General features: G+C 46.0%; 2 protein-coding genes, 2 long non-coding RNA genes and 1 pseudogene across 4 annotated transcripts; 3 read left to right on the top strand and 2 right to left on the bottom strand.

The window, feature by feature from the left end:
• Positions 1-316: 316 nt before the first annotated feature.
• On the bottom strand, positions 317-10,942 carry LOC121837569. Its single transcript, XR_006078204.1, has 2 exons — positions 8,965-10,942; positions 317-7,976 (listed from the first exon to the last, which is right to left on the bottom strand). It is a non-coding gene; the product is annotated as an uncharacterized LOC121837569 (long non-coding RNA).
• Positions 10,943-20,935: 9,993 nt separating this feature from the next.
• On the bottom strand, positions 20,936-44,759 carry LOC121045563. Its single transcript, XR_006078203.1, has 4 exons — positions 44,514-44,759; positions 25,250-25,311; positions 25,085-25,163; positions 20,936-23,655 (listed from the first exon to the last, which is right to left on the bottom strand). It is a non-coding gene; the product is annotated as an uncharacterized LOC121045563 (long non-coding RNA).
• An 833-nt stretch (positions 44,760-45,592) lies between these two features.
• Positions 45,593-55,942, top strand: LOC120850186 (zinc finger protein 479). Its single transcript, XM_040222618.3, has 3 exons — positions 45,593-45,609; positions 45,941-46,008; positions 55,331-55,942. Exons 1-3 carry the CDS (start codon positions 45,593-45,595, stop codon positions 55,789-55,791), a joined length of 546 nt encoding a protein of 181 aa, XP_040078552.3. The 3' UTR covers positions 55,792-55,942.
• A 37,792-nt stretch (positions 55,943-93,734) lies between these two features.
• Positions 93,735-94,400, top strand: LOC120850188 (annotated as a pseudogene).
• Positions 94,401-108,802: 14,402 nt separating this feature from the next.
• LOC120850190 (zinc finger protein OZF-like) lies at positions 108,803-122,515 on the top strand. The gene is made up of 2 exons (XM_042293208.1): positions 108,803-108,915; positions 121,112-122,515. The coding sequence occupies exons 1-2, from the start codon at positions 108,900-108,902 to the stop codon at positions 121,660-121,662; spliced, it is 567 nt and encodes a 188-aa protein (XP_042149142.1). The 5' UTR covers positions 108,803-108,899; the 3' UTR covers positions 121,663-122,515.
• Positions 122,516-129,532: the final 7,017 nt, after the last annotated feature.

Genomic DNA, 129,532 nt, shown 5'->3' with positions numbered 1-129,532 from the left:
TGTTCTAATTAAACAATTTCTTATTAAAGACACTTTGTTCATCTCCTCCTAAGGTTCTCCACATAGAAGTTCATCTTTCTATTATCCCTCTGATCCTCGTGTCAGAGTCCACTTTCCTTACAATTCAATGGACTATGCACCAAGTTTTCATTATTTCAGATAACTTCCAGCCCGCACAAAGCCAAGCACGAGATCATTTGATGCACACATTAAAGCCAATTTATGCACCTTGGCTTAAACCAATGGGTTAACAATTCTCCCTAAAACTCCAACTGTGCATAAAAAAAAAAAAAAACTTTAGCACACAGTGGACTTGTTTTCAAGTTGTCATTCTGCTTTTATTTTAGATTTATATTCGTAAAACTTGCACATCACATCAGGAAACAGCATGAACAAATAACAGGATCCCAACAATGGCCTCCTATTTCAGACACCGGAACTTATCATTTGCTGTCCAAGAATCTCCGAAATAGAGGACAGCAATTTCAAATAATTTGAAAACAATAACCACAACTGCCAAAGACAATAAACGGAGCTTATAAATATGCCAATTTAAGTGTCGCACCATCTCCGCAAGGTGAGGCAATTTTAGTCACTGCAGGTTTCAAGTGACAAAACAATAATATGAAAATCTAAACCACAACTCACTTTATAACAGGACATATTATGTACCTATTTCCAAGACCATGGTAAAATCAAGTATGTTCTAAATCAGGGGTCTCCAAACCCCGGCTCCCAGCGGCCTGCCCATCGGCCTGCGGCAGGCAGCAGTCCTTGAAGCGACACCTGGCCCCGTGGCTTCTATCCCTTCCAACTTTTTACGCTGCTCATAGTTTTGTGTCACATTTAATGCACATTGTCATCAACGTTCCTAGTCCCATTTTATGTCTGTGTAATTACATTAAAATTATTTTGTTTTTCTGTCTGATAAGTTGTGCGTGTTGCTATAATCATTTCTACCATTTTCATTATTTTTCTCCCATTTTCAAATATGCCAACGTTTGTAAATGCCTCGATTAATGCACGGTGAGGTTTCTGCGCTAGAACGTATGTCATAATCAGCCAAATATATTAACTTATACTATATATTGAACTGTATTACTCGTAGGTTTTCTCTTATTACACCATGAAGTTTTTTTTTACTCTACTTTCATTTTTTGTATAAGATCACTTTTCTCTACTTTTTTTTTCTTTTTCACATTTATATTAACGTGTTTATTTTCTGGCCCTCGAGGCTCCGACAGACACCTAATCCGGCCCCTCAGCCATAATGTTTGGAGACCCCCTTTCAAAACCGTATGATATGCAAATGCTCAAATTTTACTAACAAAAGAACAATGAGCACAGGCCTGCACAAACACGAGCACCCACTTTGTTTTTTTACAGTCCACAATTAGCTAAAGAACATGACAGATTCACAGACTAATATTCAAGCTGGTGCCTTTTCCCTTTTTCTTTTATACTACACAAATTCCTGTTATGATGAACACATGTCTCATTCCCTTCAGACGCTAAAGAACGGGAAGAATCAGCAACATTGTTCAATCCTCCTTCTCTTTCGGAAGTGAAGAGAAGAGAGTAAAGGCCTAATACCCCCCGCCGCCATCACCGAGGGTAGGTGAAGTCGCAGGAAGAAGGGCGACCGCCAGTCGCACAATCGCTGCTCGCGAACCTGTTGTTCTACGCGCGACCCTAGTCGGCGCAACCACGAAGCTCTCGCCGCACGCGTCGTGGCCGTGCTACGGCACCTTGAGCGCATCTCCGGTCAGTGCGTCTACCTTGCCTCAAACGCGGTCCCTCGATTCCTGCGTCGACGACGCAGCAGAAGTGTCACGCCGCCGCTCCTCTCAGACATGACTTTTCTGACATTGTATGCCATTGCTTCGAAACCACCTTCAGCACTGGCAGTACGCGGAGAGCAAGTCGCCTGCTTCTTGTGCAGGAGTTGCAGTGACGTCAGAACGATGCCAAGCTCTGACTGGTTTTGATTGAAAGGATAGCGGGTAGATCCTGATGCTAGACGCCTCGAGGTTTGCCCACTATTTTTTTCAACTAGCCAATAAGAGCTCCGTTTTCTGACATCACCGCAACCCCTGTGCACGAAGCAGAAGAACTTGCGCTCCGCAGAGGACGCCAAACAAGCTGGCCAGAGATGCATTTCAGGCATGGCCGAACGATTGCAATGCATGCGGTCGCACGGCGCGACAACGTCCCAGCCCAATGGCTCGTCGTCATCGCCGCCGGCAAGCTTCAGGTGGTTTGCACGGAACAGTCGCACGTCTTCCGGTGTCGCTGCATGCTGCTCTTCCGGCTGAACACCCGGCCGCAGCGGCCACACGGGTACGGACGCTTGCCGGTGTGGGTCCGCCGGTGCGAAAGCAAGGCCGAGGACTGCGTGAACGCTCGGTTGCACTGCCGGCACTGGAAGGGTTTCTCGCCGGTGTGAATTCGTTCGTGGCACACCACGCTGCACTTGAAGTTGCTCGAGTAGGGGCAGTAGCCGCACGCAAACCTGCCCTTCCTGGAGCCGTTCACGTCCCTCGGGTGGGGGCTTGGCAGTTCCCAGGTCGGCGAGACCACGCCGTACCCGCTGCGAAAGGAGAGCTCGGCGTCGGGGCTGATCTCTTCGTGGGCTGCCGGGGAAGGAAGGCATATTCGACGATTAGCTTCGACGTGCACGGTGGCGAGGCGCTTACGACAAAAAACCCAACACCGAGGGACAGATAGACAAACTAATGATCCCAAGACTCTCTTCTTAAGACCTCCGTGGATGGAGGGACGAGACATTGTTCTTGGGACTTCGATGGACAGACAGACAACCTAGCATTCTCAAGAACGTTTTCTTAAAGGGGTACGGAAACAAAATTCCAGCGCTCATTTTATAGCTTTAACGTGTCGCATGTTGCGGCATAACCTCGAAAATACATGTCTTTCGTTGAAAGGCACAAGCAAACAAATTTTAAAGCTAATTAAACTATCTTTCAATAAGCACCTGGTGGATGCATGTCGAGCCTATTTGGGAGGTAATCTAGCAACGTTGGGGAACTTGACACATAGTCACGTAGCAAGTTCCATTGAAGCAGCGCAGCTCTTTGGAATTTCAACATTTTCCTTCTTAGCTTTCCTGCCGCGCATTGTACCAAACAGTCCAAGAAGACGGAAAGGAGGTACTCCCCGCTTTGTCGGACCCTTGTTTGTGTACCCGGACAGCCATTCTTCCCCTAGAAGATTAGCCCGTTGCTCAAAACTCGGACAAAAGTTGCTTTCCCCACCCCGTTCAGCCCCAAGCTGACAGCGTTGTGGAAGCTACGTGCTTCTTGGGCCAGTCACACGCTCGTCACTTATGGGTACTTCGAACGGCTCGGTTGTAACGCGTTGACACTATTGACACCACCACAACGCTGATAATGCCACCAACGGCAAAGCTCATAACCACGCCAGCATTGCTACGTCACGAATGCGGGGAATCTTTTCTTTCTGTTTGTTTGTGCCGGATATTTCATGACGCATCGCACTCTCCGTTCGCAAATCTTCGAGCGCTCGCTCGAGTGCACCGTTTGGAACGAAAAATATTGCCAGTCGTTCAAAATGCAAGCATGCGATTATCATTTACGGTTATTATCCATCATGCTTGACTCATTTCAGAACAAAATTTGAATATTTCAATTTTTGTTTGGATGAAGACAGACGGAGATGAGACAGTCTTCCCGGGTCTTTTTGTGGACAACACAAAAGAACTATCTAACTGGCATGTTTCCTTTGAGGAGACTAATATCCTTTGTTGTAAGTCTTCGGTGCATGTTACAAACTGCTGCCACCTCGCATACCTGACTTATCTCTAGTTAGTGTTTGTCACTAAAGTATACTATCATGTACACAAAAAAATGATAAAAAAACAAAAAGAAAACTGTGAAACACTGAACAAGAGGAAGTGTAGCACAGACACAAATCTCAAGTGCTTGCATTTTATCATGTACACCTTGTCGAGCGCTTATTAATAATTCAGAATGCATCGCCTAGTCGGATTAAAAGCCATAATGAAAAGATATCCTTGTCACCTCCTGCATTCATGGCCGAGTCGCGAGTGATCCATGTCAGGAATATAATATTTTACAAAAGAAAAAAAAATATTTCGTTACCTTCTTCTAAGACTCTACACATAGAAATCCATATTCCTGTTACCACTCTGTGATCTTTGTCGGGATAGACAATTTGGTAAACTATGCGCCAAAGTTTTGTCATTTCACATAGCTTTCAGCCTACACGAAGCCAAGCACAAGACTATTGATGCAAACATGCAAGCAAGCCAACTTATGCAATGTCATGCCTTGGCATGAACTAATGGGCAAAAAAGTCTCCCCCAAAAGTCCAGCCGCATATAAGATCAGACCGTTTGTGCACAATGAACCTGTTTCCCTGTATTGCATCATTTTGGTTTTAATTTATATTTATCCTCATACAATCATACAAGGACAGCAGGAAAGAGCATGAAAAAAAAACCAAGATCGTAATGCCCCCATCATACCTGAAGAGTAATGATTCTTGTTATTTCTTCATGCTCTTTCCTGCTGTCCTTGTATGCAGTAAATGCAGCAACATGCATGTCCAAAGTAGAGACCAGCAGGTACATATAATTTGAAGATAATAATTGCAACCAATTCCTGATACAGGTGGATGCCTTGGTAGCCTTAGGTTAAACTTTCACTTTCAAGCGTCCTTATTTAAAGACCAAAGGAGTGAGTGCCACTGATTGTTAATAAAAGATGCTAGAAAGCAAAAACTGCTTCAAGTTTTTCGTATAGCTGTATAGGCATCCATCTATAATTGTAATAATGTAATATTGTAGGAGATGCGAGAGCACGGTAAATTGAAGTATGTTCTAAATGAGGGGTCTCCAAACTTCGACATGCAGGCCGAACCACGCCCGCGGAGTTCTTCCGACTGGCCCGTGGCTCGCCGCAGTCCTCTCAACGAAGCCCGGCCCGGGACCCGTTCCCAGCAAGTCCACTGCTACCGACGCAAAAACGCGCGTAAAGTGGCGCCGTAAAGTAGGCAAGGATACCAGAATAAAACTTGAGAAAACTGCCCATCGTAAGGCGTGTCCTTCGCCATATTATTCATTGGACATTGTCATCATTCTTAGTCCCCTGTTTCGTATTTGTGTAACTATGCGTGTTAAAATTCCTTTGCATTCCCATGTATATTGGGCTTAGAGTCTGTTGTCGTATCTATTGCATATTGTCAGCATCAGTTCTATCATTCTCACTAGTCTTCTGCCCTGTGTGTAGATTCCAAAGTTCCTACGTGCTTTGGCTTGTGCCTGGTAGGTTTTGTGGGTCCCAATTATTGGGTCATAATTATCTAAAAATTTAATCTTGAAATACTGCATATGTATTCATCCACCTTTTATTTGCTTAATTTTTACTCATAACTTTTAATTTTGTATTTATATGCTTATCTAGTATAATCAATTTTGTTTTACCTCATTTATGATTATTTATTTTTGTACCAGCCCTTAAGACAGTGACAGATCCTCCATCCGCCCCTTTAGTCAAAAAGTTTGGAGACCCCTGTTCTAAATCATACGACCTGCAAATGTTGGCACTTCACTTGAATACCAAGCATGTGCTTACGCTGACACGAGTTCCTATTTTGTTTTCCATACAGTTCAAAATAGGCTAGAATACATGAAACGTTTATAGATCAATACTCAAGCTAGTGGCTGCTGCCAATAATCTTTTGTACTATTACCGTAATATACCGCAGAATCGCCTGCTTCGTTCAAGCGTCCACTATTAACATTTTCCAAATTTGAGAATTCTTCAAATTATGCATTACAAGGCAACTCCACTCAATTCTGAAAATTTCGGGATAATGAGTGATTTCGCACTAAAAAGCCATAGTAAAACACACTTCATTTGCTTTGTAAACAAAGGGATATATAGTTTTAAACATAATTTTAAACACGAGCAGAAATCGAAACTTCGACTCCGTCCGGCAACATTGGCCTTGGGCTGCCAAGAACATGCCTATCACGTGGTGCAAGATGTCACGTGATCCTCTACGCAACGACTGGCGGGGTGGGGGCAGGCGTATGTCAGGATCAAGTGTAGTCTGCACCACACTTCGCTACGTTTTGGTGTCTATGACATTCGAAGACATCATCACAACTGCAGCATTAGTCTGCGCACGTAGTGTCCGTAGTGTGGACAAAACTTCCGAGAGACAATAATCACAAATGGTGAGACAACGGCGGTCGTGACGCGGGAGACTGTGGAAGTGGAACCATGGTGGGGCCGCCAAACGGCTCCCAAGAAGCACGCTTCGCAGGCACATTACGCCAACCACAAGGACACCGCTGAGCGCCAAGAGAAAACGCTGCTGATGTCACCCATTACGCTCGACCAGAAAAGTATGAACAAGCAAAGGGGGGCAATGGTGGCGACCTTTAGGTCAATGCTGGCTACGCCCATGCCATATCTTTGATTGCGCTTTTGGTTGTGCCTCAATTCGCCTGCTCGGGTCAGCCGATTTCGGCAGCCTGGCGAGTTGTACAGTTTGCCAGACCGTTTAAAGAACATTTAAGGCCCGTTCACACTCTTGCAAGAGACGAGACCCGTTGAAACCTCTTAAAATTTCTTCGGATAAGAGAACACACTGGCACTCTGGCACCATCTATGCGGTGACTCTGGATCTGCATTTTACAAGAGCGAAGGTTTTGCGGGATTTCCAAGGACTACTGTGCATAATACCTATACGAAAGGCTCGTTTATAACGTTGACAAAAGTTTTTCGAGCCAAGAAAAAAAGGATAATGCGCGAAAAAAATAGAAAATATGCCGGACCTCCAACTTTACACTGCTACCCAATAGATGGCACCAGTGTGTCCTCTCATGATAAGATATTAAGAGGTTCCAAGGCACCCGGTTTTAAGAGGTCGCAAGTGTGTGAACGGGCCTTTAGATAGAACTACGTCCTAATATTTCATATGTGGTCTTCCTAGGTGATACTGAAGAGGACTGCATTCATTCTTTTAAAACAAAAAATGAAGCGGAGTTGCCCATTAACCCAGTGGGTAGTAAAGATGTGGCGGACAATCCCCCTGTACTTTACGGTAATGCAATTAAGTCTGTGTAAGTGCTCCTTCGACATTTTATCATACTTCGTTTAGTGAAAACGCAACAAACAAACAAAGACTGCTTGTGCAACGCACAATCCATCTTAGGCCAACGCCGATCAATTTTTTAGCTGGCATTTGTAACGCACTAAACAACGGGAGCAAGCGGTAACACACCACAATCCGCTTTCTCCAGGCCTGCAAGCCTTCTCTCTGGGCAATAAACGAGAAAAGAGCGACGACAGTGAAGCCCCAAGATTCCTCGTCCCGCTGAGGTCGGGCGGAGTTGCCAGAAGAGGGCGACCGTCAAACTCAAAATCGTCGCATCACGTGCCAGGTCGTCCCACACGCAACTTGAGTCCACACACTCACAAATATCACGCCGCGCGCAAAGCAGGCAAGCGCCGCAACGCGCGCAGCTGTCCGACGCAAGGACGTCCGAAACGAACTGCTCGTCGTCGCCGCAGGGCTTCGGCCGGGTCACACGACGCCGTCGCACCTCTTCCAGTGGCGCTGCATGTCGCACCTCCTGCTGAACCCCCGGTCACAGCGGCCGCAACGGTACGGGCGCTCGCCCGTGTGCGTCCGCCGGTGCGAGATCAGGTTCGAGGACTGTGCGAACGCCCGGTTGCAGAACCGGCACTGGAAGGGTTTCTCGCCGGTGTGTATGCGTTCGTGGCGCTTGACGTCGAACTTGTAGATGCTCGTGTAGGGGCACCGGCTGCACTCAAACTTGCCTTTCCTCGAGTCGTGCGCTTCTTTCAGGTGGAGACTCAGCAGGTCTCGGTTGGGGAAGAAGCAGCCGCACTCGTCGCAGGACAGGCACTCGGTCAGCACGCCGGGAGCGATCTCTTCGTAGGCTGTCGGGGACACACGATTCGAACGGTTAGCTTCGACGCGTGGAGCAATGGGACGCTCGCGACGGGAGACGGAAAACCGACGGAAGAGGAACGAGCAGAGAGTGCAGAAGTCTCAAGACTGTGTTCTCCAGACTTCCGTCAGCAGACAGATGACCAAGTTTCAAAACACTCCTCAAGACTTTCATGAACGACAGAGTTTAAACATTTTTTATCTCGTATGCTTCCTTTGATGAAACTTCAAAGTCTCTGCTCTAAATTCTGGATTTGCATTACGAGTTTTCTTTACAAACTTACCTGCCTTATTTCCGATTCAAGGTTAGTCTCTAAAGGAAAGTTTCCTGCACACAACAAGTTGCTAGAAGTGGCATAAAAAGAGAAATGGGAATGTAACACAGACAAATGTTGCGTGTTTGCATTCTAATTCTCTTTTTCGACCCTGTTGTGCTATATTTAATTGATCAGAATACATCGCCTAGCCCAACGAAAAGCTTTAGTGAGAAGATGATCTTGACACCTTCTGCATTTATGGTCAAGTCGCTAGTGATCCATGTCAGGGGTGTTCAAATGACCAACACAAGCATTGCTTTACTACTCGCACACCCCACACAAGTTGCACATCAAGGAAAAGCATGAAAGGCTAACATGGCCGTAACACTGGCATGACATTTAAAGAAGTACACACCCAATGAACAAGCAGTACACACCAGAATTTGACATTCAGGTATCTCAGAAACAGATAGCAGCAATTGCAAATATTAATCACAACCAATCACAGATGTCGCTGGACGACTTGGCAACCTCAAGGTCAACTCCAAGTAAAATATATGCAGTGTCATAACAGGTAGGATACACAGATCAAAAAAGGCATACAGAGTAGTGCAATAAGCTTATATAAACAAAAAACGACCCCCCCCCCCCTTCCCAAGCCCAATTTTTTTTTTATTAATTTTTAACTCCTTGGTTACACCATGTATGTAACGAGACCCACTTCACTAAGCCATTAAAAAAAGGGCTCCGATAACAGCTCTGTCGGACACCAGCCACTACAGGCAGCAGTTCATCTCCATCCACCATCCAGCTGGAAAAAAAAAAAAGGTTCATTCACAATGTTGCCATGCGAATTGGACGAGTACGCTATGCATGGAGAGATAAAAAGTGACACCCGCCATTTTCAAAATACCCAACGCCACGTGAAGGAAAACTGGGTTCGAGGACTCCCAGGCCGAAACTATGTGCGCAATCAGGAAGGAAAGGGAAGAAGCATTTTAGAATGAATTTGGGGGCAAAACAATAAGCCAAAATAGGTAGAAAAGGGACACTGGGGGAGCTCAATCTAGGTCACCGCTCCTCAGTGGAGCCAGCAGGACCAATCATCATCGACTGAGGGAGTGACCAGACTCGTTTGAGCACAAGTTCATGCACTATCATGACAGAACCTCCTGAACCGGCAATTTTTAGAAATGGCGGATTCGGACGACGCAAATGTTATAGACCGTTTCAATCTAAATCTAACCGCAGCCGACGCTACGATACGACAAAGCCAATCGAACAGCACTAAAAGTGTCGTAGCGGCACAAATTGTTTTTGTGCATCTGCTATGGACGACTAAACCGATCACACAGAGTAAGCGCACTGCAAACCTGCACTTTTTTTATGTTTGCGATTGCTTTTGCCAGGGATCGCAAACCCACAAGGACCAAGAAAGACGCGATGACTCGGAGTGGAAAGGGGTATAGAACTTCTCATTCGTTCTCTAACCGTTGATGACAACCGTTCGAGTGCTCACTGTTGTAATCTGGTCTGCCACACCATTTTATGTGGCTACAAAATGCTAACGGCTCCATTTTGCGCACTACAAGTCCTGCCGTGGTTCCCAGGAGGCAAGTCACAGTTAGTTGCCTGTTAATTTGTTCAAGAGCTACGTGTTCACCCGCTGGAGTAAAAAGGAACTTGAGGGTATGGGTGTGCCGAGGCCTTTGGAAGACTGCTGCAACATGCCTAGTGTGTGCACGCATCTTAAAAGTGAGCTCGTGCTCGCAACTCGCTCTCGGTTCGGAACAGAGGCTGAAACAGAATATTTCACGTATGCACTCCAAAGTATGCAGAGAGCGCAATACGCATATACCGGCAAAATTGTTAGCGGGTATTCGGCCACGCCGGTACCTATTGGTGCCTCCCCCTACCCTCGGGGAGTACAAATAACTCACCTCGAAACGACGGTTTCCCTTTGCTGTGGTTTTGAGCCGGCCTTGCAATGACTAGACCAAAATTGCAAAGACGCTATTGTTAAATAAAAACAGAAAGAGTAAACATAGGGACGGACAGAACAGCTGATGTTCTGTCCGTCCCTGTGTTTATTCTTTCTGTTTTTTATTTAACTTCACCAACGCGCTCACGTCGAACTAACACTATTGTTCACGCTTGCTGTTACAAAGTTTACTGTTTAGCAACCTCAAACTATTAGAATTCTAAAAATACCTTCAAATTTCATAATATGTTGCAGAAAAGGAAAATTAAGCAAGACAAGCTCCTTTCGCGAAACCGTTCACTTTTTTAGATGTAGAACTCTACAGCCACAGCCTTTACGAAAACGGCCAGCCTAATGAGGTAAGAAAAAAGAAAGAAATATATTATACTTGGATTTCGTTGACGGCCCTAATTATCTCAAATTCTTGCACAGCACTGTAACGCACAAACTGGGCAAAAGAACGAGATATGTCGCACTGGAGCACGGACTTGAGTTTGTGACAGTCTCAAGTTGCGAAGACGGGACTCCGGTCAGATGGGTGTGGTGGGTGCACCTTTGAAAAACCGGCAGTCCAAGGATGGATAAACGAAACCAAGCTCACGGTTACCACGATTAGTTCACAACCAATTTCACGCAATCAAACTATTCCAAACACACAGCGAAAACGCATAACGATAACACAAAGCCACACGGCCCGATATTGCTCCAACACCTCGAACAAAACCTCTACTGGATTGAATTGGCTTCGTTCCGTAAGTCGATTTGCAGTCAAACTTTTTGATGGGATTGGCTTTGTTTTTCTCGAGGCAAAGCAGTTTTTGTTTCGGTTATCGCTCTCATCAAACAAAATGCACTTCTCGAGAACAGCTTATGCCCTTGAATAGTTCCCTTATTTCATCAGTCAAACTCGTTTCGGATGATACATTTTCAGGACATAAAAGTTAGCAGTGGGCCTAAAATTCATGCAACACAGGACGACAGAAGAAAAGCAAAAAATAAGGCCATCGACGGTATTTTTGTTAGCATTGTTCTCGCGAAGTCAGACTTACATTTTGAGCTATTTCGCGGTGATTTGTTAGATAGAAATTACACCTCTTGCTCGTGGTCGGAGTGATCATCCTGATGGGACATCCCTTCCTGTTCCGCTGGCGGCCATAGCTGTGTGCTAGCCTCCCTACTGTGTGCGCGACTGCTGAGCGCGTGCTGACGGCAAGCTTCCACAGTTCTCTTTCAGCGTGCATTCAACACCATCAAGACTGCCTGTCTTAGCACCCTATGTGACCTCGCTCTGAGCATGCGTTTAAGAGCACCCACAAATATGGCGTCCAGTGAATACTCCCTATACACGTTTGCAAGTCCGATCTCAAAGCGCCGCCATCTTCCTCAGTGGGGTGCGCTCTTGGGTGCGACCATAATCCGATTTCGACGCCTTAGCAAGGCATTATGACTCGTCGAAGCGCACCCCAGCCACGTATGATGGCAGCGCCCCACTGAACTCAGTGCAGCGCCCTAAAGCCGGACTTGCAGTTCAATTTTTTTTTTTTTTTTTAATTTTTACTATTATCTATTATTCCGCGTGGTGGAGCTGACATAAACGCCCTGGTTTAATTACGTCCGATGGACGGTTTAACGTCCGATGGTTTAATTACACGTTTATCAAGCGCTATACTTCGTTTCACCTTATGTTGTACCGCAGCGAAGGCTAGAAGCGCGAGCTCATAGCGTTGGCAGCTGCTCTTAATTCACGAGAGCGTGTGCCGCCGAGATGTGCCCCAGAGCAAAGAGCTCGCGCTTGTAGCCTTTCCTGCGGTAGATCATAAGGTGAAACAGAGTTAGCAGAAAGGCGGAGAGCAAGTCGTCTGCTTTTAGCACAGGAGTTGCAGTGACGTCAGAACGACGCCGAGCTCTTACTGGCTGATCGAAAAATATAGTGGGTAGACCCTAGCATCGAGCTCTACCGGCTCTACCCACTATCCTTTCAATCAAAAGCAATCAGACGTCGGCGTCCTTCTGACGTCACCGCAACTCCTGTGCAAGAAGCAGACGACTTGCTCTCCGCATAGTCAGAAACACATAAAAAATTCAGTAGATTTTCCGCCCCCAGCACGAGTTTTTAGCCTTTGATAATATTCTACTTTGCCTCACGCGCCGCCAAAGCACGGTGGAAAGCAACGATTCCGTGCAGAAAACGTTGACCCGGTGTGCGTGTGAAGGCTCAAGCCTACGTACACACACCCAGTCGATGTCTTCAGCACGTATTCTGTCCACGCGTCGACGCAACGCCCAGTGTTCGGTAGACCCACTGGGAGGACCCTGTAGACACAAAATTCTGATTGGCTATTAAAAAAAAAAAAAAAAAAAAGTCACATGACCCTATAAATTGAGTGAACTATAAATTCGTTATAATAAAACTATATTTGATATGTTGAATGCATTCTCAGATAATTATGTGCGACGTCGCAGGTCACATTTGACAAGAGGCGGGAGCATCACCGGAATCACTTTGTTGTCTGCGTTTCGACCTTTGTATACATTCTCTGGCTCTGAGTGTTCCTGCAACCTTAGCAAATACACTGCCATTTGTCGTGAATTCATGTTTCTGAGCATTAGTTTTCCCTTCTTGGTGTACTGTTGATTTTTTTTCATTATGTATTTGTTTCGCAAGATTCAGATTTCCTGTGTATTTCACTCAAAACTTGGCGTACAACGTGCTTTGATTGCTATGGGGTTCCTTGTGGAAAGACCTTCAGCCTTTCCCAATGCGGAGTGCAAGTTTGTCTGCTTCTTTTGCAGACATTGTGGTGACGTCAGAGCGCTGAGCTCCGATTGGCTCTGATTCAACGATTGTAGGTAGACCTCAAAGCAAGCTGCCTTGAGGGCTACCCACTATCCTCCAATCAGAGCTCTGCGTTCTGACACTGTCACAACCCCCCTGCAAATGAAGCAGACAAACTTTCGGTCCGCATCGGAGAGCAAGTTCGTCTGCTTCTTGAATCCGTTGCGGTAACATCATAACAACGCCAAGCTCCGATTGGCTTTGATTAAAAGGATAGTGGGTACAGTGGATAGACCTCAATTATAAATGCCACAAAGTCTACCCACTATGTTTTTTTTTTTTTTTTTTTCAAACAGTCAATAAGAGTTTGGTGTTCTGACATCATTGCACCCCCTGTGCAAGAAGCAGACAAACTTGCGCTCCGCATTGAAACCCGACGTGGCTGTCGAGATTCAGTCGATTCTTTTTAGCGACGATTAAGTGTCTGTCTGTCATGATCGCTGGTTTGGCGGCCATCCTCCCTAGGCAAAGTAGCCTGCGCGATCGGTGGACTATGGGTGGGCAGTCACTCCGTGCCAATTCTGCGGGAGCAGTGGCAGCAGTACAAAACGGGTTGGGAGAGCAACTCTTGCCGCAAAAGCCACAAGACAGGCCATGGTTTCATCAAACAGCCGAAAGAGGAGCGGGATGCCAAAGGATGGTGGCGTTCACTTCAGTGAGGTCAGTCAATGTGTTGGTGGTGGCCTTGTCACCTCATTTTTTTTTTAAATTATCTCTTCATCTGTCATTTAATTGCTGCAGCACCTGTTCTGAAAATAGGATTCAGGGGTAAATGTTTGGCAAGCAAATACTTCCAGTGGTAGGTTTATAGTTTAGCCTTAAATTTTAAGGTTTAGCCTTGCTTGTTTAGCTAAGACCACTAAATGCTCAGATTGCTGACATTGTTATTATATATATATTTTTATGTTGGGGGCTATTTTGCTTAACATACTCTTCGTCCCACTCCTACGAAATTCCCAATAGAAGGGTGGGCCAGTCAATGAGTAAAATCACATCGATCACTTCAGCCTACCTTCACAGTTTTGTGCTCGAACCATAGTTTGACCTTGCAACAGTGGCAACAAGGCCGTTGATCAGCTACGTGACCTTGGAGAGGGGGTGCAGTGTTGTGCATGGAGCATATCACGTTCACAGAGCTGGGTTTACTGAGATGTCTCGTAGTGTCTGCTGCGGTCAGACTTGATGTGAAACGAAGTGTAGACCGGTTGCAAAAATATGCATTGATACTATAGTTGTTGAAATAGGGAAAGTACTCTCAAATTACTGCTAATAAACGATTTTGCAAATGCCGGTGCCATCAGTAAGCACTGTAAAAAATTGTGGGAAATGCGAGCGCTCCCAGCCACCTTCGCTCTAGAATGTAAGGAAAATGAAAAAAAAAAACTGGATTCTGCTTGCTAACTGGACAATGTACAATATCAGAACTGTTTTTAATGTCAGGTACAGTGATGCAGATACTAAATAACTGCATGCCAGCAGGCATTTTTTTTCTGAGGAGCGCTTAACTGGTTGCTTACGTTCGAGCTAGCGCTGATGTCGGGACTCATCCATGTGGAGCACATAAAGGGGTGTCCATGAGCGCGAACTGCCATTATCTACACTTGTGTCACGGCGGTCTGATTTAAAGGGGAGAGGGTTCTCGAAACATCAGATGATAACGACAGTTTGCGTTGATGGGCTCCCCCCTATCTGCTCCGCATAGACGAGTCCTAATGTCGGTTCTAGTTTAAACGTAAACCACCAGTCAAGCGCTCCTTTGAAAGTAATGCCCGCTCACATGAAACTGTTTAATATCTACGTGCCTGTACATGGTTTATAAAGCACTTTAATTTGTTCTTGAGCTCCATACTAGCTCAGAAGTCTAGTTTCTAACTAAAAATGACCTGAGCAGCAGCCGCCAAGTAGATGATGTAGTTAGCAGTAAAGGACGTCATGGCTCGACGTTCTCAACGTCGTTCAAAATGCATACGACATTTTCATTCACATGACCAGCTCCAACCAATGCATGGCTTGCACTGACGTCGCATCGCAAACTTTTCACTACCACGAAAGAGAGAGGGAAAATCTGCAAGACAGAAAAGAGGGTCCTGGTAAGAGAGGAGCTCCTCCTTCACTCTTTTTTTTGGTGGACATAGAGTGCTCTCTGGATGACGGTATGTGCAAGCCACGTGTACGTTGCACTCCTTTCTCATTGCCTGCAACAGGTACACCTCGCCAACGTTTTATGGGCATTCAGAATTCACTTAACTTTTGGGAAGCATTATTGTTCAGCCAACTTGAAGTAAAGATACTAGTTGTGAAATTGCAGGGGACGCTTCATTGACCGTTCTTTCAACATCGATCTGCTTTCTTGTCTCTACACGATGGACCGGCCAGTTCTCGAGTTTCCCAGGCTCTCTCGCGTGCCCCATGAAAGGGCGTACACCGATTTGCAAAATGATCTCCGGTGCAGAAGTGCTGCTTACATGAACGAGATTTTATGGTAGTCACTTGTATTCCCATTCCTACCCTGTTGTTTCGAATTTCTGAATACTGTTGATAATAACTCTCACGTAACATTTTATGAGCTTGACGTCCAATGCTCAGGTTTCAACACTCGGACAGGAAATAAACTAAGTTATACCTATTCTGATTTCAATATTTTACAACGCCTTGGAATGAGTAATAATAATAATTAAATATTTATTTGCATACAGAAATGTCATCCTGGGTGGCGTGCAAGGCTGTGCAGAAAGGTTAGAACCCGTTTGTGAGTGCGCCTGCCAGGCTATCACCCAAAATTTGAATAAAAAAAAATGGAGGCGAGAAAAAAATTTACGCACACGTTCATAAAAAAATTTTGTATACGAGGCAGCAACAAAGAAAAAGGAGGGTAAAGTGTAAAGGCCTGTTCACACTCTTGCGACCAAATAAGACCGAGAGAGACCAGATCGGTTTTTAGGCCTCTTGCGATCTCTTAGGACCAGCCCCGCTGCAGCGCATCCGGTTCTAAGAAGTCGCAAAAGGCTTAAAAACCAGTCTGGCCTTTCTTGGTTTTACTCGGTCGCAAGAGTGTGAACGGCACTTAAAGGGCCCATGAAACGATTTTTGGGTTGGGATAAATCATTTTAGATTGGGATTTTACTAATAGCACATCGTTCAGTGGGCCAAAAGAAAAAGGTAGAAAGTCAAAAGCCTGACATTCAGTGCGAAACTTTGAAAACACAGCGGACTATTTCGTTCCTCCTCCCCTTCGTAACCGCTCTGCCTTTTCAATGGGATACATCCGCGGTCCCAAAAGCGTGTCATCGGGTCCAAACTCACGTCACACGAAACCGGACCTCATTTAGTCCCTTCACCCCTAAGCTGACATTGTGGTAAAAGCTACGCGCTTGCCGGACCAATCAGCCGTCTCCGTTTCATCACCTGACCTCATTCTCTCCAGCCACATTTGCCACGCTCAAGTGGCAAAAGTGTGGTTAGCCCAAGGAGCACGTAGCTTCCACAGCACTGTCAGCTTAGGGGTGAACGGGGTAGGGAAAGAAAATTTTGTCCGAGTTTTGAGCGACGGGCTAATCTTCTAGGGGGACAATGGCTCTCTCCGAGCGAGAGGGGCCTTGCTTCTTTTCGTCTTCTTGAACTGTTTGGTGGAATCCGCGATTTATGAGTTGAGGAGGAAAGCGAAATAGGAAAAAGTTGGAAAAGCATTTCATGACCCCTTTAAGATTACTCCCACATATATTGCACATTGTCATCACCAGCATCTCCATTCTTAGTACCATTTTATGTCTGTGTAATCATGTTAAAATTGTTTTATTTTGTTTTTCTGAGTGATAAGTTTCGCATATTGCTATAATAATTTCTACCATTTCTATTAGTTTTCTGCCATTCATAAGTGCCCCGATTTATACTTGGTGAGGTTTCTGCTCCAAGATATTACCGTAATATCCCGAAAGATAGCCCACCTAAAATCAAAATCAAATCGGGTGAAAATATGGAGTGGGCTAACTTTCGGTGTGCAATAAAAAAAAGTTGATAAAATGCTATTTTAGGTCTGGTGTCCTTTCCAAGCTCGTTATCATGGCGAGGGGCAACAAAGCAAGGATGACTGTACTTCCCAGTCTGCAACGTTAGCTTATATTCCACCACAGCTAACTAACCGCATTTATGCCGAAGCCATCACTGGTCCCAACACTACTATCACTACGACTGGGCTATCTTTCGGTGTTTCAAAAAATATAGCTACCGTAATATCCCTATTTTTCTCTGCGTATCTAGCGCTGATGCACAAGAGATACATCAAACTCAAAACTCGATTTAGTTTCATTGTTTTATAGAAAAAAAAATGCTCACGAAAGAATATTTTACTATAGCGAACTCCGTTGCTTGCATACGCGCTAGAAACACCGCCGATCTGCATATAGCACGAACGTTTGTTCCGTGAAAGAATGTCACCATTATGTTCTCCTAGTTGGTAAAAAAAAAAAAAAAGAAAGAAAGGTCTACAAGAAAATAGAGAAACCGACCAGGCGCAACGAGCGAGCGAGCGAGCGAGCGAACCAAAGAAGCGACCAAGAGCATGCTGGGAAAGCGGGAAAGCCGGCGGTCGCGTTGGCAAATACTTTGGCGTCGGGCCAAGTCGGGCGCCTTGTCAGTTGCAAGCTCTTGCGCAACTTTCTTGTTTGGTGCGTACATACGTGCGTCCGTGCACGGCGGGCTATCAATGCACGGTTGGGACGCTCTGCAAACGTCTGTGTAGGACGTTCCAGCAAAGCTTTATTTACGCTTTGGCTTTGCCTAAAATATTGCACAACAGCTGTCGCGACGGGCGGGAAGAAGGAGCGGGTTCGCGGTGACCTTACTTCGGCGGAGACAGACTGACCTAACACTCCGCGGTTACGTTAACAAACTCTTATTTTGTTATCTCCATCGTTTTCTTTTCGCACGGATACACGACCACTTTGGGGTCGCTCACGGAGGAAATGCGTAAACAAAAAGAAGTGTCTCTCCCTCCTTCGTTTTACTTTGTCACGGAGTCCTCCAACTGTATACGGTCCCCGGCCGCGTCATTCGGGTAGGATGAGTGTTCGCGGATCGCAGAGTCCGCGCTGGGGTATTTGAAGGGGTGGGCGATGACTCGGTGTTTTTTCGGAAATCGATATTGGCCCAAAAAATGGGGTGGGCGATGGCTCGGGGATGGGCGATGACTCGGGATATTACGGTAATCAAGCTAAAAAGTAGGAATGGGCTATATTTCGGGGGTGGGGCATCTCTCGGGATTTTACGGTATGTCATAATTAGCCAAATATATTAAATTATGCTATATATTTGAACTGTATTACTCGCAAGTCATGTTATTTCGCTGGTAATTTTTCCCTTATTACACTTTATATTAAAAAAAAAAAAATTTAATTTTTCTTTTTTAATTTTTTTTTATTTTCATATTAAAATGCTTTTGTCTATTTCGTTTTTTTATTTGGCATTCATATGTGCTTGCTTATTTTCTGGCCCTTGAGGCTGCGACAGAAACCTAATCTTGCCTCTCAGCCATAAAGTTTGGAGACCCCCGTTTTAAATTGTACCGCATGCAAAAGCTCAAACTTCACTAATTAAAGAGCACGGAGCACAAGCACGCACCACTACGAGTACCTACTTTGTTTTTCACACGGTTCACAATTGGCAAGAGAACACGACAGATACACAGACTAACACTCAAGCTAGTGCCTGCTTCCTTTTTTTTTTTTATACTAAACAAATCCTCGCCATAACAAACACATGTCTCATTAACTTCACGCGCTCAAGAACGGGAGGAATCGGCAACACCGCACAATCCGCCTTTGTCTTTCGGGAGTGAAAAGAAGAGAGTAAAGGCCTAATACCCCCCGCCGCCATCACCGAGTGTGGGTGAAGTCGCAGCAAGAAGGGCGACCACCAGTCGCACAATCGCTGCTCGCGCGCTCTATCGATGCACACAGCCCAAGTCAGCGCAACTACGAAGCTCTCGCCGCACACGTTGCGGCCGTGCTACGGTGCCTCGACCGCATCTCTGGCCGATGCGTCCACCGCGTCCTCAAACGTACTCCCTCGATTCCTGCTCGACGACGTCGCAGAAGTGTCACTACGCTGCCCGTCCTAGTCCTGGCTTCTTTGACGTCGTATGCCATCGCTCTGGAATCACCTTCGGTATGCGCAGTACGCGGAGAGCAAGTAATCTGCTTTTTGCGCAAGAGTTGCGGCGACGTCAAAACGACGCCGAGCTACGATTGGCTTTGATTGAAAGGATGGTGTGTAGACCTCAATGACAGATGCCTCGAGGTCTACCCACTATTTTTGTCAATAGCCTCATTTACATGAAAGCGACTTCAGCGCATCGACTCCACTCGTTCTTCGAACGAAACCGATGCGGCAACGTTTACATGAATGCGCACCAAGCCCTACACGAAGGTGGCGCCACACCGTGTCAAAGCTCGAAGTTATGCACTTCCGGAACCAGCCGCACCACGTTTTCCAGTGCATCGCACGCGAAGGCCTTTCGACGCATTCAGTGAACCTAAAGATCGTGCCCGCTGCCTTCGGTGCTGCGGAAGAAGTTACGAGACGGAAGAAACATCAAAACCCAAGCGTTTAGGGCACCAGGCCGGGCCGCTGGGTCACTCTGGACTAGAGGCGACGTGTGTACACACGCTTTGAGGAAGCCTCCGAGCTTCGCCGCGCCAGACCTCGCCGATCGCGACCGGACCAACCGGACCCCGAGTCCGAAAGGCTCCTGTGCAGCCAGGAACGGCACCGAGGTAGGAGCTGCTCATTCTGTGCTACCATGCAGTGCTTTACAGTGCTCGGAGCTCTCGGTGTCGTTCGTGCTTACGCCGAAACCTTTGGGACCCCTTCGGACGCGCAAGTCGTACTTCGCAAGACTTGGACAGGGGCCGCCCTCATCGAGCAGCTCCGCTATATTCCGCTTACTTATGATGGCAATAAAAGCTGGCGTTTGTTCTCGGGAAAAAATTGCCGGCGGCCATACGGGACTGCTCTCCGCACCGCCGACGAGGTTGGCCGCCGCCAGGCTTTCAGCTGTTCACTCACTCCCGCAGCGAGCGCCTTCCCATAATCCTCACAGTTCCAAAATGCAATGCGACCTCCGTTTACATGGGCTGAATGAATGCGCACTCGCCATCTCGATCCACCTCTGTCTGGCGGCTTGAATGCGATGCGCTTTCTTTGCGCATTATGTTGTTTACATGACCGCATTGGATGCGACAACTGGATTCGATGCGACTAAGTTGCATTCATGTAAACGCGGCTAATGAGCCAATAAGAGTTCTGCGTTCTGACATCATCGCAGCCCGTGTGCGAGAAGCGGACGAACTTGCACACTTGTGTTCCACACAGGACGCCAAACATGCTGGTCGGAGACGCATTCCAGGCACTGTGGCTGAACGACTGTGACGCACGCGGTCGCCCGGTGCAACAACGTCCCAGCGGAGCGGCCTGTTGCCGCCGCAAAGCTTCAGGTGGTTCGCGCGGAACGGTCGCACGTCTTCCGGTGTCGCTGCATGCTGCTCTTCTGACTGAACACCCGGCCGCAGCGGCCGCACGTGTACGGACGTTCACCGGTGTGGGTCCGCCGGTGCGAGAGCAAGGCCGAGGACTGCGTGAACGCGCGGTTGCACTGCCGGCACTGGAAGGGTTTCTCGCCGGTGTGAACGCGTTCGTGACGCACCACGTTGCACTTGATGTTGCTCGAGTAGGGGCAGTAGCTGCACACAAACCTGCCCTTCCTGGAGCCGTTCACGTCCCTCGGGAGGAGGCTCCGCAGCTCCCCAGTCGGCGAGACCACGCTGTATTTGTTGCAGGAGGAGAGCTCGGCGTCGGGGACGACGTGGGCTGTCGGGGAAGGAATGCATTTTCGACGATTAGCTTCGACGCGCGTGGTGGCAAGACACTTATGACGGGAGACCCAAGACTGACGGACGTGGGACAGACAGACAATCTAGAGTTCCCAAGACTGTCTTCTTAAGAAATCCGTGGATGGAGAGACAAAACAGCATTCGTGGGACTTTGATGGATGGACAGACAGCTTAACGTTCTCAAGACAGTTTTCTTAAGACCTCCGTGGATGGAGACGAGGTAGTCTTCCCGGAACTTTTATGGGCAACATAGAAGAACTATCCAACTGGCATGTTGCTTTCGAGGAGACTTTAATGTCCTTTGCTGTACGTCTTGGGTTCATGTTACAAACTGCTGCCAACTCAAATACCTTACTTATCTCTAGTTAGTGTTTGTCACTAAAGTATACCATCAAGTACACAAAAAATTATCAAAAAAAAAAAAAAAGAATGAAACGATGAACAAGAATGTAGCACAGACACAAATCTGAAGTGCTTGCCTTTTATCCCGTACATCTTGTTGAGTGCTTTTTAATCATTCGGAATGCATATCCTAGCCAGACTAAAAGCATTAGTGAAAAGCTGATTTTGTCCACTTCTGCATTTATGGCTGAGTTGCTAGTGATACATGTCAGGAGAATATTATTTTACAAAAAAATGATACTTTTGTTACTTTCTTCTAAGATTTTACATATAGAAATCCATCTTCCTGCTATCACTCTCTGATCTTCATGTAGGGGTTAACAATTCGGTAAACTATGCGCGAAATTTTTATTTCACGTAACTTTCAGCCTACACGAAGCCAAGCACAAGACTGATGCGAACAAGCCAACTTATGCAGTGTCATGCCTTGGCATTAACTATTGGGCAAAATATTCTCCCCAAAAAGTATAACCGCATATAAAATCAGAATGTTTGTGCACAATGAACCTGTTTTTCTGTTTTGTATCATGATTGTTTTAATTTATATTTATCCTCATACAAGAACAGCAGGAAGGAGCATGAAAAAAAACAAAAAAACAAGATCATAATATTTCCATCATGAGGTACACCTAATGAATGGGCAGTAAATGCAGAAACATGCATCTCCGATGTAGAGACCAACAGTTAAGTATAAATCAAAGATAATAATCGCAACGAAATTCCCGATACGGGTGGATTTCGTTGTCAGTGCCATTGATTGTTAATAAAAGCTGGTTGAAAGCAAAAGCTGCTTCAAGTCTTTCATACAGCTGTATAGGCATCCATCTATATCTGTAATAATGTAATATCGTAGGAGATGCGAGAGCACGGTAAATTGAAGTATGTTCTAAATGAGGGGTCTCCAAACTCCAACCAGCGAGCTGGCCGTGGCTGGCTGCAGTTCTATTAACGAAGCCCGGCCTGCGAATAAAACTAGAGAAAACTGCCAATCATAAGGCGCATCTTTCGTCTTATTATTTATTGGACATTGTCATCATCATTCTTAGTCCCGTTTCATATCTGTGTAACTATGCATGTTAAAATTCCTTTGCATTTGGAGACCCGTTCTAAACCGTACGACTTGGAAATGTTGACACTTTACTTGAATACCAAGCATGCGCTCACACCGACACAAGTTTCTACCTTGTTTTCCATACAGTTTGAAAAAGGAGAGAGTACATGACATATTTATAGACATATACTCAAGCAAGTGCCTGCTCCAAATTTTTTTTTTTATTACCATAAGATATCGCAGAAGCGCCCACTATTAAAATTTCCCACACTTGAGAATTCTGCAAATTATTCGTTAACTGCCCAATTTGACTGGATAAGTGCTTGCCCATGTCTAGATTAACCCAATTTTCAGTAAAAGTACTGCGGGTACTTCGCCGGTATTTTACAGTAATGCAATTGAGTCTGGGTAAGTGTCCATTCGACATTTTACAATACTTAGTGTTGTAAAAATGCAATGAACAAACAGAGAGGCTGCTTGTGCTACGCGCAATCCGTCTTCGGCCAATGCCGATCAATTTTTTAGTTGCCATTCGTAACACGCGCTGAACGACAGGAGCAAGTGACAACACTGGACAATCTGCTCTCTGCAGGCCTGCAGGCCTTCCCTCCGGGCAATAAATGACACAAAAATGATGACAGTGAGTCCCCAAGATTCCTCGTCCCGCCGAGCTCAGGTGGAGTTGGCAGAAGAGGGCGACCGCCAAACGCAAAATCGTTGCATCACGTGCCCGGTCGTCCCACACGCGACCGCAGTCGACACACTCACGAAGCTCACGCCGCGCACGTCGCAGGCAAGTGCTGCCACGCGCGCAGTTGTCCGGTGCGAGGACGTCTGAACCGAGCAGCTCGTCGTAGACGCGGGGCTTCGGCCAGGTCACACGAAGCCGTCGCACCTGTTCCAGTGGCGCTGCATGTCGCCTTTTCTGCTGAACCCTCGGTCACAGCGGCCGCAACGGTACGGGCGCTCGCCCGTGTGTGTCCGCCGGTGCGAGATCAGTGTCGAGGACTGATTGAATGCCCGGTTGCAGAACCGGCACTGGAAGGGTTTCTCGCCGGTGTGTATGCGTTCGTGGCGCTTGACGTCGAACTTGTTGATGCTCGAGTAGGGGCACCGGCTGCACTCAAACTTGCCTTTCCTGGAGTTGTGCGCTTCTTTCAGGTGGAGGCTCAGCAGTTCTCGGTCGGGTAAGAAGCAGCCACACTCGTAGCAGGAGGGGAACTCGGTCGCCACGCCCGGAGCGGTCTCTTCGTAGGCTGTCGGGGACAGACGATTCGAAAGGTTAGCTTCGACGCGTGCAGCAACGGGACGCTCGCAACGGAGGACGAAAAACCGGGGAAAGAGGGACAAGCAGACGGTGCGGAAGCTTCAAGACTATCTTCTTGAAACTTCCATCGACAGACAGACGACCGAGTCTCAAAGCCATCTCCTCGAGACTTTCGTGGACGACAGTGTATAAAATACTTTTATCTCGTACACTGCCTTTGATGAAACTTCAATGTCTCTGCTCTATATTCTGGATCTGCATCGGGAGTTTTCTTGACCGACCTACGTACCTGCCTCATTTCTGATGAAATGTTAGTCTCTAAGGAAAAGTTTCGTGCACACAATAAGTGGCGAGAAACGGCGTGAAATGACGAACAGGGGGAATGTAACGCAGACAAATGTTGTGTGTTTGTGTTCCGGTTCTTCTTCAACCCTGCTGTGCTATATTTATTTTTTTATAACGCATCTCCTAGCCTGACAAAAAGCTTTAGTGAGAAGATAACCTCGACACCTTCTACATTTATGGTGAAGTCATTAGTGATTCGTGTCAGAGGTGTTCTATTTGACCAACACGGACATTGCTTTACTACTTCGCTCGGCTGTTGGGGTTGAGTTTCATTATAATTCAGTGAAGTTGGCACCAAAGTTTACAAGTATTTCAGATAGTTTCCAGCCTAGAAAAAGCAATGCACAAAATCGTCTCATGTATAAACTTGCAAAAGTGGAGGTCGACTACAGTGCAATCCACTTATAACGATACCACATGTAACAATATACCGCTTATAACAATCAGTTTTTGGAGTTTCTAGACAGGAAATTATCAGTTTCTAGTCCAGATACAACGATAGTCGGTTTTAATGATTGAAATATTGGGTTTGCTCATTATCATTATAAGTGGGTTGCACTGTACGTCTAAAACTGTTCACAAAAAGTTGCAGCTACACACAGAAACACAATGTTCTCAAAGAATGTACTACTTATTTCCCCGTTTCGTGAAATAACTCCCGCTTTATTCACGTTCTAAATATATTTCACCCCACACAACTTGCAGATCATAGAAAACCATGAAAGGGTAACATGGTAACACTGGCATGACATTTCAAAAAGTACACACCAAATGAGCAGGCAGTACACACCAGAAGTTGACATTCCAATATCTCAGAAACAGGTAGCACCAATTGCAAATATTAACCACAACCAATCACAGACGTGGCTGGATGAATTGGCAGCCTTAGGGTCAACCTCAAGTAAAAACACACGCAGTATCATCACAAGCAGGATACACAGATCAAAAAAGTAAATACAGAGTTGTAAAATACGCTGATATAAAAAAAACACTGAAGTTCCGCCCCTCCCCCCTAAATTTTTTTTTTCTTAAACTGCCTGGAAAGACCATGTCCATGTTGAGAGCCATTTTACCAAGTCATCGAAACAAAGGGCTCCGATAACGGCTCTGTCAGTCTCCAGCCGCGAGAGGCAGCAGTTCATCTCCATCCAGCTGGAAAAAAGAAAGTTTGACTCACAATGTTGCCACATGAGTTGGACGAGTATGCTACATGTGGAGAAATAGAAAGTGACACCCACAATTTTCAAAGTAACCGACGCCACGTGGAGGAAAACTGGGTTCGAGGACTCCCAGGCCGAAACTATGTGTGCAATCAGGCAAAAGGAAAGAAGCATTTTAGAATGAATTTGGGGGCAAAACGATAAGCCAAAATAGGTAGAAAAGAGACCAGGGGAGCTCAATTTAGGTCACCGTTCCTCAATGGAGCCAGCAGGACCAATCAACCTCGACTGAGGAAGTGACCACAGTCGTTTGGGCAGAAGCTCATGCACTTTTATGACAGAACCTCCTGAACCGGTGATTCTTAGAAGTGGTGGATTCGGATGAAGTAAACGCTATACACGATTTCAGTTTTAATCCGACCGCAGCCGACACTACGATACGACGAAGCCAATCGAACAACACCAAAAGTGTCATAGCGGCAGTCATCGTTTTTGTGCATCTGCTATGGACGACTAAACCAATCACTCACAGTAAGCGCACTGCGACCCTGCACTTTTTTTTATGTCCGTGATTGCTTTTGCCGGGGATGGCGAACCCACAAGGACCACGAATGACGTGAGGACTAAAAGACGAAAAGGGTATAAAACTTTTCACTCATTCTTGAACTGTTGATGACCACCGTACGAGTGCTCATCGTTGTACTCTGGTCTGTCATACCATTTTTTGTGACTACCACATGCTGGCCACTTTATTGTTTGCACTATGAGTCCTGCCGTGGTCCCCAGGAGGCAAGTAATGGTTAGTTGCCTGTTCATTCATCCAAATGCTACGTTGTTCGCCCTTGGGAGTAAAAAGGAATTTGTGGGTGCGGATGCGCCGAGGCCTTCGGAAGACTGCTGCAACATGCCAGAAGTGCGCGCACCCTATAAGTGAGCTTGTGCTCGGAACTCGCTCTCGATTTGGGGCAGAGGCCAAAACAGAATATTTGAGGTATGGACTCCAAAGTATCCAGAGGGTACCATACGCATATAGCGGCAAAATTGTTAGCAAGTATTTGGCCACGCCAGTACCTATTGGTGCCTCCCTCTATCCTCGGGGAGTACAAACAACTCAACTTGAAACCATGGTTCTCCTTCTATGCTGTGGCTTAGAGCCGGCCCTGCGATGACTAGACTAAACTGCAAAAGACACTATTGTACACGCTTGCTGTTACAAAGCGCACTGTTCCGCCACCTTCAACTATTAGGAGGATTATAAAGATACCCCTAAATGCCATATTATGTTGTAGAAAAAAAAAAATAAGCAGGACAACCTCCTCTTGTGAAACCCTCCACTCTTTTCACTTTTTCAGAACTATACTCCATGTCACTATTTATGTACAGTGCAGGCGAAGCCAAGGTTAGGTGAAGAGAGAAAGGGCAAGCACTAGGAAGGTGGGACGGGAGAGGAGGGCATGGGGAGAAAGGGAGAGCACTAGAACGTTAAAGAGGTTTCTCTCCTTGTCCCCAGCCTTCCCAGCACTTACCTTTTCTCCCCTCGCCTGGCATTGTCTTCGCCTGTACTGCACCCCACTACCGTAAAGTTCCGAAAGAATGCTTACCCCTAAGAGACCGCCCATGCCGTTTTTGTTTACTAAATATTCACAACTTAAAAATCCTGAAACGTCGCCCACCCCCCGGTTCTTATCGGACGCCACGCGATGTGCAAAGCAAATCGCATCAACCTCGCAACTTGCTGTATGTCTGACAATCGAGTTCATAGCGGGTTCCCGCATTTTTGTCCGCAATCTGCGTGCGCGATATTGTCTCCCGTAACACGCGAGTTGCTCCCGCGTGTATGTTGCACCCTGAAATGCGAATCTTCTGCGTCCACAACCTGCGGTATCCGTACGTGTGACATAAGAATTGTATCGGATTCCCGAGTTTTTGTCCGCAATCTGGGCGCGTGATCTCAATTACACGCGAGTTGGCCCCGCGTGTATTGCATCGTGACATATGATTCTACTGCGTTGCGCAACCTACGGTATTTGTTCCCGTAACAGAGGAGTTTGTAGCGGATTCCCGAGTCTTCGTCCACGACCTGCGCGCAATATCAGTTCCCGTGACCGGCAAGTTTTTAGCAGGTTTCCGCATGTTTATTGCACCATAAACCTTCAATCTGCTGCGTCCACAAATTGCGGTATTTGTTCCTGTGAGATGCGCGTTCTCGGCGGGTTACCGCGGATCCTTCGCACCGTGAAACGCGAATCTGCTGTGCCCGCAACTTGCGGTATCCTTTCCCGTGACACGGGAGTTCGTAGCAAATTCCTGCGCGTTTATCACATCGTGAAGCACATTTGCAGTGTCTGTGATCTGCGGTATCAGTTCCCGCGTCACTTGGTTAGTAGCCGGTGCCTGGGTGTTTATTATTAGTTTTTTGATAAAGTTTTGCTGTTGCATCCCTAAAGATAGCCCCACCCCATGTTTTTCACCATTTCTCTCATCATTTTGGGTGGGCGTTCTTTCAGAACTTTACGGTAGTAACACGGAGTATGTGTAGAGCAAGTCGTCTGCTGCTTGCGCAGGAGTTGCGGGTGACGTCAGACTGATGCCGAGCTCCGATTGGCTTTGATTGAAAGAATCAGTGGGTAGACCTCAATGCTAGATGCCTTTGAGCTGTACCCACCATTTTGTTCAGTCAGCCAATAAGAGCTCGGCTTTCTGACATCCTTGAAAGCCCGCGCAAGGAGACGAACTTGCGCTCCAGATAGGTAGAGTTCATTCTGGACGGAACTATCGGTGACTATACGCCTCGCAAGTAGGCTCAATTTCGTCTTCTGCGCATAAGAAAGGAAGTAGCGGTGACATCAGAACGCCGAGCCATGATTGGCTGATCGCGACCCCCTATCTCAGCGTCGTCTGCTCCTTTGCAACGTAGTCTGCTCGCAACGTCGTCTCCGTCTGTCTTACCTTTCCTGCGACTTTCGGAAGTGCAGGTCTTTACGAGCGAGCTCGACTTCGCCTTTCAGAGAGGGCAGACGAAATAACTCAAGCGGTACGTTGTTTTTGTCTAACAACTAGCAGATGCGCATCAAGGAGGGAAGTCATAGGACTCACTGGCGAGGTGTCCCGAGGCGCTCAGGTTTGTTTGCTAAGAACCGAGAATGAGCGTGTTGGTGTCCCGCAAGTTCCCTCCCAAATACTTATTTCATCCTTTCGTGTGCGGCGAGACCCCTCACTCTTTAACGGCGTCTGCGGCAGGGTGTAAGATAGACAGGTCTGCAGCCCGCGGGTTGGCGCAGTTAACGTCGTCTGCTTTACGTCTGCTAGTCAAAGCGATGGCTGCTTTACCTTTCCTGCGTCTGTCGGAGATTCACCACTTTTTCACCGGCGACAGTCACCGCTGCCTCGGGAAACAGGGAGGTAACAAGAGGAAGAAATTGACCTCTTAATCTAAAATTGAGGTCAGCGATCAAAGTATAATACGGGAAGGGTTCACAAGGGTCGTGCGGGCATATTCCATTCAGCACGCCAGCCAGTCGTGGGCAGATGGTCGCCGAGTCGCCGAGTGCCTGTAGGCCTAACTGCGGAGCTCGCTTCGTCGGTGTCGGTGGAACCGTGGCCGTTGGAGCTTTTCCCGGGTGTTTGTGGATCCAGCGTTCTTGTTCGTCGTGGTCTGTTTCAAGTAGTTTATACTTTTTTCTTGCTGCTTGAAGTTGGGACGCGTGAGAAGCGCACGTAGAAAAATAAACGTCCGTGGGTCGTCGCGACCGCGACGCTGTCGGCCATGCTGATTTGATCGTAAGAAGTGCGTAAGACAGCTTCGGAGCTGTCGTACACTGTTAGCGAAAATGTAATATTTCGCCTGTTTACACCCCATTTTCACTCGTTAGCATATTTTTACACGCTCTGCTAGTGATAAATCGTCAAAAAATTACTTGGGGTAGTAAAAATTGGTGTTTCGTGTTCGGTTTACACGACTAGGCGTGTAAGCAACACTGAAAACACCCCAGCCCAACACCCCAAAACGTCGAGCGCCATGTTGCTTCTGCCTTGAAGCGGTACGGCGGACGTAGCAGCCGAAGGTGAGTGTTTGATTTTTTTTATCAAGTTTGTATAGAATGTAGCACGTCTCAGATTTTAATTACATGACATTCAAGAACGTTAGATTTGCTTTGAGCAAGCCGGCTCAGGCGTTAAGCCCGATTCACACAACCGGCGTTTAGCCACCCCATCGATTGGAAACGACCCGACTGCTCGCCGGTTCTTTTGCGCGAGCTTTCGCTCGGGCGTTGTGAACCCTATGAACTGTGGTGCTCAAAGCTAGCACAATTAGGAACGGCTAGCGTCCCGGTGGAAGCTGCAGAGAGCGGAAACCGAAGACACCGTCGCATAAGAGTGGCGAAGCCGCGATCCTGCGCTGATCGTTGTCCCGCCGCTCTCTCCGGCAATATCGACACTTCGCTGCTGGGTGTCTCGTATTTCGACGTTTTAGAGAAACTTGGCATTGGCAAGCGCGAGGAGTCTCTATATCGTTTTCTCCGTCGCCTGCGTGGAGGAAACACGGTGGCGATAGAAACATATGCTCATGCAGTCAGTCAACTTGGACAATCCCCCTGTTCTTTCAATCCTATCGCATTCTTTGACTGCGTTTGTGACAACAACGTTTCCCCAGTGTGAAAGCTTTCAGTCACAACGGGCTACAAACTGGGTTGTGCATTGCATGTAGCCCTGAGGGAATTCTTCGCCGGAGACACCAGCACATTAGTTTCATTGGTAAGGTGACCGGCCACTAACGTGTTTGGCAAATGAAGCGATCACGGGTAAGTAGAAATGCAAACAATGTTGAATGAATATTAAGGTGGTTGTAGCCAGAGCCTGCCAGTTGAAATCAACCTTTAACAATATAGTCTGCGGTAACTTCTTTTTGCACTTAAGATTGCAATTTTAAACACAAAGCCACTCCACATAGCTGTCGAAAATCGTGTAAACAACAGCAGTCATCGTCCCCGGTTCGGATGAGCGAAGCCTTAGCTTGATGAAAAGAATGGCGGTCTATACTTCTTGGTTGTTTCAATCACAACCTCGCACAGCTGAACAGACAAACAAATCAAGGAAATATATCCCGCGCTGGCTTGCAAATCACAGCACACAAGGAGGGTACATAGCAGAGCAGAAAACACTGGCAATGAGCACACGGAGGCATGCAGCTTCCTTTCTTTTTCCCTCGGCGAATGATTGGTTTGCTGCAGCATTCCGTAAGCACGTCGACATTCAAAAGTTGAGCCTGATCTGTCTTGCAGTGCCTTGCGGAACGGCAAGTATCGCCCACCATTCCACAAGGCACTGCAGGACTCGCAAATGTGTGAACAGTGCTTTGCAATAAAGGCCATGATCGGGCAGCAGGTGCCCATCTAAAGACATTTAATATTGATTGGCATTGAACTAACCTTTGGGCTTCATCACGTAGCAAGCATGGGTGAGGTATAATTCAAGAACATTTAATGTTCGACGAGTTTAATACGTTGTGGTGCTTTCCCATCTGTTTCGGTGTCACGGAGTGGGGTTCAAATTAATAAAAATAATTCAATGATCCACTCTGAGAATAAACGAGAAATTACGGGAAAAGAACAAGAGAGCTAAGTTCGACCATTGACTAGCGCTAGGTCCACGCCTGGTGTATAATCAGTAGAGAAAGATGATGACACAGGGAGGATAAGCAAACAAAAGATTAGATTTAATAAAGTGAAAAACTAAGCTGTACACGGCAATAGAGCACTCAACACAAACCACACTCCAGCTCAAAGCTATGGAGCCCTGCGAGCCAGAAACTAATACTAAAAAGACTCGACGCTCATAAAACCGGAATAAGCCAACAAAACGGTGACGAAAACCCGACACTAACAACGAGAGCAAACCGAGATGGAGCTCGAACGTTACCGCTACACACATGGGATAATCCCCCAAAACAGTCGCGACAGAAAGTAGCACTGTGTAAAAATCTTCCCAACATTCAACAATTCATACTTCAGAGCCAGAGAATGCAGTAGACAAGTCCTAGAAAACCAGGCTTAGCTTTCCGGTAGGTGCCGAGTCCAGAGCAGTCCGTAGTCTGGAGTTGTTGGCCGAAGAACGGCGTCTCGAAGTCCAGCGGTCCAATTAGAGGCTTGATGAGGTCGACACCGCGCACCACACAGCCACACACGCTTCAGCACAACAAACTCAAACACTTGTCCGACAGGCAGGGCAGAAGCCAAAAATTACACGTTCCAAGACTCATCTGCAGGGAGTAACCACGTTGAGTAGCAACCCGGCCAGCTCTGGGGTTGGACTACCTTCTTTGTTCCCGAACCCCCTTTTATAGGCTCGTCTACCGACCAACCTCCCGTTTCCCCGCCTTTCGGGTCAGTCAACTTTCAAGAAAAACAAAGCTACACAGCAACGACCCAAATGGCAAAACCTATTACATTTTTCAGACAACCAAACATATGTGCCCATCCATTCCCCCGTACGAGTCCAAAAACATCAATTATCGCCGATACATAGAACACGACAGGCGGCAGACTGAGCAAAGCCGCCGCCTTCAAAAAGCGTGCTAGCCAGCGTAAACATCTTTGTATCCCGGCGGCGCCCCTGCATGTCAAATCGGCACCATACGCGAGCCAGTATACGCACCCCTCCATCCGCGAGGTCAAACCCACAAACTGTGACCTGGGATGATCTACGTCGCCCGTTAACAAAAACCCATTCCGCAAACGAGCAAATTCGTTGGGGCTTAGAAAGGAACTACGACGGGACGAACTGAGATTAAAAGTGGCACCACACTCCCCCTTTTTGACCGTACCAACACTTAAAGTGGTCCAAAAAAAAGGTCATAAAAGTATTTAAAAAAATGAAGAGAAGCCTGAATTTGTGACACCCGGTTTCTCCATCCTGTGTTTTTTTTTGTGCTTTTTCTATTACGAAGCGAGACATTATTCCAGCCGTAGGCACCAGATGTAATTCCCGTCTGCGATCATAAGATTATAGGATCCTAACTGCCGGCAGCTAAGTGTCAATTACATCCGGCTTGTGCATACAGTGCAACATCTTTTGCTATTCAGCCGATCATCACTTTACAGCCTGGGTATCTGTTATTGTAAACGACAGTAGTGCTACATGTTAAACGGCTGTAAAGCGATAGAGCAAACTCACATCTCATTATCTTTTAGCTGAATAAACTGTTTGTTTGGTTATGCTTGTTATCCAATTTTTGTTTTAAATTTAATTTTCTCATATAAACACCTTACATTATAGAAAAAAAATCTTTTTATAGTACGGAGGTGTCCATATTAAGAAGACATGACTGTATCATCTTTGAAACTAGTTTGCCACAGCCAGTGTTATAATATGTATTGATTTTTTATGCAGTGCCTGCCTTTCCTTGCCCCTTGTGAGGACGACTGAGAAAGCGACTTTGCGCCACAACGACGGATGGCAAGTGTCCCAAGTGTCGTCACCTATAGTGGTCATGTGCTATGTGTTCGCAGCATTGTAAGCCGACCGTGGAGCACTTTCAAAAGGGAACTTTCGCCATGTGCACAGTATGGCCGTGTACAATACGGGGCACGTACAGTCAGAAGAATTATGAGAGTGAACATGCGGGCGCGTGTCACTTGGTACAGGCAGAGCAGCCTAGCAAGTGTCATGCTTGTGCACTGAGGGGCCCTGGTTTGAAGAGCCGAGGCAGAAGTTTCAGCGGCGGTGTCACCGCCCTGGCGGTTTGTCGCCGAAGCAGAAATGGGGTTAGCTAGCTTTGCTCGTGGCTGGCTTTGTGTAGTGTGTGTAGACCGGGAACGTAGGCTTATGAACTTCGGCAACAAGAATACTACACGGTTTTGGTGTTTTGGTACGAGCAACAAACGTGACACTATCTGCTACGACTAGCTACGACCACCCACCGCAGCGGTGAAGGCATCCAAGAAGCAGAACCTGTGTATTACGCCGTTGCCGTAACCCAACAGTGCTCATTTGTCATGGAGGGCTTTCCGCCCAGAGACTTTGCTCGTCACTGAGTGTTATTTCCCGTGTTTCTCTTTGTGTGCGCAGTGGCTGGACGGGCCTCATACAGCAGTTCTTCAGTCTCAAAGGTGACCAAAACGTTGAGGGTGGATGGACTTGCAGCAATCCCCTCGGTTGGTGCGTGTGACAGAACCTTTGTACGGCATCATCGGGAGGATGCTGTTGTGAGTTAGCAAGTTGTCCAATTGTATGTTCATTATGCTAATATTTGAAAAAGCTTGTTTAAAAGGATGCTGGACCAAAATTTGGATTTCATAAAATAAGGCCGCGGAAGCTTTGAATGGGAGCTCTACAAACTCCGAAACATCACTCATACATTAATATCTCAAACGGATGGCCGTATTCTTGGAAAGGAAAGGGCACAATCAAACAAGAAATGTGACATCATACTTCTCCTGGTACACTTTAGAATGAGGGGAAGCGGCCTCGCTTCTCTCATTCCCGCTTCGGTTCACCTGCTTAAGGGGATGAAGCCTAGAGGAGAGGGAATGAGAATCGCGACATCACGTCTCGTCGGCCTTGTTGAATCCCACATGTTTCCAAAAATACGGCCATCCGATAGAAATAATGCTCTATGTGTGATGTTTTGGGGGTTTTGCAGCGTCCCGCCTACCGCCCCAGTGTTGTTTTGCAAGCTTCTAATTTCGGTTAAGCATACCTTTTAATATGAATAATTGTGTCATCAGAATGTTAGAACATGTCAGTTCTACACAGCTACTCTCAAACATTTTCGAGTGGTCTCGCCTGCCAGATTTAAAAGGGGGGGGGGGCAACATGTACATGTTTTTATGTCTACAGCACAAATAGTTCCTATCATGCACTCTAAATAGCTGTCAATCGACAGACTGGGTAAAAGAGTGAGCACAAACAAGTCCAACTACCGACAATGCTGTCCATGGCGAATCTTGGACACCATGTCTTACGTTATGTGGCCTCAGCGGTCTTTCTATAGTTCTTTTCATTGTTGCCGGTAGAGCAGCTACCGATAGGGGGGGTTGCGAGGACGTCAACTTTGAAATGCAGTTTCTTCACATAATGTTTGCACTTTGGGAAGTTTCTACACATATACCTTGAAGTCGCTATTGTACGGATGAAACAACTTTGTAAGAGTGTCTATGAAAACTTGGGCAGGGTTCTCTTTAACGTGCCTGACTTACAACAAGGCTGTCCAACTTGAGAAATTTCACTGGTGGGAAGCTTATTTTCATATAAGAATGGTGTACTTCTTCACAGCGCTGTATGTATCCAACAGAAACTCCAGATGTGTTCAATAAAAGTAGCATTTGCTAATATTGTGTTTTCTGTGTATCTGATGCACTAGGTTGTATTTGTTTTGAACGCTTGCTACGTTTAGGCTATAAAAAATAGTCTAAATTTTATGCCGACAAGCTTATTGAAAAAGAAGTGTTCGGTCTGAATAAAAGATTCCACAAATTACACTAAAATAAATTGCTACTTGGGGTAGCATAAATGGTGTTTTACAGTCGACTCATTATTTCAAACTCCAGGGCCCGTTTGCTCGAAGCGCTAACCGCGGCTGAAGTTAGCCGCAGTACCTAGGAGAGGGATTTTCCTAGGGAAGACACATGACTGGCTCGGTAGGGATGCGGGGAAGCGTGGCGGTGCCCCGGTGAGTGAGCGCCGCACGCTTTGGAACTAATATGTCGTTGTAGCCGCAATACCGGGCGCGTTAGTCAGCAACGAATGGTGCAGGAGGCTTTCGCTTTGCCTTACCTCACTTCATCACAAAGCATGAGCAAGGCTCTTGCCGCATTTTTTAGATAGTCTTTCGACTCTGGCCATTCCTAAGCCTAAATGAATGTGGTAATTGTCGGCTTAGCAACATCTTTGGAAAGCGGATTGTCTTGACTCTATCGGTCGGGTATTGATTGCACACAAAAGCAAACAGCATCCCTATAGACCTTTTTCTAAATTACCCAAGCATCGAGAAGAACGCTGGAAGTATAATTCTGCGGTCTGCGCGCACTGGCCTTCCTCTTATAAAAGATTCAAAGTAAATAATCATAATAAATATTTGACCAACGCACGTGCAAGACAAAATTTGTTTTAGACTTTTTGCTTTAGAACAGTTACTACTTCAGACGCCAGCACGTGCAACGCGTGTAACTACACTTGTAGCATGCACCTCGGTGCTTGGGAAATTTAGAGAAAGGTCTAATATGGTCTATTGGGACGCTGTCTGCTTTTGTGTGCTATTAATACCCGGCCGATTGAGTCAAGGCAATCCACTTTCCAAAGACATTGCCATGCTAACATTTATCGCGTTCATTTAGGCTTAGGAATGGCCAGAATCGAAAGACTATCTAAAAAATGCGGCGAGGTCATATGCTCATGCTTTGCGATTTAAATGAGGTAAGGCAAAGCGAAAGCCTCTGGCACCATTCATTGCTGACTAACGCGCCCAATATTGCAGCTACAACGACATATTAGTTTCAAAGCGAGCGGCGCTCACTCACCGGGGCACCGCCATGTTTCCCTGCATTCCTGCCGAGCCAGTCACGTGATTTCAAAATCCCTCTCCTAGGTACTGCGGTTAACTTTAGCCGCGGTTAGCGCTTGAGCAAACGGGCCCTGGAAGCCACACACTTTAGTTTGAAATATCAGAAGATTGAATTATTAAAATTCATCTAAATATTGTCACGAATAAAAACATACTTCTTTATTAAACTTAAAATCAGTGTGTAATGCGCCGAACTTGTGCTGAGAAACATAAATTAACAAAGACTTTTGATGGTGTCGAAAGGACAACTGCCTCACGCAGCCAAGCGAAGGTACTTTTGTAAGCGCGTGGGTATCTAGAAGTTTCTGAGCTCGAACAAAAAAAAATTTAGAGTCGTCTCATCATTCCAGTCACGCAAACAATAGAAAGAAGGACATGCGCTGGCGGGGTCAGCGGCATGCGAGTCGATCACGCTGCTGACTCGGCTATTTGCACGTGGCATTACTCCCCTCTTGTGAAAGACTCGTCTTTATGCAACACAAAATTAAATTAACAGCTTAAACAAGACTAGGTCAAAATAGAGTCTCGTAAATAGCAGATTTTCACAGTCCTACCGAGCATACCTAGTTCAGTTGAGTCGGAAGACGTGAATCGCCTACGGGTCGCAGAGGCAGCGTGACAATGTTGATGTGCCATTGGCCAACGACTTACAACTTAGGTCTCATGTAGCGAATAACCTTGAGGTCGAAGCACCACTTTAACAGTTCCTTGCTGCGACGATGAATTGGTGTTTAGATTCACAGTGGGTAGCCAGGCTGAAACTGGGCGTCGTGGTGACAAAGATTGTAGCAGTCATCGTCAGAAAGTTGTGGCTTGCATCAAAATGCGACCAAGCTGGCAAACTTCCCCCGTTCGTTGAGTGACATACCAGGCGTCGTCGTCCTGTTCGTCTTCGTGACAGATACCACACTTGCCGTAGGTATTGTCATCGGGTTCATCATCAAGGTCGCCGTCAAGTTTGTAGTCGTGGTTGTCGTTAAAGGGCAACTCCGGACCATACTTTCAATTTTGGGATTATGACTGTTTTTAGTGCAGTCAGCGTCCCTGAATTGCAAGGTGTAATTTTTTCCTCATTATTGTGCGTAGTTTTAAAGATATGGACGCCTCAAAGTTTTGTTTGGGGCACGGCCAACAAAACTGAAACTAGCCGCTCGAGGCCCTGTCAGCACTAGAAATCAGCCGCTATGTGAACGTGACGTCAGGATCGTTCTCGTTCAACGAGTATGCAGGTTGATCAGCAGCTACTTCTGTTGCGCTAGCCGTCTAAAGGTAGGAGGTAAGCTGATTTTATTTTAATTCTGTATATGTGGTAGTTATCCAGCACATGTAGGAAGAGTTAGTGCGTATACCCAAAAGCTAGTGACTGGAAAACCCGTAAACTCGTACAGTGCCGTACTCGGCGGCCGCTGCCGCCGTGCGTGTGCCATGCCGTATTTGTCGCTAGTATACCCAAAAGGTAGCGACTGGAAAACGAGTGAACTCGTTCAGTACCGTACTCAGCGGCTGTCGCCGTGTGTGCAGTCTTCCGTACTCTGTCGCTAGGCCTAAATTGTCATCGGGGCTCCGTGGATGGAGCGGCGTTGCTCTACGACGCGCTGCCAGTGAAGTACAGTACTGGGGGCCCTCTCGCTTTTGCGATGCGGGTCAGTAACAGACACGAAGCTTTGAGGCTTTCCGGCACGGGCTGCTGTGTTAGGGCTGTACATGTCTGATTTTGCATTCTTTTTTCCTTGGGCGCGTAAAAGCCAAAGTCCACTCGTCGAACAGCGTTTACCCACACCTTCTTCAATTTCTGGTACGTTGGAAACTTGTGAAAAAGCACCTCCGGGTTGTGCAGCGGGTTGTTTGAGCAGCCCACAGCACTACAAGTTCTACTCGGCATCCTTCGAGGAACAGCTGGGCAGTCTTGGGCGCTACGAGTTGCTCGCTAAAACCAGTCTGAGTCCTCTCAAGCAAATAAACAAAAGGCTATACCGAAGCTACATGGGCTACAGATAAAAGCAATGGCTAAACATGACAATCACAAGTCCAAGTAGCGGTGGTAGCGGCTCAAAGAAGCGCACTCCGCGTAACGCTTGGAGGAAAAAAAGAACGATACTGACGTCATGGCCCAATGTTGCTTTAGTGATCGGCAACCCGCTAGCCGACCGCTAAGGTGCAGCGGCTCGCGGCGGGTCACATTTTTATTATCGGCATTAGTTGAGAATGCGGCATCCCACGGACGTAATATTTTGGCTGGGGTCGTATTTTGTGTCACTACAGCGATACCAGTAATTTCTTTAATTTCGAGTTTTGGCCGGAGTTGCCCTTTAAAGTCATCGTCCGGATTGTCCTTGGATAACTGTCAAAGCCGTAGTCGGGATCGTCTTCCATGAAATTGTTTGAGTCTTCGCCTGGGTCATCATCAGTGTCGTCATCAGTCTCGTCACCACGGTTGAAGACTGTTTATCATCGAGGCCGTTGTCAGGTTGGTTTTTGACATTGTAGCCGGGTTTGGTCTTTGGAGTTGTCGTCCGTTTCATCATCAGCGTAGAAGTCGTCATAATGTTTTCGTCTAAGTGTGGTAGCCAGGGGCTTTGTCAAGTTCATTGTCCGGGTCGCTTCCGAGGCCATAGTTGAGGTCGTCGTTGGTGTCAGAGTTGGAGTCGTCCTCGGATGATTTCAAGGACGTCGCCTTCACGATTGTCGTCTTCAGAGTTATCGTGTTCACAGATGGTACGCTTTATGGGCATAGACTGCGTTACCCTGCACATCCACCAATATGTTATGAACAAAAACAAACTTGATTAATAAAACTTCAGATCAATGTTCAATGCAGCGAACTTGTGTCGAGAAACAAAGTAACAAAGACCGCACATACTTTGACAGCGACAAAAGGACGACTGACTCGAGCAGCCATGCGAAGCTCTTTTTGTAAGCCCGTAGGTATCTAGAAGGTTTCGAGCTCGAACAAACAAGATTCTCGAGTCATCTCAAACATTCTAGGTGTGCAAACAAACAAAAGATTCCCCATTCCACCCAACTTCATTGCAGAGAATTGGAATTTTCTAATACTAATTCCATTCCTTTGAACTCCTGGAAAGGAAAAACTGGGCCCATTCCTACTCCTGGAATGGCTGAACTGCTGCATTCCATTCCTCTCAATCCCTCCCGATTGTGAAAATGGCACTTGACAGCTAGTACTAAGTTACCGGAAAATAACGTTGGCGTAAAGCTGGCATTGTGAAATGCGTAGACAACTGCAAAATTCAAAACCCTACCCGCAATCATTGATTTTACTAAGTTGAGCTTTGGTCGCACATAGCACTAGTGGCAATTGGTATGGGGGCACTGCAGATATTGATCGCACCACCAGGTGTAAAAGCCTCGTAACAGAGAGGAAAACTAAGTCGCCCATCTTTTCCACAAAAGAACCGTATATGTCCTCCACTTTTACGAGATACATAATAAGTGAGGAGTCACGTGTATTAACGAAGTGCGGGCGGTGTGACATTGTCCCTGCCTGGTGGCCTGCAACTGGTGCTGTAATCACACATGGTCCCAACAGCCTTATGGTTGCATCTCGCAGCACCAGGAACGACACTTTGGCTGTGTTCCAAATCTCGCCCAAATAGATCCGAGTTACTCCGGTGGGTCGTGTCACGTGACAACACAGATTGAAAAGTGCTGGGCACGGGTAGTTTTTGGAACGCTGAGGTGCAAAACCTTTACCCTGGATTAAGATCGAGTAAATTGCCCTTGTCAGCCTACAACTCTACAGTTTGGGTTGCTTCACTGGGGTTGCCACTTTCATCCTCGAAAGAACATAAGCAGTCAGATAACCAAACTGTCAGTTACCTAAGTGCAATAATGCCGTTTCGAAAGCCCCTTTGACGGCATCTAAGCAGCTCGCATTAGAACAAAGCCTATTCCATTCCTACTCTATTCTGGGCAAAATGTAACTACTAATTTCATTCCCATTCCATTCCAGTGCTGCCACCATTTTATTTGCATTCGATTCCAGGGTTGTGGAAGTGCGGAATCGTTCCAACTCTGGAGTGGCAACTCCTCAACACTGGTGATAGTCACCAAGGCACCCAGTTCAGTGTGAATGCTGTCCTCACAGCCCATCCAAAGCTGTTATTACTGTAACAAACTCCAGTACGACGAAGTAGTTGAATTCGGAAGCCTGTTGTGCAGATTTGTACCTTGCATTGTTTCCGGTATTTTTTATTTCTTTTGTATTTTATAATGGACAACAACCGTTGTAATCTCGGTATTGTTGCCAAACCTGAAGGTTTTATCATCGGTGCACTTTTAAATAAATACATATATGCCACAGCCGCAGCTCAGCGATGAGCACTTACACTGCGACTTAGGTGTTTCGTAAGTATTCATTTTGATTGCGCGATAATGATGTTTGTCTTCTGTTAGAATTAAAAAAACCAAAACAATATTCAACATGATAGAGATAATTTTGGACACCCGCGGCATGTGTGATCTGAGCATTTGTTCTTTTCATCTGAAGTGTGTCTCTTGCTTACTACCTATAGAGTATATGATGTTGTGGACGGAAAAGATGCTGCGACCGACTCCGAGCAATAAAAACATTCTGTTTATTCTCATGTCGTTGAGCTCGTGGTGACGAGTATGAGTAGCACTGTCATCTTTGGCGATGCCAAGGCTGAACCGATTGACTGCCGCAGAGCTATCGCCCTCAGCTCTGCACTGTGAGGAATGGCACGATTTTGTTGAAGTGATTGCGGCTCCAGAGAGGTGTCGTTGCTGTTGACATGTACCGCAAGCAGGATGACATACTAGAGAGCAGGAAAGAGAGCGTTTGGAAGCCGTGCATGGTAGTTGACGCCGAGGTCAGGAAATGAGGCAGCAGACGGGGGAAATCGACCCTGTCATGCTTTCAGTCCGGCTCGATCAGTTTGGAGTGTACAGCCTCGGACTGAAAGGGGGATGCCGGCCGACTGCGGGGCCGATGCAACATCCCCTAAGATGAGGAACCGAACTGAGAGCGAATGCCTGACATGGCAACGATGAGGAGACCCTGGTCGGCTAGCAACATGCCTTGTGAACAGTGTGAAGATGTCGATGAATATTCACTAGCCAAGCCGGTGGGGCAAGCAAGGTGGTCGCAGCCCATTGCTGGGAGATGCCAGTGCTAGATGCGACAGAGCAGAGGTGGTTGCGGAGGCGCTGCAGATGTGGAGGCTGAGAAAGTTGAATATGTGCCTACTGCATTTTCGTCCGAAAAGGCAGAGCCATTGCCGTGCCCTTGGCCACGAAGAACATTCCCCTGGATAGCAGGTGCTCGGAGTCAATCATCATGTCCAGGTCACCAATCTGTAGCACTTTCGATCTTGAGGACGGAAGAGACGGTGCAACAGACTCTGAGTTTAACTGTGAAAACATTCTCTTTATTCTCATACCGTCAAGCTCGTTCCGACGAGTAGCTTGCTTTTATTCACTGCAGTCATTAGCATTATAGTTGATCTAAGTATTTTGCAACACTCTTAATACGGCAGATTGGGCGAGTTGGTACGGCATAATTACGAACCAGCGCACAGATAGACCAGTTACTCAAGATACAAATACACAAAAATATACACTCGCACAGCGCTGATGTAAGTTTTTTGTGTTTGGATTTTTGGTAACTGTCTACCTGTGCCCTGGTTCGTAATATTGCAACACTGCCGTCTTTAGGCGGTGTGGAGGCTGAACCGATGGACCGCCAGAGGCCCATATCTGTATCTGTTTCATATACTGAATGCCTTTTTGCACGGCTCTGTGTTTACTTTTGTCTTCCAGATTTTTACTGCTCACTTGTTTTTTTAATTTTATTTAGAGGATACTACTGGCCATTGAAGGCCCAAGTAGGAGTGGGGTACAACATATGCATTCACACACCTACAACAACAAACAAATAACACGACATTAAGAGGTTTACAACAACTAACCAGCAAATATACAGGATATATATATTTAAAAGGGGGGGGGGGGGGGCGGCACAGCATGCATCAAGCAGCATGTAATTCAATCATTTGTAATAATAGATGTGAAATTTAAAACTCATATTTAAGATTGAACATTATCAAACAAATGTGAATTTAATTAAGCTATAAATTTTATATAGACTGTTACTTTTTATACAATTTTGTCTAGATTTGTCAGGATACAATCTGCAAGTACGCATAAAGTAACTGGAAAGTTGAAAGAAGCAAATTAGAGATTGCAAAACCTACTTCTCAATAGATATTTTTTTCCCAAAGTATTTACGTGATAGTGCAGCTGAAATAAGGCTCCTTTTTCAGTTTTTTTTTATTTGAAACACCTTAAAAATACATTGTTTTCTAAGATTTTTTTTTTATTATTATGCTTGGAAAATTAAGTTACCGATTGTGTTCAGTTTATTCTAAACTATTTATATGAAATTCCAGAGTGCTTTTGTGCATAACAGTGGCTAGATAAGGTTTTTATAATTTCTGATAAAACAAACTGACTAGTTTCTCTTTAGTGACCGTTTCGCCAAGGTGACAGCAGAACAAGTAACGGATCCCGACGTCAAACTGCAGGAATTTGAGATATATGTTTTCTTAGCGAATGCACGCCACTGTTGTGACATATTTGAATATCCTTATCGCTTGCTTGGGCTCAGCGGGTAATGCAGGTCGGCACTAGCGTGAGTATAAAGGCTGAACTGCATAAAGCGATTTAGCGAGCGACGGCGACAGCGACGAGTCAGCGACGTATTACGAAGATTTCTTACTATCGCTCGTCGCGTCACTCGGTTTTTGGACTTCTAGAAAACACCGTTCCGCTTTCATGCGGCTTGCGTCGTCGCGCGAGTGACCGAGCGTCAGCGAAGCGGGTCGCCGTCGCTGTTCTCGTCGCTCGCAAAATCGTTTACATTCGGTTTATACTTCACGCTGTCAATAATATCGACTCGAGCGTGCATAATTTCATTTCCACGGGAGCGCGTGTAAATCAAACCCATTCCAGCCTTGAGCGCTCGAACTTCCGAAAACGAAACCAGATTTTGCTACATTTTGGCTAGCTCGAAACTTTTTTTTTTTAAATACAGGGTGTCTTTTAGCTATAATCTAGACTAAGAGAAATGTGTTACTTCCCAAATTATATTTATGTCGCCGTACAATATAAGTAATAATTGTGTAATATCGTTACGTTCATATAAAATACGGGGGGTGTCACCGGACCTTCGGCTGAAACAAAAAGTCTGCTATATATACCGAGCGGGTTTCTATTGCAATTGAGTAGGAGTGTCGGGTGGTTAGTGCCTCTGTTCGTTGTTTGTGTATGTAGATGCTTGTATGTTGATCTTGTGGTATGTGCTGTGATGTATGTGTTGGTATGCTGCCGTCCGTGTTCGAGCGTGTCACTCCCTCAAATGCCGAAATGTCCTTCATTTTTTGTAGTTTTCCGCATACTCACTAGGTGGCGCAAGCAGCCGCCCAATTTTATTTTAGCTTTGTTTGTACGTAGTCCATTTATGTGTAAGGAACCACACCACATAGCTACAGTCTAGTAGAAAAGTAACCGCGTGTTTAAATGGCGCAAAGCGCCGGCGTTCAGTTCGTCTTCGTTCGCTGGCCGTTTCGGTAGCCGATTCGTACCCGGAAAGCCGCAAAATTTGCGTACACACGAGATATGAGTGGATACGTCGAAACGTCGCGTACAACTTTGCTCGCGGTAAAGAGGTGAGCGGGACGTCGGTAACGCCGGTCGGGTAGGGTCGGTGTCGGAGCTATTCGTCGTCGCTCGCGGCAAACGGGCTTTTTCAATAAAGTTCATGTCTGTGGTCGCGAAAAGATAACTGCTGTGGAAACTACCCGGCGTCGGTGACAATGCAACCGGCTTGAGGCCTCGGCGATCGGCTGAACCGCCACGCGAACGAGACCTGCTCGATGGGGAAGCACGCTGCTGGATGCAGTCGATGGTCGCTCCCACTGTCGCGTAATCGCCGTAATGGATACGGCGTCGGCGCTTGGGGGTGAATGCTTGCGGTAGTTCAGCACGTATGGACGATTACGAACGAACACGTGCAAACTACGCTTTCGCTGCGGCGAAAAGCCGTGTAAAGCGCTGGGCCTCGCTCGTCGAACCCGTCTTGCGTCAAACGGCCGCCATTGTAAAAAAACACCCCTAGACGTGTGATCGCAGAACGAAGTACACGTTCAAAGATGTTCATTTTACACGAGACCTTGGGTGCAAACGAAATACACCGAGCCTCGCGTGTAAAACGAACACCATTTGGGGAGTCCGCCCTGGGACAACGGTTTACACGTCCAGGGGTGTACTTTTTCGCTGTGTGTGTAGGATTTCGTCGTAACCTGCGCAAAACTTACAAAAATTTGTTTCGTGAATACGAATTTGTTCTTAAGTTTTGTCTTACGGACATTTTTGGCGTAAGATCGTTTCGTGAATCTGGCCTCTGCACTTCCGAAAGTCGCAGGAAAGTTAAGACAGACGCAGACGACGTTGCGAGCAGACGACGTTGCAAAGGAGGAGACGACGCTCAGATAGGGGTCGCGATCAGCCAATCGGGGCTCGGCGTTCTGACGTCGCCGCTACCCCCTGCGCAAGAGGCAGACGAACTTGCCCTCCGCATATCGTTCCGTCTGGACGGCCAGCCTAATGAGGTAAGAAAAAGAAAAAAAGACTATATTACACTAGGAATTTGTGGGCGGGCTTAATTATCTCGAATTATTGCACAGCACTGTAACACCGAAACTGGCGCAAAAGACCGAGATACGTCGGACTAGAGTTTGTGACCGTTTCAAGTAGTGAAGAGGGTGCTCCGGTCAGACGAGTGTGGCGAGTGCACCTTTGAAGAACCGGCAGTCCAAAAATGGATCCACGAAGCCAAGCTCACGGTTACCGCGATTAGTTCACAGCCAATTTCACGCAATCAAACTATCACAAGCACACAGCGAAAACGCATATTCATAACACAAAGCCACACGACCCGTCAGCTGCCCCAACAAACCCCAACGCCTTGAACAATACCTCCACTGGATTGAATTGGCTTCATTCTCTAAGCCGATCTGCGGTCAAACTTGTTTTTCTCGGAGCAAGCTACAGTTTTTGTTTCGGTCATCGCTATTAAACAAAATCCATTTCTCAGGAACAGCTTATGCCCTTGTATAGTTCTTTTATTTCATCAGTCAAACTCGTTTCGGATGACACATTATTAGGACATGAAAGTTAGCGGTGCGCCTAAAAACCCTGCAGTACAGGGTGACAAAAAAAGAACAAGGCCATTTTGAGCTGTTTTGCGGTGATTTGTTACGTAGAAATTGCACCTCTTGCTCGTGGAGGGAGTGATAATCCTGATGGGGCTTTTTCTCCTGTTCCGCGGGTACTTAGCTCTCATTTTGTTTTTCTGTATTGCATATTTTTATTTCCAGTTTTATTTGTATCTACGCGTGCTGGGAGCTGAAATTAACGCCCTGCAAACGTCCCGTGATTTAATTACATGTTTATCGGGCGCCTGCAAAAAGTCTGAAACTGAAATCTTTTTATTACTTGATTAAATCATATCCCATTATGTTATTTGAACTGGTTGTATAGTGGGGAACATGTTAAAAAATTCAGTAGATGCTCCGCCCCAGCGCGAGTTTTTGCCAAAACACGGCTGAAGGCAGAACTTAGTTTCCGTTTCAGTTTCAATCGTGAAATCGTCGAATACTTTCGGTCTTCAGCCGATACGTATAATTATTACATTTCTAAAACTTTTTTTTTTTGTCCTGCAAGTTTTTTTTTTTTTAATCTGTCGCGACTCGCTAGCAGTCGCGGGCGGCCGAATTCAAAGCCAAATTTAATCCAGGATTGTTCCAGCGATGACGGTCAAAATGGCGTTGGTGGCAGGGTGGGCAGGGCAGGAGCGAGGGAGCGGAGAGATCACACGTATCACTGGCCAGCCTATCGCAAAACAAAATTCCCAGCTGGTGTATACCGCGTGCCGTTGCGAGTGAAGGTCCGGGCTGTCCGCCCTCCACCCAGCGCTACCAGTGATACCAGCACACCGCCAACCTGGAATTCAGCAGGCAAGCTACTCAGCGGCACGCGGCTCGTCTGCAAGTTTTTTTGTTCTGCGTGCGTTTTGCCATTTAATTTCAGCCCTCAGTGACGCTTCGCACAGCCTAATCGTGGACAACTGACCCGGCCTGCGGTTGCCGTCACTACGAGCTGTTTTGAAGTCGAAGTCATTGGCTACCGCGAAAGTGTTTTGCGGTGACGTGCAACTACACTCTGCCGAGAGCGACAGGTTTGATGCTGTGTAATGAATACTCTGGCATGTGCGCACGTTCCGTCGGCTTGCACGAGGTAGTCGTAATGCCTGCCTCATTATTTTTTTTTATTTTTTTTTTCTTCAGTTTATTAGTTTTGCAAGTTGGAGTACGTAGGCAAGTAAGGATACCTCTCGCTTGAGTGATCGGTTAGTCCATAGCGCTGTAATAAACGACTAAACGCCGTTAAAGAAAAAAGAAAATTGTAGTTGCTAGGTTTATTTGACGCTGCGAGAGTACTGCGTCTCGTAGCGCACGTTGACGTAGAAAATGGAGCTCTCTGATTTGTTACTGGTGGCTGAATTCACGCCAGTTCAGATAATTGTGCTGTGTGTACGTTTATACAGCAGGAAGTCGGCCCCAGTGGTTGTCTAGTGTCTCCTCTGTAGATGATAGTTGAGCCAGTGCAGTATGATGGCTACCCTGAAGCATTCCACGGGCAGTAGTGATACACAACCGCACAGCGGTACGGTGCTCGTCCTGAAACGGACAGGTGTGGCAGTTGAACCCAGGGTCACCAGCTTCTCCAACACAAGCTTTTGTTTGACATCCTCTGAGCGGCGGTGCACTAACACGCTTGACCGCAGGTTGAGCGCAGATGATCGGAGCAGAAGCGACTCGCACCATACTGCGTTTCGAATAGACATTCATGTGCATCTGCCATACTCCGAGCATTATCGCTTTTCGTTTGAAAACAACGAGCTTCCGATCTCAGCTCTGTTTCATTTGTTGGCAGTTCTTGGCGTTTGGTGTGGATGCAAGCTGTTTTGATGCACTGAAAGAGTCGCGCGAGAGACTTGTTTTGACACCAGTTCAACGCTTGGTTTGTTGGGTGACAGTTAACCTTTTTGATTTAATTGCCTTGTCCCGTATGTAGAGCCACTGAATGCTTTCCGACTGCCGAAACTCTCAAGTTTTATTCTAGAGGCACTCCACCGCGTCGCATTTGAAAACTTCAACATGATGGCCTTCTGCGTTTGAGGCAGGCAGACCTGGAAATTTCTGCTTGCAAGCAGGCTAACGGTGCAGCATGCTTCCAAGGACTATAGGGTGGATTCTGTGAATCTCGTGCTGTGAAACGAGCCTTAGAAATCAGCGCGTGCATGGGGAAAGTTCAAATTTTCACCGACTGCGTCTTCTGCTTGCCCTGCCTGTCGGAAGATGGCGCCACGTGTTGGCATTTATCATCAACTGGAGCATCTGCGAACCCTCTCTTTGTTGACCCAGGCAAGTTTGTTGGTCTTATTTTTCTGCAGAAAGGGAGCTGTGCCTTAAAATTATGCAAGCTAAATTGCACCACTTCAGTACTCACCTTGGTGGGAGTTTAAGCCTTTTAGGCGCAGGCATCGACTTTTCCCGCTCGTTTTATATAATCAGGTCCACTGTAGCCATTTTACAAATTGAGGGCTACTTGATACACGAAGCCCTCAAATAAACCGATATGTTACCACAGCTCGGAGCACCCATCCACTTACGTTGCACATACATTTTTTTACGGCACTAGCTGTTATGAGCTCTTTTCATCACTAAAGATTATGTCCGTTGTTGACGTTGTAGTTGTTGGCGGTGTAGGACGTTCGTCGTCGATGTTGCCCAATCCTCGAAAAAGATTTCCCGCCGCCCGTGGGTATCGAACCCGGGGCTGCTGTGTGCTAAGCGGAGGCTTTGCCACTGAGCTACGCCACAGCGTTAATAACCCGCCCTATACTTAGCGATTTTCATAGTACCCAATGCCCACTGCCTGCGTTCTCTGGAGAGGAAAAAAAAATAGCCGATAATAAAATGCCGTCATAGCACTGTCAATGCCAAGAGCTTGTGCCGGGAGACGCGACGCGCTCTGGAACAAAATAGAAACAAAAGCGTTGGAAACAAAACGGTCAGATGTCTATTTAGTTCCGAACGTTTTTGTTCACGTACCCCACGGTGCGTCAGACCGAGCCGAGGGCCAGCGACTTTGCCGTGACGTGTCGCAGCTGTCGCTGTGACCGTATCGCTAATTAACGCTGGACTGCCCAATTTTTACTCCCGCCATTCACATAGCTATTGTATCATCGGCCAATCAAAAGGGTCGGTTGACTCGGATTTTTTTTTCGGTCAAGCAGACGTCGCGGAACGCGGTACTCTGAAAGCATCCAGTGGCTCTACGCTCTCTTTCACCGTACGGTGAACTGCATCGGGTGCTATGAGACAGCTTAGCCAGCCCAATGCAGAGTCCGTATCGCGTGACATCCCCGGCCCACGTGCCGTGGGTGCATGGTAGCCTTACCCGACAGGGGAGAACCCTGGAGATTCGGTACCCTGTGAGTATCCGGTGAGCCTGCGGTTTTCCCTCTCTTTCTTTGGCTAGGTTTTCCCGGCATGATTCTTGCGTGCCCGTTTGCCACGTGTGTCGTTTGTTCTGCCCTGCTCTAGCTCCCTGCGCCTCGTTTATACCTAAACAAAACTGCCTCTGCAACTGCGGACACTCAAGGATATTATTTCGGCGCTCGTTTCGCCGTTGTATTTCTGGAAAATTTCTTATGGTACAAAGTGATTGCAGTGGCCGCTGGCAGCCATGTCGACGCGGTGTGTGAGCGGAAGTGGTTTGTCTTTTGCTTTTTTGAGTTGTGTCTTACATGAAGCAGTGCGTATATCTTGTTGTTGCAGCGAATGAAAGAAGTTGCTAATTACGAATGACTTCATACCTCCCCAGAATGTCCACCTAATTTTCATCTGATGGAACAAATTCGGATGCCAAGCATTTAAGACCGTCTTTGCTTTTAAGTCGAGTTGACGACATCTCGTATGTCAGGAAGGCCACCCATTTTTCGGAAGTGGTTCTGGCTTGCCCCAAAAAGTGAGCAAATTAAGAGGAAGTTTGCCGACATTATGAGTGCAAGCAAGGTAGAGAAGTCTTCGTCCTTCCCTGACTTTCTCTGGTGGAATCAGACGTGTCAGTCAGTGCTTTCATTAATACCTTAGCCAAACATTCACGTCGGATATTTCAGTCCTACTATGCCACTAGATGTAGGCACTTTGTTTTAATATTGCTCTTGCTCGGCACACTGTATCCAGTTTTCTACTGTGTGAACGGTCGTGCAACAAGAGTGCCTGTTTCCAGGAACTTTGTGAGTTGCCTTTCTAGGATCACTACAAGGCAGGACAACTTATCAAATGACTCTTTTTATCTAATTTATCTTGTAGATGACACCAGTCCAGTTTTTGAGATTGCAAAATTTCTGCTAATGTTTTTTTTTTTTTTTTTAGATTTTGTTTAAGGTTGAAATAGTTTACTGCTGTGTTGGTGCGTTTTCAGTTTAGTTGCCTTGTATGATTTTATAGTTATGAATGCTTCGCAGTTTCTCTGTGTAAGCTGTAATGGATTCTTGCTCAGTCTACATTTCACCCTGCACCATGAATGAACCAATACTGAGTTAAAGTGTTATTGAGCAAGGTCATTCTAAAATCATGGTGTGCCTTTTTTCTCATCTGCTTTGTTAGCATTAACCTGTATCTTGTTGGAAACTAAAAATATTGATTAAATCTCTTTGTTTTGAATTTTGCTAGTCATGTGCAAATAGTGGATTTTGAGTTTGATGCAAATTGAAAGCAAATAGTGGCTTTTGCCTAATATTTATTGAATATTTCCTCCAAGCCTTTCACTACTGTTGCACCATGCTTAAACAAAAACCTAGCTGAAGTCATGAAGCTTGTTCTCAACCTTCGACTTGTCCATTTATAAGCTAATATTTATCTCTCAATATTTATGGGCTGTAACCTCAGAAAGTCAGATGCCTTGGGATGGCAAGTAAGCAACATATTTGGCATAAAATTAAACCTGTAGAGGTGCCCAGCAATACCTAAATGAGTGGATTTACACAACTTGCTATGTGCAAATATCCTTTCTTCAATCTCAAATTTGAAAAAAAAAAAAAAGGTGAATGATGAACACAGGTTGTCAGTCCTAACATATACCCTTGCATAACAGCCACAGTTTAATTTTGAAAATTTTACTGCAATGTAGATTTCAATATTCACAAAGTTTCCGTTTCTTTTTTAAATACACCAGGTACGCACGGGCACCATCCCGTTTTGCAAGTGTGCTTTTCTTCCAAGCGCGCAGTTGCGATATTCATACTTTTCCAAGTGTTGATCTTGAAGGGTTATTCCGTTAAGTGTGCTTCTTAACAAGCACCGGTGCACTGCGGAGAAGCAACACTCGCTGAGCTCTCTTTTGTGGGTGTTGTTTCTCTGCAGTGCACCGATGCTCAGTAGGAAATGCACTCAACGGGGCTAGCCCGCCACAATCAAAACTTAAAAATATGAACATTACAGTTCATCTCGAAGCGAATATTGAATAGTGTATTGTTCGAAATTTTGAATATTTGCACAGCACAGTTTGCTGTCCCAGTGTGCTCAATATGGATAGTACTCTGAAATGATGCATATTTAAGATATTTAGCTTCGCTGCTTCCTCTATATCTCATACTTGTTTTTTTGTTTTGTGTTTTAGTGGTATTTAGAATCCCTTAGTCCTTGTTACATTTTTCCAGAATTAGATGTGTGTATCGATAGCACATTCTTTATTTAAAACGGGAGCAGGCAGCACAACTGAATACACGGTGCAGCAGTTAAGAGAAGGACATACTGTAAACAACTTTGTTTTTGTGGTCTCAATACTTCGTTACTTGTTTACCTTACTGGGGGCTTGCCTTACATGCTGATAAACTATATTTTTTTTAGCAAGTAAGGCAAAAACACCGGCACAGTCTGCCAAATGCCAAAGAGGAGCTTTGCTTTGGCTCCCCCATCGACATATACTTCCCGCATCATTGATCCTATTTGATTTTGTGCATGAATGAACATTGCCTACTTTCATTGTTTTTCTGGTTGCGATGGGTGTTGGCTTGACCAGAAATGCACACTTGTTTCTGTTTCTTTCTTTACCTGTACCATCGGTCTCTCTTGAGACCATAGCAGGAGTGGAAAACATGCCGAAAGACACACGGTACATTCATTCGCACCGAGGCACTACAAAAGTCATAAAAAGAGGCTTCATTTGTGGCACTGGGTGGCAGGTTATTCCAATCAATTACTTTCCTTGAAAAGAAGGAAAACTTAAATGTGTCATTTTTGTAGGTGTATTGTTTGAGTCTTTTATTATGATGGTGTCTGGTTGTTCTGGCTCAAAAGGAATATGATGTATTCATTTTCATCTCTTCCCAAATGATCATTAGCAATTAAAATTAAAAAAAGAGTGATTTTATCTTTTTTTTTTCTTGCAACGTTTTAAGGCCTGCCCTGATACACAAATGTGTTTAGGATACGTAGGATAATTACTCGTTATAAATAGGGTAGAGGTGGAGGCAGGATAGATGACACTGAAGTCAGCTAAGCATACAGCCGTCGGTCTGAAAAGACTGAATGAAGATGTGTGTAAGTTGACTTATTGCAGTTTAAGATTTTGCCTATATGATGATTGCAAGGGCCTCTGACGAACAAACACACTCTCATCCGAACCACATCAAATTTGACTTTCATGTTCAGACAGCGTAAGGTCGGTTGCCTTTGAGGAATGGCAACACTGGTTTAATTAGCCAGTGCAGTACCACCGCTGGCCTAGGGCCTTTAACGTGCCTTATGCACTAGTAACGCGGTTAGGGTTGGGGATCATACCCAGGATCGCCGGGGTTCTGCAGTGCAGGCTTTCACTGCAAGTGCTTTTGGCTGAGATGTGTTAACACATTCAGCCATAGGTTACATTCTTTGTGCAGCTATGCACTTTTGCTTGTGGCATATAAGTATTTATTATTATTTTTTTTTACTGGTTTTCTTTGTCTGTGTGAAGGAATGACTCTGGTTGACCTAAGGGATTCGAGTAACCTTTGTGAATTTATTCCAACAGAGATTGGAGGAGCGGCGTCTGCTGAGACAAGTGCAGCACCGTGATTGAGGGTCTTCAAAAGCTGACGCTCTGGTCGGAGGACAAATACAACTTCTGCTGTTTCTTTTTTTTTTTTTTTTTTTTTACTATTCCAGCGAGAAAAGGCTTTGCCACTAGCAAACTAGAATTAAAGAGGGCTTTACTCAAATGCGAAGAGGACTTTCTCAGGCACTGAACTCCCCAAAACTTAATTTTTTAACGCTTGGTAAGGACAAACGCATTGCAACATAAATGTTCCACAAAAAAAAAAAAATAATAATAATAGGTATTTTGCGAAACTTGTTTCTGAATAAAAAGCAATTTTTTGACTCGTTTCTTTTTTCGGCACATTGACCCGAAAAAAAAAAAGCATCTTTTGCAACCGCTCATATCAGTTTCGCGATGTAAATATTGCACTATAAATTTCTTTCTTTCTCTTTCGGGAAAAGTTTAATCTGCGACATGCATTCTACCCAGGCACTTAAAAAAATAAGCTTTCTTGGAGTTCTTAGTGAAGCTTTCTCCAGAACCCCTAACCCATAAGAGGGTTAAGGGTTCTGGCATACGACACACACTTTACTACCTAATGAGGTCTGACCTAGGGACACGTGAATCTGTTCATACAGCTTCCAGGAGTGCAGATAAGCTCTCGAGGATATTCCCGGTCTGCAGGCTTTCATACTCTCGTGGCTCATCGAAACAATCGTGTTGTTGACTGCGTGGGTATGCGACCATTGGCAGAGACCGTTATGTGTAACGGAGTTGCATTGTAGCTATTGGTGGGCAAACGAGTTAATACACTCATTGGAACTGTGGCACTTTGCTGCATGTTGTTTGTATCAAACTTAAATGTCAAATTTACGTTTTTGTGACAGACCTTCCTCCACAGTATCACAGAATTGGGAAGTGCGCATTGCCAGTTTATCAGAAAATGCGCAGGTGTATTATTTTGGTAATTACTTTAGTTAAGGCAGATTTTTAAATGTCCTCTTTGTTTTGATTGGAGTTGACTTCATACTGTTTTGGCAGTCTTTGCATTATATTGAATTTACAATTTTGTCATGTTATCTGTGGGATATTGTCATGCGTTGGATGTTTGTACTTCAAATTATATTTTTCATTTACCTTGATAATTTTTGTTTGTGTGTCATCTAAGCTGAAGAGCTACAGCTGCTGGTTTGTGTTTTGCATCAGTTTGAACTTGCAGTATAGCTTCAAACATGTGGATAAAAGCAGTCCATGGGAACAGAGTGTGCTTTTTATTGTTTAGTGTGGGCACTTTGTGACATTCATTGCATGTTTACCTTTGTATGTGTTTTGTTTTTTACGTGGGCCTTGACTATTTGTTTACTCAATTTCGTGATTGTTTCACTAGCCTTTTTAAGCAGTTTACCAATGTTTTTTTGGAACAAGTTACAAACCCTGCAGTATGTGAATAGTTCACTCTCATAGTTTTCTAAACTTTGACCTAGTTACAAACTAAGGGTTTATAAATAAATTGTATCTATTTTGTGTGAAGGTTTTGGGTTGGCCAGCTAGTGCCATCATGGTATGAGAGTGCACCTTCACAAGCAGTGCATGACGGCTCACAATCTTGTGCACATTGAAAACTTTGTTGTAGGTAGCTTTAAAGCCACTTTTGCCAAGTTAAACAAAAAGAAAAATATTGTTGCTCTTGTTTAAAAGAAAACTAAAAGGGGTCAGAGAGCACGTTAGACTAAATTACTTTATTATCAATGTATTTGTGATTTGTGACAGCAGTTTTGTTCAACTTGGTCATGGACTGCTATAGAAAGTGTGTTAGAGTTTGATTATTTTAAGGGAAAAGCTGTCATAGACAAGGAAATCAAAGGACAACACAACAGCACAAAGTCTCAAAAGTATTTGAGGCTTTGCGTTGTTCTTCGTTTATCCCCAGTCTCGGAGTTTTGTCATAAAATATGTTTGACCATCACCAGCTGGTTTGCGCCAAAACTTTTTGTTCGCAAATTGTACAGTTTTTCTATTCTCTCTGCCTGTGTGCCTAAAACACACTAGAATTTTCTTCAAATTTCTAGATGTGTTTTGTTAAAAGATTGAGCGTGATTTCTATTCTTTGGGTTGCTGCTGAGAAAAAAAGGGCACAAGCTCATGAGGGTGTGTTTTGACAAGTAAAGCAGCTAAACCTAGGAAACCTGTCTTTTGCAGCCCTTAGGTGTACCATATACAGATATTGATCGCCTTAGTTTCACTCTCCCCCCTCCCATTTTCTTCTTGGATGCGAAATTGAAAGCGTTGTCCGGTAGCTGGCAACACATATGCAGCTTCTTTATAGCCGTAATAAATGGGTTTCATATTTGCTCGCTACCCCTCTAAGCATTGAAATGAGGCTTGCTCGTATTCTGATACGTTTATACTTTAGTCTTGATTTATTTTCGACCTATGTCTGTTTTCTGCTTGGCTTTGTGCAAAACACACTTTGTTTCAACTTAACGTGGACTAGGCGCTAAGGCTGCAAGCACGAGCGAATAGCCTCGGCCGATGCTCCTGCCACATGAGCTCTCATGCAGCTGAGGCACCGTCAAATGCAGGGAGCTTGGACTCGTAGCCTTCACAGTTAGTCCACGTCAAAGTGAGACTAGAACCACTAAACAAGCTATACCTAGAGTACCGACACTCCATCCTCCGATTCCTTTGGGGGCGCTGCCGTTTTGTAGCCTGTACAGAGCGAGCACGAATGGCTGGGCTGTACGATCTGAAAATGCGACTTTGTGAGCTTCAGGTATGGCGGCGGGAAGCACAAGCCGCCATACCTGAAGCTCTTTTGCTATGTCGAGGACTGTTGCATTATTTCCGGAGGGCAAAAATGCATTTCCTACGATCTCAGAACTTTGGATAACTGGCAACCACGATTTTCATGCACTAAGATTGCCGGACTGTTGACGCTCTGAAGCGCAGCTTGTTTAGTGGCTCTAGATCTCTAAATGAAACAAACTGCCGGGCGTTAAAAAAAAAAAATGTATAGTATTGTTGAAACAAGAACAGACGTGGATCCACGTGGCATTTATATTGGCGAAAAATGCCGGGCAGCAAGAAAAAGAATTGTTCTCTTTCTCGCCTGCAAGTTTTTGTCACTAAAGTATATCCTAAAAGTGGCCACAATGTCATTTCTCGTCTTCACAACAATAAGCTAGGCTGGATATCAGCTCGTAGAGAAATTCAATCTTTCTCTTTTGTCTTCCAATCCAAGTTGGGAAACACTCTCAAACTTTTGCGTTCAGTGCCAACCACCACTGTTGCATTGTCATAAAGTTTCGGCTTCGTGCGACGCAGGCCTCGTCTTTCAGGCGGTTTTGGCCAGGGGGCGCAGTAGACGGATTGAGAGTACAACCGACTCTTTCTCTTGTCTTTCCTGGCAGAGGCAGATGGATCGCCTCGCACCGCCGAGTGTGACGGCCTCCGCTGTGAGGAGTGCAACGACCTCTTCTCCTCGCACGACTTCAACAGGCACTGGAAGACGCACGGGGCGCGTGAGCGCAAGTTCTTCTGCCGCTACTGCCCCTACTCGAGCGACTATGGGAGCACCATCACGCGCCACGAGATGACGCACACGGGCGAGAGGCCGTACGCGTGCAACGTCTGTGGCCGGGCTTTCGGCACCAAGCACCACCTGGTGACCCACCTGAGGAGCCACACCGGGGAGCGGCCGTACGACTGCGACATGTGTGACAAGGCTTTCATGACGTCCTCGGACCTGAGCCGCCACAAGAAGACGCACGCCAGCGACGCGCCTTTCGTGTGCCGGGAGTGCGGGAAAGGGTACGCGTGCAAGGAGAACCTCTTGGCGCACTGCATCTTGCACTACAAGAGTAAGTCGTGAGGCCGGTTCCCGTGTTTGCGTTTTAGCCTGACCGAGTCTGCTGCCCTCGCTTGTGACTGCTTACGTCGAGAGAACCCGCAAGGATGGATTTAAAGGGGGAGGAGGGGTACAATGGGGGGTGACCGCCCCCTCTTCAGTCCCAAAAGGCAATTTTTTTTTTTGTAAAAAAAGGAGCATACGCTATTCTATTTTTTTTTTTTTGTTGTTTCCTTAAAGTTGACCTACAGAATAATTTTCTGCCAGAAGAAAGCCAGTTCCCAGTTTCCTCCTCTCCATTCCCTCTCTCCTCTTCAGCCCTGCAGGAGTGGCTCTCTGTGCTACTCCCTACAGAAAGGAGGAGGGTGTCCTCTTTCTCAAATGGACATCAGGATTTGAGGGAGCATTTCATTCTTTTTGTTTGTTGGTCGGCCTTAGAGGGATTGTCCAGTCAAAACCGGAAGTACTTCAGTTTTTGCACTTATTATGTGGAGGGAGCCTTCATATAGACCAGGGGTGGCCAGGCTGACCCGGCCTAAGAGCCGCAAACAAAACTTCCAAGAGCCGCAAACAAAACTTCCAAGAGCCGCAGACAAAACTTCCAAGAGCCGCGGGGAAGGGGGGGGGGGGGGGGGGGGCAAACTTTTGTCTATAGTTATAAAAACTCGAGCTACTTTAAATCTATTCGAGTCAAAAGCAGTTCAGTTGTACAAGTAGTAGCACAAGACTACCAAACCGCAACCCGTCTTTCGATTTAAAACACATTCCATTTCTGTTTTTAGGGAAGTGTTCGTGTGACCGTTAGGGAGGGGGGAAGTGGAGGGAGGGGGCGGTGGGGGTAGGGGAGGGAGCCGCGAGCCGCACTTTAACACGCAAAGAGCCGCATGCGCGAGCCGCAGCTTGGCCACCCCTGATATAGACAAACATCATTTTTATTTTGATACATGATGTCCCAATATTAATTAAACCTTTCATGAGCGTGTGTACGAAACTGCACCCCGAATTTCGCCAGTGTCAATGGCCGACATCTATAGCTGCTGCGTGACGTCGCATAACACAGATGATCGTCGGATGGTCGGGATTACTAGCGTTGGTCGATGAATGTCGTGTATTTTGCTTCGAATTTTATAGTCTCCGAGGTTGCACTCTACTGAAAGGCATTTCTTGTAATGCAGTTCCCAAACTTGTGTGCAAAAGTCACACCTTTTAGCAGGATATTACTTGAAAGCAGCCATTAGCTTCGAGCAAACGTATGCCGTTTCGGGCATACACAACCGCGACGGCCGTTGATCAGACAAGGAGTGCTTGCAAAGAGACGGATGCAGATTTTGACCCTGAAGCAGCATTTGAGTCCACATGTCGGCAGATCCACTGGATCGGTGATGCGGCTGCAGGTCGTTCCCCCGTAGGCAATGCCCGCGGGTCGAAGGCAAATGGCGATCGTTCAAAGTGTATGTAACATTTCAAGATCGTCACTTGACTTGGATGAGCTTGGTGAATCGTAGCCACACTTCATTTTCACACGTAGGTAAAACATAATCGGGCTGCTTGCATGCTAAATATAACTTTTGTCATTATTTAAAGATGGCTTCCCTGTTGGTTTTCGTTTGGCTTCATAATCAAACCGATTGATCCGGTTTGGGCAAGGAAAGGGCAAATGTAGTTGAATAGCATTGGCGCAGCATCAGACCTCAGCCTACGAGCCTTCTGTTTGCTTAGAGCTCAGCTCATAGGTCTTCTTTGTGGAATGACTGCTGCATAAGTGGGATTTCAATCTTGATGGGAACCCAGTGCTTTCTATGCAAGGCGGCAATCCATTTTGCTCGCCACTGTCTAGCGGATCGCAGGTACTGCCCGGTGGTTGCGGCACCCAACCGCGCAAGAAAAATCTCACACATCCACGAAACAAGTCGAGCTCAACAACAAAAACGAAGCGCGCTACGGCATCCACTTGAGGCAAACAATGAGACGGAAATGCTCGCTTTGCGTTGTTCGACGTCTGAGCTTCAATGCTGCTAACGAAAGCACTGTTTATGCTAGAATGCGATTGGAGCAGTTCAAGATTCAATTACTCACGCAGAGGGAGATATAAAATTCAGATATTGCACGGACGATGCATTTTGAGGTAATAACAATTATATTCACTTGCTTTCTCGAGCACAAAATTTGGTGAAATGGTGATTGTCTTCGTCTGCGACGTCATGTCCATCCGTGACGTTGCTTCTCTTTGCAAAGCTCCCCCCAAGCTAAATTCCCACTCCCTCCCCTCCCCAGGCCTGACCCCTAGGTCCGCCCCTGAGGACCTGCTGGCATGGCGGTGCCATCTATGAGGTAGCTTATGGAACATTTATGATCTGCACATAAGTGAACTGAAGGTTTTGCAGTGTTTGCGAGATCAAATCTATGGGAAATGATTGGTTATAGCATTTTCAGAATTTTTCAAGCCCCCAGTGAATGAATGGGACATTAAAAAAATTGGGAAATGTGCGCAGGCTGGGAGGGTTCCAGGGGCCACCAAATAGTTTGTGCCATGTTCGTAAACAGTCGCAAGCTGTTCAAGCATATTTGGCCACAGTCAGACGCAAAACCGTGAACCAGCATTTAGCCGGCGTTGTTGGATCGCTCGGCTGTAAAGCTTCTTGTAAACATGCAACGGAAGGGACCCGATGTATGATAGTGGCTGTGCTGCCAGTGCAATGGACATTTTCGTCTGCTAACGGGTTTTCTTGACGAACACCAAAGGTTTGTCTCTGCATTTCAGAAGAAAAGGGAAGCTTGCAGAGATTTCTTTCTTTTTAAGTCTAGGGACGACCGACTGGATGAGTTTTAAATCCGTTGCTAGCGCAGAGACGCCTTTTTTGCTGCAAAAGCAGACGAGCTTGTGAAATGCGTTTCATGTTTACAACGCAGTGGAAACTTGTTAGGAGGAAGACAATTGAGGATCTAATATATATTGACGACCAACAATCTTAGGATATTTCTATAGCTGTTTGTTGCTTTCGAAAGTGCAACCGAGGGTAGTCTTTGACGACGATGATGGCAATGATTATCGCTCTTAGTATGAGGCGTGTGCAATGTCGCTGGGTACATGCAAGAGGACCCCTGTTTAGAGTGGATTTCCACAGCTGCGTTGGTCTAACAACATTGGTCTAACCGGTGAAAAAGTACAGCACATATGCAAGATTGTTCCCCACCCGAGGGTGACGACGTACCGCAAGACGCCGTGTGCAGAGCGGTATGCAGAAGGCGACTGTGTTATTTAGGGACGTTTTTTCAAAGCCCGGTGAATGGCCTTACGAAAGGCGCATTATTGTGGTGCTGCATTCAGACAAGGTTAAGAGAGTCATTTTAAGACATTTTTCGGTGTATCGCTTTATTGTGTTTTGGAATAAAATCCGGTTGTAGTTGCTGTTCGTTTTTCTCGTCTTTTTTGGACCAAACGTGGCTGGTCTTGGGGTCGGATACCGGCTGTATCTGTTTTGCTAGTATGGTCTTCCATTATTGGACTTTTTTGTGTGAAATCAAGTTGTCTGCAGGAAGTATTCCACAACATTCGCAGCGTTGTCCCTGTTTAAGTTACACTAACCGGAGATAGTAATAAAGCTAAGGGGAGGAAGGACCATGGAAGGCTGTCTTACTGTAGTGTAACTTGAGGATCTGGCAGAGTATAGTGTTAAGAAAAAGTTACAGCAAGCGCGGCATGCCGCACATCACAACAAGGGGAACTCAGCTTTTCTTTAGCATTTTTTTTTTTATTTTCAAGAAAAACTTCTGAATATTCCACTTGCCTGCTAACTTTTGCGTTTGACGAACCGTGAGAAGTTATAAGAGGGTACATATTGAAGTTAACCCTTCCGTAAACAAAACAGACTTGCCTGTATTACAGTACAAAATACAATATATGTTATGCTTTCATCATGATGTCGGCAGACGCGACGCGCGAAGCAGCTCTGCTGGAAACTACAGAAAATGCAGCACAGATGCAGATGTGATGCCCTTGTTGCCCTCCTTTGTGCTTTGGTTGCACAAGCGCTCGATCCTTGGGAAACGCCCAGGCGTCATCGAAGGTGGCGAGTTCATGCTGGAGTTGGGCCTACCAAGACCCCTCTCTGTCATTCTCATTCCGTCCGAGGCTATAGTATTGCAAATAAACTTGCGTCATCATCCCGAAAATATGAGCGAAATCGAGTGCCAAATGAATCCACAAATGCACTTTTTTTTTTTCAGAAGATATTTGGAAGTGGGCCATTTATCGGGGTTTGTTTTTGCTTTTTGGTGGTGAAAGAACCTCGGTATCATTTTCAGTGTTGTGACTGCTGTGCCAAGGTGCTTACCTTGCTGTTGCCACATTTTGCCAAAAATTTAGGAATTTGCATCAACATTGTGCAAAAACACAACTTCTCTTTATGTGTACTGAAAATATAATTACTCGAACATTGCCATACGGTCAGATGTTTACGGTGGGCTTGCATGAATTTTCAAAGCTTTTATTTGATTTCACCGTCAAACATTGGCAGTACCCGAGAGTCTCACAATATTCCTAACATTTGCTGTCTGTCTTGGGGGGGGGGGGGAGGGGGGGGAGGTTAGCGTCATTGGGTGCACTTCTCGCCCCCCACTGGTGCAGTGCAGTCAAGGTGGAGAATAGAAATCAGGATGATTTAGATCGTGATTTATATCAGACCGGCTTTACCATAATGATTTAAATCATATTTTCTCCAAAATAGTCGAAAAACTATTTTTTTTAAATTTACTGTTGGTCTATCATATGATTCTTTCTGTGGGAATTTGTTTATTTAAAGGAACAAATCATCGAGCAAGAAAGGTTTATATTAAGCTGAACAGAAGCAAAGAGCAGTGGTCTTATGAGCGAATCGGAATGTTCAGCTTCCTTTTTACCATCCACTTGGTTTGTCAGTTACGCATAGGATTCAGTGTTTTCGGAATTTATTTTTCGTGAAATTCGGGGGGTGTTTTTCTGAGTCTCTTTTTTGCGTAAAATTTGAAGTTTATTTTTGTTAAATTCCCAATTCTCCGAAGTAGGGAGTTTATTTTTGCTATGTTTCCCAATTTTCAAGATTGAAAATAAAAATGCATATTAACCCGCAGGTATAACCCTGCCCTAGATCTATAAGAAAGCACATGTACCATATGACGGTGGCACCCTTGCAATCGGTAATACTAGTGACTGTCCCTTGATAAAACTTGAAAAAGACACGTCACAGAACTCCTTGATATATTCGTCGGAATGCTTGTTTTCTTTTCATCCTATCCTACCGCTTCTCCCTGCGGCTGCGGAGAGTGGAGTGGCGAGATAGAAGCCCAAGCTATGAAATTTATGACTTTGTCCATTCCGTGATTTCAAAAAATCACGGAATGGTGTACGCAGTGGCAAATGACTGTTAACTTTGAAAAAACTGTTTTTATGAGAATTACACATAAAAGAAATCCTTTAAAATTTGTTTACAATACTAATAATATTCTTCTATCAGAAGTAACACAATATAAATACCTTGGATTATGGATCACTCATAATCTTACTTGGACAAAACAGCTTGACTACGTAACTTCAAATGCTCTTCGAAAGTTATTCTTTCTTAGAAGGACTCTAAGACTTTCTACCCCTTCCTTGCGTCTTTTAACATATAAAGCCATAGTCTTGCCAGCATTAGATTACGCGGCTATCATTTGGGATCCCTTCACCAAACTAAACATTAACAAGCTGGATCGTGTGCAGAAAAAGGCAGTTCGCTACATTTACAATAGCTTTGGACGAACCTCTATAACCGAACTTTTAACCAGAGCTAACTTAAAGTCATTATCTCTCAGAAATCAGCATTCTCGACTAAAATTTTTGTATCAATCAATAAATGGACATTATAGGATAGATCTGTCTCACTTAATAAACTTCTCATCAGGCTACGCTACTCGTCAGAGGCATGCGCTAACAATAACTCCTTTTCAATCGCACAATAATTGCTTCAAGTACTCTTTTTTTCCGCGAACGGTAACTGATTGGAATAGCCTTCCTGAAAGTGTTGTTATGCAGCCATCATTATCTTTATTTGAATCCCTTCTAAATTAGTTTTGTCCCTCTGAAAAATATTTGTTTGTTTGTTTCTGCGACTTGTTTGCTATTTTGTATGCCTGCATGTCTTGTCAATCAAGTGTATACCCACCTGCTAAAATCCCTTTCAGGGGTTGCAGTATCAATAAATAAATAAATAAATAAATAAATAAGTAGCATTCACAATTACCAAATTACATCTCTACCGTCCTCTGAGAAATTCAATCTGGAAACCCTGAATTACAAGGCACCGTTGCCATGAACAAACCTTGACGGTATAAACCGTGAACCTTTGGTCAATACTAAGAGAGTTTGAAGGAATTTGGGGATGCCTCTTTCGATGACCACTGCACCTGTCCTCTGACCAAACTTAATGGACCTTTTCCACATACCGACGGCACCAGGCGGTGGCTGCACAAACTAAAAATGGAGGAAGTGACCTACCTGCGTTACCAATCGATAATGGGAGCTACGCTACCAGTTTCTTCGGACTCTGAGCAGCGGCACCTGCCCAACGCGACTTGAAAGAGGGGCATCCGTGGCGTCCACCCAAACGTCGTGTATTCCTTTCCGTCGACGTTCTTTTTTTGTGTAACACAATTATATATATGCTGCAGTTACGTGTTCTACTCGCTGATATACAGCCTCCTTCCGAATTTCCTCGATGTTTCGTTCCGACTTCCGCCGCTTGGCATCGAGCGCTCGCGCGTGCGCAGAACGCTTCTCGGAAAAGGTCCATAATGTGAAAGCATTAACTGGTCCCTTGGAGCAAAGCCCACGTTGTCTGTAGCAGCAAAAAACGGCACCTAAACTCCCATTTGCTTTGACGCGTCATGTGGCTCCATAGCAACAGCGTCATCGTTGCTAAGGAGCCAGCCGAACTGCTGGCAGCGCAGCAGGAGGGGGAGATCCGAGTATGCGCTGGCCTGACATTAGGCTTAATGTTAGGCCTATTGTTACACTTTGAGGTCTAACACCATCAACCGGTACAACGTTACTCGATCAACTCAATTTGCAAACTCCCACAGAGAGCGTGATCCCTTGTAAGACACGCGCTGACACACGTCAGTTTCTGCTGATAACCCCAAGATTTGGAAATGCTGTTGGAAGCGTCATCTTTCTTGCCTGCTGCGGCCGTGTTTGAACTGACGACCTGGCCTCCACCCAGATCGCAACTCAAGAAACTCGACTCCGAGCCACTCTAGCGGGGCGCTTCACACTGCGTAAGCTAGGTTACAACATCGACCACCTCCTACCTTTACCCACCCCACCCCCGCCATGGGAGCTCTGCCCTCTCACAGCACCCCGTCCCCTCCCTCGGAACATGGGTGAAAAAGCGCAAGCCCGCCGCAGCGACTTTGCTCGCCGACATCTCCACTCTCTCCTTGTTCGCTCTTCATCGGCTCTAGTTTTCTACGCGGACGCGGCTGTGGACAATAACTCCACGCCAATCTTCAGCACGGCATGGTGCGATGTCGACGGTCATCGACGCGGTACACAAGTTTTCATGACCCCCTGCTCCTGTAGTCACGCTGAACTTTGTGCTATACTGCACTGCTTAACCTCCGTTAGCACTTTAACCCTGGTACTCTCCTCCAGAATCGTAATATATACAGATTCTCAAGAAGCCATCCGTGCTCTCCGCCACTCATCTCCATCATCTGCCATCGCTATTCAGATTCATCGGGCAGCCATTTCTATCCGGACAGCCGGCCACCATCCCCTCATCGACTGGGTGCCCGCCCACAGCGGCATTCCCGGCAATGAAAGGGCTCACCGACTTGCGCGCGCTAAACTTCTCTCCGCGCGAGCCGGGGCCCCTACTTTTCCTACGCCACCGGAGCTCACACCTGGCTCCTTTCACGATTCACACGAAGCCCGGCAGGAGCACGCCAGCCGATGGCGTCATTACCTGACTACTCAGGCTAACCCCCTTGACTTCCCCTCTCTTTCCCACCTTCCTCTCACTCGCCACGAGACCTCCCTTCTACAGCAAGCCAGGTCAGGAGCGCTCCTCGCTCCCTCCCTGCTTGCAAAGATGTATCCCCAGGTCCACATCAACCCTCAGTGTACCCACTGCCACATTTCTGCTAGTCTCCCCCATCTTTTGTGGGACTGCCTGCTCCACTCAACAGCCCGCGTTCGCGCGCTCTCAACCCTCTCACCTCCCCCCTCCACTCTTACTGAGTGGCTCAACCCCCCATCCGCTCCTGACCCTGGTCGTGTCCTGGCGGCATTCCAGGCGATCCTCCGATATTTAGAGGACCCGCAGGCGCCCCCACTCGGCTCCAGGCTGCTCAAGCAATACGAGCCAATCATCGCCGCCGCCCGACGTCTCTCTGCCCCTGGTAACACCAGGGCCACATAAGACGACGAGATAAAAGACCATACAGCAGAGCGCATAGGGCGCTCATCAGGGGCAGATCCAGACCTCCATTTTAGGGGGGGCGGTTCCTCGGTGTAAAACGGCGGGGGGGGGGGGGGGGGGGGGGAGTGTTTCTATTTTTTTGTGGAGTTATCGTTTTTACTAAACTCGGATAACATAATATAGATCTTGAGAGCTTTTGTATCGGTTTACCTGTCGGGGATGAACTCTTTGAATTAAAACCTTTCGGGTGACCACGCTAGAGGTAAGTATCTCAAAAATTGTGGTGACACTATCCTTTCTGAAACATGGGTTTCAGACCGACACTACGTGAGCAGTCGATTTAGGGCCGCTTAAAGACATTGCCTTGGCAGACATTCTGGTTGGAGCTAGTGCTCAACTGCTGCGGCAACGGGAAGAGCGGCTTAAATCAGCGGAGCGTGTACGTTGCAAACAAGCGACAAAAATGGCCCGGCGGCTTCGACGCTGCTCGCGGCGTCAAAACACTGTTGACGCAGCGAGCGAAACGAACGCTGCCAGCCAAGTTTGTCGGTTGTTCGCCGTATATTTGGAGTGTCCAGAGCGCAGCACATGCGACATTGCCAACCCAAACTTGTGTTTTCACGTGTTCTGGATGCAACTTGAGAGAACGAAAGCGAATAATTGTTGAATATTTTTGAAAGCATGCTGCAGTTCGGCAACTATAACTTTTGAACTTAGACAAGACCTTAAACCAGCAATGGATCCTTCCAAATTATATTCAATTGCACTTCGTCTGGATATTTTCTGTATCAAAGGAACATTTACTTGTTTCTGGGTAGTTAGCTCATTCGTCAGGGTCGAGAGGACAGTTGCAGAGATATGATAGGGCAGAGCGGTTGTAATTTCGGCGAATCTCAACTGGGCTAAAGGCCGATGACGACTGCAGCATGGATGTTTGGGAGTCGGTGTTCACTCGAACGGGCACAGGCACTGTCTATTTAATTTATGTATACTCGCATCTTTGAAAGGGCTCGTTTTCCCCAAGTCCGTTCGACACACACGTATTCGCTCCTGCAAAGCCGCGCAAAAGCTCTGCCGTCAATCCACAGAAGCCGCGTTTAACTGGAAAAGACGGCGCCAAGGGGAGACAAGGGGTAGCGGGCGCCTTTCCTAAAATATGTCCCGCCACCCTAAGTTGAAACGGCATTGTATACAAATAAATGCCTACGGCGTCGGCTTGAAGATCCCGTGTAAGCAGCCTCCAGCCTTTAGAGTGCTCGTACCGTTTATCTTTCTTTTATTAGCTTCCCGCCACGAGAAGTCGTACCGCAGGCAGTATGAAGCCCATTAGAGGAAACATCTCCCCCTTCTGGCGCTCGTCGGCTTCTTTCTGTATTCCGCGCTGCGGCGCTGATCCCCAGTGAGGGATGGAGGCGAGGACGAAAGCGGGCTTATGTTTAAGGAAAGGTCGTGGGGAGACCGGAGCGTCTTCAGGAGAAGCTCAGACCCAGACTACACTGTACCCAGAGCATTTGCTTCCTCTCTCAGTTGAGAAGAAAAGCAATTGGTCAACTGGTTGTACAAGCTGCTCCCCCCCTGAAACGTCTCCTCCCGGTACGTCCCCTCCGCACTTCCCTTGGCAATGAGCGCACCGTGCCAATAAGATACCTTTAGTGAGCCCGTGGGCAACACCATCTCAAAGCAAGCCAAAAAAGACATGCCGAAAGACAAGCCCAGAACCACGAAGAAACCATCAAACGAAAAGTGATGAAAAGGCGGCCGCTAGAGAGGAAGGATAATCCGCTACCCTTGAGGAAGGCTGCTTGGCGTCTGCGTTTGGGAGCTTTCAGGGCACAAATTTTTCGCAGACAACCCCTAAAGAGAGAGAGGGAGACAGAGAGAGAGAAAGGTATTTTCCCCCCGTGCTCGACGTGCTGGCCTTGTATGGAAGTGGGCCTGTAGTCGAGGACCCTGATATTTGGTGCGCCTCCACACTGTCTCTCCACTTCGAAACTCCTAGCGTCGTCCCTGTCGGGAAGACGTATCGTCTTCCCGACGGAGATAAACCCCACTTTGCAAGCGCCCAGCAGGCGCGTCCACCGACCGCTGTTTTAATCTTTTATTTCTCGCGTCGATTGCCTACGTTTTTTCTTCGAGCTGACGAAGAACCCCGGGGGGGGGGGGGGGGGGGGGGGGGGGGGGGTTGCCTGGCAAGGCGTTTGGAGGGGGGGGGCGATCGCCCCCACCGCCCCCCCCTTGGATCCGCCACTGGCGCTCATTCATTTGGTCTGTAAATAAAGACGTTTGAAAGAAGAAGAACTGCTGTTGCAAGACAACGAGCCAAAGCGAGCAAGAAGGTTGGTGGTTCGAACAGCGTTAGCCCGGCTGAGGGGTAGGAGAAAGGATCACGCTCTCTGTGGGAGTTTTCCAGCTGAGTTGATTGAGTAACATTGAACCGGTACGCACAGCCATTTGACGTGAGGGGGGGGACGCGGGTATGCGCTGGCCTGACGTTAGGCCTAAAGATACGCTTCGAGGTCTGACGTCGTCGACCGGTAACCGCATTTAGGGCGGTAATGATGATGAGGGGACATGTGACTTCAGCACGTGCCGCGCCGAGCTTCACGTTCCCGGTGCCACTCCAAGCTTTGCACTCCTGCTGCTGCCTCACCCAGCGGTGCAGCAGTCACCAGCTAGCATGAGCGGTCTGCATGGTGCGCCACCGCAGTCCCTGCCGACGCTGCAGCCGCTTCTGCTCCACTTGGCATTAAGGAACATGGTAGTGCCTGAAGCATCTGTATCGTCGGCGGCCACAACCTCGGCAGTAGCGAAACGTGGCCGTCCACTCCAGTACACCGCAGACGAACTAAGGGAGCGGAAGACTGCAGCAAAATGAGCGAAGAGGCAGGCAGCGAAATCCACCATCGTTGTCAAGTCTTCGAATACACGGCGGGCGGAACAAGCAGTGGCGCAACACGCTAGGAGACGGAACGTAATGCTTTCGCATTCACAACTCGTAAGAAGTGCTTAGGTGTCCTCAAAACTTTTTAGAGCGCAGCTCTTAGGGGCCCGTTTCCGGCTTGAGCAGCGTCGGCATCGCCGTCGCCGTCGCCGTCAACGTAACCGCGCGGTGCATTATGGGAAATGTCCCATAATGCACCGCGCGAGCCCCCCACCGGGGTCACGTGACCTCGTGGGGGGCACGTGACCCCCCTTGAGGTCACGTGACCCCCCGAAGTCACGTGACCCCCGCCGATGTCGCGTGACCCCCGATGACGTCACCGGCATCGTCATCATCACCGATGACGTCATTAGTGACGTCACTGGTGACGTCATTATTGACGTCACTGATGACGTCACCGGCATCCACATCGTCATCATCACTGATGACGTCACCGGCATCCGCATCGTCATCGTCATCATCACTGATGAAGTTAGCGACATCCGCATCGTCATCATCACTGATGACGTCATCAGTGACGTCACTGATGTCGTCACCGGCATCGGCATCGTCATCATCACTGATGACGTCATCAGTGACGTCACTAATGACGTCACCGACATTCGCATCGTCATCATCACTGCTGAAGTCATCAGTGACGTCACTAATGACGTCATCGGTATCCGCATCGTCATCGTCACTGATGACGTCATCAGTGACGTCAGTGATGACATATTCGGCATTGGGGGGGGTCACGTGACCCCCAAGGTCACGTGACCCCCCCTGGTTAGTTGAACCCCCCCCCCCCCCCCCAGTACCCTTCCCTCCTCCTCCTCAAGAGCTGCGCTCTAATTCGGCGTTACATGGAGTTGTAAGCGGCTTTCACTTTTTTAAAGAAAACTGCTTTTTTTTTAGAGCGCAGCTCTAAAAAAAAAGTCACCGGCATCCGCATCGTCATCATCACTGATGACGTCACCGGCATCCGCATCGTCATCAACACTGATGACGTTACCGACATCCGCATCGTCATCGTCATCATCACTGATGACGTCATCAGCGACGTCACTGATGACGTCACCGACATTCGCATCGTCATCATCACTGGTGAAGTCATCAGTGACGTCACTAATGACGTCATCGGTACCCGCATCGTGATCGTCAATGATGACGTCATCAGTGACCTCAGTGATGACATCATCGGCATTGGGGGTCACGTGACCCCCAAGGTCACGTGACCCCCCCTGGTTAGTTTAACCCCCCCCCCCAGTGCCCTTCCCTCCTCCTCAAGAGCTGCGCTCTAATTCGGCGTTACAGGGAGTTGCAAGCAGCTTTCACTTTTAGAGCACAGCTCTTAGGGGCCCGTTCCCGGCTTGAGCGGCGTCGGCGTAACCAAGGTCATCCCAAGGTCACGTGGCCCCCCAAAGTCACCCCAAGGTCACGTGACCCCTCCCCCAGGGTCACGTGACCCCAAGGTCACGTGACACCCAAAGTCACATGACCCCCCAGGTCACGTGACCCCCCTCCGAAGTCACGTGACCCCCGCCGAGGTCACGTGACCTCCCCGATGACGTCATCGTCACTGATGACGTCATCAGTGATGATTACGATGCGGATGCCGGTGACGTCATCAGTGATGATGACGATGCGGATGCCGGTGAGGTCATCGGTGACGTCACTGATGACGTCATCAGTGATGATGACGATGCGGATGCCGGTGACGTCATCAGTGACGATGACGTCATCGGGGAGGTCACGTGACCTCGGCGGGGGTCACGTGACCTGGGGGTGTCACGTGACTTCGGGGCATCCGCATCGTCATCGTCGCTGATGACGTCATCGGAGTCCGCATCGTCACTGATGACATCATCGGCATCGTCAGTGACCCCCAAGGTCATGTGACCCCCAGTACCCTTCCCTCCTCCTCCTCCTCAAGAGCTGCGCTCTAATTCGGTGTTACAGGGAGTTGTAAACGGCTTCCACTTTTTATTAATCAATAAAACCATAAAAATTTGAAAAACACTCACTTATCCGAAAAACTCTGAATTTGGAGGTGTTTTTCTTTTTGTATTTGATAAGATTTATTTGAAAACACATGTAACATCCTATTGCAGGTACCAAAGATTAAATCGAAAAAAAAATTAAAACTAATAAGTGGTCTATTTTAAGAAAATCAGAATTCCAAGAAAAAAAGTAAATAAAGCTGTTCACTAATTAAAAATATCAAGCTGCTTTTGTTCTACTATGGCATGGTTTACTCAATAAAACGTTAATTAAACTGTACTTTAAATTTACAGTAATTTATTCTCCCGCATCGTTTTCAGTGATCAGACAGATTGATAAATCAGTGTCATGTTTAAAAATGCATATATAGTGATTAACAAACATATTTTATAGATATAGTGATTTAAATCAAATAAATAAAATAAATTTGATTTATTTAATTATTTTAAAGAGTTTTTTATACTATATATCGCGATTGCGTATCTTGCTTCGCCGCTGTGCGCCTGCATGCTAAGAGGAATTCTCCACGGTGGGACGCTGGTAAAGGTGAGTGAATGTTTTTGAATAAAACATGCGATATTCTATCAAATTTCTTTGGGTGTTATATGTTCAGTTGATTAGCTGGGGCGGTGGATGAAGACTTCGGTTTGTTTATTGTTCACGTTTTTGTTATGAAGTTCTGGATATAAAATGTTAGTATAATGTTTATAATCAAATGACGAAAACTTATTTTTTAGTTGTATTACAGCCTCCAGCCTAGTGGAGGTGCAGGTTCATTTGTGAATAAATAAGTGACAGTACACCCATTTTGGGTGCTAAAAAATATACTCCAACATTAATTTAGTGAAATATGCTTTGTTTAGCTCTGATTTTGTACCTAAAGTAAACCATCCACAGCAATTCGCAAAGCAGACCTTTTTCTTGGGCGGGCAGACCCATGAAGCTTATAAAATTTTGGAGTATGTTGCTCAAAAAGTTATTTTAGCTGCTCTAAAATCGACTTCTTGGTGCTCCAAAGTGACTTGGACAATCACATCACTGCACATGTTTGCAAATACCTTCTTTTTAAAACAATCAATGACGCTCTACCGTGAAAGAAAAAAAAAAGTTAGTATTAAGATGTTATGAAGTGTTTGCCGGGAGCACACTGGAACTTAAGCTACACGAGCTGGCATTTGCAGTAGCATTTTTTTAAAGAAGAAATCTAAAACGGCACTGTGCACATGCATCAGTTGATGTTTATGGATCACTGGTTCATAAACATTGTCAAACCGAATCTGAAACTAAATAATTTGAAACGTAGCTAAATTTGAGGTAAATGCGGGAGCCAATGCAATCCAATAATGGCGGGTGGTAGAAATTCGCGTAACCTGCGTGGCTGCTTGAGAAGTTCTTTACCAAGCATAGCGTGGTTTTTGAAGAGCTGAAAGCGGCGACGAGGTAGCTGTGAGTACGATGCTGTCACTGTGCCCGGTTTACCTATTTTTGGGTTTTGGAAGTTCTGTGAGGCCCACTGGTTTCCAGAGAAACAGACCTAAAAAGCGCAGGTTCGAACCGCATTTCGCTCTTCAAGAGGTTCGCTATCGTTATAGTTGCTTTACAGTTCAACAAATCAACGAGAGATGACATCCCGAACTATTAGCTTCACTTGACGGTTCTGATACGAGCCCGGACTGGCAGTTTTGACATGGAGACGATGTAACAGATGACGTTCGTGCGTTCAAAGCACGGAGGTCTGTGCAACGTCGGCATTGATTTTTCTCTCCTCTTTCAATTGTGTTCGTGAGCTACGTACGCATTTTGTTCGAAAGTCCTTAAGCCGACTATCAGTGCAGTGTTAGGTCCGGCGCAGGCTAGATGCTGATCTGCAGGGTGTTTTCGAGCGATGTCCGAACGTAAAGCGAACCGCATAAATCAGCCAATAAAGTGAGCGCAATGAAACTCTTTACAAAGGTGTCTCTATGTGGTGCATTTATCATACTCAAGTTTCGTGAGTGTAGATTTCCAGAAACCAAAATGAGAAAGAAAAAACGATAACTCTATGCACGGGGAAAGAAAACGAACAAACAGTCTGTCTGACGCTGCCACTCACAGATGGCGCCACCATATTTGAAGAGTTTATTTACGTGAAGCGTAAAAAACGTTGCCTAAATGTGTCTGTAAAAAAAGAAAAAAAAAAACGTGTTGTAGCGCGGCTTCGTGCATACGGTCTGTAATAATGTCGAAGGCTGCTTTAGTGCGGGCTTTCAGTACTTCGATAGATGCTCTCCGGCCCGTGTACACTGTCGCCTTGATATTGTCCCAAATAAAAACAAAATCACAAACGAACAGGTCCAGCGAACGTGGGGGCCATGGCATGGTAAAAGACCCGCTACCCATCCAATGACCCAGAATGGTTGCATTCAGCCACTGTTGCATTGGCGTGGCGAAGTGCGCAGGCATCCTTTCCTGCTGAAGTGTGCACTGTTCTTTTTGCATATGGTATGCTTCCAGCTCCGGGAGTACTTGCTCCTGTAACTTTCTGAGGTACCGTAGAATACCGTACATCTGCCCATTCCACACTAAGTGGCAATTCCCAAATCTGTAAGACCTAAAAAATTATGCGCAGTACATTTGCATGTAAAATTGATGACGGCAAAGCGCCCATCCCCGGTTTTTTTCGCGATGATCTCTCAATTTTCAGTGGGCGCTTGCTCGGTATTTTACGGCAGGCATCGGCGCTCTCAGTCTCGGAGAAAAAAAAAGGGGCCAACGACCCCTTCTCTCATTACACCACACCAAACCATTACCTTTGGTGATTGTGCAGCAGACCAGAGACACAACTTTTTTCTTATTTCTTTAGGTCTCAACATATTATATGTGTGTTCCACCAACCAGTGAGGGTTGTTTCCGGCCCAAAGACGAGAGTTTTAGCGGTTTATTTGACCGTAAAGATGAAAAACAGCCTCGTCCGTGAACAAAATAAAAGAGAGATGCCCTGGGTAGGTTGTCATCGATTGATCTTGGCAGAATGCCAGTCGACGAGCTTTATCTGCGGTGCTCAGTTCTTGAAGAACTACTGGGGATTGTAGGGATGCAGGCGCTGACGCTGCAGAACTTTCCAGACGAACGACTTCGGTATCGAATAAATTTGCGGCTCTCTTGAGTGGGAGATGGGAATCTGCTTCAAATGCGCCAATGCTGGCGAACCTCAGTTCTTTTTGTGCATGTTGTTTCCTTAGCCAGTCTCTTGTTGCCCACATTTCCTTGCTCGGCGCATTGGTATGCCCATCTCTTAATGGTTTTGTTACATGGTGTGCACTTGGGAAAAGATTTCAAAACTTTCTTCGAACGACTGAAAATTTCACCGACTGACAATACCAGTACCCTACGAGTACCCTATTATTGTTCGCTGCTCAAAAGTAAAGCTTAAAAAAAAAAAAAAACGAGTTGCAACTTTAGAAAACACAAAAACTGTGGAGTAGGGAGCAAGCACCAGAAACGAGACATAGTGACAAAGCAGGCAATAACAAGGTCGTTTTCGTCGACGACGTCTGCTTTGCATGTTGCTGAATGAATCCTTTTTTTTATTCAGTCCTATAGTCTGTTGCAACTCAAGAAGGTAGGGCGAGGGTAAGACGGGCTGAGGAGGAGGAAGCAGACGGAATGCTGGAAAAGAGAGGGGGACACGTCCTTCTCTCTCTAGCGTTCCGTCTGCTTCCTCCTCCCTGGCCCGTTTTGCCCTCGCCCTACCTTCTTGAGTTGCAACGGACTATAGTGTCACTTTTCAAACTTGCAATATGTAAATTTTAAAACTTTAAATTACTATTTGGAACAGAAACTTGGAAGTTTCCTTGTATTGAACACCCGAAAGCAGATTCCAGCAAGTGTACGGTCAGGTTGTCTGCACTTTGAAAGTGCCGCACCGATGGTGGCGCGTCTGTGAGTGGCAGCATCGAGCAGACTGTCTGTTTACGTTTTTATACGGTGTATAGAGATAATGTTTTTTCTTTCTCGTTTTGGTTTCCGGAAACCTATAGTCAAGAAATTTGAGTATGATAAATGTACCACCTAAAGACACCTTTGCGTAGTTTCATTGCGCTCACTTTATTGGCGGATTTATGCGGGGTCATTTTACTCTCAGACATCGCTCGGGAACACCCTGTATACTCCATCTTAGAAGTGTCTATGGTGCAGGAAGGGCGTGCGAGCCTAGATTTACAGAATGCTTTGTTCGTACAAGAACTCTTGTAAACAAAGCACTTCTAAAGCCACGCACTTGCGCATCCGACTGCGTGGAAGCAAAATTACAATCAGTGACTATCTATACTCGCAGAGCCCGTTCGAAAATTTTAGTTAATCTAGCACGTGACACATATATCTTAAAATGCGAAGTTGAATTTAAAAATCAATAATTCAAAGATCAATTATTTTTTAATAAACAATCCACTGAGGGGGATGGTTATCAGCAGCTCCCGATTGAATGACAGCTCTGTTTTCATCCCCTTTTTTGTTCCTTGGTCTTGGGTTTTGACAGTTGAAAGTTCACCAGATAGCCTGTACTTACTCATTATATCTCTATGGGTGTAATAATTCACAATGAAGGGGCAGGTTCTTAAATATAAATCTGTCACTAATGAACAAGTATCCTCTAACAAAAAGATGTTTCACATAGGAACTGTTGCACTATACGGCGTGCAAGTGAGGGAGAGGAAGGGATGATGTGCGAAGAAAGAGAGTGGTCACGTTTGACGAAGGTTCACCCCCGAAGCTGCTCTTCGTTCTGGAGCAGATGACGTCTTGCCGTAGGAACGCATCTGGTGGTTGTTTTTCAACCAAGAAACAAAGTACCCTTAGAAGTATTTTCTCTCTCCAACCGGTGGTTTTCCAAAAGTTGTAGAAAAGGTAAGGCAGCTGTTGCTAGGACATACTTGCAGACGACACTGGCATTCGGACGCCACTGGTCCCTCTGCAAGGAGCAGACGAAAGTCTTGCTTGGTATGATTGAAGTGAGAAAGTGGGTATAGACAAAGGCGGCCCTTTGCGTCCACCTACTGCCCTTTCAATTAGAACTCTGCTTTGCCGCACCCTCTGCGCAAGAAGCAAACATCTTGCTTGCCATACTGGAGAAACCTGCCACATCTGAGCATACTTGAGCGCATTCCCGTGTGGTTTGTCATTTTTTTTTATTTGTAGTGACATGTATGAGCAAGCGATGAAAACAATGTTTTATCTTGTAGTGTTCCTTATTGATGACATGCAATATTTTTTTAGGTGGCTTTGTTTCGGTATTCTCCTTCATTGTTACAGAATAGTGAATGTCGTTCAACTTCGTGCTGCATGGAAAACACTGAGATCTAGAAATTGCTAATGATCTTGGTATTTGACTTCCATGGAAGCAGGGAAGTTAAAGATCTGGATGAGCAAAGGCCAAGTAAGTCCACTCAAAAGAGTAACCTCAAGTAGTATGTGGGGTTGAGGTGCCACCGCATAGTGCTGTGCCTCAAAAAGTACAATACGAGAAATAGGTTAGAAGAATGCCGACGTCAGTTAACTTTTTTCCTATAAAATAGTGTCTTTTATGAATAAACATTCTTAAAAGAGCATGCTACAGTATTACTGAAACCATAATTCATGTTTGGCATGCAAGAAAAAAAAAAGGCACTCATAGTGTTAAAAAAGCCTGCCACTCAAAAGTGATGATTTGGAGAACATTCTTCTTGCATCTTGGTGTCTGCAGCAAGGCTTTCATCATCTTGCTGGCATGATTACATTGTTATTGGGAAGTGGGTGCTGTCAGAGTCTTGCATTTGATTGTTAAAATGATATGGATTGTACCTTGTAAGTCGTACCACACTTCAAGAACCGGTTTGAATTACTTAAATTGATCCCGAAACAAAACCTGGTGGCCAAAGACCGGGTGACCCTTTTTTTGCGTGCGCTTTTGTTTTGTGAAGATAACACCGAGTCCTTCAATAGGCCCTTTGCAAAACCCAATCAAGCTACAGTAGAGATCACCATTTCTCGATCGCGAAGAGTGTGATTGGATCCGAGTTTATCTTGAACGTGGCACTGCAGTTCACTCTGCGCCGAACTGGATCTGCACCAAACTTCAAGGCGATACTTGTGTCCAACATATGCTCAAAAAGCTATGGTGACCTTGGATGATTGGTGCGCGCACTTTTGAAAAAGGGTCTGTTGCGTGACATCTCAGGTTATCCAAGGTACTATTGGCCGGAACTTTTCTTTCTCTTTTTTGCTTTTTATTAGGTTTATGGTTTCTTCATGTTAAATAAACCTCCCGTGAGTCACACTAAGCAGAGAATCCAGTGCCAAGAGATATACTTCTCTTCTTTAGCAGGTTAATTAAAGTGCAGAACTGTCTGTTTGTAGAAGAAACCCTCCTCTTAGAGTATTGTCCGTTAAATGGGTAGTTGAGAAAAAAGAAATTTGTGCCTCATAGTCACACTTTTCGTAAGTCCAGTGAGTATTTATAAGAACTGAATCTCGTTTCATTCATTATCAAATAGGAGTGTTTATAGTAAACGCAATACTCACCGCTACATAAAAAAAAAAAAAAAAGTTTTGTACGTAGCTTATACGTACGCTCTGCAAAGTAGTTCTTACAAGGTTTGGTGTTAAAGAAAAAAACTACTACCGTGGAACACCGAGAGTCCGCCCATTCCACAAAGAACATCCACCCCTCAATTTTGTAATGTTTAGAAAATACGGAGTGGACATATCTTTACATATTGTTGACCTAAGGAGCGCTCATCCCCTGTTTTACATGGTTATCTCAACATTTTGAGTGGGGTCTTGCTCAAGATTTTACGTTAACGCTTTTTATTTTTTTAAATGTGCGTGTTATGATAAAATTAAAGATAACTGATGATCTCCAATGCAAATACCGTGATATCGCAAGAGATGCCCCACCCCCGAAAGATAACTCGCCCCCTCTTTTTGACATCATTTGCTATTTTTTCAAAAATGCCGAAAGATAGCCCACTTTTAGTAATTGCAGGGTCCTGGCCATTGATGACCTCTGCAGAAAGGGTGTTACTTAGCCACGATGGAGATAAGCGAACATTGCTGGCTGGGAATGGCAGTAACCTTTGATCCATTGCCCCTCCCTGCAATCACAACTTTCGCAGCTCAGAAAATCTAAAACTTGCATCTTCTAGCTTATTTCTTTTATCGCACATTGAAGGCCCGTTCACACTCTTGCGACCGAGTAAGACCGAGAGAGACCAGACCGGTTTTTAATCCTCTTGCGACGTATTAGGACCAGCTCCGCTCCAGCGCATCCAGTCGTAAGAAGTCGCAAAAGGCTTAAAAACCAGTCTGGTCTCTCTCGGTCTAACTCAGTCGCGAGAGTGTGAACGGCGCTTGAAAGTTAGCTTACACCTTATTTTCACCCGATTTGCTTTTCTTTTTGGGTGCGTGACATCTTGGGATGTTACGGTGTACAGTTATATTAATTTGACGCATAAAGGGTAAAATTAGTACTAATGCTCAGTGAGGAATTATACTTGTTCTACTGTGGTTCTTAAGGTTGAAACCAGAAAAGTTTGTCCAAGTAAAAGAAGTATTCTACAATTTCTTTAACGGTTATTGGAAACATCCCGATGCAAATGAAGCCCCCTGGGGTCACTGTGTCAACGGAGCATTCGTAGCCTTAGATTAAAACGTGTATCATTCTCTCATTCATTTTTCTGCACGAGTTTGTAATTTTTATTCTTAAAACCTTCAATGAGAGATGTGCGCTGTCTAATTACATTTCTTCCTGAAGATTCCAGCATGGCACATCAACGTGGGACTTGTGCCGTCTATCACCAATCTTCTTCGTCTGATGAGGGCACTTTATATCTTAGTTATTTATTTATACATACACCCTCAGGGCCGTTAGGCATTGAAAAAGAGTGCATCATCAGTCTTAGAGGGGGATCGGTGGCCCAGTGTTTTAGTGCACCGCAGCTGGGAGTATGTGGACTGAAAGTTTGTTCTCCTGTCTGTTTCAATCTTGGTGAGCGTCGTACCGGCGCATAGTCACGTGTCACCACTGTGTGTCGTGCGTTAAAGACCCCAAGGCTAGGGGTGGGTACCGCACTGGCTAAATTTCTCATCTACAGCAGAGACACCAGACGCCATTGGGGCTGACTACCATCTCGCTGCCCTAAACGAGTTCACAACACAATTTTCTCTAAATTGGTCTCGGCAGTCAATGCTTCTATATTTGGTTTATATTTGTTTTGTGGTCCATTAGTTCAGCAGGGCTGTGCTGAACAATTTATATTTGCGAGTCCTGCGTTTGTCATGGTCACTGAAGTTTGAGAATTTTGACCAAGCTCCTCTTTGTTGCATGAACTTGATGGCCCCTTAAACTGTGCAAAACGAGCCATTTATTAATAAAAATTCAAAATTTTACACTAAATGCTGAGAATTATGTATGTAAATTTAATGGTGAGAAACTTGCAATTCTAGAAACTGGGAACTATGCAAATAAAAAAACATGCCCTAGTAAACACTTTGCTACTCTTCCTGCCAGGTGCAAGACGTCCACTGTTCAGTGCAGCCAGCAACATAAAATGGGGCCCACAAGCCTGTGTTCAAGGCGTGCTTTGCCCGTTGTCACCATGCAATTGTGCAGGCACTCTGTTAGATTGACATCTGTACTGTAGTATGCCAAGATAGAGACAGGCCACATTATTAAGGCAGCTTGTGTAACTAGCTTTTAAGAAAAGGGATATATACTTTTTACTGTAGAACTTCACCACTAAAGTTTATAGCACACGTTACACCTTATTCAGATTTGCGCGCCGTCTGTCGGAAGTTGCGCCAACCTCCTTCCGTAGCCTCAAACATTGCCAACCCACGTTGAGACTACGGGCAGAGCGCTGCTCTGAAAGTGATGCCGCATTGCTCCAGCTCCTCGCTGTGCGAACAAAGTAAACACACGGATTGGATTGTTTTTCTTTTCAGCGGCGAATCTTGGAATAAGTGTAGTGTTTCACTGGGATTATCCAAGTTGCAAAGTAACAAAGCCCACGCTGTATGCTTCTGCCACAGGCTCTGTCAAATGCCCTTGATATATGGTGCTCCCCACTACTGTTTTGAAGGACACATGCAATAAAAAAAACATTTTTTTTAAACAGCTTAGATGGAAAAAGGATATCATAAAACAATTTTACAACCAAGAAAAAAAAATTTTCAGAGCTATATTTACGGCGCTATACAAATTTGTAGTTGGCGCCGGCGGGCGCCGCGGAAAAGTGGCCCTTGACGGGCCCATATTTGTCACGTGGTGCTTGCGCTCTTTCGGAAGCTTCCTATGGCCTCTAAAAGTAACTTATTCATCTTTGTTTGAAGTATAACAAAAGACTAAGATGAATAAGTTACTTTTAGAGCCCAAAGGAAACTCCTGAAAAAGCGCAAGCAGACGTGGTAGACCTGTGCGCCCGTCAGACGACGGCGGCGGTGCCCCGAAGCAGACAAACTTGTGCGGCGGCGGCGATGGCGGCGTGGAGAAACGCGTTGAAGCGGCATTCGCACAACGCCCAGCGTGCAGCGGCTCCTGCGAGCGCCAACTACAAATTTGTATAGCGTCGTAAATATAGCTCTAAAAATTTTTTTTCTTCGTTGTAAAATCGTTTTATGACATCCTTTTTTCATCTAAGCTGTCAAAAAAAAATGTTTTTTTCTTTTGCATGTGTCCTTTAAGGGCTGGTTAAGTCCGGTTCATGCATTTGTGTCGGTAATGTCCACGGCACCCAAAAAGACAGCGATGCAGACACAAGGACAGCTGCAGCTTACGATTGTTTCGCGAGGCTACTTCTTGCATTGCTTGTCACATTGTTCATGGCAAACAGTTTTCCCGGTGACTATGCCATTGGTGTGGTTTCGGTCACTCTGAATGCAACAAATGCAACTGTATGAACCAGGCTTGCTAACGTAATTCATTTCGATATACCCAAAGCCGCCAACACCATCCAAAAAAAATAACAACATAAGGACTAGCACGCAAGACGCTATAGGCGGGCAAAGCGGGGACAGTGGGGAAGCCTCAGGGATTGTGCGGAAGCTCGGTAGTGCGCACGGCCACCGAGAGATGGCGCTAACAATGAATAAGGTTTTATTAAGAAAAATTCTGTTGAAACTCATTATGCTAGGCAGTGCATGGATGATGTTCGCCTGTGGAATGTTGCAACACAGAACTACCGTCTAGAGCACTTCAAACTAACGTTTTTGTTTTGGCCAATTACACGGCTGGCAGGCTGCTTGAAGTTGCAGCTTGCATGGATGCTTAAAAATAGTGGAGCGCATTGCTCTTTTTACATTAAATTTTTTATGTGATTACAAAAACAAAAGTTCACTGTGTACTTAAATATACTAGTAGTTTCTGCATCCTCCTTTTCGATAATTGAGGTTTCCAGGAAAAACTGACCTTGAACGAATAGTGATTTCTTTTATTCTCGAAAAGAAAGCAATGCAAAAAAATTGGCAGTTGAGCAGCGTACTGGAAGACCGTTTTCTGAAATGTTTCAGCATGTTTTGGAACCAACACTACAGTCTAGTTTATGCAGCAAAGTTTCAGTGGGCATGCAATCTCGCTTCACCTTGCCACTACAAATTGTAGTTTGTTCGGTAATGGTTAAAAGAGCTTTGTCTTCAAAGTGAAGCGAAGTCCACTGGCATGACATGCCGTAGCCTGTAGGCAGACTTTTGTAGTTTTTGTTAAATATAAGCCATCTCACTTTTCTACAATGGGGTACCGTATTTTCCGGACTGGAGTCCATAGATTATGCATGTCTAAAAGTTGAAATTGGATGCAGTGCAGACTTTCTATAGGCGCGGTCTATACAAGGGTTTGTCTTTCAAGATCATCAATTACGATAAGACATGATGCATTGTATGAATGACAGAGTATGTTAATGATATTTTTTGTATGAATCAAGTTATTTTGCAAGCTAATAAAGCCAGCCTTTGTCAAGGTGTGCTCTGCATGAGAATTTTTTCATGTGCAGTACTATGCAGACCATGTACCAGATGCAGATGATCTAAGGAAATCCTTTTCTTTAAACTGAGATTTGCCCTTGTGTAGTGTACACTGGGTGTGGGCTATAAATATGGTAATTGCACACACTGCATAAGTATGTTTGCAGTCTACCATTTTTACTTTCATAGTTGTGCACAAGTTTATGACAGCAAATGCTTTCTTCTATCGACCACTTTAGCGAATGTTTGCGTAACAGACTCCAGCTCCCCCCCTCCCTACATTTTCTTACAGGGACAGGACAAGGTACACTCATCGAAGAACGCTGGCCTGCCTTTACTACACCAACCTGTTTTCTTCTTGGACTAAAGCACATCGGAAGTTTACGCATCCGTGACAGTGGACATTCAAACGCCTTGTTTTGCACGTGCTTCAACGAAAGAGAAATCTGTGTGACAATGTACAGAATCTATTGAAGTGCGGCGTGTGCAGCATGATGTTCTCAAATAAGCTAGACCCGATGGTTCATTGGAAGGTTTGCGTGGCAAAGAGGCCATTTGCGAACCCTGTGAGTGGTTTACTTGCAAACTCAACTTGAGGAAACCTCGCAGAGAGCATACGGGCATGAGGGAACTCTTGCCCTCACGAGCTTCTGTGCATTTGCAGTGTTGGGCATCAAGTGTGCAGCAGCGTCGTCATGACTTTGTGAGGGCACCGTTGCTGTGCCATTACTGGCATGCCAGTTGTGAAGGTCACTTGCGTGAAACTGAACACTATTATGACAAATTCTGTTCTATACGGAGCAGTACCACTTCTGCATGCTTTTGTGGAATGTTCTAAATTTGGGGTTTGTCTGCACACTCAATTTTCATGTGTTCAGCTTTGACTCTTTTGCTCATAGTTTTTGAGTCAATGTTCAAAAAGTGCCATGCAAATTCTGTATGTTCCTGTTGCAGTTTCTCAGTTGTAAGCCTCTGGCAGTTTTTGCGTTAAGGTGCATCGACCGACAGACCAGTTTGCTGCAAATCAAAGTTGGTCTTTAGTCCTGCAATTCTCTTCAATCTAGCATTTTATTGTATATCTTACGTTGTGTCTCGGTTGAATGTCACTGACTTTTCAGACCAGTTTAAACCGGGCATGGTACTTCTATTTGACCTACCCATATTACTTTGTACCAGTAAAGAAAGTATGAGTTTGGTGGGTGCAGCACACTGGCATGAGGTGATCTATCGGTTATACCTAGGGCGACCACCCGTCCCGTGACTCGTGGGACTGTCCCGCATTGAGGGCTTGTGTCCCGCGTCCCGCAAGAAATTTCCAAATCTTCAAAATGTCCTGCATTTTATACTGTAGTAAAATTCACTCTGCAACTTATGGCGCTGCCGAACAATGGGGCACGGGGAAGCCCGGAGGTCGCTGGTAATCGTGTGTATCGCAATGGTACACCATTTTTCTCCAAGCATTGCGGGAAGCGACCGTCGTTCTTGAAGGAGAACCGACGCGCATGCTCTGTTGTGCCCCCCCTTGGTGGCAAAATATTCTAAGAAAGATTGCTTGCCAAAAGTTTCAATATAAAATATTGTAATTATTTTCAAATCGCTCTGTCAATGCAAAAGGGTTGCTGTGGATCTTTGTTTTTGGGAACACAGCCACACAAGGCAAAAAGCCTGCAACTCGCAACAGTCGAAAAAGAACACAATGTTAAAACTTTGTGTATGACTTTGTTGATAAAAGTAAGCGTTGAGAGGAAACAATAACCCGAAATAGATTTAATGGTTCTTATTTTTATCTCATGCATTAAGTTCTGCTCTAGTCTATTTTTATGTTTTCAACTTCGACACATTTAATAACAGATTTGCCATAAGATATATATTACTTTTAATAAAAATTAATTGAGCTTAATTGCTGCAATATGATTAGCAGGTTATAAACAGCACATTATGTTAAATGTATTAAAACAAAGCCTCGATTTGTGGTGTGTGTGTGTTAATAAATTCCCCCCCCCCCCCCCCCCTGTGTCCCGCATTTCGCTAGCAGGAAGGTGGTCACGCTAGTTATACCACTACACCACATCATGCCAGTACATATGTTTGCATCACAGTACCAGTAGATGTACTGGTACTGCACTCACAATGCAAACGTTGAAGAACTACTGTACTCTTTGTACTTGTCGGTAGTACATGAAGTATGCCTAGCTTGGAGGTTTGTGTGCTTAGGGAATTTCTGTCATTCAAGATATGCCAAGCTTCTGCAGTAAGGCCTCATGGCTGAATGAACTGTGGTATCCTTTAGAGGCTTGAAAAGTTTTAGTTTGGTTTCAGCATTGGTTTTAAAGTTGATAGATGTCTGTACAGGGTCGTCGAGATAAATCTGGAAAATTCACCATATTCAGGAAAACACACAGAAGCAAAGATAAAATGAATATCAACAATTTTCTGTGCTTTGCTCGGTCTGACGTGACGTCTTTCTGGATGACAGCTAATGTGAATATCTCGGCAATGCCGTAAACTTGTGTTTTCTTGTATCCATACCACGCAATGGTTTGCTTAGGCGACTGGCGATTCAACTATTGCTGCCTTCCGGTCTTACTTCCTGCTCATTTTTCAGCGAGTCGCGAATTGTTTATTATGCGATGATTTGCTGTCAAATCACGTGGCCGCAGAAGTGCAATACGGCCAATTAGCTTCACTGTGTTGTCGAGATGCGATATCTAGAAAGGTCCGGATTTATCTCGACGACCCTGTACCCTTCCCTAGCTGTTTCTTTCTTTTTTGTTGGTATATTTAGGGAGAAATTTAATATTTTTCAGCGTGCCGAAATAGAGCCTCCCATTTTGGAATCACTCCTCGCTCAAAATAAATGTTGTGGCGTAAATATTGTAATATTTTTTTTGTCTTATACAAAATATTTGTTGCATTGCTTATGTGTGCAATTTAGGCACTTAACAAAATAGTTTTTGACAGTTCAGTGTCTTTAAGAGCAACTCCAAAACATGCTTCTATTTTCGGTCTAGTAGATGTCAAGATATCAGAATCGCTCTTAACTCAAAATGTTTCCTGCCTGTCAATATTCGAGCCGAAGAAATTTAAATAACTTTAATATAAAAATATATGACTGAAAAAAAAAAAAATGGGAGCTCAGAGTTTCTGTGCCTCTATGCGTAAGCCGGCTTTCAGAGTGCCTGTCCGTTGTTGCTGACCAGATCAAAATGTGCGCCTCCCTTTCCCAGCCGAGCCGGATGGCGCATTGCCCGCCGCGGACAACAGCGGTGGCTTCCGCTGCGAGGAGTGCAACGACCTCTTTTCCTCCCGGGAGTCCCTCAAGAAGCACGCGAAGTTGCACCAGGCGCGGGAGTGCAGGTTCTTCTGCAGCTACTGCCCCTTTTCGAGCGACTACGCGGGCAACATCACCCGGCACGAGATGACGCACCGGGGGGAGAGGCCATTCACCTGCGACCTCTGTGGCAAGGCGTTTGGAACCAAGCACCACCTGGTGGCGCACTGGAGGAGCCACACGGGGGAGCGGCCCTACGAGTGCAACGCGTGCGACAAGGCGTTCAAGACGTCGTCGGACCTCAGCCGCCACAAGAGGACTCACGCTGGTGATGCGCCGTACGTGTGCAGGGAGTGCGGGTATGCATATGCGCGCAAGGAGGACCTGCTCGCACACTGCATCTCTCACTATCGGGACGGGTCTTGAGGGTTCATTCGCACGATGGCATTTGCTCGCGTTTCCTTGCGTCGCGTTGCGGTACGACCGCCGATCCTCGGTACGTCCGTGCTTCCTACGTCGCGTGCTGAACTACTCCTTTAACGGAAGGGGCCGTGCAACAATATTGAATTCTAAACAAGAAGCTTCTTTGTTTTGGAGTAGATTTGAGGATAAATGCTGTCTTTTTCTCACGTTCTTCACAAAACTCAATCACGTAGCCACAGGGATCGCAGTGCTGACTTGGGCACGAGGATGAACTTGTAGTGACAACATTCAAATGCGGCTTGGCTCGTAGATTGCACCCGAGCATCACGTAAACGCTCGATCTGGGCCTGTGATGCTCAATGCCTCGATGAGAGTCCGGCTAGCTGTACATGTCCAACTGCCGCAACGACGGTAGTAGCCTAACTCTACCGGTACCCGGAACTCGACACATGCCCTGTGCTTTGCCAAGTGTTACCACGTGGCTACGGTGAACATTGGTGGCGTGTGATCGGCACCGGATCACGTGGCCGCCTGTTCTGGTCGCGAGTCGAGGGGGGAATGCTGCTTGTTTTCTCTATTTCTTTTTTCGACTGCCATTGCATGCAGAGGAAAACTAAGTTGGGTTTCGTAATTTACAAATGTCGGGAATTGATCGTGACCAATATTTACTGAAAAGTTTGCAGATAGTTTCACCCTTTGCCACGCTTCGTGGGAAGCACGGACGTCCCAGCGACTCACTGTCGTAACTCGACGTAAGCGGACGTAAGCTCCCGCCGCGTAAGAAAATGTAAAAAAAACGACACTGTGTGAACGACTCTTTAGGAACGCGTAGCCTAGTCACCACACTTCGTTTCATCTTACGACGTGCTATGGTGTCTAGAACGTGTCTTCGGCCGTTACGTTTACCGTCCTGTACCATCAGTGCATCAGAAGGGTTCCCAAAGTGGCAAGAGACGTCACCACGAGAGCGGGCGTGTCGTGCCGTCGGACGTCGTCGTCCTGGCGGTTGGTCATAGGAGCACCGGTCAAAAGAGGTGAATGGATGGCATAGTTCGCCGTGTTGCGGCGTCTCGTCTCTTGTCCGCTTCGGTTTCCATCGACCTCCCGGCTGCGGAGCAACCTGCAACAGAATGGACATCTGCCGCACCCACCTCCGTTATTACGGCACCGCCGAAATCGAGGCAGGCGACGGTACGAAACTATGATGATGTGGTCGGCAGAATTCGAGGGACCATCTTCCGAGGACGCGTGAAACGAACCAGTCTAAGACGTGCTCCGGGCACCAAGGATGTATTGCAGCAGACGCGACATGCCGCCGAAACCGATTCCTGGTCTGATGAACAGAACAGCGCACACAAAGACAAGGACAGAGAAAAGGAACATGCAGGACACACAAGCGCTGTGTATAAATTCAGTTGCGAGTCAGCGCTTGTGTGTCCTGCATGTTCCTTTTCTCTGTCCTTGTCTTTGTGTGCGCTGTTCTGTTCATCATGTCATCATACCAACTCGCCCAACTTACTACACTTCTGCGATTCCTGGTCTGGAGCATGTCGCGCAATCCTCGGTTGGACGGAGCGCAGAGTCACGTGGCATGCGTGGAACGCCGCGTCGGCTAAAGGGGTGTTCAAACAGGACACTACAAAACGCACGACTCCGACAAATCGTGAAAATTGAAGCGGACGCTTCTATTTTTACGGTCTGTCGGAGTCGTGAAAATGTTTGCAGGAGTCGTGAAAATTTTTACTATCACGACTGCTCTCCTCGTCAGATTGATGTCACACGCCACCTGTATCTCTCTCACCTCGCCAATGCCCTCGCGTACCGCCGTCGCCTCGGCTCGAAGGCGAAGGAGGTCCGGCTTCGGGTGGATTTGGGACATTCCTGCGTCGAAGAGGCGTTTCACCCGCCTCGGATCTGCTTTCTTTGTCGAGATTCACTTTCGTCGTGATGGCGTCCTATGCGGTTCCGTGTTCTGAGCGGAGGCCTTGAGCGATTGACCGACAGCCAACAAAGCGTGTGAGTGGCTCTCCGGATCCAATCCATGTGATGAGCAGAGCAAGGCCGCCGTGGAGGGAGCGAGGGGGAGATTTGACGGAGGGAAGTTTCCCCCGGGAAGAATTGACGGAGGGAAATTTCCCTCCGACGGCCGGAAGCGGATCGCGGCAGAGCGCGGCACGATTTGCCGGAGTCGTGAGTTTTGTAGTATCCTGTTTGGACAGGCCTTAAGACGTCTCGTTGCAGTTGGCGGTACTACGTTGCGAGCCGAAACGAAGGGTACGTCCAGACGAACTCGTTGGCTGATGTCGCTTTGTGGGGAGCGTCGAGTCTTCCTCCTCTCGCTGGCTCGCGACGTCTCGGGCAACGAAGCACATGGTCTATCGCAATGCCCGGTGACGCACACTGGGCATTGTTTCGAGTTCGGAGTATGCCGTTTGAAGATTGATCTTCCCGTCAATTTAATGGAGCGACGTAAATCAAGTACTTCGTTGAGCATGTTCCAGTTCACGGCAGAGATGGATCTAGGTGCTGTTCATGTCTCTTGAAAGTTTCAGACTGTGATTACCTAAATGAAGAGATAAATCTAAATATTGTTATTTTTTCTGTGATACCAGTGTTTCTCGTCTGTGGATATAAAGCGCCGGAGGTTGCCGTGCCATTTTCGTTTTAACCAAATAATTTCGATGAAAAAAAGCTTAAAAAAATTGTTTTGTTTCGAGCTAGGACGTAAGGCTGAAGTTGCTATGTAACCTGTCAGCAAGACCACTACTAGTCTTTTTGATGCTCTATGGAGTTTTGGTGCAATAGCATCGGGGACACCAAGACGTCTACCAGGAACAGAGGTGTATAGTATTTAGGAGCGTCTATTTTTATCGAAAAGCATACAGAACAGCTTATTTTGCAGCTACCAGACAACACAAACACCAGAGATATATGAAAAGAATTACACTCAGCCACTTACTGTAAGATGGGAAATAATGCAGTGTTCTAGTACTGTGTGCTCTAACTCCGGTATATTATCTAGGACTTACTTTTGTTTTTGCCTGAGAGTATGAAAGGCCATTGGATAGTGAATCATAGGGTGGCATAAGCTTTGTGAGTGACCCCAAAAAAGGTTTTTCCAGGCATACAGAGCAAATAGTACGCAGACCAAATGGAATGCAAATGCAGGTGATGATGTTCTCGCATTGATCAAGGTTTTATCCGTTTTATAAATCTAGTACTAGTGTCCCGCTGCGCTGTGTCTGACAATAAAACTTGGCTGAAGTCGAGAGAGTGGTATTGTTTCATTTTGTGGTACTGGGCAAAAACTGCTCCAACTTTAAACCTTTCTTTTTTGCTAATGTGTGTAATATGTATATACTGAGCATCCTCCCATTCCACAATAAGCGCCCACCTCTCAATTTTCTAACTTTTGGAAAATACACAAAGGGTATATCTTTATATATTTACCTAAGGAGCACCCATTCCCTCAGTTTTGCATGAGTATTTTCATATTTTAGTAGGCACTTGCTCAGGATTTTTGGGTTGTCAAGTGCACTAGGGGACTATCCAAACAGGCGTGTGCTGGGAAACAGCCAAAACGTTTCTTTTTCATGTTGTTTGAGGCTTTGATAAAGTTGTCGAATGTGAGCCTTGCAAGTTTATACAAATATGTACCTTTTTTTTGTCAGATGTTATTTGTGGAATGTATTTTGGCCTCTTATTACTAATTAATGTGCTGTCTTAGAAACTTCTGTCGGTGCAAAGAAGCCATTGAGAAATCTCCGCAGTTTTGAGCAATACATATACGTATGTGTATTGGGGGAATGCCGAGGGGGACCGGCAAGTGCCTTCGCAAAAACAACATTCTTGATATATTTGTCTTGAGATGTCAAAAGCGCCGCTTTTTGGAACAATCAGAAAGTGCTGTGGCAGCTTAGACAAGCTGTCTTTACCGCATGACGTGGGTGTTATGCGGGAAAGTAACGTACTGGAACTTGCACGGGCTCGCACATGGATGGTGATAGATGCCCTGTTGCGCGATAACTAAAAGGATAAGCATGTCGAAGCTCCAGTGTTCTCCACACTGATCGCAACATTTCTGTTCGATAATGTCTGATTCAAATAACTTTGGTAATTGCCCTTTGGTTCAGGCAGCTTCACCATTATTCAAATTTCTTGTCTCGTGTTTTGTTCTCAATTTTACTCTTAAATCTGCACATGTTCTGTGGGAATAGATCTTACTGGTCGATGGATAACCCTGTATCCAACCGGATTAGTGGCTAGTTGAAATTTTATTGTACTGACGTAGTTACACTGGCTTAAAAACACGTAAACGCAGCGTCTAAAAACCAAAAATGCCTCAAACCGAAATTACCAAAATCACTCGGTAGCCATCGAGTGATTTTCGAATCCCTATCGATAAGCAATCCAAACCAGCAAGCAATGGCAGCGATGACTACATGTTCAAGAGTGGCAAATCCATTATTCAAATGCTCGTCGGCGAAGTGGTAAATTGTTGTCGTGCTGCGGAAGCTCTTTTATTTCAGTTTTTAAAGAGATACTTCAACAAAAATATACCCGTCGTGTTCAGAAATAGGCTGAATATGATCCACCATATCCGTAAATGACAATCACACACTTGCATTTTGAGCCTAATTGCTGTATTTTTCATTATAAATGACCCACTCTGGCAAGTGCTTAAAGAGCAGTCAGCGGAGAACACGTGACATCTGCCGCAATCATGACATAGATCAGGTGTGGCCAGGCTGACCCGGCCAAGGAGCCGCAAACAAAACCAGAAAACTTCCAAGAGCCGCGGGGGGGGGGGGGGGGGGGGGGAAGGGGGATTTCGTTCAGAGCAATACACGAATCTCGAACTACTTTCAATGCATCCGAGACAAAGGCAGTCTAAGTGTACGTAAGGTAGCAGTAGCACAAGACTACCAAACCGCAACCTGTCTTTCGATTTAAAACGCGTTCCATTTCTTTTTTTGGGGGGGGAAAAGTGCTCGTGTGATCGGGAGGGAGGCGAGGGAGTGGGGAGGGGAGGGGAGGGAGCTGCGAGCCGCACTTTAAGACGCGAAGAGCCGCATGCGGTTCGAGAGCCGCATGCGGTTCGAGAGCCGCAGCTTGGCCACCCCTGACATAGATTGTCTCGGAACGAGCAGAGCTGCGGCAAGGCTGACGTCAAGAGGATATCCTAGCCGTTCCGGCCACCAAAGCAGCCAAAGCAAGCCAGCGATTGGGCCACCAGAACTAACCCCAAAGCTGCTTTTGTATGAATTTTGAGTGAAGGGTTAATCTTCTATAAACTTGTAGAGGGACAATAACGATGTCTGGGACACACAGAAAAGATTCTCGAGGCGAGGGGAGTTCCTCCTTCCTCTCTTCTTTCGTGATGGCCAGAGGCGAGACAGTTATCGTATCTACCTGTCAAGGTTCCTAAATGGGCATTACGAACGAGGCGTTGGCGACATCCACCAGGTGCTCTCTGCTAATGGTTTAATTCGTTTTAAAATTCCTTTTTGTGTCTTTTTGAACAAGAATTTGGTGTGCCTGATGTGATACTACTCCCTTGAACACAAATAAACCAAGAAATAAGCACCAAAATTTTGTTCTAGTATTTCTTTAAAGGAGCTAGACGGCTTCATCTATCAATTTGTGTTTCGCAAAGCTGATTCGGTGTAAATGTGACTGCGCTGTGAGCTGTACCCAGTGGCTCTGGTTATGACTAGCTGTTTGTGTCATCCGTCTGCACGCAGTCTGTGCCCTTATCACCATATTTTGTGTGTTTGCATGTATGTTTATGCAGCTTGAAGTTTGTCTGCCTCAACTGGCGAGCTGTAGATGAGCAATTTAGCCAGTGCAGTACAACCGCTAGCCTGGGGTCTTTAACGTCCCATAAGCAGTAGTGATACAGGATTGCATACTAATACAATGCTCATCCAGGTCGAAACGGGCAGGAATTGAACCCATCATCACTGGGTTCTGCAGCTCAAGCTTTCACTCCACGCTCTCCAAGCTGATGTGTCGCTGTATTACACAAGTTTCGGGTACTTGATTTGGAGTGCTGAAAGCTGACAGCGAAAGAAGCCCTGTGGATACCATGTTTACCTCTGATGCCTGTGTGGTACCACAGATATGTCACCAGCTTGTCTGCCATAGTCCTCTTTTTTTCAGTGTAAAACATGCATGACAGAAAGTTCCATGGTGTGATCCATTTTGCAGCTAATATGTTGGGAATCGGGATAATGTTTTGATCATGTCTCAGTCGCCTTTGGCTTTTTCCCTTCCAACCAAAACTGTGACATCTTGCGTGATATATCTGAGACTGTTAAACGGTCTTGTGTTATTTTTATTTTTGTTTATAATTTTTTAGGCAGGATGGAAATTGTTTTATGGTAAAAACAGCTTGCATAGCATTGAATCAAATCTTCGCTTTTGAGTAGATGTACACTTTGCCCTACACTGTACTGATGTGCAATTGATTTTGTCACTTTCCAGTATTACTTCTTCGGGGCTTGTTGGAAATGCGGTTCTCCAGAACCCAAGCTGCTTTTCCGGCTCAAATATATCTGTCAGGACTTCACTGTACTACATGTTCTTGTACGATCACAGACACTATTACCTATAACATGGCAACCGCAACCGTTCCGTATCCCCAGTTCCACATAGCAGGGGCACTCTGAAATATGGCGCCTACCTTGTTCGGCAGAATTCCTCTTTCAGGTTGCAATAACACTCTCGCTGTCTGCTAGGTGCAAAGCGGACGCCACCTCAGCACTTACCAATGTTTGCTTCACTGGCTTTTGTGAATGCCTTCTTCGGTACGACTTTGGCCGACTCATGGAGACAAGTCGGCCAAACATCCAAAGAAGGGGACATACTACCGAGCTAAGCGCATTTAGCACAGCAGTCCTGACACAGGAAAAAGCTGAATAGACATCTGTCCGATTATTCAAAAATAATCTCCCGTGATGTATATACAATTATCAACAACGACTTTTGCTTAACTTGGCATGTCCGCTTCGTTGGTTGTTTTGTGTTTGGCTGACTTGTTTCCGCGAGTCAGGGAATCTCCGTACCAAAAGAGGCACACAAAAGAGCCTGTGACACAAACATTGGCAAGTGCTGTGTTGGCGTCTGCTTTGCGCCTAGCAGACGACAAGGCGAGAATATGATCACAACCTGGAAGAGTAATCCCGCTGCACAGGGTAGGTGAGGAACAGGCGGTGTTTTGGAGTGTGGTGGCAATAGGTTCATCGAACAATGTTTTATCGACACATTGTTTCATTGACATGCAATGTTTCATCGACAGATGGTTTCATCAACAAATCGTTTCATCGACAGCTCAGATTAGTTTTCGTTTGCGATAAGCTGCCTGAGACTGTCGCCGCAAAGCGGTGTGCACAGGTCGGTCAGGTGGGTCAACACTTTTGTAACGAGTCGCCGCATACTGTCGCCGCCAAGCGGCATGAACGCAGGCGGGGGGTGGGTAAACTTGTACCCCAGTGATACACGCAAGACGAAGTGTCCCTGCTGTGTGATTTGCGAAACGAGTGGTGATGCAACAATCATGTCGACGAAACGTGCGTCCATAAAAAGTTGTCTACGAAACGTATACACGAAATGAGTTTCGACGAAATGAAAGGGACCCTTCGGAGTGCACCTATTATGTGGTTCTGTCAATACGGAACGGCCATGGCTGCCGGGTTTTAGCTCGGAGTCATGCGGTTTAGAGAAGCTCGTTTTAGCGAAAGCCGTTTTACCGACCCCAGTTTATCGAATTCCTTTATAGAGAAACCCAGTTTAGAGAAAATGGCGATGAGCCTCCTTTTAGCGAATTCGGCCGCCGCGAAGCGGCATGTGCGGATAAGTCAGATGGGTTAATATTTTTGTAATGAGCCGCCGCAGACTGCCGCCGCGAAGCGGCGGGAGCGCAGCGGGGGGCTTGGGTTAACACGCGCACCAGTGATACACGCGCGAAGTAGAAAACCTTTTTTTAAATAGAGTCCCTTTTTCGATAAACGGCAATTCTCTAAACTGAGGCTCTCCTTTCTCTAAACTGTGCTTCGATAAAACGTGCCCGTTCTCTAAAACGTGCTTCGACGAAATGGCCTTCTATCAACCGTAGTAAACCCGTTTTAGCTAATAGTGTCTGCGATAGTACATAACGCTCCTTATACTCTCAAACCTTCATATTGCAGCACTTCTTAAAAGCCGCATGACCTGGCGTAACTTCTCTTTTTGAAGGAACACAGCATGTCTCGACACTTATGGGATGGAAGCTCTGAGTCGGAGCAGTACTAGTGCCTGATTATTTGGCAACTCGGAATGAGACTACCTTTTGCCTGTAAAATGATAAGACAGTTGAGGTGGTTCATTGTGCCCAATGCACGCGGACGAAGTTTTCGAAGTTGCATAGTAAAAGTTCCCCCTTTTTCTTTTTACCTGGTTTCGGGCCTCGTGGAAGCTGGTCTATTTCTTGGGAGACTAGGGGGAATTTTGCAATCTCGGCCATTATCTTGTCGCTCAGTTGTGACCTCATGACGAGATATGTGTACCTTAAGTCACTTATAGGGCTATTGTTTTTGGTAATTTTATGCTTCTGTTTTTGCTTGGTTGCCATAGCTTCTGAGTGGATTGAGTTCACTTGTATTTTCTAGCCTCTAGACAGTACCTGGGTTGGGTTTTGCGTACAGATTTAATGAATCCTTGTGCAAGGAAAATGCCCTCTTTCTTTCAGAAACACCCTTGTCATACTCCCAGTGTCTGCTCCAGAGTAAGAGGCATTGTTTTAAATATCTTGTCAAGTGTCCCTAGAATTTGCTTTTAACGATTGAGATATGTGTTGCAGGCCTTTCAAGTATGAACAGCATTATTTCCTGGGATGTTTTTCAGCATTGCAAACTGATGCAAAGTGTTTGATAGCACTGGGTTTATAGCTTTTTTTTTTTTAATTTCCTTTCCATAAACCCTAGACTTGTATTACATTAGTGGTTTTTTTTAAACTGTGTTGCTAGTGCAGCTGCCCCTGTCATCTAATATGTTTTGTGCAGGCATTGTCAAGCAGTTTTGTGTAAGCAAACCTTTCTACTTATTGAATTGTACTTGGAAAGTTGGCATTTTAAAGTGTTCAACTGAAATCCCTTTAGGTAAGGTGTATTCTATCATTTGAAGATGCACAATTTTCAAACTTTGCTTGTACGTTTGGGAAGGCACCTTCTTAAAGTTGAACAAAAAAAAAAAAATACTGGAATGTGCCTCAAGGTGTTTTCAACTGTAAATAATGACACTGCCAATGGTGTTGAAAAATAAGCGGAAAAAAGAAATTGCTAAAAATGTGTTTTTTCTTCGAGTTGAACTAAGCATATGTTTCACTAGTGTGCATGTTTCGAGTGCCTCAGTCGTGTAACCCATTTTCCACGATTGAAAAAACTAGCCTCCCAGAATGTGAGTGTAGGCATGACTGTCTAAGCGTTAATTTTCAATGTCCGGTGCTACATTAGTTGTGAAATTGAAGCGAGCGTAAATTCTATATGGAGAGCAAGTCATCTGCTTCTTGCGCAGGGGTTGCAGTGACGCCAGAAAGACACCGAGCCCTGATTGGCTTTGATTGAAGGAGGGGGGTAGGCCTCTAAGCAAGCTGCCTTGAGGTCTACCCACTGTCCTTCGATCGAAGCTCGGCGTCCTTCTGATGTCACCACAACCCCTACAAAAGAAGCAGGTGAACTTGCGCTCCCAGATGAACTTACGCTCCGCATACTTCATTCATCCCTAAGCTGGCAGCACGGTGAGCACTATGCACTCGCCAGACCAATAACACTTCCCCCTCATGACCTTATCCCGCTCTCTGCGTGTGGGGTCTAGGCAGAAACATGATCATGTTGCAAAAGATAGACATATGACCGGTCCAGCAAGCACGTACCTACTGCCGCACTGTCAGCTTAGGGGTGAACGAAGCATGGCTTCTTGCAAACAACACTGCCAGAGTTTAGAAGTGGCCTTGATGAACACTAAGATTTCCATGCATCCATCCTCAACAGATCCAGAAGTCATGTCCTTCGCTGCAGTAAGTGAGCCCTTCGACTGCAGGGACTCCACAATCTTTTTCCCCTTGCACAGTCTCCTCGACGACTCCCAGAGGGCTGCGCACGGGCACGGCGAGGACAAGCACCAGTGCCGCTACTGCACCTACAGCAGCGATGTTGTGTCCAATGTCATCCGTCACGAGAGGATGCACACCGGCGAGAAGCCCTTCGAGTGCCACATCTGTGGCAAAGCGCTGACACGCAAGACCAACCTCGTTGCCCATCTGCGGTCCCACACCGGCGAAAAACCCTTTAGTTGCCAGGTTTGCGGGAAGACGTTTTCCAAGAAGAAGAACCTCGGCTACCACATAATGACACACACACGGGCGAGAGGTCGCACGTGTGCGGCCTCTGCCCGTGGCGGTTCAGTGACCCGTCCAGCCTAAACAAGCACTGGTGTACACACCTCGTCTACCACCCTTTTGTCTGCCAGGAATATGGTCGAACGTTTGCAAGGAGAAGCCTGTCGAACATGGCGCCGTCCACTCTCTTTCATTGTGCTAGCTGCGTAAACAAACTTGTTTGTCGTCTGCTTGGGTTCCGTCGTGGTCATATGTGTTAAATCCTCATGCTGGGTGTATTAGCACGCTGCAGTTTGAAGCATATATGCGTCACCTTCTCCCCCCCCTTCTCAGGCGCTGACAAATTAACGAAAGACACCGCTGGGTTTTTGTCAAAACAAGCGTTCTAATGGTAGTGCATTGAAATGGGAAACCAAAACAGGAAATTTAGGTAAACAGTTAAAGATCCACTGTGTGCTAAATGTTCTATGGATTATTAATACTGGAATTTCGTGCTACTTAATTAAGATCTGGAAAGTTGTATAGTAGCACATCCCATATTGAATGATATATATCCCAATAACTTCATGAAAATCCCAAGGATGTCCCAGAAAATTCCTTTTGGGATCAGACATCTAAACCTTTTAAGGAAGTCTAAGGGATGTTAAAAAAACATCCCATCAGTGATCTGGACATTGTGACATGCATTCTGGGATATCCCGAGGATATTGATGATTTACTGGGTTGCTAACACAACTGGGTATTTAACCTTTTCCTGGGTACAATACCCTACCCTGCCCATTTCGATTGAAGACCCCAGGTCAGCAGTTTTTTCGCCATACACAGGGATGAAATTGCTGCACCAAAAGGTTGACCCTGCTAAATTCAGCCAATATTTGGGGAATCTGCACCCAAAGGCATGCGGTTTAGAGAAGCTTTTTTTAGCAAACGCCGTTTTACTCACCCCAGCTAATCGAATCCCTTTATAAAAAAATGAAAGCCGCTTACAACTCCCTGTAACGCCGAATTAGAGCGCAGCTCTTGAGGAGGAGGAGGGAAGGGCACTGGGGGGGGTTAAACTAACCAGGGGGGGTCACGTGACCTTGGGGGTCACGTGACCCCCAATGCCGATGATGTCATCACTGACGTCACTGATGACGTCATCAGTGACGATGACGATGCGGGTACCGATGATGTCATTAGTGATGTCACTGATGACTTCACCAGTGATGATGACGATGACGATGCGAATGTCGGTGACGTCATCAGTGACGTCGCTGATGACGTCATCAGTGATGATGACGATGCGGATGCCGGTGACGACATCAGTGACGTCACTGATGACGTCATCAGTGATGATGACGATGACAATGCGGATGTCGGTAACGTCATCAGTGATGATGACGATGACGATGCGGATGCCGGTGACGTCATCAGTGATGATGACGATGACGATGTGGATGCCGGTGACGTCATCAGTGATGATGACGATGTGGATGCCAGTGACGTCATCAGTGATGATGACGATGACGATGCGGATGCCGGTGACGTCATCAGTGATGATGACGATGTGGATGCCGGTGACGTCATCAGTGATGATGACGATGTGGATGCCGGTGACGTCATCAGTGATGATGACGATGACAATGCGGATGCCGGTGACGTCATCAGTGATGATGACGATGACGATGTGGATGCCGGTGACGTCATCAGTGATGATGACGATGTGGATGCCGATGATGTCATCAGTGATGATGACGATGACGATGTGGATGCCGGTGACGTCATCAGTGACGATGACGTCATCGGGGGGTTCGCGAGCCCCCCACGAGGTCACGTGACCCCGGTGGGGGGCTCGCGTGGTGCATTATGGGACATTTCCCATGATGCACCGCGCGGTTACGGCGACGGCGACGCCGCTCAAGCCGGAAACGGGCCCCTAAGAGCTGCGCTCTAAAAACCCTGTTTAGAAAAAATACCGTCATCGTGGCGGCCAAATTGAGCTTCCGCGAAGCAGCGTGTATGGATGGTGTCACGTGACAACAATGGTGTCACGTGACAACAAAAATAGAGAAATGCTGGACATGGGTAGGTTCTCGATAACCACCTTTACCCTAAAGTTCGATCGAGTAAGTTTTGGAACACGGCCAGAAACTATCGACGGGCCACACGAGCTCCTTCCGACCGTGGATATGGGTGGCAGAAGCCGAAAGTATTTCAAAGATAAATAATTAGGCCCATGTGGAGCGACAGAGTCTAAAGCAAAAGAAACGGCAACGTTATGAAGTTTCTACGCACGTTTTAATAGTCCTGAAAGGTTTGAAGACTTGCCTCGTGCACATATGTAGAAGGTTACCTTGGCCGATCTATTTATTGACCATGCATGCTGTTCCGATTTAAATTAAAGACAACATTTTTCAACTCGCTTGTCGAAGCAGGAAACCCCCAAATTTGTCAGAGATTTCCTGGTTCCGTCGGTTTCGTCTCGCAGTGAGACAGCTACGCCGATACCGGCACACCATCGTTTGATAGCACGTCAATTCGTTTTTAGGCGGTATGCATAAACAAACCTTTCCAGCAACGCTGACTGGTGTTGCGGCTTTCTAATATAAGTATCTTTATTCGCTGTGGCTGGGCTAAGCATTCTAAGCAGGGCAACGGTCTAACTGTCTTTTCCACAACTTCTCTGTCGCCGAGCTATCGGCACGCTCGTCCGATAGATAATTCGCTTTCAGGCAAGACGCACGAACAAACCTCCTCAACACTCGCTGTTGTTTCGGCTTTCAAATCGAAGTATCTTTATTTGCTGGGCTAAGCATCATGAAAAGGGCAGAGCGGTCTGAATGTCTCATCTTGACAACTTTTCTGTCGCTGTGCTATCAGCATGCTACCATGTGTTAGAATTCCTTTTCCGGGCGAGATGCACAAACAAACCTTTCTTGGAATGCTAATTGCTGTCTTGGCTTTCAAATCAGATCGTTTCACCTGCTGGATTAAGCACTAATCAACTAAAAAGGAGCAGCGGTCCGGCTACGCCTTTCGTCTTGACGGTGTCAACCAACTTTGTTCTCAACAGCAGCGCAGCCATCTTGTTTGTTTACGTGACGTCACGGAGCGCAAAGAAGTCGCTACAGGGGCGACCCACGGTACCGAAAGCGCGCAAAATCTGACGTTTTTGGTCCTGGGCTTACTACTGGTCAGAGCCGGTAAAAGCTTCTTTTTAGTCGAAATACAAAATATAAGTGGTGCGAACCGTTTCAATTATTTATAAAAGTAGTTTTTGTTCACTATTTTAGATCAGAAAACAAACAAACGCAGTTTAGAAGGTACGGAAACGAGAAATGACTATAATTGTAATGCAATTAAATGCAAAGGTGCGAATGACCCGTTTTGGTACCCGCCGCCAAGCGGTGGAAAAGGGGGCGCGTACTAGAAAGGTGTTGTGGGATCAGGCACCAACGAGCGGCAAGCGTAGAAAGGTCCCGGATGTACGCGGCGGCGCTGCGATCGTATGGACTGGAGGATCCGACCGGTTCCAAACGTTCCCAAGCCTTTCGGCGAGCAGCTTTGGCTTGTGGTTTAGCCTTTTGGCGGTATGGCAGCGCGAAGTGGCTCCTGTTCTGAACTAATCTTTAGCCTGTGTTTGCTGTCGTTTGTGGCCAATGAAGTGTCATGCCGAATTAGTGTTTAATCGCGGAGCAGCGGCAATGCGAACCACCCTGGCTGCCCGCTTTATAGAGCCTAGCCAGAACATGCTTTAGTGGCGCCCTCTTGAGCCGTTGACACGGGAGTGTGGCAACCGTGACCGCTCGCTGAGCTCACTGCCCCTCTTCTAGTTCACAGCCACTCAAGCAACCAAGGACGTCAGGAAGGAGGTTATTTTTTGCTTGTTTTCGTAATTTTAATTTGCCTATAACTTTTAAACTAAAGCAAAATCGGAGAAAAGAAAAGTTTCATTAAGTTACTACGTTCTGTGCGCTCAGGTTCGGTGCAAATTAAAAATGAGTAAAAACGTCGTTGCAGGGCCCCTTCAACGCACCCAAAATGGCTTCGATTGAAAGGGCAGTGGGTAGACCTCAATGCTAAATGACCTGAGCTTTACCCACTATTTTTCTTGATCAGCCAATAAAAGCTCGGCGTTCTGGCAGCATCACAGTCCCTGTGCAAGTTGAGCGAACGACTGGATGAGCATCGTAACGGCGTGCAGTCGTGTATCACTACTGCGTGATGCACGTTAAAGACCCCAGGCTAGCAGTTGTACCGCACTGGCTAAATTGCTCATCTAAATTGCTCATGGCCCTTTGAGGCAGACCGAGTTCTAGGTTGTATAAACACACACACAAGCCAATTTTTTTGAGTCAACGAACTTGCGCTCCGCATACGCTTTGTAAGCCCCATTTTGTTTTCCGAAATGTCGAAACAATTCATTACGGTCAGTGCGCTTGAACCGCCTATGGGACCAAACAAGTTTCTTCTTTTTTTTTTCTTTCACAGTTGGAACACTGCGACTATGGTTGTAAACAGAACGACTATCTGAGTAGAATGTGCTACATAGGTGTGGCATTGTCCAAGGTATTGCAGTATTGGTATCAAGGGGCTTAATGTAATAGACCCTTTCTGGAATTCAGTGCCATCTGGTGACTCAAATGGCAGTTTATCTTTTGCTATACTAATGGCGGCAATGAACCTGTGGTCTGCAGTATTTCATGGGGCACCGTCACTTTTAAAGGTCAACGGTAAACGAGAGTGTGCACTTCACTACAATTATTTTTCAATCTCTTTTTAGTGTCGATGGCGAAACAAATGCAGCCAGTTGGAACGAAGCGCCAACCCACATAGGCGCCTCGATAGAGTTCTATACATCAAGGGGCTTTGAAGCTGAGTGAGTGCTACTAACAGATTGTCTGGGACCGAGTTAGAAATGAACGCTTATGCAGCTCTTGTGTCCAATTTCTGCTTCACGCCGCGCTAACATCTAGAAGGTATACACTCCGTGCGCCGCGACTGGCGCGCCGCCGCGCGGCCGGTACCGAAGGTAGGCAGTGAGAACCCCAGAGAAAACGAAACCGAAACCACGCCGCGTACGTTGGTACGCATTGAAGTCGGCGTGGTGCGGTTGCGCTGGGTTCACAGCATGAAGTGCTGCCTGTGCCACGTCATTAAGTGCTTCAATATTTATGCGTCGTATCTCGTGGAGACAAAGTTTCACAGTTTTTCACCTCGCCGATGTTTTGTGGGACATCGACAACGATGGAGCCGTGCCGTACGACGCGAGAAATTTGGTCTCCCGATCATGTCTGCCACTGTGTCGGCACGGCTGATATATTCTACACTGTCGCTTTGCGCTCTGCGTTTGTTTTCGTACCAGTAACGCCTACATGTGTCAGCGCCGATGGGACGAGCTGAAATGCCATCCCACACTCGCGGGATTGCAGTGCCGATTTCGTTGGAGGAATGCCCTCCAAAGAAGTTTCGTCCCCATCGTACGTGTCGATGATATTTCCGGACAAGTATGGCACACAATCTGTACTTCATGAAGAAGGATTCGAACGGTAAAAAAGTGACAAATATAAATCTAAAGAAAACAACAATGAAGCTCGGAATCCCTGGAGAATCGACGTTTGAGTATGGAAGTTTACGTGGTGTGCTTTCTTCCTCGATCAGCCTCCTTTTGGACGTGGAAACGCTGACACCCCGAGTTTTGTAGGCAACAACCTTTTTTTCTCGGCTTCAGAGCCACCTATCGCAAAATGGTGCGAACGGGAAGTACCGTCCACTGGTCCCTTACCACCTGTAGAGTGCGCACCTCCCAGGATGAGTGGTATTATCTGACAGCCTCTGACGATCAAAGCCAGTTCCCAATTAGTTATGCCGCCCAAACTAAATTTCCACCTGGTTTCGCAATGCCAACTGTTTTTGTTATAATAATGTGTTGTGCCAAGTCACGGTCATGTCAAAGTACCTGTGTGCCGAAAGTCAGCACCTCGCACAACAGGTTATTACACAACAGCTGACCGCAAAAGCCCTTGGCGGCCAAACCGTGTGTTGGCCGACAACTTTGTTTTCTTGGCTTTGGAGCCACCTTTCGTAAAGTTGCTTTAATTGGAAGTACAGTCCACTAGTCCCTTCCTACCTGTAAAGTGTGCACCTCCCACAATGAGTGGTATTCTCTTGAGAGCCTTTTCATGGTCAAAACCGGTTCCCATTGAGTTACGCCGCCCAAGCCAAATTTTCACCTGGTTTCCCTATGCCACATTTTTTTTTTTTTTTTAATAAGTGCTGTGTCATGTTACTGTCAAGTCCAAGAACCTGTGCGCCCAAATCTGCACTTTGCACAGCTCGCTATAACACAACATTTTGGGTTCAATAAAGCTGTACGGGATGTACAGCTTTATTTCTTTATTCGTTAGAAACATAACTTTCACACCTGCGGTATTAAAGAAACTTGGCACTCTTCGTGCACAAACGTAGTGAACATCTCACTCGCCTCCAAATATCATCGTTCCAGCAGTCCTAGATTTACGTATGGTGGCTACGGCGACGAGCGAAATAAATTTCCCACTCAGAGCAATTATGGTGGCGGCCGTCTTGTTTTTCGGAAAATTGCTCCAGCTCCTTTTTCGGTCGCAACTAGAGAATTACCCCTAATAACGACTCAAACTCAATGTGTAAGAAGTGGAGAACAGCTAAATGCCCTTCTGCCCCAGCACTCATGCAACGTCACCCTCAACGTATCGGCTCAAAAAGCAAAAGTTTCGCTCGTGCGCGCTTCCGCCGCCACAGCTTCGCGTGCGAAAAGGCGCCGCAGGCTGCTGAACGCGCCTCACAGTCGAACGCCAGCTCCTCCGCTAGCGGCGCTGCGCGCGTTTTTCAAAGCGCCCCCTATAGTTCCCGCACGGAGTGTATAGACCTCGAATCATCTGCTTAGGAGCGTCTTCAACTTCTTCCTTCATCAGTAGAACAGAGGGTCGCCATTAGTATAGCACATATGCCGTTTAAGATGATGATGATAGTGATCAAAGCAGCCAGGCTGAATTCCAAATTGGTCTATTGATTGAAAGAAAAATGAGACCTTTACAATCCCCTGTAATGCCGAAACAGAGCACAGCTCAAGCCCCTCCTCTCCTCCCATTTGGGGGAATTTTTTCCGCTAAATTTAGCAAAGAATTTTTTCGCTAAATTTATCGAAAAATTTTTCCCGCTAAATTTAGCAGAAAAATATTTCTAAAATTAGCGGGGAAATTTATTTCTCTAAATTTGGCGGGAAAATTTTTTGCTAAATTTGGTGAGGAAAGTTTTAAGCTAAATAGACTACTTCCATAAAGCCCTGCATGCAACACGGCGCGCGTTGCACTCTGGGAACTGGTTGGCCAGGGAGGAGGGTGGCATGGTTTCGGTTTCGATCGACACGTCGACAAGAGCTTGTTTTCTGGTCCCGAGAGCGTCATTTGTGGTCTCTAAACTAACCTAAATGGTCATACCTCGAAGCTTTAGCACAATTCCGAGACGTATAGCTTGTCTTAACACATGCTTGTTGTATTTTTGTACTTGAGCCTTCCTGTTAGCGTTCCAATCGAGGTACGTGGACGAGCCAGTGCTGGGAGTCTCGACGCCGCGAAGCTCGGGTGCTCGGGGATCTTGCTTGTGTACGAATCAACAAGCTGTAGCAAACAATAAGTATGCATACATCGAGCTCGCGCCTTTACATTGTTGTTGTTGATCAGGAAGTTTGTTTGCTTCGTGCATCCATAGACGAAATATTACTTTTTGCCCCCACCCGCTTGCATTCCACTAATAGTCAACATCGCGTATGCGCATAAAGTTATCCTGCAATCATATAGGCAAATTCGCGCATACAGACCGTTTTAAGAATGCAAAAGTCGAGCACTTGTGTGAAGAATGTCGCACCGTTCGCCGGAAGTGCGTTAGACAGGCATGAACCCCTATGAGCACCGCATTGGGGTTCATGCCCGTCCGGCGCACGGTGCGACATTCTTCACACAAGTGCTCGAACGAATTCAAAGCGCATTTGACGGTTGCTAATGGCCATAATATTTGTTATGTGTTTTCTTTCTTCCTGCCTGAGTATGCCGAGATAATTTCAGACACACCGTTCCCGGCATATATCTCGGGCGTCAGTAAAAACTCGTCCAAAAAGGCTTAGCGAGGAGTAGGGGACGCTTTTTAGGACCTCCGTCGTAGCTAGCCGATCTCAGCGTTTGCGAAAAGTTAATCTTCTATCAGCATAAAATTTGAGTGGGAGATATATGATGACACGAGAAAAACATCATAGTAACTTTTGTGCAGTAGTGAGGTCGAATTTATTGCATTTTCTTAAAAGTTCATGCGTAAACGCTGGCCTCAACTTTGATACCCTGTGAGGATGCGGCTTGCTTTTCGCCCAGTGAAGTAACAAGGAGAGGACGTTTGACAAACAAAATGCGTGTAAGGCTCCAGACGAACAAATTTCAGTTGTAGTTCACTGGTACTAGACGGCATTACTGACATTGAGCTCAAAGATACACTCGTGGGGTGAGGTGACTAAGCCACTACTAACTACGTTCGCATACGCACGCACAATATCCGGTGTTTCGGGAACCAAGGAAAGTGCCCCGGCCTTCGTTATGTATCGCTCGAGAATGAGTGTATTGTACGTTCGTGAAAAGTCAGATAATCGAAAACGCAAGCAGCGTGTTCGGTCGCGGCGTGATAGCATGAGATGAAGCTGCTCAGTCGAAACCGAAACTGAGTGGCCAACTAGTTCCCAGAGTGCACTGCGTGGTATTTCGCCGCGGTGGGGCGCGTCGGTTTTGGAAGAAGTCCATTTGGCGGGGACATTTTTCTGCTTTAGCGGGGAATTTTTTCCACTTAACTTAGCAAAAAAAATTTCCGATAAAATTTAATTTTTTTGATAAATTTAGCGGAAAAGCTTTTCGCTAAATTTAGCGGGAAATATTTTTCGCTAAATTTAGCAGAGAAAATTTTTCGCTAAATTTAGCGGGGAAATTTACCATAATGCACCGCGCGGTTACGCCGACGCCGACGCCGCTGAAGCAGGAAACAAGCGCCTAAAAGCTGCTCTCTAAGAAAAAAAAAAAAAAAACAACTCCGGCATCGCTTTTCCACAGTGCAGTTGTGCACGAGGAAAAGCCTCCTTTGAAATGATAGTCCACTGCAACGAGGTAGAGGGGCTTAGAGCGATAAACCGGGGTTCCGGTCTGCACTCGAAAGTGACCCCCCTAAGGCGGCTGCCATTGTACGCAAATTTGACCACACGTCACATGACCAAACCAAATACGTGACGTCACAGGAAAGATGGCAGCGCCCATGCAGCGGCTGGCCCCAGCTGGACCGGAGCTTGTCGGATGCTTTGTTGGTTGTCGTTCGTCTCGGCGAGTTGATTTCAGACGCGGAAGCCGTCATATGAGGCCGGTCGAAAGCGAATTCAGAGTTCAGCTTGGTGTTTGACGTAGGTATAACGTGAAAATACGGAGGAACGGTGTGCATTTCGCTGGTGACCGACCGGGATATTGCCACGGAAGAGACAATCTGACCTACGTTGCTCGGACCTCGGATTGATTCGGATACCGCTAGGATAAAATTTAAGGCGACGTTTCTGTGCTCTCGTTGACCATCGGAATCTTCGAGGTTTGCAGTGAAGCGTGTGCAATATATTTGGATACACAGTTTAGCGACGGAAATTGCGTGAGTCGTGCTTGGCGGTGTGCAATCGTGGTGCAGCTTCGATCGAATGACCGAGGGCTCACTTCGGTTGTGCGGCGCACCGGAAGGCTGCCTTGAAGCTGGTAGTTCCCGTGCCGTGCTGAATGATGCTGTGCTGCTTACAAATTGTTCCGGCGTAGAAGTGCACTTTCACGGAGCACAGGTGTGCGGCGCACCGAAGAGCTGCCTTCAAGCTGGTAGTTCCTGTGCCATGCTTTAGGTGATGCTGTGCTGCTTCCGAAATTGTTCCGGCGTAGACGTGCACTTTCACGGAGCACAGGTGTTGCAGTTGGTATTGATCCCGCTGGTCTGTCGCACGTTTCGTCAACATAAACGTTTCATCCACACTCGTTACGCGAATTGCAAGCTGTCCGGACATTTCATCGAGCGTGCTACGTACCCAGCTCACGCCGCTTAGTGGCAACAGTCTGCAGTGGCTCATTACCAGAAAAGTGGTCCCACATCCATTTCAGTTCAGTTCGTCCACGGCAGTCGCCAAACCCCGAAGGAGAGGATTTATTCGGACAGAATGCCACTAAAGCAATGCAGCTTCTTCAGTGGTCAGGATAGATTCTCTTCTGCGAGTTTTGTTATACTGACACGGATCCTTGTTCCAGTCCTATCTTCTATCAATATTTACTATTCTGGGACACTGCAGGGTCATGCTCAGCTGTAATCGTATGTTCTGGTGGAGGTGCTGGGTACTTTACCCATAGCCCTTCACTCTGTGTGAACCCGGCAACTCTTCAGCCGAGTTACCCGATAATGGGACACGGCTGGCGGACTATCCTGCGTCTTATACCCCCGTCGAGCCGTAAGCAAAGTCCTGACCCGAGCCTGGCAGAAGAACCGCAAGACGACCGAGTACCACAAGGAGTAACCTCGGAAATACACCACGAAGCACCTGAAATCCGAACCAGTTGCTGGTACCAGGAAAAACCACCGGAATTCGGTCTCCTGTCAGAAAATCCGAAGCTGACTAAGCCAACAATGACAAACCTATAGCAGCAAACCGTGTCCCCTCCCACCATTGTTTGCATGCCCGTCGCAAATCACACTCCGACGCTTTTCCACGCAAGCTGTATGAAGACGTCAAAAACTGGATTGAACAATATGACAGTGTCACCCGCCACATTGGGTGGACAGACATCCAGCTCCTGCAGAACCTATACTTCTCGTGGAAGAAACTGCCGGCGCTGGTCTGGGAACCATGGATCCTCCTTAACGTCATGGGAAGTTTGCAAGATCGAGCTGAAGCGCGCATTCGTCAGCCAACATCAACGAGAGAGAGCCGCATTCTTGATTCTGTCCAGCACACTGCCCCCACGAGAGCGCCGCATTCTTGATTCTGTCCAGCACACTGCCCCCACGAGAGCGCCAACGCACTCATGGAAGATGTTTTGCGCTTGATCGAGCGCCCACGCCCATGCCCACGCCGACCTTGATGCTACAGAAGACAAGAATCTAAAAATCCCATGCCCCTCACGTGAGGGACAACACCTTCGGCAGCCTTGTCCGCAACCCCCCAACAACAGTCGAAGTGTTCATATCACCGAGGCTTCCAACATGGAATGTGCACTGCATGCCCGAGCCTGCCACTATGAACAACTTCCCGGCGTCTCGACACTCAAGTTGTCCAGCTACTACTTCGACGCCAGCCTCCCAGGCATCCACGACATCATCCACGACGTTGTCTGGGAGGAGATCAGGAAGCTACTTCCTGCCATCAGTTGCCCGGCTTTTATTTTGATTGCCGAGATTGTTTCGGAACAAATTTGACAGGTATTTCAACCGAGACTTCTGCGAGCGAAGCGGGATCTGACAAACCAAGGGCAACTTACGCCACAATGGCACGACGACCGCCACCGGCTGCCCCTTAGTATTCAATGCCAATTCAATGAGACACTCTAACGCCGAAGCATTCCCGACATCGTGTGTAGGTCTGCGCTCAACAAAGTACACAGAGGAAAACGTAGGTGATGCAAATGTGCGACCAAAAACCACTTTGCTACCACTGCATGAAGCCGACCATGTCTACCAAAGCAGCCCGTACCAATGAATTGGTCTGCGAGGGTTCGTGCCAAACGACCCTCGATTACGTCTCGAGGAGCAACCACGGGAGATTAAGGATTACCTTTGGCGACCTTTGTCCCTGATGCCGAAGGTGCTGAATCGAAGATTCTGAATCCCTGATTACCCCAAAGCTCCTCATGTCCATCACCTCAACAAGAGGTAAGCACGACAAAGCAGGTTAACGGCGATGCAGTGACAGTGGATTTGGTGTCGGTTGTTGTCCAAGGACAATACCTAAAAATTTGCTGACACCAATTTTCTGTGTCCACTCCACGAAGCACACAATTTCCAACTTTGAGGGAGAATGCCCCTGAGTGACTTGAAGGAATAGAATGGTTGGTTGCTTTCAAAAGTGAACTGCAAGCATCACCAGACTTGGATAGCAAACAAAAATTGTTGCCAGCTATCAAGTCAACGGTACAGCAAAAGGCACAGCCACGTAAGCAATACATGCCCGAGCTTGCTGCATTGATGCCGAAAACTACCAGGAAATATTTCGGATTAGAAGCCAGCCCAGCAGCTTCAGTGCATCAGATGTCAGTGGCCGCACATGACGTATGATTACAAGACATCAGTCGGTCAAAGTTGCCACTCGACCAAACTGAACACCGACGTGCCAGGAGCGTCATCCGACAACAAGGTCCACACGTACTACGACTGAATGCCTGACACGAGACTGTCGCAGAAAGAACTCGTTATGGAACCATTTCCTAAGAATCAATAATTATGTAATCAAGTGGAAATAAACATATTTGATACACTAACCAGATAAGCATATTTCCGGTTGCCTTCATGCCTTGAGAGTCTACACACCGAGAATTGTGTTCACTGCACGCTCTGGACCTTACGAGGACACTCGCATCTCTGACCCTTCAAGATTAATTAAGGGGTCATACCAGACTGGCAGACTTCTTGCAAGGGGCTGCACTCGTTCAACCTTTCCTGAACATGTGGTGCATCCGAAAATCAACTCCAGTGATGTGAAAATGTTATTTATTAATTTATTCCTTTCAGGGGCCTTCGTAGGCATTGCAAAGAGGATACTTAAAACTACACACATGATAATAGCATTAAAGCACACTGCTGTAAGTTGTTAATTGGAAAAACAAACACACCTCTGAGCATATAGTTTAATAGTATGTGTTGATGCATTGTTATATAGCATGACACTTCCTATATGTATGACACAGTAGACCCTTTGCAGAACCTTATCAAGCAACACAACTGTCACCATTTTTTTCAGCGTAAAGCACACGAATGGGCCCCAGTTCACGTCGAACACTAATGCAGCATTCGAGTCCAATAGGTGCTGAGCTGAATTCACAGGGATGGCGGACATAACATTCTTGTCGAACAAATGCCCAAGTATGAAAGCCTGGGGTAATTGCAGTAGTAGCTACTGTAATTTGTTTCATCAGAATTTGGCAGACGGCAAAGGCTACGGTCTCGGTGAGTCAATACACAAATTGGAGAGAGGCACATGACAACATATCACTAGAGTGCTTGTCTGCACAGATTTGTCACACACCTTCGCTCCGTCTCTCTGATTGGCTCGAGGGGGCTGTGGCAGTTGGCCTTTTCCAAGTTACGGTGATGCGAAGTATAGACAGCCCACACTTTTAAAAAGACTCTATTGAAGAGACCGAAAGGAATTGTAGTCAACATTTTTCAACAAGACTGCTCTCCAGGCAAGGGATGAACACAAATATGAATCATCTTATCCAGGTAATTAGAACAATTAAATAATTGACCGTCTAATACAATGCACTCTTGATGGAAAAGAGTACAGCTGCAATAAATCCTACAAAACAGAAAAAATGCAGAGTTAATCTATGCATGCACCAAAACAGTTGTTCTTATAGCAAGTTAAATAGCTTTGAAGCTGGTGCCTGCAACGATTTATTCTTCCCCATCCTCAATAAAACGCCATCCTCGTAGCTGAAAATAAGGGTGCACTTCGCACTCACACACACAAAAAAAAAGGAAGAAAAGCGATCGAATGTAGAATCGTGGATTAGCACGAAAGGTTAAAATCGCAGGAGCTTCCTCGCTAAAAGTTGCTATGGTTGTTCGGTGACGGAGGGCTGAAACAACTTCCCTTAGGCCCTAACGCGACGTATACATTTCGCGTAGATTCTCAGATATTTCAACGTTCAAACAAAGCTAAGAGAATGCGAAAATTTTATGTTAAAAGTTCTATCGGTCCTCGGACACATCCCGGAATCCGAGCACCGGTACGGCGATGCAGAGCTGATGCTGTCTCACAGGCGTTAATATCCAGATGATCCAGAGCGATCTTGCGCAAAAACGGTATAAAGTCTCATTCCTTCATATTTTCACATTATACCTGCGTCAGCGAGCACGAAGAAGCCCGAAGTCGTCGGAAAGCAGCTGCACATCACGGGTACCGCGCACCGAACAAACTCGCATCCGCCAGCTCTGGGCGCTGCCATCTTACCTATGACGTCACGACTCTTGGGAGGTCACGTGACGAGTGGTCACATTTGCGTAAAATATGGCGGCAACCGGGGGGGTGCCACTTCCGAACTTCCGGTTTATCACTCTAAGCGTCCACTGTAACTGCGCGCAGCCAACACAGTGTTAGTGCAGCTCACATCAAACTTAAAATAAAACTGCATCTCCTGCGATGGTAAGTTATAGCCAGGTAACTTACCAATCCTACCTGGCTATACAGTGTTCTTTGTGTAGCGGTTTCTTCTAAATTTGCTGACTGAATAAACGCGACAGCCTGAAAAAAGCGGCGCACTAAACCAAAACTAAAATACAGGCGTAGTCCTATCCATTCGGATAGACTGAAATCCACTCAAATCGAAGCTTATCCAAGCCAATTCAAACAACAATGGCGCCGGTTGACAAGTTTGGACGTGCTGCATTCGGAAGTTTGAACGGTTTGGAAGTTTGGGGTTCGAGTCCTGCGTCTGCGTGGTGTGTGTGACATGAATGTTCAATGTGAGCGGTACGTTGTTGGTGTCATCAAACTGTCAACTCTTTCATTCCCGAAACAGGAAAGGATACATTGACAACGCGGTTGTGAGTCGATCCCGCTTGACTCCGCAGACTGCAATGGAAGCTGCGAACGGTTTGTTGCACGAGTATATGAACATATGAACAAATATTAGTGCAGTGTTAGTCCGGCGCAGGCTACATTCTGATCTATACTCCGTTAACAAGTTTCTACGGTGCAGAGATGGTGCGGGAGCCTAGTTCCACAGAATTCTTTGTACGAGAACTCGCGCTTAGAAAACACTTCTCGAATCCACGCACAGGCGCCTCTGCCTGCACAGACGTCGTTGGCAGGAGTGGAAACGCTATGCGGAGCTAAAGTTCGTCTGCTTTTTTTTTGCAGGGGTTGTGGTTGGTGACGTCAGAACTCCGAGTTCTGATTAATTCGGAATGAAGAATAGTGGGTAAACCTCAAGGGTAGCTTGCTTGGGGGCAACGTTACTAGATTACCTCAGTTGTGGAACTTTGCATACACCCTCTCAAGTGAGGGTGGGTGCAACTGCTAGATCGGCGATCACGGGACATGGACGCCATTTAATTGCTAAATTTTGCTGGGAGTCTATGGGGCAAAGGATCGTTTTCTTTCCTAACTCGGGTCATAGAAGCCCATTAAGGTGCTTGAATAATTTACACAAGGTATAAATGATTATTTTTCCATAGCCACCAGTTTTGTTGCGATAGGTTAAGTATTTTTTAACGTGAAAATAGGTAAATTCCGCCATCTTGGACGTTGCTGCTTGTCTGGCAACTTTGCCGAATAGGTGACCGGCGTTTGAGCCGGAAGTTTCGTCATCCGGAGCGAGGCACCACGTGACTTCACGCTTCCGGTTCGTCCGGTGCCGGTCGCGGTTTGTCCAGCTGCATCAAGAGCCCTTCTAGGCGTGGTGGCCGTGCTGTATTCGCGGTGAAAATGGCTTACAGTTCCGCGGTACGTTGTTCTAACGCAAGCCATAGAGGGCATAAGATGGTTCCAGTTCCCGTGTAACAAAGCATGGAAGCAACGATGGGCCGTCGCTGTTAAGCGACTGAAAGAGCGAGATGACCTGCGACAGACAAACGTCGGTGACCGTTTATGCGCGGCCAATATTGTTACAGGCCAGTACAACGTGTTCTCTCTTTCTTTGGGTAGGGCCAGCGGGAAATAACGATCTCTAACAGTCTTTTGGCACCCACCAAAAGCGTCTCGATTATTCCACGAAGGGGTGAGCAGTGCTTGTCGTACAAGGCATCTGCGAGAACGCGGGGTGCGATCTCGCAGGCAATCAGTTCATGGCACGACGTTTCGTCAACGTACAGTGTTATTGCCAGGCCGATTACTCGTTACATCGACAGCTCGGATTAACATTTTTTGTGATGAGCCGCCGCAGACTGTTCCCGGGAAGTGGCGTGGATGGGTGGCTTGCTATAATATAAATAAACAAAAGGACAGGTCACCTTTTTGTAATATAAATAAACAATAGCCAATGGGCAGCACCTTCATATTGACGGATAATAAAGCAGTAGCACGACCCTGCGTAGCTCATATAAAAATCGGTACTCGTTTGTGTATGCTTTCTTACTCGACATCATTAAAAAAAACGTGCGGGAAGGGGGAAAGGGGGGGGGGGGGTGGAGGATTATTGTAGTTCACGGGGGTAAACTTAGTTGAAGTACCAAAAACGCGTGAGTGTTAAAAAGCAAGGATTGTCACGTATTCAGATGTCGACGAAACTAACTTTCGCACGGAAGTGGCGTTTTAATCGCGCGAGAAAACATATTAGCTGAGTTTGAAACGCCGTCTGACCGACTTCTTTCCCCGTCTTAAACTTTTGATTGCCTGAAGATTTTCTTACCCAGGCTTAGGTGTTCTAACAAAGTGAGAAAAGTATGCCAGACCTCCGACCGGGCATTTCAGCTGGCCGTGTCTTACGGCTTACATTCGCGCCTATTTCAGTCGGTGATGTGATCTAACGTAACCATCAAAAATAAACAGAACCCAAATGAAACACGCTGGCTCAAAAGGAAAACGAAACATCTAGCCTGAGTTTTCATGCGAAGACCCGGAAAGCGCGGTGCGAGTGCAGCTTGCCGCCGGCCGCACTCGCTCTGCGCTTTCGTGGCCGTTCTCGATGCTTCTGCGTACCGATTAGTACTTAACATATCCGTAGAAGTAACTTGAGACGTTCAGAAGTGTGTAAGTCACCCAGCAGCAGAGGAAGGTGGCCCGGATTGATGGGGTTTAACACCCGCACACGCTTCCGTAGCCGTCATGGGGCTGCGTCGGCTGCTAGCTACGAACCGGAAGTGAAGATTACCCAGAGTTCTTTGAGGCTGCTGCCAAACGCCGGTCACCTATTCTTGGTGCGAGAAGGAAGCGAGAGAGGCTGCGCCAAGGCGCTCGTTGCTTGCAATGGGAGGAGAGAGAGGAGGAAAGGCGCATGGAGCAACAGAGTTGCAACAGAGCGGGCGCCTGCTCTCGTGCAGGCAACACTGGCACATATCCTTTCTCGAATCCTCTCCCTCAGGCGCCGCCATTAAATTGCAAACGCTCTCCAGGTTTTGAGTTGCGCCCACCCTCACTACAGCCTCCCTAGGTCTAATAGAACTGCATTGTCGCGCCCTCTGTGCAAGGAGGAGACAACTTGCATGCCATACTGGAAAAACCTGCCACGTCCGAGTGTACTCGGGCACATTCCCGTGTGGTATCAGTTTTGGTTTGCTCCCTGCTCCTTCCAACCAGGCTGTCATTTCTTTTTATGTGTTTTGGTACGTATGAGCAAGAAATGAAAACAATTTTTTTTCTTGTGATGTCTCTTTTTGATGGCATGGCCCTTTTTGATGGCTCCTGTTTCAGTATGTTCCTTTGTTGTTACAGAATGGCGAATCTATGTCGTTCAACTTCATGCTTCATGGCAAACGCCGAAGATCTTGAAATTGCTAATAAACTCGTCATTTCACGACCATGGAAACAAGGAAGTCACAGTTCAGAATGAGCGAAGGCCGAGTAGGTCTGCTCAAAAGAATGACCTCATTTAGCATGCGAGGTCGAGTTGCCCCTGCATAGTACCTTGTCTCAGAAGGTACAATAGGAAAAATATATCATTGGTTAGTGTAATGCAGAAAATCAATTAACTTCTTTCCCATAAAATAGTGTCTCTCTTGTGAATAAATATTTTTCACTGAGTTTGCTACAGTGTTACTGCCACCAAAAAAAATGTTTGGCATGTGAGAAAAAAAAAAAAAAAAAAAAACACTGTACTCCTAGGGTTAAAAAATCTGCCACTCAAAAGTGGAGATTTGGAAGACATTCTTCTTGCATCCCGGTGAGTGCAGCAAGGCTTTCATCATCTTGCTGGTATGATTACATCGCTATTGGGAAGAGGGTGCTGTCGGTGTCTGGTGTTCGAATAAGTAAAAGGATATGGGATTGTAACGTGCACTGCACTTCAAGAACCATTTCGAATCAATAAAATTTATCCTGAAGCAAAACCTGGCGGCCAAGTACCAGGCGATACTTTTCTTACGCACGGTTTTGTTTTTGAAGATGACGCCGGGTCCCTCAATGGACCATTTTAGAAAGTTGCCGGTTCAGGAGGCTCTGGTCCTCATGGTGCCGCCATCTTGCTGACTTGGGGTGCACTTGACCACGGCTGTAATCCGCTTACGACGCCTTAGCAAGGCATCGCGGTCGGATTATGATGTGCCCAAGCGCACTTCAACTGAGCAAGATGTTTTGTGCCCTGAGGCCAAATTGGCTGAAGCTTTTCTTTTTCTGTTTTGCCTTTTATGTGATTTATGGCTTCTTTGTAATAAATGAACCTCCCGTAAGTTACACTAAGCGGATTATCCAGTGCCAAGAGATATACTTTAGCATGTTAATTAAGGTGCAGAGCTGTCTGATTGGTCAAGAAATCCTCCTCCGACTGCTTGTTAAATGGGTAGTTAGAAAAAAAGTAATATGTGCCTCATTATTGCTCTTTTTGCAGAGACCAGCAAGTCTTTATAGAAACTGAATCATGGTCCATTCGTTATCAATTGGGAGTGTTTATTCTAAGAGTTTTGTGCATAGCTCATATGTATGCTATGCGAAGTAGTTCTTACGAGGCTTGGCGTTAAAAAATCATATTTACTACATACTTCGTCTCGTCCTATGGTGGACTAAAACCCAATGATACAGGCCACCAGTCCAATCGCGAGCCTGTTATAAACGAGGTGGTATATTTCCTCCGTTGCAAGTATCGGAGCGCCAACACGCGTCATGCAGAGGCGAGCTTTTCGTCTGCTTATCGAGCTCCCACAGTAGCTCCGTCTGCTTGTCTCTCCTAAAGACTACTGAAGGGATTAAATACTGTCTGGAAGCGATGTAACGAAGAGTACTAAGATATTGAGGTGGGCTAGTTGGATATGACGAAGAGCACCCGGGATCAGAACCAGTGGCCATTAAAGGGGCCCGGCAACAACTTTTTGACTGGTTTTTAATTTGCACCGATCCTGAGCGCACTGAACGTAGTAACTTAAAGAAACTTTTCTTTTCCCAGATTTCGCTTTATTTTAAAAGTTGCAGGCAAATTAGAATTGCAAAAACAAGCAAAAAATAACCTCCTTCATGACGTCGTAGGTCCTGGATAGAGTGGCCGTGAACTAGAGGAGGAGTAGTGAGCTCATCGAGCAGTCACGGCTGCCGCACAAGAGGGCGCCACTAAAGCACGTGTTGGATAGGCTGTATAAAGCGGGTGGCCAGGGCGGCTCACATCGCTTTTGCTGCGCGATTAAAGACTAATTCAGCATAACACTTCATTGGCCACATACGACAGAAAACACGGGCTAAAGATCAGTTCAGATCGGGAGCTACTTCGCGCTGCCATACCGTCAAATGGCCAAATCTCCAGCCAAGCCCGCGCCAAAAGCCTTCGGAACGCTCGGAACCGGTCGGATCCTCGAGCCGGTATACGACCGCAGCGCCGCCGCGTACGTCGGGGACCTTTCTAAGCTTGCCGTTCATTGGCGCCTCATCCCACTAGCCCTTTCTAGTATGCGCCATTTTTTCCGCCGCTTGGTGGCGAGTTTTTCGACGGGTCTTTTCTTGTTTCCGTACTTTGTAAACTGTATTTGTTTCTTTTCTGATCTAAAATAGTGAACAAAAACTACTTTCATACATAACTGAAATGGTTCGCGACACTTATATTTTGTATCTCGACTAAAAAAGAAGCTTTAAGCTGCTCTGACCAGTAGTAAGCTCAGGACCAAAGACGTCACATATTGCGCGCTTTCGGCAACGCGGGTCGCCCTCGTAGGTGGAGGAGGTTTCCGCGTCGTCCGGTTAAAATATGACTCCCTGATATTTAGTTACTCTCTCCGTGCCCGATGGCTTGCCCGGACCCCAAGAGACGTGGAAACCGCAAAAAAGGTAGACGCTTAAATATGATTGCAGGGCCCCTTTAAGGAATCAAGAGGAGACTGATTGAGTGTTCGACACAGGAGCACTTTTACGGGCTATGTGCGGAAGCGAGATGTGGGTCCGGGAAAAAACTGAAAGATTGGATTGGATTATAATGTTATAGGTAAGGGCAAAATGACTTTATATCAGTGTTGCCTGCATGCCCTCCAACTTCTTCAAACTGTTGACATGTTTACGAAATATATGGCATGATTGTTTATAAAACTAAGTGCCATGTACCTTTACTTTACCAATATAAAATAGCGCACTATCAGAATAGAGAACCATATGCTTAACATTGATACTCTTCGTACTCCAAGTATCGAAATTTCTCTTGTGCACTCTTTTGCAATGTGGAGGCACGCTTTCCTGAGATAGTGCTCTGCCCTACAGCTTTCGGGCCCTAGTTCATCGTAGGGTGAGACATAGTTATATGCTTTTCATTTTTTTAAAGCAAGTGTCTAGAGTTCCGTCCAGACGGAACGATAGTCGCCACTAAAGTTCCGTCCATGTTGGGTCTCGTATAAAACAAATGGTGAAAGCTAGTTTCTGAAGTGGTTGTGTAGTGTAGTGGAAAGGTGTCTGCTTTACACGCAGCGGGCCCGGGTTCGAACCGCAGTAGGAGATTACTCTTTTTTTCTCTCAATTTTTGTTGTCGACATTTACATTTCTTTTTTACATTTATCACTGAAAAAAATTAATGCATGTTGTCAACAAAACTTTGCTCCCTTTCCGGAGGTGCAATAAGGCATAGCGGGTTTGGATTGCTGGCTGGACGCCGCGAAGCGGCGTGTACGGAAGGCTAAGTGGGTTAATAGGTTTGTAATTAGCAGCCGCATACTGTCGCCAGAAGCGGCGTGAACACAGGCGGGGGGGTTCTTAACGAGCTCCCCAGTGATACACGCGCCGTCGAAAAGAGTGACCCAAATGGCACGAGCTCTCTGCGTTTTAGACGGAACTCTAGTGGCGACTATCGTTCCGTCTGGACAGAACGTTAGCCACACCGTTTTTTAAATGTGCATATTTTGATAAAATAACAAATGACTGATGGTCTCATATGCAAATTTACAGTTGTTTTAATTTTGATGCATGAAGGGTAAAATTAGTACTAATGCTCAGTGAGGAGCCATACTTGTTTTACTGTAGTCCTTTAGGTTAAAATGAAAGAAGTTAGTCCAAGTAAAAGAGGTATTCTACCATTTCTTTGACTATTTGTCACCGTTATTCGAAACATCCCGATACAAATGAAGCCCTGTTGTGGTCACTGTGTCAACGTGGCATTTGCACCCTTAGGTTCCCAGGCGAAAATCAGTCTACTTCCAGCTGGATTACAGAACTGGAAATGAGACAGTCCAGCTGGGTTCCACCTGGACCCAGCTGGAATCCAGTTGGACCGCCTCATTTCCAGTTCCATAATCCAGCTGGAAGTGGACTGATTTTCGCCTGGGTTAAGACAGGTATTTTTCCCACATTAATTTTTCTGCACAAGCTGGTAATCTTTATTCCTAAGGAGCGATGTGTGCTGTCTAATCACATTTCTTCCTGCATGGCACATCAACGTGCGACTTGTGCCGTCTATCACCAATCTTCTTCGTCTGACGAGGGCACTTTATATCTTAGTTATTTATTTATACATACACCCTCAGGGCCGTTATGCATTGAAGAAGAGTGCATCATCAGTCTTTGAGGGGGATCAGTGGCCCAGTGCTTTAGTGCACCACAGCTGGGAGCATGTGGACCTTAAGTCTGTTTTGCCGTCTATTTCGATCTGAATGAGCATTGTACCGGCGCACAGTTGAGTGTCACCACTGTGTGTCGTGCGTTAAAAACCCCAAGGCTAGGGGTGGGTACTGCACTGGCTAAATTTCTCATCTACAGCAGTGACACCAGATGCCATTGGGGCTGACTATAGTTCCTGCTGTCTAAGCAAATTCACAACACAATTCTCTTTAAATCGGTCTTAGCAGTCTATGCTTTCATACTTGGCTTAGATTTGTTTTGTGATCCATTAGTTCAGCAGGGCTGTCCCGAACAATTTATATTTGCGAGTCCTGCGTTTGTCATGGTCACTGAAGTTTGAGAGTTTTGACCAAGCTCCTCCTTGTTGCATGAACTTGATGCCCTCTTAAGCTGTGCAAAATGAGCCAATCATAAAAATTCAACATTTTAGACTAAATGCTGATCATTGTGTTTGGGAATTTAATGGGGTGAAACTTGCAATTCTAGAAAGAGGGAACTATTCAAAGAAAAAACATTTTGTGTAACATGCCCTAGTAAACAATCTACTACTTTTCTTCCCAGGTGCAAGATGTCCACCGTTCAGTGCAGCCAGCAACATAAAATGGAGCCTACATGCCTCTGTTAAAAGCTTGCCTTGCCCATTGTGACCATACCATTGTGCACATCATCTGTTAGATTGATATGTCTACTGCAATATGCCGAGACAAAAACAAGGCAGCTTGTGTTACTGTAACTTTTAGTACATATTAAAGAAAAGAGACTAGCGTGTACATTTTACTGTGAAAATTTACCTCTAAAGTTTATGGTACACAATAGACCTTATTCAGAATTCTGTGTCATATTTCGGAAGGTGCGCCAATGTCTTTCCGTAGCCTCAAACATGGCATCCCATGTTTGAGGCTACAGGCAGAGCGCTGCTCTGAAAGTGATGCCACCCTACTGCTGTGTCTTGCTGTGTGTAGCCAACAGGGAAATAAGAAACTGACAGAAATAAATTTTCGAATTCCATTGTTTTTCTTTTAATAGCAAATCTTGGAAGGATTGTAGTGTTTTAGTGGGATTATCCAGGTTGCAAAATGAGAGCCCACACTGTCATGCTTCTACCATGGGCTCTGTCAAATCCTCTTGATATATGTATATATATGGTGCCCCCCTCTACCTTTTTAAGGGCTGTTCAAGTGTGGTTCACACATTTGCATCGGTAACCTTTTTTTGTTCTTGTCACTTTTTTTTTGTAATTGCTAATATGAGTAATATAGTCAAGTACATTAGTGGACTATCCAGCTTAAAATCTTGTATGTGCTAGGAAACAGCCAAAAGGTTTCTTTCTCAAGTTGTTTGAGGCTTTGGTAGAGTCGTCGAATATGAGCATTAAAAGTTTACATAAACTTAGAGGTACTTCTTTTTTTTTTGTTTTGTTTAACAAACATTAACAAATGTTTGTTAAAAGGGTTTCGTCCTTCATTAGTAATAAATCTGCTGGCTAAATAATACCGTCAGTGCGAAAAGACGATTGAGAAGGATCCGCGGTTTTGGGCGATACATATATGTTCATTGGGGAGTGCTTATGGGGGCTGGCAGGTTTGCATGGTTTGCACGCAAAGAGAGCATTCTCAAGACATTTGTCTTGAGACGTCAAAAAAGCCGCTTTTCGGAACCAGCAAAAAAGCGCTGTGGCAGTTGTTTTTTCTGGCTGGCTTTACTGCACAACGTGAGTGTTGTGTGGGAAACCAGCGTGCTGGGGTTTGCAGCTCTGGTTTTCTTTAGACTCTTACATGGTTGGTGATAAGACACCTTATTTCGCGATAACTAAAACGAAAACTATTTCGAAGGTCCAACGTTTTTCGCACTGATAGCAATGTTCCTGTTCAAGAATGTCTGATTCATATAAATTTGGTGTCTGCCCTTCGGTTCAGGCAGCCTCGCCCTTCATGCTGGGTAGGCCCAGGTTTTGTTTGGAAACATTTGACTCGTGTTTTTTTTCTCAATTTCACTCGTAAATCTCCACATTAATTCTGGGACTAGATCTTACTGGTCGACGCATAACTGTGTGTCTGTCTAGACTAACAGCTAGTTGAAATATTAATTTTATTGTATTGACGTAGTCACACTGGTCCAAAAGCACGTAGATGCCAACGTGCCTTGATATTTTGTAAATAGGAATTACAGTTAGAACGTGATGCAGCGTTTGAAAAGCAAAAACGCTTCAAACTGAAATTACCAAAATCACTCAGCAGCTATTCAGTGATTCTCGAATCCATATCAATAAGCAATCCAGCAGGCAATGGCAGCGATGGTCATGCATTCAAGAGTGGCAAATTTGTCATTCAAATGCTCGCTGGCACAATGTTAAATCGTTGTCCTGCTACGGAAGCTTTTTTTATTTCAGTTTTGAAAGGAGCTAGACGGCTTCGTCCATCAATCTGTGTTTTGCCCAGCTGATCGTAGAACTCGGACGCTCGAGTGGTTGGTCAACGCGTTCAGTGTAAATGCAACTTAGCACTTAGAGCTGCGTCCAGAGGCTCTAGTTATGAGTCCTGTAGACGACTTAATTCTCGCGAATCGCCTACAATTCGCGAAAAATAGGTCCTGCAAACAATTCCGGTAACATGTAAACACTTTGAAATTTATATTGAGATCCCACTGCGGTCGCGAAAATTAGAACTCGCGAATCATTTCAAAACTTCAACTTTGACCTAAATCACGAAATATTGATCCCGCTAAAAATAAGTTGTTTAGAGTATTTGTTTGGCTCCTGCATCCACAAGCAGTGTGTGCCCTCATCGCCGTTTTTATTACACAAGTTTTGGGTGTTCAATTTTAAGTATTTCTGAAAGCTAGCAGCTAAAAAGGTCGAGCTCTTGCTGGAAGGAAAGTGTTTCTTTCCTTCCTGCAAGTCTCGACACTTAAACCATCTTGACCTCTGATGTAGTAAAGTGGTTAGTTGGGCGAGTTGGTAATGATTGAACATGGTTAAAATTGCACACAAATAGAAAGGAACAGAGAAGAGGGTGGTATCAAAATATGTCACCAGCTTGTCTACCATAGTCGTTTTGTGTGTAAAATGTGCATAACAGAATGATTGCATAGCCTGACCCATTTTTCAGCAAGTATGTAAGGAGTCAGGATACTAATGTTATTATTGTGTCTCAATCACCTTTTGCTTGTTTCCTTCCAACCAGCGCTGGGGAGAAAGAATGCCTTGTTTAAATGAATGACGCAAATTACTTTGAGAACTTGCGTAAGATATGTGAGACTGTTTAACGGTTTTGTATTATTATTTTGATTTTATATTATTTTTACACAGGAAGGAAAGTGTTTCACGAGCAAAACAACTCTTGAACCATTGAACTGAATCTTCACTTTCTAGTAGATGTACCCTTTGCCCAACACTTTACTGATGTGTGATTTTCAGAATTCTCACTACTTCGGGGCTTGTTGGAGGTGCGGTGCTCCAGAACCCAAGCTGCTGTTTTTGCTCAAAGATATATGTCAGAACTTCACTGTACTGCATGCACTTGCACCTTGGTGTTGCAGTGCTTGAACGTGACTTTGCGTGACCTGGCGTAACCTCTCTTTATGAAGGACCGCAACAGGTCTCGACGCTTAAATGGGATTAGAGTTTTGAGTTGGAGCAGTGCTAGCCACTGATCATTTGGCAGCTCAAGATGTGATGAGACCGCCTTTCATCCGTGAAATGACAAGACAGTTGAGGTGGTCTATTGTGGCCGATGCATGTGCCTCATGGAGTGGGGGACACTAAGGCACGTTTCGCATACCCAGCAGTAATCTTGTCATTCCTATGTGACCTCGTGACTTTTAAGTGGTATGTGTGCCTTGAGTCATTATAGGGCTTTTGTTTCCGGTAATTTTATACTTCTGTTTTTGCCTGGTTGCCATTGCTTCTCACGGTTGGGTTTTGCGCACAAATTTAATGAAGCCTTGTGCAAGGAGAATGTTTTCTTTCCTTCAAAAGCACCTTTGTCGTGCTTCCACTGTCTGCTCATGAGAAAAAGGCATTGTGTTAAATTTCTTAGAGTTTGCTTTTAGCGATTGAGATGTGTGTTGCAGGGCTTTGAAGTATGAACAGTGTTTTGTTCCTGGGGTGTTTTTCAGCATCGCAAACTGATGCAAAGAAGTATTCGACAACATTGGGTTTGGAGCTTTCTTTTTTTTTTAAATTTCATTTCCATAAAGCTTAGGCTTCTTTGCACATGAGTGGTTGTTTTGAACTGTATTGCTAGTGTGGTTGCATCTCTCATCTTGTATGTTTTGTGCATGCATTGTCAAGCACTTCTTGGTAACGAAACCTTTCTACTTATTCAATTGTACTCGGCAAATTTGCATTGTAAAGTGTTCATCTGAAATCCCCTTAGGTATTTGATAATTTTAAAATACACTATTTTCAAACATTGCTTGTATGTTTGGGAGAGGCGGTCGCTTAGTGTTGAACAAATAAAAACCTGGCACGTGCCTCAAGGTATTTTCAACTATAAATTAGAACACTGCCAATGGTGTTGAAAAAAAGCAGGAAAAAAGTAATTTTTAAAAATCTATTTTTTTCTCGAGTGGAACTAAGCATATGTTTCGCTATATATTGTGCACGTTTCGAGTGCCTCGGAATGTGAGTGTAGTCAATGACTGCCGGAGCATTGATTTTCAATGTTTGGTGCTACATTGGCAGTTAAATTCATGGGAGCTTCCATCCTATATTTCATTCACCCTTGATCTGACAGTATGGTGGATGCCATGCACTCGCCGGACCAATCAACCGCCTTCCTCTCGTGACCTGACCCTGCTTTCTGCGTGTGGGAACTGGGCAGAAGCATGATCACGTTGCAAAAGAGAAATGTGGCCGTTCCAATGAGCATGTATGTACCACCGCACTGTCAACTTATATGGGAGAACAAAGCATGGATTCTTAGAAACAACACTAGGAGTTTACATGTGGCCCTAACAAACACCAAGATTTCTGTGCATCCATCCCCAACAGAGCAAGAAGTCCTGTCCGTTGCTGTGGTAAGCGGGCCCTTCGACTGCGAGGACTGCGCACTCCTGTTCTCCTCGCGGAGTCTCCTCGACGGCCACCAGAGGGCGGCGCACGGGCACGGAGAGGGCAAGCATCAGTGCCGTTACTGCACCTACTCGAATGACAGCGCGTCTAAGGTCATCCGCCACGAGAGGATGCACACCGGCGAGAAGCCTTTTGAGTGCCACTTCTGCGGTAAGGCGCTGACGCGCAAGACTAACCTCGTTGCCCATCTGCGGTCTCACACCGGCGAGAAACCCTTCAGTTGCCAATTCTGTGGGAAGGCGTTCTCCAAGAAGAAGAACCACGACTACCACGTTAGGACACACACGGGCGAGAGGCCACACAAATGCGGCCTCTGCCCACGGCGGTTTAGTGACCCATCCACGCTAAACAAGCACCGGCGGACGCATCCCACCTACCGCCCTTTCATCTGCCAGGAATGCGGTCGGATGTTTGCCCGCAGGGAGACGCTAGTCGAACATGGTGCCATCCACTCTCTTGCATTGTGCTAGCTGCATACTCGTTTGTCGTCTGCTTGCGTTCTGTTGTGTTCTTATTTGCTGAATCTTCATGCCGGGTGTGTTAGCACACTTCAGCTTGGAACATGCTAACACATCTGGGTATTTAACCCTTTCCTGTGGCCAATACCCTTCCCTGCCCATTTTGATCTGGTTGAGCATCGTACTGGCAAACTGGCAAGCGGTCGTGTAATCACTGCTGCACGGTTCACGTCAAAGACCAGGTCAACAATTGTACTAGCCTAATCTGTAGCGCAAACTAGTTTCCCCATACACAGTGACTGCGCAAACTACGCCGAATGGCTTACCCTGCTACACCCTGCTACGGTTAGCCAATATGTAAAAAATATGTGGCAACATTTTTATTTTTTTTTATTAAGCTACAATATACTGCAGGCCATTTCCAGGCCAAAGCGGGGTGGGACAATATAGAGTGACACTGCAGACAATTTTGCAACCTAAACATGATTTTGACTTTATGAGTACCGAAAATATAATAGTTCAGGCCCCGCTACACGTCCAGATTGTCATGGTAGGCTTTTGCGTTTTTTTTTTAAACTTGCGATTATTGTCGCAAATAATGTAATGTTCAATTTGATCTCTGTCGAACACTGACAATATTCCGAATTTTTGCAATATCGAGTCATGTTCACTGTCTGCTCTGGCAGGGAAGTCAGCTTTGTTGAGTGTGCTTCTGACCGCATTCTTGTGTACGGCAGTGAAACAACAACTGCAAAGTAAGCATTGCAATTTTGCTAATCTTGCTTTGCTGCAGTGTACCTGCATGCTAAGAAAAAAGCACTCCCTCAAAGTGGGATATGTTAAACACTCAAATGTCAAGTATAATAAAAAAAAAAAAGGGGGGGGGGGGGGGGTGGCGGGTGGAGAACATACTAATGTAACAATTCTGCTTTGCAGTAAAAATTCCTGAATAAAACACAATGTTATTATTTATGATAGACTATGATATATTCTGGCGATATCTTTTTCAAATTCAATATTTAGCAAGGGTACTGTGAGAAACTTTGAGTAAACTGCTCAATAGGTTTATTCTTATTTTCAACCTTCTTGTTTCATTACCACCTTTATATAGGTTTTATGTGTTTGAGGTACAGTCAGTGGAATGAATTAAAACCAAATTAGATAAAGGAGTGGAAGCAAGCTTGGAAATAACCTTAACCAGTTGGATTGTTTTTAAAACGTATATTTATCATTCACATGCCGATTTTTGTTATAAAGTTCTTTGTATAAAGTGTCATTTATATTCATAACCTAATGATAAAAGGTTTTTCTAGTCCGAATTAAGAATTTTAATTTTGTTACAACCTTTAGAACCTGAATGAAACATAAATTTGTGTGCTCAAGATTACGCTGTTCTAAGATTATTTCCGAGGAATCTACTATTTAGTTTCAATTTTCTTTCATACCCACAATAACCACTGCAGTCCCTACTGTCCATCAATCAGCATCTTGTTGCCATGCCTAGCACTTCTGTGTGCAACCAAAGAGCTAGTTCTGTATTTGAGGGAATCAAACCTGCCATGCAGTTGATGCTAACAAAAGGTTGTACAGTAGGCATGTCTTTTAGTTGGATAGGCCTGCACACAAATCTTAATATATAATATTTGCAGTGGTATGAATAAAAACAAAGTGTGCGCTTGTGCTCCAAAAGTACTTTTGGCTTCTCCAAAATAACTTGGGCCAATCACATCACTGGATACATCAAAGCTAGGCTGACCGTTCAGTGTCCGGATGTTGTAACTAGACCAGTCGCAAAGATCGCAATATGAGTGTGAACGCTTCTCCGCTTGTCGCCGCAGAGGCATGTTCACGCTCATATTGTTTCCGATAGTACATCTGATATGCTCCTCGTTCCCGCAGCATCTTCCCCACGACACTAAAGAGAGCGAAAGAGGGACTCTAGTGCAGTTGCTTTCTAGCCCTTGCCCGCTTGCCCGCACTTCCTCATTGCCTCCACGGCCGCCTCTGTTGTCTGCTACAGACAGTTCCCTGCATTCCTTTCGATGCCGCGGAGGGCACCGCACACTTTGCAAAAGGATCATTGGACACTGCAATGTTCCTTTTTTTGTTGTGGGGGGACAGTACAACTGCAGTGTCTTACTTAGATGTGCATCGTGCTATAGTGATTACACAGCCACGCGTCCAAACTCTTTGCATCGCGCTGCTTTTGTGTTTCCGTCTTTCGTGCTAGATGTTGTAAATGTCTTGTGGCGTGACCCAGATTTGTTTTGAACATTTGCTCTGTTTGAATGTGTTGTGGCTGCACACATTCCTGTTGTTGGGACTAGTTGTACACCGTGACAATCTGTTGCAGGTCTAGGTTAATTTACCTGAAATGCCATAACTGAGCAGACTTCACCAAAGCAGATGCACGTGTCCTTTTATTTTTATTTTATGCACTACTAACTGATTTTTGTTTTGTTTCCTCTTTGCTGTGTCTAAAGCCACAGTCTGATTGCTCATTCATCATTTAAGAGGCGTGGTGTTCGCTACAGGGATGATGACAGAATTAATTTCAAACAGACCTCGAGCACGCTTAAAGCACGTTCGTTTCATACTGCTTATTGCGCAAAAAAACGCTGACTTGGAGAACCGTGTCTTTTTTCTTTCTAATTTTAAAAGCTTTTTTTCGGAGCACTTCAATCGATATTTGTTAGTCGCACGTCATACTAGGATTGGAGATGTGGCTTTCCAGTGAAATTTGTAACAGTGAGCTTTTGCTCGATGAAGATTATAAAATTTATCAGAAAGGGTGAGAGCGTAGCGGAGGCGGAGGTGTACTCGCTGTTAACAAGTACTTTCACGCTGTTCCTGTCGATTTAAATGCCAACATTGAAGTGTGAAATTTTCATTTTTTTTATGGCCTGATTGGTGTATGGTACAGACTGCCACAAGCTTTGTGTTATTTTATTTGTGATCTTTGTATTTGCCTCAATGATGTTACTTCTCGTTATGCCGCATGTCCCGCATTTTTCAGAGGTGATTTTAATTACCCAGGCATTGACTACTTTTGACTACTACTACTACCTGGATGTAGAAATGCCTCTGGGGATCCAGACTTCTTGAATGTTTTCCACGCACACTGCCTCAAAAAGGTTGTTTTTGAGCCTACTCGAAGGCACTTCATTCTAATAAACTTATTTTCAACGACTGTCTCTAAAACAATTAAGCGTGTGAATGTTCTCTAGAAAATCAATGGTAATAAAATGGTTTTAATTGAAGCAGATATTGTTATTCAGCACCCCCTAATTAGTGTAAAGTAATCCACGACTATTCCAACACCAAGGCTGCCGAAATTGGCACAGCTATGAGCAATATTCTTGCGTATGCAGCAGGTATGTCGAAGAAAATTGGATGACCTTTAAAGATCATTTCTGTGTTCAGCAACTTGGTACCAAAGATCAAAAAGCTGTTCGACCCGCAACGTTTGTGGTTTTAAAAAAATGTGTGTTTTTATGAACAAAGGCTGCAAGCTTTAAGTTGTCGGAGCGAGGGTCCATCACCATGTTCAAGGGCCGCTACCGCCTGCCCGAAGTGGACACAAAGTCCGAAGCGCGCACCAGCGCATAAAGAATAGATGGGTCACATTGGCCCATTCGTCTGGGCCCGCATCGAAGCGGTGCAGTGCGGTTCGTTGTACAGGGAAGGCTAGGGGGGAGAGGAGAACTTCTTTCTCTTCACACCAGCCTTCCATGTAGTAAAGTGGAAAGAGCTTACTGCACTGCACGGGTGCGGTGTGCTTCGACGAATAGGGACCGAGAGCGCGGAGACGTGTAGGTGAACCCCATGGCATTGTTGTAAATGACTACTAACAAACCATTCCTGTTATACTAATAAATGTGGTTTCTTGTTTTGGAAACTCCGGCTTCGTGTTGTTCCTCCAGGATGGGCATGCAGCAAGGCAACCATTCCGTAAGGTCTAGTCACCAATCGTTCCAACCTGAGCTCGGTGTTCAGACGTCCCGGCGCGTTCTCGTCTCCTTCGCTCCCCCACTTCCTCACTGGAAACATTATGCATAGACAAGAATGGTCTAAAGGGTGGCACTGCTTTCACGTTGGGAGGTGCGAGCATGAATAATTGCCTTGCTCACGCCAACGCTTGTGAAGAGTTCGATTGCCAACTTTAGTGACAGGCATTTTTCTGGCTCTGTTCTCAGAGAACAATCACTTTTCACTTTAGTGATGTAGCAAAAAATATGGAACAGGATTAAGCATGAAAACAGCAGACGGAGCAACACATTTGCTATCCTGTCTGCTTTTTTTATAACAATATGCTGACTACAGGAAGTATTAGAGATATCTTAGTAGCTTGAGAGAAATCGCAAAGAAATGTTATAGTAATACTGGTCACAATGCAGGTCGGCATTTCAATGTTACAGACTGCAGCAAGGTAGGACGAAGTGAGCAAGTAAGTTCCTTTTTTCTTTTTCTTTCACAGCTGGAATATTCCGATTATGGATGTAATCAGCAACTATCAGAGTGGAACGCTGTACGTAAGTGTGGCATTATCCAAGGCAGTGCGATATTGGTATTAGTAACTGACTTGTCTCTGTAGATTAAAACAGGGGTCTCCAAATGTTTTGGCTGAGGGGCCAGATTGGGGGATATGTCGCACCCTTGAGGGCCAAGAGATGAAGTGGATTCATTGCAATCCACTTATAACGATACCCCCAAATACAATATTTGATACCAGATATAACGATCAGTTTCTAGAATTCCTAGACAAGAAACGCTCAGTTTCTAGTCCAGACACAACGATAATCGGTTTCGAATGAATTTTCGAGTTTTCTCATCATTATTGTAAATGGAGCTTGCACACTACATAAATGCCAAAAAAGCTAAATAATTCGATAACCATTTCGGTACATTATTTCAAATTATAATAAAAATTTTAAAAAGCAGGTGAATAATGTTAATACTTTATTTTGACTAAAGGCCCGTTCACACTCTTGCGACTGCTTGCGACCTCTTAAACCTGGGTTCCTTAAAACTCCTTAAACCAGAGAACACACTGGCGCCATCTATTGGTAAGCAGTGTAAACTCGGCGGTCCGGCATATTTTTTTTTATTTCTCGCGCAATATCCTTTCTTTTTTGGCTCGAAAAGCTTTTGTCAATGTTATAAACGAGCCTTTCTATGGGTATTACGCACATTTGACCTCGGAAATCCCGCAAAACCTTCGCTTTTGTGAAATGCAGTTCTAGGTTCACCGCATAGATGGCGCCACAATGTCAGCGTGTTCCCTCATTCTAGAAACATTTAAGAAGTTGTAAGAGATCTCGTCTCTCTCAGTCGTACTCGGTCGCAAGAGTGTGAACGGGCCTTATGTTCCCTCATTCTAGAAACATTTAAGAAGTTCTAAGAGATCTCGTCTCTCTCAAGGCCCATTCACACTCTTGCGACCGAGTACGACTGAGAGAGACGAGATCTCTTACAACTTCTTAAATGTTTCTAGAATGAGGGGACACACTGACATTGTGGCGCCATCTATGCGGTGACCCTAGAACTGCATTTCACAAAAGCGAAGGTTTTGCGGGATTTCCGAGGTCAAATGTGCGTAATACCCATAGAAAGGCTCGTTTATAACATTGACAAAAGTTTTTCGAGCCAAAAAAGAAAGGATATTGCGCGAGAAATAAAAAAAAATATGCCGGACCGCCGAGTTTACACTGCTTCCCAATAGATGGCGCCAGTGTGTTCTCTGGTTTAAGAAGTTTTAAGGAACCCAGGTTTAAGAGGTCGCAAGCAGTCGCAAGAGTGTGAACGGGCCTTCAGTCGTACTCTGTCGCAAGAGTGTGAACGGGCCTTCTCACACTCTTGCGACTGCTTGCGACCTCTTAAACCTGGGTTCCTTAAAACTTCTTAAATCAGAGAACACACTGGCGCCATCTATTGGGAAGCAGTGTAAACTCGGCGGTCCGGCATATTTTTTTTAATTTCTCGCGCAATATCCTTTCTTTTTTGGCTCGAAAAACTTTTGTCAATGTTATAAACGAGCCTTTCTATGGGTATTACGCACATTTGACCTCGGAAATCCCGCAAAACCTTCGCTTTTGTGAAATGCAGTTCTAGGGTCACCGCATAGATGGCGCCACAATGTCAGTGTGTCCCCTCATTCTAGAAACATTTAAGAAGTTGTAAGAGATCTCGTCTCTCTCAGTCGTACTCGGTCGCAAGAGTGTGAACGGGCCTTAACACGTTTAGCTATGACATAAAAAAAAGACCCAGAAAACACACAGTGGTAGAACTCAATAAAAATATGCAACATTTGTGATACAAGACACTAAGCGCAATTTGTACATGCGACGCAAATAAATATTAACACGTTAAAATGACGTAGCCCTAAGGTAAGGGCAAACACTCAAGGAGGTTAATGGGCAGGAGGTGGCGTCCCTATCCCCAATGCATGGAGCGAAGTGTAACGGAAGTAGGCGTGGCCACGAGCCGCAACGAGCATTTCCTGACCAATGGGAAGCCTAGTGAGTGGGCGCCGCCATTAATTTCGGTGCAAACAACCGCGTTGCGATGACATTTTTATGGCAACGCGACTGTGTGCACCGAAAGTAATGGCGGCACCCACTGTTGTTTGAAACAGCGCTTAACGGGAGACTTTTAAACCGGTATGGTCGGCATTGGATGAGATTATTATAAACGAACGCCTGGTTGCCCAGCAGACAGTAAGTGACTAGAATTGAGACGTTCTAGAGGACGCACCGTGAAGGACTTGGCGGCGCGCAACGCATTTTTTAATAAACAGCAGCAGCAGATCGCACGAGCGCGCATGCAAGCCAGGAGCGCACAGAACAACGGGCTTGCGCTTCCAGTTCTGACTTCGCTCGCACATAATGTGGAACTAAGTATAAACACTCGCGCTGCAAAGCATTTGCATCGTGGACGCCCACGGCGGACGCCGACCGCATCGAAAGCTAGCCTCGTGAAGCACACGCCGGAGCAGATTAGAAAGCAGACGAACCGCCGGCTCTATGCCGCCGGTGCGCTACCCCACGGTGCCCACGGCCTCGGAACGGGTGCGCAAGGCAGTCTGGGATTAAACGCCTCTTCCGGTTTCACTCAGGCTGACGTCATGCCGGGTCCTGTCTGTGACGTACTTGGCAAACACTGGTGATTATGGCGATGACAATATGTAATAAATATAGCACAAAACTAATCAAACCTGCGGGCCGGTCAGAAGGCTTCCGCGGGCCAGATCTCGCCCTCGGGCCGTGAGCGAATGACATTTTAGCGAACAGCGACTTCTGAGCGAATCGACGTTTTAGCGAATAACGGGTACGCGCGTTAACTTTACGCCGCTTCGCCGCTTCGCGGCGACAGTCTGCGGCGGCTCATTACAAAAATGTAAACCCACTTGGCCCACCCGAAAACGCCGCTTCGCGGCGTCCGACTATTCGCTAAAGTGTCATTCGGTGAAACGTGGGCGTTCGCTCAAACGTCATTCGATCAAGTGAGTGCCTCCCCTCCTTGTCTATCTGTTCCTGTCCCTTCCACTTGCGGTTCATCCAGCTCTCCACCCAGTCTGAAAGCGAATTATTGAACGATCACGGCCTCCGACGATCCGCGTTCGGCGCTGTCTCTTTCGGTCACGGTGACCGTGGCGTCGGCAGTTGTGTCAGTGAAAGCGAATTTTTGAACGCCCACCCACCAGTGTATTCACCAAATAAAGTTCTGAACACGAACACTAAGCACATAGAGCACTCTAAAAGAGAGCTTGCAGAGTTATCGGCTGCTTAACTGTTTGAAAACGGTTCAAGGTTCAAGCTTCAAAGTGTTTAATGGCACAACGCCCCCGTTATTCGCTAAAACGACCATTCGCTCAAATGTCGCC

The sequence above is a fragment of the Ixodes scapularis genome, unplaced genomic scaffold (assembly GCF_016920785.2).
Source record: "Ixodes scapularis isolate PalLabHiFi unplaced genomic scaffold, ASM1692078v2 PGA_scaffold4__175_contigs__length_147842914, whole genome shotgun sequence".
NCBI lineage: Eukaryota > Metazoa > Arthropoda > Arachnida > Ixodida > Ixodidae > Ixodes > Ixodes scapularis.
The sequence above is the reverse complement of the archived record's forward strand: the minus strand, read 5'-3'. Positions and strand labels throughout refer to the sequence as shown.

Coding starts and splice junctions, on each gene's coding strand:
- LOC120850186 (XM_040222618.3), top strand. Junction 46,009..55,330: donor CACTCTGCCGAGAGCGACAG/GTTTGATGCTGT, acceptor CTTTCCTGGCAG/AGGCAGATGGATCGCCTCGC.